General features: G+C 44.7%; 1 protein-coding gene across 1 annotated transcript; it reads left to right on the forward strand.

Moving 5' to 3' along the window:
• The first annotated feature begins 6517 nt into the window (after positions 1-6517).
• NEK4 (NIMA related kinase 4) lies at positions 6518-104052 on the forward strand. The gene is made up of 16 exons (XM_073574305.1): positions 6518-6735; positions 47863-48129; positions 57635-57832; positions 58777-58884; positions 66633-66787; positions 72808-72934; positions 73599-73976; positions 74843-74899; positions 83505-83618; positions 89574-89717; positions 89843-89912; positions 94369-94457; positions 95931-96025; positions 97062-97261; positions 97863-97996; positions 103019-104052. The coding sequence occupies exons 1-16, from the start codon at positions 6622-6624 to the stop codon at positions 103109-103111; spliced, it is 2343 nt and encodes a 780-aa protein (XP_073430406.1). The 5' UTR covers positions 6518-6621; the 3' UTR covers positions 103112-104052.
• Positions 104053-144179: the final 40127 nt, after the last annotated feature.

Raw genomic sequence — 144179 nt, forward strand, 5'->3', positions numbered from 1 at the left:
CGCTACTGTGACAAGAGGTATTGTGAACGCTAAGAACGTGTCACATGATATGATTACAGAGTTCAGAGGGGGCATGAGTGTCATGTGATATAAAGTCATCGGGAGTATAAAGAAGGGAAAAGGCAGATGTGCAATGCTATAACCGAAGGCCATGTTAATACCGAGGACATATCTCGTGACATAACGTCAGAGGTCAGGAAGAGAAGGGGAAAGAATGCACGTGCGCATTGCAGTGATATTCATGTCCTGTATATGAAAGTCGTATATATTGCTGGAGATGCCTACTTGTTAATGGGCAGATTACGTGTGAAAAAAAATGATGGTACTCAGATGAAGAACACATGCATGTTAGTTAAATACTTCATTAAATTTATGCAGAAAAGGAAGATTTTTTCCCAGGGACACAGCTACCATAAAGGGATATATAATATTATATAGATATTACGAGGGGCAATTTGAAAGGCATCATGAGATGAAAATGTGAATAGTAATTAACCAGATTCAATACTTAATTGATAATGTGGTATAGCCTTGAATCACTGGCTGAGGAAAGTGATAATTTTAAGGTTAGTAACTTCCCCACCAATCTTTTTTGCAAATCCAAAAACTTCATCCCCATGAGTATCTGCCCGGCTGTTGAAGTGTTTACCAAATTAGTCACAGCAGATTTACAGGCTCTTCCAGACTTCCATATGGTCCTGCTTGGAAAAATGATCTGTCCAAATTGGAAAGGAAAGCTGTATTAGAATTACGAACCCTACCTGGTGTGGTTTTCAAGCTGGCAGACAAGGGGGGGGGGATTTAGTCATTTGGCCCTTTCAACTATACGAGAAACAGGCCCATAAATTATTGAATGCCCCTTTTGGATATAAAAAATTAACATCTAACTCCCTACCTAACTTTCAGGAAGAATTAATTTTCATTCTAGAGGCTGAAGTGCAAAAAGGAACTATTAAAAAAAAAGTTAGACACGGTTAAAATCTTCATACCAAAATGCCCACCCTGTACCTGATCCCTAAGGGCTCATACTCACATGCGAGAAACTCGGACGAATCTCGCACGTCAATACCCGGCACTGCCACCGGCTCTCGGATCGGAGAATTCAGCTGCATAGAAATGCAGTGCAGGGTATTGACGTGTAAGACTAGTCCGAGTTTCTCGCATGTATGAGCCCTAAGTTTCACAAAAATCCCACAGATGCCCCCCGGAAGTTTCTAAAGTAGTCGACTACTATCTTAATCCGATTGTGTCCACGTTGCCATTCTTTATACAAGATACCACAGCCCCTCTCCAAAGACTGGATCAACTTTCCATCCCGGATCATACTTTTATTGTAACAGCTGATGTCGAGGATCTCTACACATCAATCAGACATGAGGATGGTTTGAGAGCGGTTGCCTGGTATCTTGACTGCAGCAATCTTGATAAAAATCTGGCTAACCTAATCCTGACCCTCCTGGAATATATCTTGACTCATAATATATTTATATTTAACAACAAAATGTATTTATGTTTACCTCCCTGTGTGGATTAAAATTGTTATCCCTTGCTCTGTCTCTTGTCCGTCACTGCATCCCGCAACCTGCTCACATATTCATGACAGTGATCTTAGGCAAAACTGTGATTGATCCCCCTCCATGGATGAAAACCCCCCACACATGAATGTTCTTAGGAGGCTTTACTGTGGCAGACACAGGACTCATGGTAACTCTCACCTCTTTAACTCCAAACAAACCTTCTTCCTCATGTCCCAAATAGTCTGAAAGGGGCTACATGAGAGAAGATTGGTCATTAAAAGGTTTTGAAAAGCTGATAATCATACTTCAGTAACCATAGAAATATCTAACCGATGTGATACAAGAAACTCACGCAATTCTCTCGCATCGACACCCGGAACTGCCGCCGGCACTAGGACCGAAGTGGGTGGCTGTATGTACAGTATTTCTATGCAGCCGCACACTCCGGTCCCGAGTGCCGGGTGTTGATGCAAGAGACTCGCATGAATTTCTCGCATCACGCTCGCAAGTGTAACACCGGCCTAAGGCTGTGTGCCCACGATGCGATTTTTAAGCGTTTTTGCCGCGATTTTCGGTGCGAAAACGCAGCGAAAACGTTTAAAAATCGTGTACAGAACGCACCCCATGCATTCCTATGGCATTCCGCACATGCTGTGCTAATGCTGTGCTTTTTTCTGTGGCGGAATCGCATCGCGGAAAAGATCGCAGCATGCTCATTCTTTTGTGCGGAATCGCAAAGAATTGCCGCGATTCCGCACCCATAGGAATGCATGAGAATCGCTTACTTCCCGCATGTGGCTATGCCCACCATTCGGGAAGTAAAGCGTCTCATGTGCAGTTGGTACCCACAGTGCGGAGGAGAGGAGACTGTCCTCCAGGCCCCGGGTACCATACCCCTGTAAAAAAGAATAAAAAATAAAAAATCGGGGTATATTTACCTTCCGACGTCCCGCGCTGCCATCCCGGGCCACAGCGTTCCCAGTAATGCCTTGCGGCAAGGTCCTGTGATGACGTAGTCTCTCGTGACTCTAGCGGTCTCGCGAGATCGCTATAGTAACGTGAGACCAACGTCATCACAGGTCTCGCAAGGCATTACTGGGAACGCTGTGGCCCGGGATTGCAGCACGGGACGTCGGAAGGTAAATATACCCCGATTTTTTATTTTTTTTAGAATTTTTAACATTTTATCTTTTACTATTGATGCCGCATAGGCAGCCTCAATAGTAAAAAGCTGCTCACACTTGTCAAACACTATGTTTGACGAGTGTGACCAACCTGTCAATCACTTTCCAAGCGATGCTTCAAATCGCTTGGAAAGTGCTTGAGAAAATCGCGGCAAAATCGCGAACAGAATCGCGGTGAAATCGCGCGGAAAAAAAACCGCGATTTCTGGGAAGGAGTCCGGTTTTTAGTGTGCGTTTTAAAACGCTACGTGGGCACATAGCCTAAATCTGACTTCTGAATCAACTGTAGCTGAAAAAAAAGCCCCAGTCATAAAAAAATGTGTTAAAAAAATCACTTAATTTTTTGTTGCTTTTTGGAGCAGATTCTGCTCCAAAATCTACAAGGAAAATCTCTACAGTAACATGCCTGTAGTGCAGAAGGTGCTGTATTTATTCCATGTGAGAAAAGAAGCAACATATAAATTCTTGAGGTTTTTCTGCTTAAAAAAAACTCTCCAAATCTGACTTTTGAATCAACTGAAGCAGAAAAAAAATGTTCAATACCCAAAAAAACGGCAAAGACAAACTTAAGCCATGCTCGCATGAGACGTATTTTCGACAGGCCTCCGGCAATGAAGAGCAGTATACATCACTGCAGAAATCACTGCAAAAAAATGTAAAGTGGAAGCCACATTTCACCCCCCGCGGTCGTGCCTAGGTCCACAGCATAAACTGATCTCAAACCCACGGCTCCTGTCAGATTGCGCTGTCTGTGGATACATTTTCAATCACGTGCATCAGAGCCTTAGGCCGGGGTCACACTAGAGAGGAATACGGATGAGTGAGAGGCGTTAAAAGCACGCATTACACACGGACCAATGATTCTCTATGGGGCAGCTCCCATCAGCCGTATATTTCTCGGGCGTATTCTACAGTCCGTGCCAATCGCAGCATGCTGCAATTGTCAGCGTACTACGCCCGTAGTACGCAAATGCAAGTCTATGGGTGCGCAAAAAATACGGATTACACATGGACCACATGTGTGACTTGCGAGAAATACGCACCCAGTGTCCTTTAGAAAAGCCGGCAATTCAGTGCGCGATACAGTAAAATCACACTGACAGGTTTTATAACACAAACGAAAGAATAGATATATACACATAGAATACATACATATATATATATATATATATATATATATACACACACACACATACACATACATGTCATTGTGACAAACATATATATATATTTATATTTCACAGAGTTCTTCATAGCAGAATAGCCGCTAATTAAATTGCCGGCTTTTGTGAAATCATTCCCCAACCCGACATGAAATGACACATGGTTTACATACAGTAAACCATTTCATTTCATGTTTTGTTTTGTATGTCTTTCATTAGTAATTAGATGAGGGTTGATGTGTAAAATTTGGGAGGTGTAGGTGTTAATTTAAGGGGTTAATTTGTTGTAAAAAAAATGTGTGGGCTCCCGCCGTAATTTGTCAATTCGGGAGCCCACACAATTTTTTTACAACGAATTAACCCCTTAAATTAACACCTACACCTCCCAAATTTTACACATCAACCCTCATCTAATTACTAATGAAAGACATACAAAACAAAACATGAAATGAAATGGTTTACTGTATGTAAACCATGTGTCATTTCATGTCGGGTTGGGGAATGATTTCACAAAAGCCGGCAATTTAATTAGCGGCTATTCTGCTATGAAGAACTCTGTGAAATATAAATATATATATGTTTGTCACAATGACGTGTATATATATATATATGCATTCTATGTGTCTATATCTATTCTTTGGTTTCTGTTAGAAACCCTGCCATAGGGCTCCATTATATGTCCATTTTGCAAGCCGGCGAGAAAATCTCAGCATACGGATGCCATACGGATTACATACAGATGCTTACATGCGCAAAATACGCGACCACACCTTGCTTACAGATGACATACGGAGCACTGTTTAGGGGTCATTCATCTGTATTACGCCTGTAAACTACGGACCGTATTTTGCACCGGTTAGTGTGACCCCGGACTTAGTCCGGGTTCACATAACATTTTAGCAGTCTGTTCAACGCATAGCGTTGGCTGTCTGCTAACGGTATAGCATAACGCGATCGCGTTATGCTATACCCGCGAGTGCTGATGATTCATCTGCGCTAGCGGTGACGGAGCCTCAGACGCTGCAGCCCGTGTCCGAGGCTCCGTCAGCGAATGACGGCACATCACATATTCGTGCTGCTTTACGGCATGCGTCGCGATGCGCTCGACAATGGGGCTCAATGGCGGCGTTAACGGACTGCCTAAAACGCAATGTGACCCCCACCTTAGAATCGCATGCACTTTACTGGCAGAGTAAAACTCAGCTGTTTACTTGCCCTGTGTGTACTTACACACACAAAAAAATGAAGCTTTTATAATTTTCTGTAAATATGTATCATAAAAAAATTCATGTAAAAAAAAAAATTCCACGTGGACATACGTTCTATTAATATTGACTCAGGGATTATTTACATATTTTTTAGCCAAAAAAAAAGACTTCAAATTTGCTTCCCATTCATGTGATTGAGAAAACGCACATATCGTGGTTTTTTTCCCTCACTTTTTTTTTAGGATATGTTCACACAGAGTTTTTTTGTGTGAATTTTCTACATTTAAAACACATTTAAAAAAAAAAAAACAACAACAACTTTTGCTGCGGTTTTGCAAGGACAGTTTTTATTTTTGCTTTTATGCTGTTTTGGAGCGATTTTCTGTATTTTTTTTTAATTCATTCTTAATTGTAGTATGTAGCATCGATATGATGTGGTTCTCACTAATTTTCAGTGTGAAAGCTTCACCCAAAAAAAACGCTCCAAGAAATGTTTTGCTCGTGATTTACGTGTGGAAAATGAGCAAAATTTACTTTTTTTTTTTAAATAAGTGTTAAAAAAAACGGAGAGAAGTGAAGTCACGTCATTTCTGCGCTGAAAACATTGACAAAACGTTATTTCTAACGGGATAAGGAGAGGGTAAAATGAGCGTTGTACTGAGGTTTTCTTTCGCAAATGATTTGGGACTTGGTGAAAGCAGATTTGAAGCATTTATTTTCTGCCATGTTCACACGTTCAGTATTTGGTCAGTATTTTACCTCAGTATTTGTAAGCCAAAACCAGGAGTGGGTGATGAATACAGGAGTGGTGGCGGGTTACTATTGTACTTTTCCTCTGATTATTCATGGTTTTGGCTTACAAATACTGAGGTAAAAAACTAAAAAAAACTCACCAAATACGCAATGCGCGAATGTGGCCCAATTGTAAAAAGAAGTGACATGTCAATCCATAAGGCTAAATTCACACGAGATTTTTTTTTCAGTATTTTACCTCAGTATTTGGAAGCCAAAATCAGGAGAGGAACACTCACAGGAAACGTGTAATAGAAACCCGTCACCACTTCTGTATTTATCACCCACTCCGGGTTTTGGCTTATAAATACTGAGGTAAAAAACTCACCAAATACCGAACGTGTGACCGTGGTTTTATATGTGGATTCTGGCACGAAACCAGAGCCAGAAAAAACCCTTCAAAATCTTCAGAACTCAGTAGATTTATTGTAACTTGTTGGGTGTTCTGTGAGCGTTAAGACATGGCAAGTAACATTATATTTACACTGTGCATATAATTATCGCCATGTTTCCGTCATATACGAGCTTCTTTGTGAAAGGTTTTTCCCCAGCACTGTGCCCGCTCATCCTGCACTACCGACCGTCGCCAGTAGATGTCGCTGCTCTCTCTACTTCTCCAGCTGTAACGTTCCTCGCTTCTCTAGCTATTGTTTCCGGTCTCCGTTCTCCGGTTGCCTAGTTACCGTGACGCTGCCGGAAGTTGTGGTCAGAAATTGTGCCTTGCGGGACTACGGGGATGCCGTAATTCGTTAACGGGATGGAGGAGAACAGGCTGCGGGCGGAGCTGGAGAATTACAGGATCATACGTGTCGTGGGAAAGGGGAGCTACGGGGAAGTCAGCCTGGCCGCACACCGAGCGGAGGGGAAGCAGGTAATGCGTGTGCACTGTGTCCTACTGGTACATGGGCTGTGTCATGTGTAGAGCTGCACTGTACAGTGTCATGTACGCCCTATAACACAGTTTATACTGCTACACCACGGCACAGTCTGATCACACATTGTATATATATATACCTACACCACGGCACAGTCTGATCACACATTGTATATATATATATACCTATAACACAGCTTATACTGTTACACCGCGGCACAGTCTGACCACACACTGTATATATATATATATACCTATAACACAGCTTATACTGTTACACTGCGGCACAATCTGATCACACACTGTATATATATATATATATATATTCCTATAACACAGCTTATACTGTTACACCGCGGCACAGTCTGACAACACACTGTATGTATATATATATATATATATATATATACACCTATAACACAGCTTATACTGTTACACCGCGGCACAGTCTGATCACACACTGTATATATATATATATATATATTCCTATAACACAGCTTATACTGTTACACCGTGGTACAATCTGACCACACACTGTATATATAGATACCTATAACACAGCTTATACTGTTACACCGCGGCACAGTCTGATCACACACTGTGTATATATATATATATATATATATACACCTATAACACAGCTTATACTGTTACACCGCGGCACAGTCTGACCACACACTGTATATATATATATATTCCTATAACACAGCTTATACTGTTACACCGTGGTACAATCTGACCACACACTGTATATATATATATACCTATAACACAGCTTATACTGTTACACTGCGGCACAATCTGTTCACACACTGTATATATATATATATACCTATAACACAGCTTATACTGTTACACCGCGGCACAGTCTGATCACACACTGTATGTGTATATATATATATACCTATAACACAGCTTATACTGTTACACTGCGGCACAATCTGATCACACACTGTATATATATATATATATATATACCTATAACACAGCTTATACTGTTACACCGCGGCACAGTCTGACCACACACTGTATATATATATATATATTCCTATAACACAGCTTATACTGTTACACTGCGGCACAATCTGATCACACACTGTATATATATATATATATATATATATATACCTATAACACAGCTTGTACTGTTACACCGCGGCACAGTCTGACCACACACTGTATATATATATATATTCCTATAACACAGCTTATACTGTTACACCGCGGCACAGTCTGACCACACACTGTATATATATATATATATATATATATATATATATATATATATATACACCTATAACACAGCTTATACTGTTACACCGCGGCACAGTCTGATCACACACTATATATATATATATATATATATATATATATATATATCTATAACACAGCTTATACTGTTACACCGCGGCACAGTCTGACCACACACTGTATATATATATATATACCTATAACACAGCTTATACTGTTACACCGTGGTACAGTCTGACCACACACTGTATATATAGATACCTATAACACAGCTTATACTGTTACACCGCGGCACAGTCTGACCACACACTGTATATATATATATATATATACCTATAACACAGCTTATACTGTTACACCGCGGCACAGTCTGACCACACACTGTATATATATATATATACCTATAACACAGCTTATACTGTTACACCGCGGCACAGTCTGACCACACACTGTATGTATATATATATATATTCCTATAACACAGCTTATACTGTTACACCGTGGTACAGTCTGACCACACACTATATATATAGATACCTATAACACAGCTTATACTGTTACACCGCGGCACAGTCTGATCACACACTGTTTATATATATATATATATATATATATACCTATAACACAGCTTATACTGTTACACCGCGGCACAGTCTGACCACACACTGTATATATATATATATATATATATATGTATATATATATACCTATAACACAGCTTATACTGTTACACCGCGGCACAGTCTGACCACACACTGTATGTATATATATATATATATATATATTCCTATAACACAGCTTATACTGTTACACCGTGGTACAGTCTGACCACACACTATATACTGTATATAGATACCTATAACACAGCTTATACTGTTACACCGCGGCACAGTCTGATCACACACTGTATATATATATATATATATATATACCTATAACACAGCTTATACTGTTACACCGCGGCACAGTCTGACCACACACTGTATATATATATATATATATATATATATATTCCTATAACACAGCTTATACTGTTACACCGTGGTACAGTCTGACCACACACTGTGTATATATAGATACCTATAACACAGCTTATACTGTTACACCGCGGCACAGTCTGATCACACACTGTATATATATACACTCACTGGCCACTTTATTAGGTACACCATGCTAGTAAGGGGTTGGACCCCCTTTTGCCTTCAGAACTGCCTCAATTCTTCGTGGCAGAGATTCAACAAGGTGCTGGAAGCATTCCTCAGAGATTTTGGACCATATTGACATGATGGCATCACACAGTTGGCGCAGATTTGTCGGCTGCACATCCCTGATGCGAATCTCCCGTTCCACCACATCCCAAAGATGCTCTATTGGATTGAGATCTGGTGACTGAGGAGGCCATTTGAGTACAGTAAACTCATTGTCATGTTCAAGAAACCAATCTGAGATGATTCAAGCTTTATGACATGGCGCATTATCCTGCTGAAAGTAGCCATCAGATGTTGGGTACATTGTGGTCATAAAGGGATGGACATGGTCAGCAACAATACTCAGGTAGGCTGTGGCGTTGCAACGATGCTCAATTGGTACCAAGGGGCCCAAAGAGTGCCCAGAAAAAATTCCCCACACCATGACACCACCACCACCAGCCTGAACCGTTGATACAAGGCAGGATGGATCCATGCTTTCATGTTGTTTACGCCAAATTCTGACCCTACCATCCGAATGTCGCAGCAGAAATCGAGACTCATCAGACCAGGCAACGTTTTTCCAATCTTCTACTGTCCAATTTCGATGAGCTTGTGCAAATTGTAGCCTCAGTTTCCTGTTCTTAGCTGAGAGGAGTGGTACCCAGTGTGGTCTTCTGCTGCTGTAGCCCATCTGCCTCAAAGTTCGACGCACTGTGCGTTCAGAGATGCTCTTCTGCCTACCTTGGTTGTAACGGGTGGCAATTTGAGTCACTGTTGCCTTTCTATCAGCTCGAACCAGTCTGCCCATTCTCCTCTGACCTCTGGCATCAACATGGCATTTCCGGCCACAGAACTGCCGCTCACTGGATTTTTTTTCTTTTTCGGACCATTCTCTGTAAACCCTAGAGATGGTTGTGCGTGAAAATCCCAGTAGATCAGCAGTTTCTGAAATTCTCAGACCAGCCCTTCTGGCACCAACAATCATGCCACGTTCAAAGGCACTCAAATCACCTTTCTTCCCCATACTGATGCTCGGTTTGAACTGCAGGAGATTGTCTTGACCATGTCTACATGCCTAAATGCACTGAGTTGCCGCCATTTGATTGGCTGATTAGAAATTAAGTCTTAACACACAGTTGGACAGGTGTACCTAATAAAGTGGCCAGTGAGTGTATATATATATATATATATATATGAAGGACACACAGTGCATCACCCAGCTTTGCACATAGACTTGCCTCTGCACCTAGCATTCACATGGTATGCCTTTCAGCTAACCCCAGCTTACCCCAGTGTTATTTATGACCTTGTTTACTCTGGCTTGATCATATACATCTGGTCCACTCTTAATTGTCTGGCCAAGATGAGCAGAGACCACTCCTCTCTGCTTCACACCTGACTGCACTTAGTTGTACATATATTGCAGAGTACAAGTCTGCATTGTGATTGCTATAAGTGTGTGCTAGAAGTGTGAAGATTAATTTAAGAATTAAAACCAGAATTGAACCAGAAGGGAACTGAAGGTAACTGGACACAGTCACTGTAAACAATGTTTCTGTTTGTTTTCACTTTCACCCCAATAATCCTTCACTTTCTGCTAATTCCCCTAATCCCTACTCCTAGTAAGGAACTGTTCATCTCTTCTTCAATCCTCCCCATCCACCTCACCTCCGCCTCAAAACTGTTCCTTAACATACAATCCTCTGTCTCCAAACACAGACAGCCCCCTCATGCCCTCTCCTGCTCCCACCTGGTAACACTTTCTCTGCTCCTTCTCACTGCTGGTGATATCTCTCCAAATCCTGGTCCTCCTCACCACATTCCCACAGTCATTTCTACCTCCCATCCACACTCTATCACAACCTTCCGTAACCTCTCCAACCTTATACCCATTCACCCAGCCCCCGCTTCCCCAGTCCCACTAACAGGAGCTCTGTGGAACGCTCGCTCTGTCTGCAACAAGCTTTCCTACATCCATGATCTTTTTGTTACTACCAAACTCTCCTTTCTCGCCATCACCGAAACCTGGCTCACCCCTTCTGACACAGCCTCTCCTGCTGCACTTTCGTATGGCGGCTTCCACCTTTCTCACACCCCCCGCCCCAGCAGCAAACATGGTGGAGGAGTTGGTTTTCTCCTGTCAGATACCTGCTCCTTCACCCCAATCCCACTGCCACCCTCTGTTACCCTCCCTTCCTTTGAGGTGCACTCTGTGCGCATCTACTCCCCCTCCAACCTCCAACTGGCTGTCATCTACCGCCCCCCAGGGCCAGCCACCACCTTCTTTGACCACTTCACCACCTGGTTACTTCATTTCCTTTCCGCGGACATCCCTACTATCATCATGGGCGACTTCAACATCCCCATTGACACTTCCCTCTCAGCTGCCACTAAACTTCTATCTCTCACTTCCTCCTTCGGCCTCACTCAATGGTCTTCTACAGCCACCCACAAAGATGGCCACACACTGGACCTCATCTTCACCCGCCTCTGCTCCCTATCTAACCTCTCTAACTCACCTCTTCCTCTCTCTGACCACAACCTGCTCACATTCTCTTCCCTCTCCACTCCATGTCTACAATCCCCACCCCACAAACTTTCACACCCTCGCAGGAATCTTAAACACCTTGACCTACACTCATTCTCCGAATCCCTCCTCCCTCTTACAGATATAAGTTCCTTACACAATGCGGATGATGCTGCCGCTCTATATAACACCACAATAGCTGTAGCTTTGGAATCCGCTGCCCCACTTACACATACCAAAACTCGCAAAATCAACAGACAGCCCTGGCACACCAGCCTGACCAAAGAGCTGAGGCGAGCTTCCAGGGCTGCTGAGCGCAGATGGAAAAGATCCCACTCCAACGAGCATTTCATCGCATTCAAACAGTCCCTCACTACTTTCAAGACCACACTCGCCACAGCTAAACAAACCTACTTCTCATCTCTCATATCCTCCCTGTCTCACAACTCTAAACAGTTATTCAACACCTTCAATTCTCTCCTCCGCCCCCCAGCACCTCCTCCCTCCCCACTCATCTCAGCTGAAGACTTTGCCTCATTTTTCAAGCAGAAAATTGATAACATCAGGGACAGTTTTGGTCAACAACCCCCAGAGCCCTTCCTCCCGACTTCCCAGCCCTCCACCTTCAAAACCAACTTCTCCACCATTACAGAAGATCGACTCTACTCTCAAGATCACATCTCACCACCTGTGCACTCGACCCGATCCCATCCCACTTCATCCCAAACCTCACCACAGTCTTCATCCCAACCCTAACCCATCTCTTCAACCTATCACTAACAACTGGTGTTTTCCCCTCAAGCTTTAAACATGCCTCCATCACACCTATCCTCAAAAAGCCCTCTCTTGACCCATCCTCTGTATCTAGCTATCGCCCTATATCACTTCTCCCATACGCCTCCAAGCTACTGGAACAACACGTCTACCTTGAACTGTCCTCCCATCTCTCTTCTTGCTCCCTCTTCGACCGCTTACAATCTGGCTTCCGGTCACACCACTCCACTGAAACTGCCCTTACTAAGGTCACCAATGACCTCTTAACTGCCAAGAGCAAGCGACACTACTCTGTCCTCCTCCTCCTGGACCTGTCGGCTGCCTTTGACACAGTGGACCATTCCCTATTATTACAGACCCTCTCATCCCTCGGCATCACAGACTTGGCCCTCTCCTGGATCTCATCATACCTAACAGACCGGACATTCAGCGTCTCCCACTCACACACCACCTCCTCACCTCGCCCCCTATCTGTCGGAGTCCCACAAGGTTCAGTCCTAGGGCCCCTGCTGTTCTCTATTTACACCTTTGGCCTGGGACAGCTCATAGAATCTCATGGCTTTCAGTATCATCTTTATGCTGATGACACACAGATCTACATCTCTGGACCAGATATCACCTCCCTACTAACCAGAATCCCTCAATGTCTGTCCACTATTTCATCCTTCTTCTCCACTAGATATCTGAAACTCAACATGGACAAAACAGAATTCATCATCTTTCCCCCATCTCACGTGACCCCCCCTACGAACCTATCAATTACAGTAAATGACTGCCCACTCTCCCCAGTCCCACAAGCTCGCTGCCTCGGAGTAATCCTTGACGCTGATCTCTCCTTCAAACCACATATCCAAACCCTTTCCACTTCCTGCCGACTTCAACTCAAAAATATTTCACGCATCCGTTCATTCCTCACCCAAGAATCTGCAAAAACCCTAGTCCATGCCCTCATCATCTCTCGCCTTGACTACTGCAACCTCATGCTCTGCGGCCTCCCCTCAAACACTCTCGCACCCCTCCAATCTATTCTAAACTCTGCTGCCCGACTAATCCACCTGTCCCCCCGCTATTCCCCAGCTTCTCCCCTCTGTCAATCCCTTCACTGGCTCCCAATTGCCCAGAGACTCCATTACAAAACCCTAACCATGACATACAAAGCCATCCACAACTTGTCTCCTCCATACATCTGTGACCTCGTCTCCCGGTACTTTCCTGCACGCAACCTCCGATCCTCACAAGATCTCCTTCTCTACTCCCCTCTTATCTCCTCTTCCCACAATCGCATACAAGATTTCTCTCGCGCATCACCCCTACTCTGGAACTCTCTACCACAACATATCAGACTCTCACCTACCATCGAAACCTTCAAAAATAGCCTGAAGACCCACCTCTTCCGACAAGCCTATAACCTGCAGTAACCACCGATCGACCAAACCGCTGCACGACCAGCTCTACCCTCGCCTACTGTATTATCACCCATCCCTTGAAGATTGTGAGCCCTCGCGGGCAGGGTCCTCTCTCCTCCTGTACCAGTTATGACTTGTATTGTTTAAGATTATTGTACTTGTTTTTATGTATACCCCTCCTCACATGTAAAGCGCCATGGAATAAATGGCGCTATAACAATAAATAATAATAATAATAATATATACCTATAACACAGCTTATACTGTTACACCGCGGCACAGTCTGATCACACACTGTGTATATATATATATATATATATATATATACCTCTATAACACAGCTTATACTGTTACACCGTGGTACAATCTGACCACACACTGTATATATATATACCTATAACACAGCTTATACTGTTACACTGCGGCACAATCTGTTCACACACTGTATATATATATATATATATATACCTATAACACAGCTTATACTGTTACACCGCGGCACAGTCTGATCACACACTGTATATACATATATATTTACCTATAGCACAGCTTATACTGTTACACCGCGGCACAGTCTGACCACACACTGTGTGTATATATATATATATATATATATATATATATATATTCCTATAACACAGCTTATACTGTTACACCGTGGTACAATCTGACCACACACTGTGTGTATATATATATATACCTATAACACAGCTTATACTGTTACACCGTGGTACAATCTGACCACACACTATATATATATATATATATATATATACAGTCATGGCCAAAAGTATTGACACCCCTGCAATTCTGTCCGATAATATTCAGTTTCTTCCTGAAAATGATTGCAAACACAAATTCTTTGGTATTATTATCTTCATTTAATTTGTCTTAAATGAAAAAACACAAAATAGAATGAAGCAAAAAGCAAAACATTGATCATTTCACACAAAACTCCAAAAATGGGCCGGACAAAAGTATTGGCACCCTCAGCCTAATACTTGATTGCACAACCTTTAGCCAAAATAACTGCGACCAACCGCTTCCGGTAACCATCAATGAGTTTCTTACAATGCTCTGCTGGAATTTTAGACCATTCTTCTTTGGCAAACTACTCCAGGTCCCTGATATTTGAAGGGTGCCTTCTCCAAACTGCCATTTTTAGATCTCTCCACAGGTGTTCTATGGGATTCAGGTCTGGACTCATTGCTGGCCACCTTAGAAGTCTCCAGTGCTTCCTCTCAAACCATTTTCTAGTGCCTTTTGAAGTGTGTTTTGGGTTATTGTCCTGCTGGAAGACCCATGACCTCTGAGGTAGACCGAGCTTTCTCACACTGGGCTCTAAATTATGCTGCAAAATTTGTTGGTAGTCTTCTGACTTCATAATGCCATGCACACGGTCAAGCAGTCCAGTGCCAGAGGCAGCAAAGCAACCCCAAAACATCAGGGAACCTCCGCCATGTTTGACTGTAGGGACCGTGTACTTTTCTTTGAATGCCTCTTTTTTCTCCTGTAAACTCTTTTGCCCTAAAAGCTCTACTTTTGTCTCATCTAACCAGAGAACATTCTTCCAAAATGTTCTAGGCTTTTTCAGGTAAGTTTTGGCAAACTCCAGCCTGGCTTTTTTATGTCTCGGGGTAAGAAGTGGAGTCTTCCTGGGTCTCCTACCATACAGTCCCTTTTCATTCAGACGCCGACGGATAGTACGGGTTGACACTGTTGTACTCTCGGACTGCAGGGCAGCTTGAACTTGATTGGATGTTAGTCGAGGTTCTTTATCCAATATCCGCACAATCTTGCGTTGAAATCTCTTGTCAATTTTTCTTTTCCGGCCACATCTAGGGAGGTTAGCCACAGTGCCATGGGCTTTAAACTTCTTGATGACACTGCGCACGGTAGACACAGGAACATTCAGGTCTTTGAAGATGGACTTGTAGCCTTGAGATTGCTCATGCTTCCTCACAATTTGGTTTCTCAAGTCCTCAGACAGTTCTTTGGTCTTCTTTTTTTTCTCCATGCTCAATGTGGTACACACAAGGACACAGGACAGAGGTTGAGTCAACTTTAATCCATGTCAACTGGCTGCAAGTGTGATGTAGTTATTGCCAACACCTGTTAGGTGCCACAGGTAAGTTACAGGTGCTGTTAATTACACAAATTAGAGAAGCATCACATGATTTTTCGAACAGTGCCAATACTTTTGTCCACCCTCTTTTTTAAGTTTGGTGTGGAATTATATCCAATTTGGCTTTAGGACAATTCTTTTTGTGTTTTTTCATTTAAGAAAAATTAAATGAAGATAATAATACCAAAGAATTTCTGTTTGCAATCATTTTCAGGAAGAAACTGAGTATTATCTGACAGAATTGCAGGGGTGTCAATACTTTTGGCCATGACTGTATATATATGTATATATATACCTATAACACAGAGTATACTGTTACATTGCGGCACAGTCTGGCCACACACTATATATACAGTATACTAGCTGAAGAGCCCGGCGTTGCCTGGGCATAGTAACCAACTGTGGTTAGTTATAGCAAATTATAATGATTATATTGCACATAAAAGCCGTGCATCTAATCCTATCCTGTGTGATACTGACTGCTGAACCGTGTATCTAATACTATCCTGTGTGATACTGACTGCTGAGCTGTGTATCTGTTGCGCCCGCCGGCGCTCACCTGGGGTCCTCCTCCTGCCGGCGCCCCCCCTCTCCGCTCTCGCGCCATCCCCTGTCTGGCTTTGCAGGGGTTCGGCGCGTCGGAGGTCCGCGCATGCGCGCTTGCCCTTCCTCGGCCTCTGTGCATCCTGGGGGCACGTGACCCGGTGGCTCCGCCCCCATTATGGCGGCACCCACCGGGTATTTCAGCTGGGCGTCTGGACAGGTTAGGCCTCTTTCACACTTCAGTTTTTTACAATCAGTCACAATCCGCCAGGTTTGGAAAAAACGGATCCTCAATTTTCTTTTGAGGATCCGTTTTTTTTCCCCATTGACTTGCATTAATGGCGGATTGTGACGGATTGCTGTCCGTTGCATCCGTTTTTTTTGAGGATCCGCCAAAACTTGCTGTCCGTCACCATCCTCAAAGATTTCAAAACGGAGCTTGCAACGTTTTTTTCTCTGGCGGATCCTCCAGACACTGATTTAACCCGAATTTCTTTCTGGGTGCCGGACAAAACAAGAACATAAAATTTTCTCTCTCTCTCTTCCTTTATTTCCTCATTTTCAGGATCCGTCTGAAAACGGATCCTGTGCCATCCGTTCACATCAGTTGAGAACGGATCCGCTTCTCTGACTTTTTGGCGGATTTGAACTGATGCAAAAAAACTGAAGTGTGAAAGAGGCCTAAGACGCCTGTTTGTCTTAGCCTGTGGCGCCCGCTATCCTTGCGCAGCGTCACCCTTGGCCATCAGGTCCCCGCGCACCCTCTGTGCTGCGCTCTCCTGTATCTCTGCCTTTGTCCCTGCCTGTAGCCTGCTTCCGTGTCTCCCTGTCTCTGCCTACCGTCCTCCTTGGTTCCTCTGCTTCCTCCTCCTGTGTTCGGTCCCTCTCCTGTACCTCTGCCTTATTGTTGCCTGCCTCCTGTATTTTACGCTCCTTCACCTGTCTCGTTCCTTGTCTCATTTCCCAGGCCCAGCCTTTCCTAACCCCCTTTCCCTCATCTTCCTTTCAGCTTCTGGTTCCTGTTCCGTCCTGACCCTTCGGGCTTCCACAGCCTGCGTCCTGTTACTTTGGATCTACTCTACCCTTCGTATACCTTTCCACACCTGATCTGCTCTCCTGTATTAACCCTGGGTCGTCCCTTTGGTTCCGGCTGTTGTGGTTCCTTCTCCCTTGGGCCTGCCCCTAACACTCCCTGTATAGGGGGTGGTCATCACCTGGTCCGCTCGCCCTCGGGGGCTCTGGAGCCACGACCCAGAGGGTCCACTCTCGGGTTTTCTACCTAGAAACCCTAACAGAACAAGAAACCCTAACAGAACAAACAGGCCATGGACCCCGCCGGAGCCGCTGCGGTTCAAAAGGAGCTGCTCTTTTTACGGGAGAACCAAACCCGTATCATGGCGTTCATGAAGTCCATGGATTCCCGTCTCTCTGCGCTCCAGGCCTCCGACCCGGGGAACGCTTCCCAATTGGCTGGACTGCAACAAGAGCTGGCACAGCAGAGAGATTCCCAGGCCCATATTCTTAGTTACATGGCCTCTATAGACGACCGCTTACACTCCCTGCAGGCGGCCGCCGCGTCTCCCTTCTCAGCTTTGGCTCCTCACCCACAGCCCCGCCTAGCTAGGCCACCTCGTTACAACGGGGACCCCAAGCTGTGTCGGGGTTTCCTGAACCAGTGCCGTCTCCACTTCGAACTCCTGCCCCAGCAGTATCCCACTGAGCGGGCCAAGGTGGCTTTTATTGTCTCCCACCTCGAGGGAGACGCTTTGGCATGGGTTAACCCTCTCTGGGAGCAGGATGACCCTGTGGTCTCCCAGTTAAGTACCTTTTTTGAGACGTTTCGCCGAGTATTCGACGAACCGGGCCGTCTGGCCTCTACCACGGAATCCTTATTCAACCTCCACCAAGGGTCCCAAACCGTGGGTCAATATGCCTTCCGGTTTCGGACCCTATCCTCGGATTTGGGGTGGAACAACGAGGCATTGGTAGGGGCCTTCTGGCGAGGTCTCGCGGGTCGTATTAAGGACGAGCTGGCTGGTCGTGATACACCCACCGCCTTAGAGGAACTGATTTCACTGGCCACACGTATCGATCTACGATTCCAGGAACGTGCTCGTGAGAAGAGGCTCCCGCGTTCTTCCCCAGCCGTCCGTGGACCACCCTGCCCTCGGTCCGGGATATCCGCTTCAGCTTCTATGCCAGAACCCATGCAGGTAGACCGGCTTAAACTATCGGGACAACGCCGAGAGGAGAGGCGTACCCATGGTCTCTGTTTCTATTGTGGCAGCGACTCCCATCTGGTCCGTGCCTGCCCGGAGCGTCCGGAAAACTCCTCCGCCTAGGTCAGGTAAGAGAGGCCTCCCTAGGTGTATGTGATTCTTCTCCACCCCTCACTCTGTCCGTTTTGCTGCACGTTGGTGGTAAACGTTTTTCTTTGGCGGCCTATGTAGATTCCGACGCAGCAGGAAATTTTATTAGGCTTAAGGAGGTTCTTAAATTCTCGGTTCCGGTTAAGACCCTAGAAACTCCACGGATCCTCGCTTCCGTGGACGGTAAACCTCTTCAAGAGGCAGTGACCCTAATCACCCAGGAGTTAGAACTCCAGGTAGGGGCCTTGCACAAAGAGAAGATCGCCTTTTATGTCCTGGCAGGCATCTCGCACCCTATTCTTCTTGGTCTTCCCTGGTTACGGACCCACGAGCCTACCTTAGACTGGCACAAGGGCCATATCCTGCGCTGGGGAGAGTCCTGTGGGGCGGGGTGTCTGCTGCCGGTGCGTCCCGTGGGTGGTCCCCGTTCCCTTCCCCTGGTCCCCGGGTTGCCCATCACTTACAGCTCTTTTTCGGACGTCCTTAGCAAGAAGGAGGCCGAGAACCTCCCGCCGCACCGACCCTACGATTGCCCCATCGACCTCGTCCCTGGAGCTATCCCTCCGAGGGGTAGGATTTATCCGCTCTCGCCAGCAGAGACGCAAGCCATGTCTGAGTACGTTCAGGAGAACTTGGCCAGGGGTTTCATACGGAAGTCTTCCTCTCCTGCGGGCGCAGGCTTCTTCTTTGTCAAGAAGAAGGACGGGTCGCTCCGCCCGTGCATCGACTACAGAGGTTTAAACAGCATCACGATAAAGAACAAGTACCCGTTGCCCCTCATCCCCGAACTCTTTGATCGCCTTAGAGGAGCCCAGATATTTACCAAACTTGATCTCCGAGGAGCCTATAACTTGGTCCGAATTCGCGCTGGGGATGAGTGGAAGACCGCGTTCAATACGCGTGACGGTCACTACGAGTACCTTGTTATGCCTTTTGGCCTCTGCAATGCACCTGCAGTATTCCAGGAACTCGTCAACGATATTTTTCGAGACCTCCTCTATTCCTGTGTCGTGGTTTACCTTGACGACATCCTTGTCTTCTCCCCGGATCTCTCTACCCATCGGCGGGACGTTCGGCAAGTGTTGCTACGTCTTAGGGAGAACCACCTGTTTGCCAAGTTGGAGAAATGCGTCTTTGAGCAACCGTCCCTGCCGTTTCTAGGATACATCATTTCGAGGTCTGGTCTGAAGATGGATCCTGAGAAAGTGTCCGCTGTCCTGAACTGGCCTCGTCCCCTTGGACTCAAAGCCATCTAACGCTTCCTCGGCTTTGCTAATTATTATAGGCAATTTATTCCGCACTTCTCCACCTTAACCAAGCCTATCTCTGCCCTCATACGCAAAGGGGCAAAACCCCACCTCTGGCCTCCTGAGGCAGAGGACGCCTTTCTAGCTTTGAAGAAGGAATTCTCTACAGCGCCTGTTCTCCACCGTCCGGATGCCGATAGACCCTTTATTCTTGAGGTCAACGCATCATCTGTTGGAGCTGGAGCAGTTCTCCTGCAAAAAACCTCCACTGGTCGGACTGTCACATGTGGATTTTTCTCTAAAGCCTTTTCCCCGCCCGAGCGCAATTATTCCATTGGGGACAAGGAACTACTTGCGATAAAACTGGCTTTAGAGGAATGGCGTTACCTTCTCGAAGGAGCTGTCCACCCCTTCACAATATTTACCGACCACAAGAATCTGGCCTACGTCCAGTCTGCTCAAAGGCTCAACCCTCGGCAAGCCAGATGGTCCTTATTCTTTGGACGCTTTGATTTCGAGCTCCACTTTCGGCCGGGTAATAAAAATACCAAAGCAGATGCGCTATCGAGGTCATTCCTACGTACGGATGAAGAGGAGGGTCCTGCTCACATCATCGATCCAGCGAAGGTCGTCACTTTAGCTCCTCTAAGTTTGGTTAATCCACCACCAGGCAAGACCTTGGTATTGGACCATGACAAAGTAAGGATTCTGCGTTGGGGGCACTCCTCTAAAGTCGCCGGGCATGCTGGAGCCAAAAGGACTCTGTCCCTCATCTCTCGCCACTATTGGTGGCCATCGCTCCGCCAGGACGTCTTGGAGTTCACCGCTTCGTGTCCCTCCTGCGCCCAAAATAAAGTTCCAAGACAGTTACCCTCTGGTCTCTTACATCCGTTGCCTATACCTTCGGTCCCTTGGAGCCATATCGCCATGGATTTTATCACGGATCTACCTCCATCCTCCGGCTGCACTGTCATTTTGGTGGTGGTGGACCGTTTTTCCAAGATGGCCCATTTTATCCCTCTGCCTGGCCTGCCTTCGGCACCCGAGTTGGCGAAGATCTTCTTGCACATATTTTCCGACTTCATGGTTTTCCCCAGCACATCGTGTCTGACCGTGGTGTTCAATTCACCTCCCGTTTCTGGAGAGCCCTCTGCGGCTCAATGAAGGTAGCCCTGGATTTCTCTTCTGCCTACCACCCGCAGTCTAACGGCCAAGTGGAGCGAAACAACCAGGTGTTAACCTCTTATCTTGGGCATTTTTCTAATGCACACCAGAGCAACTGGGTCTCGCTGCTTCCTTGGGCTGAATTCGCACACAACAATCACCCCAATGAATCCTCTTCTAAGTCCCCCTTTTTTGTGGTTTTCGGACAGCACCCGGGCATTCCCCTTCCGGTTTCCCCCGCTTCGGGCGTGCCGGCGGCAGACTCCTTGTCCTCAGAATTCTCTAAAATTTGGGAGGAGACAAAAGGGGCCCTTGAGAGAGCTAGCGATCGGATGAAGAGGTACGCCGACAAGAAACGCCTTGACGCTCCCCCTTATCAGGCGGGCGATAAGGTCTGGCTATCCTCGCGTTTCGTTCGCCTTAAGATCCCCTCTTATAAATTGGGTCCACGTTATATTGGGCCTTTTGAGATTTTGAGTCGCATCAACGACGTGGCCTATAAACTAAAGCTACCTGCCTCTCTGCGAATTCCCAATACCTTCCACGTCTCGCTCCTCAAACCCACAGTATTTAATCGCTTTCACCCAGCCTCCTCCCGCGCCCCTCAACCTAGCACCGCAGAAGACATCTTTGATGTCAAGGACATCTTGGCAAAGAAGACCGTCAGGGGTAGGACCTTTTTTCTTATTGATTGGAAAGGGTTTGGTCCTGAGGAGAGGTCATGGGAACCCCGAGAAAACATCAATGCCCCTCATATCATGAGAAAATTCTTGTCCCGCCTTAAGAGGGAGGGGAGTAAGAGAGGGGGTACTGTTGCGCCCGCCGGCGCTCACCTGGGGTCCTCCTCCTGCCGGCGCCCCCCCTCTCCGCTCTCGCGCCGTCCCCTGTCTGGCTTTGCAGGGGTTCGGCGCGTCGGAGGTCCACGCATGCGCGCTCGCCCTTCCTCGGCCTCTGTGCATCCTGGGGGCACGTGACCCGGTGGCTTCGCCCCCATCATGGCGGCGCCCACCTGGTATTTCAGCTGGGCGTCTGGACAGGTAAGACGCCTGTTTGTCTTAGCCCGTGGCGCCCGCTATCCTTGCGTAGCGTCACCCTTGGCCATCAGGTCCCCGCGCACCCTCTGTGCTGCGCTCTCCTGTATCTCTGCCTTTGTCCCCGCCTGTAGCCTGCTTCCGTGTCTCCCTGTCTCTGCCTACCGTCCTCCTTGGTTCCTCTGCTTCCTCCTCCTGTGTTTCCCGTGCCAGTCCCTCTCCTGTACCTCTGCCCTATTGTTGTCTGCCTCCTGTATTTTACGCTCCTTCCCCTGTCTCGTTCCTTGTCTCATTTCCCAGGCCCAGCCTTTCCTAACCCCCTTTCCCTCATCTTCCTTTCAGCTTCTGGTTCCGGTTCCGTCCTGACCCTTCGGGCTTCCACAGCCTTCCTCCTGTTACTTTGGATCTACTCTACCCCTCGTATACCTTTCCACACTCTGATCTGCTCTCCTGTATTAATCCTGGGTCGTCCCTTTGGTTCCGGCTGTCGTGGTTCCTTCTCCCTTGGGCCTGCCCCTAACACTCCCTGTATAGGGGGTGGTCATCACCTGGTCCGCTCGCCCTCGGGGGCTCTGGAGCCACGACCCAGAGGGTCCATTCTCGGGTTTTCTACCTAGAAACCCTAACAGAACAAGAAACCCTAACAGTATCTAATTCTATCCTGTGTGATACTGTGTGCTGAACCGTGTATCTAATACTATCCTGTGTGATACTGACTGCTGAGCTGTGTATCTAATCCTATCCTGTGTGATACTGACTGCTGAGCTGTGTATCTTATCCTATCCTGTGTGATACTGACTGCTGAGCTGTGTATCTAATACTATCCTGTGTGATACTGACTGCTGAGCTGTGTATCTAATCCTATCCTGTGTGATACTGACTGCTGAGCTGTGTATCTAATCCTATCCTGTGTGATACTGACTGCTGAGCCGTGTATCTAATCCTATCCTGTGTGATACTGACTGCTGAGCCGTGTATCTAATCCTATCCTGTGTGATACTGACTGCTGAGCCGTGTATCTAATACTATCCTGTGTGATACTGACTGCTGAGCCGTGTATCTAATCCTATCCTGTGTGATACTGATTGCTGAGCTGTTTATCTAATCCTCTCCTGTGTGATACTGACTGCTGAGCTGTGTATCTAATCCTATCCTGTGTGATACTGTGTGCTGAACCGTGTATCTAATACTATCCTGTGTGATACTGACTGCTGAGCCGTGTATCTAATCCTATCCTGTGTGATACTGACTGCTGAGCTGTTGTCTAATCCTCTCCTGTGTGATACTGACTGCTGAGCTGTGTATCTAATCCTATCCTGTGTGATACTGCCTGCTGAGCCATGTGTCTAAAGGGGGCTTTACACATAACGATATTGCCAGCGATATCGCTAAAGCATCACCGATATTGTGACGCAGCAGCGATATCGCTACATGTGATACTTACCTCCGACCGGCTCCCCCGCTGGCTATCGCTGATCGCGCGAGATCGTCCACGTCCATTTCTCGTCGACGGCTTCCTGCTGGCGCCGACGAGCGAGCTATGGACGCGGGCGGAAGACGGCGGTCATCGCTTTGTCTGACATGTAAGTACGACCACCGAGCATCGCTACATCGCTGGTGAGATCTGCCTCTGTGGCATCTCACTAGCGACCATTTAGCGATGCACCAGCGATCCTGACCGGGTCGTATCGTGGTCGAGATCGCTGGTGCATCGCTAAATGTAAAGGGGCCTTTATCCTCTCCTGTGTGATACTGACTGCTGAGCTGTGTATCTACAGTTACCACAACTGTCTACAAAGAAAACTGTTGCTGATAGCAACTAATCACAGCTCATTTTTCATCTTTTCAACAGCTCTGGGACAGCGTGGCGAGTTTTGAGTGGCGACTTTTGTGTTTCGACTTTTATGTGGCGAGGTTGGTGTATGTGTGGTGAAATGTGTGCTGAGGGTGGTATAGGTGTTGAAGCACGTGGTAGTGTGTGGTGCATTTTGTGTGTGTGTTCATATCCCCGTATGTGGTGAGTATCCCATGTCAGGGCCCCACCTTAGCAACTGTACAGTATATACTCTTTGGCGCCATCGCTCTCATTCTTTAAGTCCCCCTTGTTCACATCTGGCAGCTGTCAACTTGCCTCCCAACACTTTTCCTTTCACTTTTTCCCCATTAGGCCTGTTTCACACTTCCGTTTTTTCAAATCCGTCAAAATCCGTTGGTTTCCGTAAAAAAACGGATCCGCCATTTTTTTGCAGGATCCGTTTTTTTTGTCCCATAGACTTCCATTAGTGGTTACCGCGGATCCGTCAAAAAAACGGATCCGTTTTTTAAAAACGGATCCGTTTGCATCAGTTTCCGTCAAAAAAACGGAAACGGATCCGTTTGGCGGACACAAAAACGGAAGTGTGAAACAGGCCTTATGTAGATAGGGGCAAAATTGTTTGGTGAATTGGAACGCGCAGGGTTAAAATTTCGCCTCACAACATAGCCTATGATGCTCTCGGGTTTCAGACGTGTGACTATGCAAAATTTTGTGGCTGTAGCTACAACGGTGCAGAAGCCAATCCCAGACATATACACATACACTTTTTCCTCATTATGTAGATAGGGGCAAAATTGTTTGGTGAATTGGAATTCACGGGGTTAAAATTTAGCCTCACAACATAGCCTATGACGCTCTCGGGGTCCAGATGTGTGACTGTGCCAAATTTTGTGGCTGTAGCTGCGACGGTGCGGATGCCAATCCCGGACATACACACATACAGTTAGGTCCATATACAGTCATATGTAAAAGTTTGGGCACCCCTATTAATGTTAACCTTTTTTCTTTATAACAATTTTGGTTTTTGCAACAGCTATTTCAGTTTTATATATCTAATAACTGATGGACTCAGTTATATTTCTGGATTCAAATGAGGTTTATTGTACTAACAGAAAATGTGCAATCTGCATTTAAACAAAATTTGACCGGTGCAAAAGTATGGGCACCCTTATCATTTTCTTGATTTGAACACTCCTAACTACTTTTTACTGACTTCCTGAAGCACTAAATTGGTTTTGTAACCTCATTGAGCTTTGAACTTCATAGCCAGGTGTATCAAATCATGAGAAAAGGTATTTAAAGTGGCCACTTGCAAGTAGTTCTCCTATTTGATTCTCCTATGAAGAGTGGCATCATGGGCTCCTCAAAACAACTCTCAAATGATCTGAAAACAAAGATTATTCAACATAGCTTTTCAGGGGAAGGATACAAAAAGTTGTCTCAGAGATTTAACCTGTCAGTTTCCACTGTGAGGAACATAGTAAGGAAATGGAAGAACACAGGTACAGTTCTTGTTAAGCCCAGAAGTGGCAGGCCAAGAAAAATATCAGAAAGGCAGAGAAGAAGAATGGTGAGAACAGTCAAGGACAATCCACGGACCACCTCCAAAGACCTGCAGCATCATCTTGCTGCAGATGGTGTCACTGTGCATCGGTCAACAATACAGCGCATGCATAACGCCTTTTTGTATGACCAAACAACTCAATCTTTGTTTCATCAGTCCACAGGACCTTCTTCCAAAATGTAACTGGCTTGTCCAAATGTGCTTTTGCATACCTCAGGCGACTGTTTGTGGCTTGCTTGCAGAAACGCTTCTTTCGCATCACTCTCCGATACAGCTTCTCCTTGTGCAAAGTGCGCTGTATTGTTGACCGATGCACAGTGACACCATCTGCAGCAAGATGATGCTGCAGGTCTTTGGAGGTGGTCTGTGGATTGTCCTTGACTGTTCTCACCATTCTTCTTCTCTGCCTTTCTGATATTTTTCTTGGCCTGCCACTTCTGGGCTTAACAAGAACTGTACCTGTGTTCTTCCATTTCCTTACTATGTTCCTCACAGTGGAAACTGACAGGTTAAATCTCTGAGACAACTTTTTGTATCCTTCCCCTGAAAAGCTATGTTGAATAATCTTTGTTTTCAGATCATTTGAGAGTTGTTTTGAGGAGCCCATGATGCCACTCTTCATAGGAGAATCAAATAGGAGAACTACTTGCAAGTGGCCACTTTAAATACCTTTTCTCATGATTTGATACACCTGGCTATGAAGTTCAAAGCTCAATGAGGTTACAAAACCAATTTAGTGCTTCAGGAAGTCAGTAAAAAGTAGTTAGGAGTGTTCAAATCAAGAAAATGATAAGGGTGCCCATACTTTTGCACCGGTCAAATTTTGTTTAAATGCAGATTGCACATTTTCTGTTAGTACAATAAACCTCATTTGAATCCAGAAATATAACTGAGTCCATCAGTTATTAGATATATGAAACTGAAATACCTGTTGCAAAAACCAAAATTGTTATAAAGAAAAAAGGTTAACATTAATAGGGGTGCCCAAACTTTTACATATGACTGTATATTTGGACAGAGACAACATTTTTCTAATTTTGGTTCTAGACATTACCATAATGAATTTTAAACAAAACAATTCAGATGCAGTTGAGGTTCAGACTTTCAGCTTTCATTTGAGGGTATCCACATTAAAATTGGATGGAGTTTAGGAGTTTCAGCTCCTTAACATGTGCCAACCTGTTTTTAAAGGGACCAAAAGTAATTGGACAGATTAAATAATTGTAAATAAAATGTTCATTTCTAGTACTTGGTTGAAAACCCTTTGTTGGCAATGACTGCCTGAAGTCTTGAACTCATGGACATCACCAGACGCTGTGTTTCCTCCTTTTTGATGCTCTGCCAGGCCTTCACTGCGGTGGTTTTCAGTTGCTGTTTGTTTGTTGCCTTTTGATTCTTGATGCTTATGAGTGGCTTGCACCGTGCAGTGAACCCTCTGTATTTACTTTCATGCAGTCTTCTCTTTACGGTAGATTTGGATATTGTTACACCTACCTCCTGGAGAGTGTTGTTCACTTGGTTGGCTGTTGTGAAGGGGTTTCTCTTCACCATGGAGACTATTCTGTGATCGTCCACCACTGTTGTCTTCCGTGGGCGCCCAGGTCTTTTTGCATTGATGAGTGCTTTCTTTCTTTCTCAGGATGTACCAAACTGTAGATTTTGCCACTCCTAATGTTGTAGCAATTTCTCGGATGGGTTTTTTCTGTTTTTGCAGCTTAAGGATGGCTTGTTTCACCTACATGGAGAGCTCCTTTGACCGCATGTTTCCTTCATAGCAAAACCTTCCAAATGCAAGCACCACACCTCAAATCAACTCCAGGCCTTTCATCTGCTTAATTGAGAATGACATAACGAAGGGATTGCCCACACCTGTCCATGAAATAGCCTTGGAGTCAATTGTCCAATTACTTTTGGTCCCTTTAAAAACAGGGTGGCACATGTTAAGGAGCTGAAACTCCTAAACCCATCATCCAATTTTAATGTGGATATCCTCAAATGAAAGCTGAAAGTCTGAACTTCAACTGCATCTGAATTGTTTTGTTTAAAATTCATTGTGGTAATGTCTAGCACCAAAATTAGAAAAATGTTGTCTCTGTCCAAATATATATGGACCTAACTGTATATACACACACACCCACATTGAGCTTTATATATTATATACATATATATATATATATATATATATATATATATATATATATATACATACACCTATAACACAGAGAATACTGTTACACTGCGGCACAGTCTGACCACACACTGTATATCTATACAGTACAGACGAAAAGTTTGGACACACCTTCTCATTCAAAGCGTTTTCTTTATTTTCATGACTATGAAAATTGTAGATTCACTCTGAAGGCATCAAAACTATGAATTAACACATGTGGCATGATATAATTAACTAAAAAGTGTGAAACAACTGAAAATATGTCTTATATTGTAGGTTCTTCAAAGTAGCCACCTTTTGCTTTGATTACTGCTTTGCACACTCTTGGCATTCTCTTGATAAGCTTCAAGAGGTAGTCACCGGAAATGATTTTCACTTCACAGGTGTGCCCTGTCAGGTTTAATAAGTGGGATTTCTTGCCTTATAAATGGGGTTGGGACCATCAGTTGTGTTGTGCAGAAGTCTGGTGGATACACAGCTGATAGTCCTACTGAATAGACTGTTAGAATTTGTATTATGGCAAGAAAAAAGCAGCTAAGTAAAGAAAAACGAATGGCCATCATTACTTTAAGAAATGAAGGTCAGTCAGTCCGAAAAAGTGGGAAAACTTTGAAAGTGTCCCCAAGTGCAGTGGCAAAAACCATCAAGCGCTACAAAGAAACTGTTAGGGACGTCGGAACGCACTAATAAATAAATAATAAGTTCGTTCGCCGCCCGGGGTCCACCGTGCAGTAGGTGTTACACTGCTGCTAGATAATGGCAGACGCACAATATGGCGGTATATCGCATACGGGTTGAACGTCACCCGGTGTGCATTGAGCGTACTCTGTTATCACCACAGAGACGCTTAGAACTTGAATATAAATGCTGAGCCTGTTGACCTCACAGGTCTCAGCGGTGTGCACACACGGTATATGGTCACAGGACTAGGCCCAAGACTCAGGGTCAGTGTCCGTCTAGACCTACCGTGCGTGCGGCGTCGTTACCGCAGACGCCAACAAGTGCTGCTGACTGCAGCGCGGCGACCGACCCAGCCGCCACACGACAATGCCCAAGAGGAGGCGCACTGTCGGACGCTAGTGCTGTAAGATGTGAACTGTGGCCTGTAGCGCGCCACTGACTGGCGCTGACTCTATGACTAAGTCCCTATCCACACACGTAATATCAGTCTTAATGAGTCATTCGCAGGCACATGCATTCATCATCATTCACAGAGAGCCATTAGAGTCTACACTAGCGCATGGCCGAGAGGCCATGCGGGTTTTTATATAGCCGTGCGCTTCCGGGACCTTCCAGATCTCTGAGATGGACCAATCAGATCAGAAGAAGGACCTGAGCACGTGACTCCCAATCTCCACCTGGAGATCGTCTCGTGAGCATGCCCAGTAGCGCGGCGAGAGGACTTAGCCTCTGGGGTGGCTTGCTGCAGAGCAGGCTGCGCTACTATTGCTGGTCCAGAAGTGGCAGCAACAACCAGACCCAGAGAACTGGTCTGAGCAGGGCGTCTGGATTGCCGAGATTGGTGTGCAGGTCCCTGAGAGGTCGAATGGGAATGGGAGACCGCTGGCTGCGTGGCACTGGATTCCTGCTGTGCAGCTGCAGGAGCCCGACGCCTAACAGAAACTGGCTCACATGAGGACCGGCCCAGGAAAGGAAGACCAAGAGTCACCTCTACTGCGGAGGATAAGTTCATCCGAGTCACGAGCCTCAGAAATCGCAGGTTAACAGCAGCTCAGATTAGAGACCAGGTCAATGCCACACAGAGTTCTAGCAGCAGACACATCTGTACAACAACTGTTAGGCTGGAGTCGCACACAACGTCGAAAAATACGGACCGTATTGTACGGCCGTTATACGCATAAATGGTCCCTAAATAGTGATCCGTATGTCATCCGTTGTCAGGGTGTGGCCGCGTATTTCTCTTATGTAAGCATCCGTATGTAATCCGTATAGCGTTTTTTCTCGCAGGCTTGTAAAATGGACATATAATGGAGCCCAGTGACAGGTTTTCAAATCCAAACAAAAGAATAGATATAGACGCATAGAATGCACACATATATATAAATATATATATATATATATATATACACATGTCATTGAGACACACACATATATTTATATTTCCTAGAGTTCTACATAGCAGAATAGCCGCAAAATCAATTGCCGGCTTTTGTAAAATCATTCCACAACCCGACATGAAATGACACATGGTTTACATTTTTTTTTTTGTATATGTCTTTCACTAGTAATTAGATGAGGGTTTGTATGTAAAATTTGGGAGGTGTAGGTGTTCATTTAAGGGGTTAATTTGTTGTAAAAAATTGCGTGGGCTCCCGCGGTAATTTGACAACCAGAGAGGTAAAGCAGGTGAGTGAGGGCAGATTTAAATAGCCTTGAGAGGGACCATTTTTTTGCCACTCTATTGTCACACCATTCTATTGGATGGTGACATTAAGCCGATTAATAATGGAGAGGTGTCAATTAGACACCGATCCATTATTAACCCTAGACTATGAAAGTTGTCATGATCCCAGTGCAGGTTTTTGAGCTGCACGTCAGGGGTTAATGTCTGGAGCTCAGTGCAGGTTTTGACCTGCACACCTGGGGTTAATGATTGTGGCCTCTCTTTGGTTCTGGGAGAGCTTCTTAAACCCCTGGGAAGCTCCAATCCCTGCCTGTTATACTTTTGCCTTTGGCCGAGTGTGGTGACCTCTGTGTGCCTGTTCGTTGTTATAGCTTGTTTATATGGTTCTGACCCGGTTCTGTTCCCCGTTGTGAGTTTGCCTGTTGATTCTGTACTTCGCTACCCTCCCTGTGTATGACTCATTGCCTGTGATCTGACTACTCTCTGCTCGCCCCTCTTGTACCTTGTAGCTATCTCTGTGTATGACTCATTGGCTACGTCCTGACTATCCTCCCTGTCTATGCCCCTTGGTAACTTTGTCTCGCAGTTACCCTGCTAGGAGTTATCTTGCAGCTCCTAGGTCTCTGGAGTTTAGGCCACGCCTCCAGCAGTCTCGTGCTTCAGGTCCTGCTGTTCTGAAGTACGCACCTACTCGGCTGCTGCCCGCTCCACAGCTATCTTTGAGCACAGTTCACTTTACTCAGGACACACGCACTGGCTAAGTGAGCAAGTTCAGTGCGGTGTTCCTGACAAAAGTGTTAAAAAACACACAGACATTAATTAAAAAGTCTTTTAATGAAATTAAGACACCTAGTTTTTGACAAATTTTTATTACTCTGCTATTCCAAAATAAAACCATGACCTGCAAAAAATATAACATAAAAAAAATCAACAATATCCTTACCTCTCCGCCGTTCAGTCGTGTCCCACGCTGTAATCCTTCACAAGTGGTTAAATAGTTTACAATGAGGACCGGTGCTAATGCAACCAGCCCCACTGTAATCTACTACAGAATGATTTAGTTCAGCTCTGCGCAGCCTCACTGGCTGCCTGGAGATGAACTAATTACCGTGGGAAAGTTTCTGACTTTTTTCCCACGCTCATTGGTTCACGTCAGGTCAGCCAGGGGACTCCCCGCAGCCTCAGTGACGTCAGCGGGAGTTCCCGGCTGACCTGAAGTGAACTAATGAGCGTGGGAAAAAAGTGAAAGACATATACTAGTGAAAGACATATAAAAAAAACATGAAATGAAATGGTTTACTGTATGTAAACCATGTGTCATTTCACGTCGGGTGGGGGAATAATTTTACAGAAGCCGGCTATTGAATTAGCGGCTATTCTGCTATGTAGATCTCTATGAAATATAAATATATATATATATATATATTATATATGTATTCTATGTGTATATATATCTAGTCTTTCTATTCTTTATTAAACCTGTCAGTGTGATTTTACTGTATCGTACACTGAATTGCCGGCTTTTCTAAAGGACACCGGGTGCGTATTTCTCGCAAGTCACACGTGTGGTCCGTGTGTAAAGCGTTGTTTTTGCGCTCCCATAGACTTGCATTGGTGTACTACGGGCGTAATACGCTGACAATCGCAGCATGGTGCGATTGGCACGGACTGTAAAATATACGCAAGAAAAATACGGTAATGGGAGCTACCCCATAGAGAATCATTGGTCCGTGTGCAGTGCGTTTTTTAATGCCTCTCACTCGTCCATATTTCTCTCTAGTGTGACTCCAGCCTTAAGAGGAGACTTTGTGCAGCAGGCCTTCATGGTAAAATAGCTGCTAGGAAACCACTGCTAAGGACAGGCAACAAGCAGAAGAGACTTGTTTGGGCTAAAGAACACAAGGAATGGACATTAGACCAGTGGAAATCTGTGCTTTGGTCTGATGAGTCCAAATTTGACATCTTTGGTTCCAACCACAGTGTCTTTGTGCGTTGCAGAAAAGGTGAACGGATGGACTCTACATGCCTGGTTCCCACCGTGAAGCATGGAGGAGGAGGTGTGATGATGTGGGGGAGCTTTGCTGGTGACACTGTTTTGGATTTATTTAAAGTTGAAGGCATACTGAACCAGCATGGCTACCACAGCATCTTGCAGCGGCATGCTATTCCATCTGGTTTGCGTTTAGTTGGACCATCATTTATTTTTCAACAGGACAATGACCCCAAACACACCTCCAGGCTGTGTAAGGGCTATTTGACCAAGAAGGAGAGTGATGGGGTGCTACGCCAGATGACCTGGCCTCCACAGTCACCAGACTTGAACCCAATTGAGATGGTTTGGGGTGAGCTGGACCGCAGAGTGAAGGCCAAAGGGCCAACAAGTGCTAAGCATCTCTGGGAACTCCTTCAAGACTGTTGGAAGACCATTTCCGGTGACTACCTCTTGAAGCTCATCAAGAGAATGCGAAGAGTGTGCAAAGCAGTAATCAAAACAAAAGGTGGCTACTTTGAAGAACCTACAATATAAGACATATTTTCAGTTGTTTCACACTTTTTTTGTTAATTATATAATTCCACATGTGTAAATTCATAGTTTTGAAGCCTTCAGAGTGAATCTACAATTTTCATATTTATGAAAATAAAGAAAACTCTTTAAATGAGAAGGTGTGTCCAAACTTTTGGTCTGTACTGTATACCTATAACACTGAGAATACTGTTACACTGCAGCCACAATACTCAGGAGGTGTTCCAGCAACTTCGACCAAAAGATGGTTAAAATCAAAAGACTTTATTCCAAAAAAATGATTAAAAACAGAATAGAAGCATAAAAAACATATGGTTCACCATTGTGACAGACGCTTACGCGTTTCGGACTGGAGGGTCCTTACTCATAGCTTAACATCTTACAAATAAACATATACCTATATACACTTGCTGGCTGAAGTAAAGTGGGAGGGAAAAATAAAAAATAAAAAATGGGCGGAGGTCCACAATAGCAGGAAGGGAGGATTTTCTCCACCATACCATAAAGCATTGAATCTGAACATGAAGGAAATCACCACATCATCTTAATCATATATATATAAAAGATCAGATTTTAAATTCATGCCTGCAGGATATCGTGTTTTTAACTTAAAAATCCACATTGCTTCTTTACGCTGCAATTCCTTTTTTCTATCACCTCCCCTCTTGGGGTTTGGGACAGTTTCTATTATATTAACCCTACAAGTACTGACATCTCCTCCATGTACAGAAATAAAATGCTGAGAGGCTCCCGAGGGACTCCTTGTAGTTTTATTACATGAATCATAAAGATGTTCAGAAATCCTTTTGCGAAGAGGACGTGTGGTGTTGCCCACATATTGAATGCAGCATGTTTCACATGTTATTAAATAAATAACATATGTGGAACTACAGTTAGCAAACATATTTATAACATATTCATTTTTTGTAACTGTTGATTTAAATGTAGACGTATTATACATGTATTTACATAAACCGCATGATCTTATTCCACAACGATAGCTACCAGAGACAGATAACCAACTTGAATTATTGTCTGATGAAAACGCAAAGTGTGATCACTGGGGGACAAAATATTCGCAATTGTAGTTCCTTTTTTAGGAATAAAATTGCAGCCTTTATCCAATATAGTTCTCAAAGTTGGATCCACCCGTAAAATAGGTAGATTTGATTTAATAATTTCCGTTATTTGATTAAATTGATCACTATATTTAGTAATAAAAACTGGTTTTGGCTGAAAATTACTAAATTTTGATTTTATTTCCAAATAATCATCTCTTGTTTTTCTTTCTGCTACAATTTTACCCCTATAAATTTGATGCTTGCGATAACCTCTAGTCTTTAATCGTTGGTCAATTACTTCACATTCCTGTCTGTAAAATGAATCAGTTGTGCAGCACCTCTTGGCACGCACAAATTCACCTACTGGGAGATTATTAATAACGTGTTTGGGATGGTTGCTGCTAGCATGCAACAAGGAATTACCTGATTGCGGTTTTCTATATAAACATACTTCAACCCTAAAATCTGCTTCATTTCCAATCAACATCATGTCAAGAAAAGCAATTCGTTCCTTATTCATATTATATGTAAATTTTAAATTATGATTATTAATATTAAGGAATTTTATGAATTATTTTATATTATCTGGATCACCCTTCCATATTATTATCAGATCATCAATAAATCTTCCAAAAAATTCTATATGATCCATAAAAATATTTTCCTGACCATAAATTTTTTCTTCCTCCCACCAAGTAACAAATATATTTGCAAGCGATGGGGAAAATTTCGCCCCCATCGCACATCCTTGTAATTGAAGGAACAAATTGCTTTTCCTTTTGAACATAAAATAGTTGTTTTTTAACAAAAATTCAGTTACAGATAAAATAAATTGCTGCAATTCCACACTATATTTAGTATATTTAAACAACTGATCCGGAAGTGCACGAATAGCTAGATGATGAGGTATAGATGAATACAGTGTAGCAATATCTGCAGTAACCCATGTATAATTACTATTCCACTTAATGTTCTTCATTACACGTAACACATGTTTACTATCCTTAATATAGCTGGGTGATCTCAATACTAGTGGTTGAAGTCGTGCATCCAACCAATCCCCCAAATTCTCCAATAATGACCCTATTCCAGATACAATAGGCCGCATAGGTGGGGGAAATACACCCTTATGAACCTTGGGCAAGGCATGAAAAAGAGGAATTTTGGGGAAAGGTGGATTCATAAATTCCAATTGCTGACTAGTAAGAAAACCCATCAAATGTCCTTCTTCCAAAATTTTCATTAAAAGAACTCTTATCTCCTCTGTAGGATCTTTAATTAACGGCTTGTATACAACACTGTCTTGAAGCAACTTAAGCACTTCTTGTTCATAAAGACCAGTATCCAGTATAGTAGTAGATCCACCTTTATCTGAACTTTTTATAACAATGTTAGAATTTTTCTTCAATTCCTTCAATGCATTTTTTTGTTTTTTTGTTAAGTTTTTTTTTTTATTATTCTGATTTTTGATTTCCGATGCCAGTTTGGTAAGTTCACTTTCCACCACTATTTGAAATTCCTCCATCACTGTGCTGCATGACTGCACTGGGTAATAAGTAGGATTGGGAACCCTGTTTCCAAACAGACGGTCATTTATGTCCAAAAAATTTTTTTCTTCTTCTGACATTTCATACAAATTTTTTAAAATAATCTGGTCTGAAAAAGATTTTTCTGAATATTCATTCACAGGTGGAATCTCATCTTGGACAGTATGAATAGAGTTTTGTTCATCAAAAAAAATGTTTCTTTATTGTTAAACCTCTGATAAATTTATTCATGTCCAGAATTGTATCAAAAAGATTAAACTGTTTATTTGGGACAAAACCCAGTCCTTTCTCCAGAACTTCCACCTGTGCATCTGATAAAATTGTAGCTGACAGGTTTAGAACGGTTTGTTCCTCTTTTGGTAGTGCCTGGTATAATAATTTCGTCTTACGATATTTTCGCCCTGCCCGCCTCCGTTTTTTCTTGATGACAATCCTTTCTGTGAATCCAAGTTTTTTGTCAGGATAGAACTAGTAGCCGCTGCCTGTTCTATGTCTACATCAGACTGATCAGTACACCCATCTGTATTATCAGTAGACGAAAAACTAACATGTCTTTGCGATTTATACCGCTTTCGAAAACTACTGTTCAGGGTATTATTTCTATTGAATGTTTTCCAACTGTAGACCACATTTTCATCATAATCTCTAACAGGGCTGTGGAGTCGGTAAGCCAAACCTGTGACTCCGACTCTGACTCCTCAATTTCCCTTACACCGACTCCACGACTCCGACTCCCACATATATTGCTTATATTTAAGTGAAAAATTTATTGTAGTACAATGTGAACCTCAGACATTTAATCATTTTTATGATCCAATAATCAAGATATTTATATAGAACAGAATATATATTGGTGTACTACCCAGTTTTCATTCTTTTTGGTACAGATACGATATGGATACACAGATATGGATAAATGGATAGAGCAGATTTCTAATCTGCTTTTGCTATTGAAAACATTATCTATGAGCTCAAAAACCTTTCAGGTGATGCAGTTTTTTAAAAAGCTGATCTGCTTTTGCAGCTGAAAAACGTATCCTCAAAAAACACAGGAAAAACGCTGTGTGTGAATGTAGCCTTAGATCAGGAATATAACAGCCATTTATAGGACATTTCATAACTTTCCCAAACTCCTATGAAAAAATATTCAGCACATCCTGCATTGAATTACTGTACCCAATTTATTATATATTTTAGGAGTCGGAGTCGGTCCATTTTATACCGACTCCAACTCCGACTCCGACTCCACCAAAATGAGCACCGACTCCGACTCCACGACTCCGACTCCGACTCCACAGCCCTGATCTCTAATGTCTCTTTTAAATTTTTCTTGTTTCCTTTTTACAATGTCCCCTTCCAGCATATTCAGATTATCAAAGATCTTCTTTTTAGATTTAATAAAATTATCCGTTTTCTCAAATTGTATTAATTCAGTTTCAATATCTTTGATTTTTTTATCCAAAACAGAAACTTTTTCTTCCTCATACTGGATAATAAGGGACATTAATTTTATGGAACAATCTGACAAAATGTTATTCCACTTGTCAGAAAATGAGACATCAAATTGAACTGTGGAGCGTTTATTCAATCTTAAACCTCTAGGGATCATTTCATGACCTATATAGTTTTGCAAAGTGGTCAGATCCCACAACGTTTTTAATCTAATAATCATTTGTTTTTCCAATTCTGATATAGATTTTTCAATATTGTCATGATCTTTCAAATCCACTCTATTTGTTCTAGAAAAAACAGCAGCGGCCTTATTAAGTCTATCCGCATTTTTTATAGAAAAAAATTCTGAATCTTTAAAGGACACTTCACCTTCAGCCATATTATATAAATAGTCTTTGTCTTTCGAAAATGAACTATTCACTCCAGAAAAAATTATTATTATGGATCAAATTCAGCTACTGGTTTATAGGAGCAAGACATAAACCGGCAAGTACACAAGGAAAAAATTTTGTCAGCTCACCAAACCGTAGCAAATGCGGAGTCTGGAGGAATGCAATCAATCCTGGGCGGTGCAGGGAACTTGGATTCCGGAAAATCTTGTAGGCACAATACTCAGGAGGTATTCCAGCAACTTCGACCAAAAGATGGTTAAAATCAAAAGACTATTCCAAAAAAATGATTAAAAACAGAATAGAAGCATAAAAAACATATGGTTCACCATTGTGACAGACGCTTACGCGTTTCGGACTGGAGGGTCCTTACTCATAGCTTAACATCTTACAAATAAACATATACCTATATACACTTGCTGGCTGAAGTAAAGTGGGAGGGAAAAAAATAAATAAATAAATAAAATAAAAATAAAATAAAATGTTGAGAGGCTCCCGAGGGACTCCTTGTAGTTTTATTACATGAATCATAAAGATGTTCAGAAATCCTTTTACGAAGAGAACGTGTGGTGTTACCCACATATTGAATACAGCATGTTTCACATGTTATTAAATAAATAATCCTCCCTTCCTGCTATTGTGGACCTCCGCCCATTTTTTTTTTTTTCCCCTCCCACTTTACTTCAGCCAGCAAGTGTATATAGGTACGGTTTGGTGAGCTGACAAAATGTTTTCCTTGTGTTACACTGCAGCACAGTCTGACCACACACTGTGTATATATTGTAGGGATTCTACTCGCTTAGGTGCGACGGGAGACAGTCAGGAGGCAGGTTCCCTTGAAGTTCATGCGGTTTATTACGTCATAAACCAAACATCATGTCACCAAAATAAACAGCCTTCAGTTCAGGCGACAAAATAACATCAAAATGTCCTTTCCTTCAGGCTCAGTCCGCGAGCGTCAGCGCACACAGGAGGTGTATACCCCCCTCACATACAGCTGCCTTGTTCATGAGCAGGCCACATTATAAGGGTGTAGCCACACCCACGAACCCAGCAGCTGACTGGTCACATGACTGTGACCTCACCACAGGTCCTTCAAAATAATAATAATACAGCAATATTTGTTATGCCTTACATTATGGAGACAAGCCATTTATGAGACACATATCTCTAATCGATTGCACGACCCTTAGCCCTGCCACATACCTCCCCCCTCTGCCTAAAGCCCTGGGGCTTGGCACTTTCACCTACCAGGCAAGGGATTCTGGAGAGGGCATCGGCATTCCCATGTAGCTTCCCGGCCCTATGCTCTACATGAAAGCTAAAGTCTTGTAGGGCTAAGAACCAGCGGGTGACCCTAGCATTCTTACCCTTTGTTTCCCTCATCCACCTGAGTGGGGGTTTGGTCGGATATTACTCTAAACTTCCGTCCCACCAGGTAGTACCGTAATGTATCCACTGCCCATTTTATGGCCAAACACTCCTTTTCTACAACTGAGTAATTTCTCTCACACAAAGTCAACTTCCTACTCAAGTAGAGAACAGGATGCTCCTCCCCACGTATCTCTTGGGAAAGGACTGCACCTACCCCGACATCTGAGGCATCTGTCTGGAGGACAAATTCACGTTTAAAGTCTGGGGCCACCAAAACAGGTTGCTTACAAAGAGTTACTTCATTTCTTGGAAGGCTGACTCGGCTTCTTCGGACCAGCTGACCATCACTGACTTTGTCCCCTTAAGCAGATCAGTTAGAGGTGCAGCCATTGTGGCGAAGTTTGGGATGAACCTCCTGTAATATCCCACAATCCCCAGGAAGGCTTTAACTTGCTTCTTTGACAGAGGCCTCGGCCATGTTTGAATTGCCTCCACTTTATTAATTTGAGGTTTGTTCTCGCCACGCCCCACTACATATCCGAGGTACTTGGCTTCTTCTTTACCCAAGGCACACTTCTTTGGGTTTATTGTAAACCCTGCCTCTCTTAGCAAACACTGCTTGAACCTTTTCCAGGTGAGTCTCCCAGTCCGGGGTAAAGATGACAATATCATCCAGGTACGCGGCAGCGTATAGTTTGAGGTGCAAGGATTCTATCCATAGCCCTCTGGAATGTTGCCGGAGCTCCCTGCAGGCCAAACTGCATCCGGATATACTGGAAGCACTCGTCTGGTGTGGAAAATGCCATCTTCTCCTTGGCTTCCTGTGCCATAGCGATCTGCCAGTATCCCTTTGTCAGATCCAAGGTGGTTATGTACATGGCAGGTCCAAGTCTCTCGATGAGCTCATCAACGCGTGGCATGGGATAAGCGTCGAACTTGGAGACCTCATTCAGCTTCCGGTAATCGTTGCAGAACCTCCATTCACCATCAGGTTTTGGGACCAGGACAATCGGGCTCGACCAGCCGCTCTTGGATTCCTCAATGACCCCGAGCTTCAACATGCGCTGCACCTCCCTGGAGATTACATCTCGCCGGACCTCAGGAATACGATACGGTTTCACGTTCACCCGCACATGTGGCTCAGTCAGAACTTCGTGCTCCACCACCTTTGTGCACCCCGGCAACTCTGAAAACAGGTCCCTGTTTTTCTGGAATAACTCCCGGCACTGCTGTTTCTGGGCCTTCGATAGTGTCTCTGCTATAGTAACCGCTCCAACCTCCCCTTCTAGGTTGCCTAGCAAGCACGGAGTTACCGCTGGCTCTCTATCTTGCCACGGCTTGATGAGGTTGACATGGTAAACCTGGTATTGGTTCCGTCTTCCGGGTTGGTGGATCTTACAGTATACGTCTCCCAGCTTCTCCACCACCTCATATGGCCCTTGCCACTTGGCCAAGAACTTATTCTCCACCGTCGGGATTAGCACGAGAACTCGTTCTCCCGGATTGAACTGCCTCACTCTGGCTAACCGGTTGTAGACCCTGGCCTGAGCCTCTTGTGCCTGGCAGAGATGTTCTTTAACAATGAGCATCACCTTCACAACCCTCTGCTGCATCAGTGCCACATGCTCAATGACGCTTCTGTGGGGTGTGACTTCAGCTTCCCAGGTTTCCTTAGCTATAAAAAGGAGACCTAGCTGATGTCAGCCATACAGAAGCTCGAAGGGCGAGAACCCCGTGGAGGACTGGGGGACTTCACGGATAGAAAACAGCAAATACGGTAAGAGACAGTCCCAGTCTCTACCATCTTTCTCTATGACTTTTCTCAGCATGCTCTTAAGTGTCTTGTTAAACCTCTCAACAAGGCCATCTGACTGTGGATGGTACACTGAAGTCCTCAACTGGATTTACAAGACTCTGCACAATTCCCTCATCACCTTGCTCATAAAAGGTGTCCCCTGGTCGGTCAGGATCTTCTTCGGCAAACCCGTCCGGGAAAACACATGGACCAGCTTGCGGGCTATACTCTTCGCGGAGGAGTTTCTCAGGGGAATGGCCTCAGGATAGCGTGTGGCATAGTCCAGAATGACTAATATATACTGATGGCCCCGAGTTGATTTAACTAAGGGACCGACCAAGTCCATGGCAATTCTCTCAAATGGCACCTCAATAATGGGCAGTGGCACAAGAGGGTTCCGAAAATGAGATGTGGGGGCAGTTAACTGACATGTCGGGCAGGACCTGCAATAGTTTGCTATTTCCCGGTGACTCCCAGGCCAATAGAACCTCTGTACAATCCGTTCCTGCATTTTTTCCACCCCCAGGTGTCCCCCCAAGATGTGTGAATGGGCCATGTCCAACACTTTCCGTCTATAGGGGCTTGGTACTATTAACTGCTCTACCACCTCCTCCCTTATTTTCGTGACCCGGTACAACAATTCCCCACTCAACATAAAATAGGGAAACCTTGTGTCTGCTCCCGGCTCTTGTGCAACCCGTGCAACCCCATTAATAATGTTGACATTGTTAAAGGCTTCCCTCAGCGTGGGGTCCCTATGTTGAGCAGTCCCAAAATACTCTCCGGCCACCCCTAACTCTGGGATGTCAGGGACAGGGGACCCTTCCTCTTCATCCCCAACAAGGACACAAAGGAAACCCGTCTGCCTCTGGTGGTGGCGATACCTCATTGGGGTGGATTGGTTCCCTGCTCTTGCTAGCACACTCAGAACCCTTCCCCCACAAATCCCAAAACAGACAGAAATCCCGGCCAATAATTATAGGATGCAACAAGTCTCGAACAACGCCAACTTCATGCGACTCGGTGCCATGCGCCGTTTCAATATTCACCCTAGCCATAGGGTAGTCCTTTGCATCGCCATGTATGCACCGAACGCCAATCTTTTTACCCGGGAGTATGTTGAGAGGAAAACTGGCCCTCACAAGGGTCACCAAGCTCCCGGAGTCGAGAAGCACCATTGGCGCTCGCCCATTCACCTTCATGGGACACGCTTGTGGCCCCTCGTTAGGTGGCAAATTCACACTGCAAGCTTGATATGCGTAGTATGAACTACGGCGTCCCATGCTGCAGTCCATCTGCTCGATGGTCTGGGAACAACGGGCAGCTATATGTCCTGGCCTGTGACACTTCCAGCAAATAATATCACCCGAGGGGACGTTGGGCACCGCCTCCCCCGCCCCTTTTGACCTTGGATGCACCACCCCTTTTTGGGACTCCGCCCCCTGCTGGGTCCCCCAATACGGAATGGGCTGCTTCACCATGGAACCTTCCATCCCCTGGTATCTCTCAACCAGCCCAACCAGTTCATCGGCATTTTGGGGATCACACTGGGCCACCCAAGTCTGTAGGGGTCTCGGCAGAGAATGCACAACCCGATCCATGACCACTCGCTCTACCATCTGTGTCGGGGAAGACAACTCTGGCTGCATCCATTTCTGGACCAGGTGCAACAGGTCGAACATTTGGGAGCACGGCGGTTTGTCCCGCTGATAGGCCCAGCGATGAACTCGCTGTGCCCTGGTAGTCTTTGTTACCCCCAAGCGTGTGAGAATTTCGGCTTTTAATTTGGGATACTCTCTGGCTTCTTGTACAGTCAGGTCAAAGTACGCCTTCTGGGGCTCCCCCGTTAGGTATGGGGCCAGTACCTCTGCCCACCGCTCTGGCTGAAGTTTTTCCCTCTCAGCCACCCTCTCAAACACAGTCAGGAAGGCCTCCACATCATCCTCAGGGGTCATTTTTTGCAATGCGCATCTTACCGCCTTCGTGACGTGGGTGGCATCAGCCGGACCTGGGGTTGGGGTGCTCGTCCTGCCCTCCTGGATGGCGGTTGCCAGAAGCTGCATCAGCTGCCGTTGCTCCTGCTGGCTCTGCTGCCGTTGCACCTGCTGGAGCTGCTGTAAGAACAGCCTGTTGGCCTCCTGTTGCTGTGTGTGGGCCTGCACCAGGTGTTTCAGCAGATCCTCCATTATTCCGGGTAAAGCTTGCTGCCTCGCTGAAAACTTTACCCAGGACATGCAGCAACGGTCTCACGTCTCTGCTGGGAACTCTGCCCGCACGTCTAGCACCAATTGTAGGGATTCTACTCGCTAAGGTGCGACGGGAGACAGGAGGCAGGTTCCCTTGAAGTTCATGCGGTTTATTACGTCATAAACCTAACAGCATGTCACCAAAATAAACAGCCTTCAGGTCAGGCGACAAAATAACATCAAAATGTCTTTTCCTTCAGGCTCAGTCCGCGAGCCTCAGTGCACACAGGAGGTGTATACCCCCTCACATACAGCTGCCTGGTTCAAGACCAGCCCTATTATAAGGGTGTAGCCACACCCACGAGCCCAGCAGCTGACTGGTCACATGACTGTGACCTCACCATAGGTCCTTCAAATTAATAATACAGCAATATTTGTTATGCCTTACATTATGGAGACAAGCCATTTATGAGACACATATCTCCCATCCATTACACGACCCTTAGCCCTGCCACAATATATAAACCTATAACACAGAGTATACTGTTACACTGAGGCACAGTCTGACCACACACTGTATATACAGTTAGGTCCATATATATTTGGACAGAGACAACATTTTTCTAATTTTGGTTCTAGACATTACCACAATGAATTTTAAACAAAACATTTCACTTGTTAAAGACTAAACTTCAGACAGAAAGGCCCACAAACAAACAGCAACTGAAAACCACCGCAGTGAAGGCCTGGCAGAGCATCAAAAAGGAGGAAACACAGCGTCTGGTGATGTCCATGAGGTCAAGACTTCAGGCAATCATTGCCAACAAAGGGTTTTCAGCCAAGTACTAGAAATGAACATTTTATTTACAATTATTTAATCTGTCCAATTACTTTTGGTCCCTTTAAAAACAGGGTGGCACATGTTAAGGAGCTGAAACTCCTAAACCCTTCATCCAATTTTAATGTGGATACCCTCAAATGAAAGCTGAAAGTCTGAACTTCAACTGCATCTGAATTGTTTTGTTTAAAATTCATTGTGGTAATGTCTAGAACCAAAATTAGAAAAATGTCTCTGTCCAAATATATATGGACCTAACTGTATATATACATATACCTACAGTATAACACAGAGAATACTGTTGCACTGCGGCACAGTCTGACCACACACTGTATGTATATATATATATATAACAGAGAGTATACTGTAACACTGCTCTACAGTCTGATCACACACTGTGTGTATATATATATATATATATATATATATATATATATATATATATATATATTCACCAACACTTGGCCATGACTGTACATACAGCTCTGGCAAAAATTAGGAGACCACTGCACAGTTTTATAAAAATCAGCTTCTTTACATGTCTGACAGCCATTCCATTACAGTGTCAGTTGAATTCCAACCAGAGTACACCTCATTCCACTTAATATTTCTAAGACGGCGGTCCATTACAACGAGGTCAAGCAGCAGACAATGGGGACAACAAAGCTGCAGACCGGCAGAGGGAGAAAACGACTCTCCACTGACCAGGATGACCTTCATCTTATTCGAATGTCACTCAGCAACCGCAGGATAACATCAAGTGACCTACAAAAGGAATGGCAAATGGCAGCTGGGGTGAAGTGCATGGCAAGAACAGTTTGTAACAGGCTCCTAGAGGCAGGGCTCCAGTCATGTAAAGCTAGAAAAAAGCCTTTCATAAATGAGAAGCAAAGGAGAGCCAGGCTGAAGTTTACCAAAGACCATAAGGATTGGACCATAGAGGACTGGAGTAAGGTAATCTTCTCTGGTGAGTCTAATTTTCAGTTTTGCCCAACACCTGGTCATCTAATGATTAGACAGACCTGGAGGGGCATACAAGCCACAGTGTCTTGCACCCACTGTGAAATTTGGTGGAGGATCGGTGATGATCTGGGGATGCTTTAGCAAGGCTGGAATTGGGCAGGTTAATCTTTGCGAAGGACGTATGAATCAAGCCGCATACAAGGTTATCCTGGAAAAACAGTTGATTCCTTCTGCTCAGGCAATGTTCCCCCAACTCTGAGGACTGGTTTTTCCAGCAGGACAATGCGCCATGCCACACAGCTAGGTCAATCAATGTGTGACTGAAGGACCACCACATCAAATCCCTGTCATGGCCAGCCCAGTCTCCAGACCTGTACTCCATTGAAAACCTCTGGAATGTAATCAAGAGGAAGATGGATACTCACAAGCCATCAAACAAAGAAGAACTGCTTAAATTTTTGTACCAGGAGTGGCATAAGGTCACCCAAAAGCAGTGTGAAGGACTGGTGGAAAGCATGCAAAGACGCATGAAAGCTGTGAGTAAAAATCATGGTTATTCCACAAAATATTGATTTCTGAACTCTTCCTGAGTTAAAACAATAGTATTGTTGTTTCTAAATGATTATGAACTTGTTTTCTTAGCATTATTTGAGGTCTTCAAGCACTGCATTTTTTTGTTATTTTGACCATTTCTCATTTTCTGAAAATAAATACAAAATTTAGTGCTTGGAAATTCGAAGACTTGTTGTCAGTAGTTTATAGAATAAAAGAGCAATTTACATTTTACTCAAAAATATAAAGAGAAAAATCAGACAAACTGAAAATTTTGCAGTGGTCTCTTAATTTTTGCCAGTGCTTTATATATTCCTATAACACAAGTGTATACTGTTACAGTGCTTTACAGTCCGATCACACACTGAATATACATAACACAGAGTCACTTGCTTTTGAGCTGATCTGTTGCCACCTGTTCACATATGCCCATTAAGTACACCAATTATTTTCTTTTAATCTGCTATTTGAGTTTTACCCACTTTATTTTTTTGGTTCTGCGCCATAGGTATACAGTAAGAACACCTATATATCTGTGTATGTGCGTGTTCACACCACCATATTTTGGCCTGAGTCTATACAGGAAACAAAAAACTAATGGACCAATGATTATGACCGAACCTGTTTGATAACAAATCATGCTCTAGTTTCTTCCATAAATCAGAGGAGACTTGACCATTGAACTCTACTGATGTGCAAAAAAATCTGATGCCATACGGACCTTCAGTGTAACGTCTGATTTTTACGGATACATTGCAATTCTGTAATGTAGGAAACTGTAAATGATTAATAGCTGCCGCTGTAAAAAAAAAAAAAAGGATTTGTAATTTCTGCGCTTTAAATGTTTTTCATTATTTGATGTATTATGTTCAGTTTTGTTCTATAGTTAATCCTCTGCGTATCTACTTTCTACTCCTTCTGCCACTATGATGTCTTTTTATATCAACGACATACAATTTAGCTTGTGCACCTGTTCCATCTAGGTCATGTGTACTTGTGCTACTACTTTATGAACAGAAACATCAGCACATGGGCCAATGAAGTGCAATAATTTAGCACTTTATCTTTTTGGCGCGCTTCCTCCATTTCTACATTATACGTATATCTTCCTTACCCCAAAATGGTAACAATAAAAACTGCCGCTCACTTCACAAGCCCCAATGCTGGTCCGCTGATAGAAAAATAAAAAAAGGTTCTGGTGTCAGAAAATGGCGATATAAACTAAAAAAATTTTTAATTACCAAGTTCTTAATTTCAACATTTCTGCACATGGCCATTGACCTTAATTGGAATTTTGACAGTTCCCTTTAGTTTACACATTTTTGATAAACACTTGTCTATGTTCTGTAGTGCTCTGGGAAGGTTGGGTGTCTGTTCCCCTAGGTTCACACAAATACACTGAGCACTTTGTTCTCCCTGAAAAATAGGATTCTGATGGTAAACCCTGATGGAGCCATTTAGTTTACAAGACTCACAATGCCGGGATGGAGGCCATACAGTCTAAAATGACTATACTGCCCTCAGGGGCTCAGACTTCCGCCCCCGCAGACGTCATCCGTCCTCGGGCCCAGCAGTCGTCGTCCGTCCTCGGGCCCAGCAGTCGTCGTCCGTCCTCGGGCCCCGCAGTCGTCGTCCGTCCTCGGGCCCCGCAGTCGTCGTCCGTCCTCGGGCCCCGCAGTCATCGTCCGTCCTCGGGCCCAGCAGTCGTCGTCCGTCCTCGGGCCCCGCAGTCGTCGTCCGTCCTCGGACCCCGCAGTCGTCGTCCGTCCTCGGGCCCCGCAGTTGTCGTCCGTCCTCGGGCCCCACAGTCGTCGTCCGTCCTCGGGCCCCGCAGTCGTCGTCCGTCCTCGGGCCCCGCAGTCGTCGTCCGTCTTCGGGCTCCGCAGTCGTCGTCCGTCTTCGGGCCCCGCAGTCGTCGTCCGTCCTCGGGTCCCGCAGTCGTCGTCCGTCCTCGGGCCCCGCAGTCGTCGTCCGTCCTCGGGCCCCGCAGTCGTCGTCCGTCTTCGGGCCCCGCAGTCGTCATCCGTCCTGGGGTCCCGCAGTCGTCGTCCGTCCTCGGGCCCCGCAGTCGTCGTCCGTCCTCGGGCCCCGCAGTCGTCGTCCGTCTTCGGGCCCCGCAGTCATCGTCCGTCTTCGGGCCCCGCAGTCTTCGACCGTCCTCGGGCCCCGCAGTCGTCCGTCCTCGGGGCGCAGTCAGCCGGCTATATAAATTGGACAGAGATCAGACCACAATTCTCAGACTAGCCGTGGCCAGTACGAGCATTGTGGAAATCCCAGGTCGTGTTCAGCTGAGAACACTGTGCCTAAACCTAGCATTAGGGGATGTGTATACTGGACTTATCCACCATGTGTAATCCATAGTGACAAACAAATGCTGCAGTTTTCATTTGCTGAAATGCTGCAATTGTTGCTGCTCATTTGACCCTTTGCAACCTTTCATGGGATCAATGAAAGCGTTGGGTCACCATGCAAAAAAAATAAACAAGCCCTCACACAGATCATTTGACGGAAAAATGGTAACCGTCTCAAAAATATGGTGACTCAAATCTAATTTTTTTTATGACATTTTAAATTTGTTTCCATTAGTTCAATAATAAAAAAATAAACTTTCCGAGTTTGGTATCTGTAATCATACTGACCTGGAAAATTGTGTTTCCAGTTAATTTTTACTACATAATAAACGCTATGAAAGCAGAACTTTAAAAATCAATGATAGAATGCATTTTTTTCACCATTTCATCCCGCTTGGATTTTTTTTCCATTTTCCTGTTCATTATATTGTAAAATGAACGGTGTCAATCAAAATCGCAACTTGCCCCGCAAAAAAAGAAGTCCTCATATGGCCATTCTGTGTTAACAGAAAGATAAAAACCGTGTTCATTATGTGTCTCTTTCTTACAGTATGTGATTAAGAAACTGAGCCTCCGCAATGCTCCTCGCAGAGAACGGAAAGCGGCAGAACAAGAGGCGCAGCTGCTCTCTCAGCTGAAGCATCCCAACATCGTGGCATACAAGGAATCGTGGCAGGGTGACGATGGCCTGCTCTACATCGCCATGAGCTTTTGTGAAGGAGGAGACCTGTACCATAAACTTAAGGAACAAAAAGGCAAACCTCTTCCAGAAAGCCAAGTAGTGGAGTGGTTTATTCAGATCACCATGGCACTACAGGTAGAGTAAAAAAGGGTATTGGGCAACTTTTTGTGCCTTGATGATGATTGTGTTTGTGGTGTGAGGACAAGCTCCAAGTTTAATTGGGCACTTAGGGACCCTCTGTGCGCCCTGTCCTTGGATCCACAAGATTTCTCATTCTGTAATTGGCTCCTTAGTACCAGTGATCTCTGACATTGGCCCAGTTTTACTGGTGCTTATACTATTGCAATGTGGTCATACACTAGGTCTGGTTCACCCATACTATCCGAGTACAGACCACAATGTACAGACTGGCCTCCTACACGGCTGCTGAGGTCAGATCAGGAGACCTGCTGTCAGTCCACACATGGTGGTCCGTACTCAGACTGTGAATGTCAAACGTGTAATACCGGCTTTAGCGGCAAGGCCACCTAGTTTACTGGTGTCTTTTGTGAGCACAGTTCTCCATTATTAACTGTTCAGCTGCATTTTATTAACTCTTTAATGGCTAGGCCTGTTTGGGCTTTAAAAGAAATCTATCATCAGAAAATAGACCTATTGTTGAAATCATGTTTTTGCGTTAAATATATTTTTTACATTTTGGGGCATTTTTTAATTAAGCATTTATTTTTCAATATCACAATCTAATCATGCATTTTTCACACTAAGCATTGTGGCTTTTTTTTTTTTTTTCAGACTTTTAACCCCTTCATGACCCAGCCTATTTTGACCTTAATGACCGGGCCATTTTTTGCAATTCTGACCTCTGTCCCTTTATGAGATAATAACTCAGGAACGCTTCACCGCATCCTAGCGATTCTGAGATTGTTTTTTCGTGACATATTGGGCTTCATGTTAGTGGTAAATTTAGGTCGATAATTTTTGCGTTTATTTGTGAAAAAAAAAACGGAAATTTGGCGAAAATGTCGCAATTTTTGAAATTTTTCATTTTTATTCTGTTAAACCAGAGAGTTATGTGACACAAAATAGTTAATAAGTAACATTTCCCACATGTCTACTTTACATCAGCACAATTTTGGAAACAAATTTTTTTTTGTTAGGAAGTTATAAGGGTTAAAAGTTGACCAGCGATTTCTCATTTTTACAACAAAATCTACAAAACCATTTTTTTAGGGACCACCTCACATTTGAAGTCATTTTGAGGGGTCTATATGGCAGAAAATACCCAAAAGTGACACAATTCTAAAAACTGCACCCCTCAAGCTACTCAAAACTACATTCAAGAAGATTATTAACCCTTCATTTTCCTTCACAGGAACTAAAGCAACGTGGAAGGAAAAAAAGGACATTTTAATTTTTCCAACAAAAACTTTCTTTTAGCATCAATTTTTTCATTTTCACATGGGTAACAGTATAAAATGGATCCTAAAATTTGTTGGGCAATTTCTCCTGAGTACACCGATACCTCATATGTGGTCATAAACCACTGTTTGGGCGCACGGCAGGGCTCAGAAGGGAAGGAGCGCCATTTGACTTTTTGTATGGAAAATATGCTGGAATATTTAGCGGTTGCCATGTCACGTTTGGAAAGCCCTTGTGCACCTAAACATTGGAGCTCCCCCACAAGTGACCCCATTTTGGAAACTAGACCCTCCAAGGAACTTATATAGATGCATAGTGAGCACTTTGAACCCCCAGGTGCTTCACAAATTGATCCGTTAAAAAAAAGGACTTTTTTTCACAAAAATTTTCTTTTAGCCTCAGTTTTTCATTTTCACATGGGCAACAGGATAAAATGGATCCTAAAATTCTCCTGAGTACACCAATACCTCATATGTGGTCATAAACCACTGTTTGGGTGCACGGCAGGGCCCGGAAGGGAAGGAGCACCATTTGACTTTTTGAATGGAAAATTAGCTCCAATCGTTAGCGGACACCATGTCGCATTTGGAGAGCCCCTGTGTGCCTAAACATTGGAGCTCCCCCACAAATGACCCCATTTTGGAAACTAGACCCCCCCAAGGAACTTATCTAGATGTGTGGTGAACACTTGGAACCCCCAAGTGCTTCACAAAAGTTTATAACGCAGAGCAGTGAAAATAAAAAATCATTTTTTTTCCTCAAAAATGCTTTTTTAGCCCGCTATTTTTTATTTTTACAAGGCTAACAGGAGAATTTGGACCACAAAAGTTGTTGTGCAATTTGTCCTGAGTACACTGATACCCCATATGTGGGGGGGAACCACTGTTTGGGCGCATGGGAGAGCTCAGAAGGGAAGGAGTGCCATTTTTGAATGCAGACTTTGATGGAATGTTCTGCGGGCGTCATGTTACGTTTGCAGAGCCTCTGATGTGCCTAAACAGTGGAAACCCCCCCACAAGTGACCCCATTTTGGAAACTAGACCACCCAAGGAACTTATCTAGATGTGTGGTGAGCACTTTGAACCCCCAAGGGCTTCACAGAAGTTTATAACGCATAGCCGTGAAAATAAAAAATAATTTTTTTTCCACAAAAATCATTTTTTAGCCCCCAATTTTTTATTTTCCCAAGGGTAAAAGGAGAAATTAGACACCCAAAGTTGTTGTGTAATTTTTTCTGAGTACGCTGATACCCCATATGTGGGGGTAAACCACTGTTTGGGCACACGTCGGGGCCCGGAATGAAGGGAGCACTTTTTGAACGCAAAATTGGCTGGAATAAATGGTGGCGCCATGTTGGGTTTGGAGACCCCCTGATGTGCCTAAACAGTGGAAACCCCTCAATTCTAACTCCAAGCCTAATCCCAACCCCAACCCACCCCTAATCCTAATCTTAACCCTAATTCCAACCCTATCCCTAATTACAACCCTAACCCTAATTCCAACCCTTACCCTATTTCTAACCCTAACACTATCTCTAACCCTAACTCTAATTCCAACCCTAACCCTAATTCTAACCCTAATGGAAAAATAAAAATATTTTCTTAATTTTATTATTTGTACCTACCTATGGGGGTGATAAAGGGGGAGTGTATTTACTTTTTTTTATTTTGATCACTGTGCGAGTTTATCACAATTATCAATATGAAAAAATGAATCTGCAGCCGGCAAGTGCCGGCGGGCGCACTGCGCATGCGCCCGCCATTTTCCAAGATGGCGACGCCCATGATCCGTGACGGTGGGACACCGGGACGGCCAGAGGGACTTTGTAGGTACCGTGGGGGGTGAGGGGGGATCGGGGGGTGAGGGGGGATCGGGAGGTGGGGGGGAGCAGAGGGGAGGGGAGCTGATGTTAACGGCGGCGGCAGATAGCCGCCGTCCGTCAGTGGCCAATCGCCCCCGCCAGTCGGTGTGGGGGGGGGGGCGGATCTCCGTCTCCAGCCATGGCAGATGCTATTACAGCATCGGCCATGGCTGGATTGTAATATTTCACCAAATTTCATTGGTGAAATATTACAAATTGCTCTGATTGGCTGTTTCACTTTTAACAGCCAGTCAGAGCGATCGTAGGCACATGGGAGCCAAGCCACCCCCCCCTGTTATCTCCAGTATTAGATTAATTAGACAGGGTGGACAACAGTGTGAACAGCCTCTCCTGTCCTTTCCTCACCTCCCCACTGGTATCTCCAGTATTAGATCAGAAAGCTATGGCGGATACAGGTGTGAGCAGCCTCTTCTTCCCTCAGCGCCCCTAGTATCTCCAGTATTAGCTCACATGAGCAGCAGTGTGAGCAGCCTCTACTTACCTCATCCCCCTTTTATCTCCAATATTAGAGCACAAAGATATCATGGATAGCAGTGTGAGCAGCCTCTTCTTCCCTCAGCGCTCCAGTATTAGATCAGGTAGACAGGATGGACAGCAGTGTTAGCAGCCTCTTCTTCCCTCAGCGCTCCAGTATTAGATCGGATAGACAGGGTGGACAGCAGTGTTAACAACTTCTACTTACCCTAGTACCCCTGGTATATCTAGTAGTAGATCAGACACATGATTGATATCCGTATGACCAGCCTCTTCTTACATCTGCACCCCTGTTATCACCAGTATTAGATCAGAAAGATATAGCAGATAGGAGTGTGAGCAGCCTCGTCCTCCCTCAGTACTCCTAATACCTCCAATATTAGATGAGATAGACATAGGAACAGCAGTCTGAGCAGTCTCTTCTTACCTCTACAAGCCTGCTATCTCCATTATAAGATCAGAATATCCACTAGTAACACTTCTTCCTACATATGAAGGAAGGGGCAGTGCTTTCTATTGCACATGCTCAGAGGTACAGTATCTGTCCTATTAATATATATTTATATATACTGCAGTTATCCATGGCAGTTAATCAGGGCAGGAGTCAGGTAACCTACACTTTGCTTTCCCCTTTAACCGTGTGCTTTATTTCTATCCTCCTGTGCTCCCTTGCCATCCACATTCACCACCCCATCCCTCCTCCATCACGACTCATACACATCAGCCCCTCTATACTTCCCTCTCCCATGTACAGCTCCCATGCACTCCTCACTTGCCTGAGAAACCTCAGCCCATCTTGCCCAAACACATCGTAGAAAAAAACTACCTACAATTCCAACAACTATTTGCTCCTTATCTTCCTACTCCTACTGATTTCAGGTGACATCTCCCCAAACCCTGGTCCACCATCCCCCAACCTCAACCCCTACCCTACCTCATATCGAAACCATAATAATCTTATTAATATTACTTGTTACTTGCACTCCCTCATCTCCATCTTTTAATTGTGCCCTCTGGAATCCACGGTCTGTATGTAACAAGCTTCCTTTCCTGCACAACTACTTTCTGAACAACTCTCTTAACCTGTTGGCCCTCACTGAAACCTGGATTCAGGATTCTGACACTGTCTCTCCTGCTGCCATTTCCTATGGTGGCTTACAACTCTCTCATTCCCCGAGATCCACAAACGGACATGGTGGTGGAGTCGGCATACTTCTGTCCCCACAATGCACTTTCCAGGTCATCCCCCCCGTTTCATCACTCTCATTCCTTTCCTTTGAGGTCCACACCATCAGGTTCTTCCGTCCCCTCTCCCTCAGAGTAGCGGTCATATACCGGCCGCCAGGCTCAGCCACCCACTTCCTTGACCACTTTTCAGCCTGGCTGCCACACTTCATGTCCTCAGAACTACCAACTCTTATCCTGTGAGACTTGAACATCCCCATTAACAGCCCTACTTCCACATCTGCATCCCAGCTTCTATCACTTGCCACCTCTCTAGGCCTCTCGCAGCTTTCAACCTCTGAGACACACAAGGACGGTAACACCCTTGATCTGGTCTTTGTCCGGCTCTGTTCAATCTCCCACCTATATACCTCACCGCTTCCACTTTCTGACCACAACATTCTCTCCTTCACGCTCACAAATCCTCGCCCACCCCAGCTCACTCCTACCTACCACACAGTCAGAAATCTACAAGCCAATTACCCTCAGACATTTTCAGACTCCCTACACTCATCACTGTCCCCAATCTCCTTTTTTTCCTGTCCTGATCTGGCTGTTCATCACTACAGTGACACTCTTAGAAGCACCCTAGACCAAGTAGCACCCTCACCCTCAGAACCTCCAAGCACAGAGTAAAACAGCCCTGGCTCACATCGCAAACTCAACTTCTCCAGCGATGCTCTAGGAGTGCTGAACGCCTATGGAGAAAAACCTGCACACCAGAAGACTTCATCCACTTCAAATTTATGTTAAGAACCTATAACCCTGCCCTTCACCTCGCCAAACAGACCTACTTCACCACCCTGATCTCCTCACTAGCCAACAACCCCAAGAAACTTTTTGACACTTTTCACTCCCTCCTCAGGCCAAAAGCACAAGCCCCTATCACAGACATTTGTGCTGAGGACCTGGCCTCCCACTTTACAGAAAAAATAGATAATATCCGTCAGGAAATCTGCTCCACGTCATCTCCTCTTCCTCTCGCTGTTGGGGTACTTCAGGGCTCAGTCCTTGGCCCCCTTCTCTTCTCTCTCTACACGGCCCCAATTGGACAGACCATCAGCAGATTTGGCTTCAGTACCATCTTTATGCTGATGACACACAACTATATACGTCATTCCCCGACCTTACCCCCACTGTACTAAAGAACTCCAGTGACTGTCCGCAGTCTCCAACATCATGTCCACTCTCTATCTGAAACTCAACCTCTCCAAAACTGAACTACTTCTGCTCCCGTCATCTACTAACCTCCCTAAATCTGACATTTCCCTCTCCGTGGGTGGCACTATAATAACACGGCAGCAGGCGCGCTGTCTAGGTGTTATGTTTGACACCAATCTCTCATTCACATCTCATATACAATCTCTTGCCGATTACACCTAAAGAACATCTCTAGAATCCGCCCTTTTCTCACCATGGAAACAACAAAATCCCTCACTGTCGCCTTGATCCACTCCCGCCTGGACTACTGCAATGCTCTACTAATTGTCCTCCCCGTTACTCGACTTTCCCCTCTCCAGTCCATACTTAATGCAGCAGCCAGGGTCATCCATCTGGCTAATCGGTACTCGGACGCGTCCGCTCTTCGCTAGTCCTTACACTGGCTGCCCATTCATTATAGGCTCCAATTCAAAGTACTTGTTCTCACCCACAAAGCTCTCCACAGTGCAGCACCCCCCTACATCTCCTCCCTCATTTCTATCGGCCTAACCGACCTCTGCGCTCTGCAAACGACTTTCGACTAACCTCTGCACTTATCCGTACCTCCCACTCCCGACTCCAAGACTTCTTCCGCGCTGCACCAATCCTCTGGAATGCTCTACCCCAAGAAATTAGGACTTTCCACAATTTGCATAGCTTCAGGCGCTCCCTCAAAACACATTTGTTGAGAGCGGCCTATAACGTTCACTAATCACAGTCATTCTATGTGTAAGTGTGCGTGTGTAGCCCATTCACTATCTCCATCATCCCTCACTCCCTCAAGATGGCTGGACATTCATTGTAAATACACAATTGTAAATACACACCTGTACTTTGTATCTCCCCCACCTCATTGTAGATTGTAAGCTCTCACGAGCAGGGTCGTCTTATTTTGCTTTAATTATTGTATTGTTAACGTTGTTAATTATGACTTGTGTTTGGAACTGTTGAACTGTAAAGCGCTGCGGAATATGTTGGGGCTATATAAATAAAGATTATTATTATTATATACTTTTTGTGACACAAGGATCTCTTTTTTTGTTATCTTTTTTCTAGAGTTCTTTCTTTTTTAAAGGGCATCTGTCAGCTGATTCATGTTACCCAAACCTCATTCAGCATAAATGAGAACCTGGCTGCACAACTGCAGCCAAGTATATTTCTCTCTGAAATGCTCCATCGTTTCAGAGAAGGTATGGTTAGAAGATCTAACCAGAGTCCAGACTAGTCCCGCGCCTTTCCAAGTGAGTGACAGATATCTCGCTGTGAGAGAGACCTGCCAATCACCTGTAGCAGTGCTGTGAAAACCTCCTAGTGGGTTGTGCCAGATTAATTTCGTCTCTTACTTTGGTCCGGAGCCTTTCAGAGAAAAGCGTTACTCGTGCAGCCAGTTGTCACTTCATGCTGCCCGTGGTTTTAGCAGTATGAATCAGCTAACGGGTTATACATTATTTCAGTTAACTGTGCAAAAAGAATAAAAAAATCTATAATTTTTCTTTACAATCTATAATTCTTTATTCTTGAAATTTGACATAAAAATAAAATGCTTAAATTCTCTCCTTTGTTTTGGTTGTATGTTACTTAATGTGTGATGGGAGTGGTTATAATAACTGTTGGCTTGAGCTTTTTTCCTTTTTATTTGCATTTAATTTTGTATCTCTTTGTATATTTGTATGTATCGTTGGCATATAATATGTTCACTAAGTGGTAAAAGAAGTCTGGTCGACATTTACACTCATGGTGGCGATCTGCCTCCTGTCCGGTCTTTAGTCACTGGCATTGCTGATATGGGTCTGCTAAGCTTTGCCACGCCAATGTGGCATCAGGCGATATGTGATTCCCAGGTCTAGTAGAGGCAGTGGCAGTACTGTTTTCTCTGTTCACTACATAGCACTCCTTAAAGGGGTTTTCCAGGACTATTTTTTTTTTTTTTTACCATGGGCCTAAAAACTAACAGACAAGTAGCTGCTAACAGAGGCAACTAGCTGCCTGTTCTACCTGGTGCCGACTGAGAGCGGTCACTGACCGCTCCTGCTGGCGATTGAGCTGCTCAGCATTAACAGAGCAGCTCTTCTTCTCTTGGGCTGCACTGTCAGCACTGCATAACTCACAGCGTCATGTGGATTCACTGTCAGCCCCCCCGCATTTAGGCAGCAGGGAGCCGGCTATCAATCATCAAAATGTCGGGAGTCACTCCTCGTCATCAGAGTAAAGCAGAAAATAAACCATTGCTCGGTCTAAGTGACAGCAGAGGAAACTGCAGGAGTGATCAGTATTGATTGGCGCTGGGCAGAACAGACAGGTAATTGACAACTGCCTGCCTGTTAGTGTTTAGACCAGTAGTAGTCCTGGAATACCCCTTTAAACACTACATAGAATTCACAAGAGAAGACAAATCTATATATATAATTGCCTTAAATTGTCTGTCATCCACTTCCGTCTGGATGTCCCCGAATCCCACAATCCACCGCACTGACCGGAAGTACACCGACCGCCATATTGATATACCTCAGTGATGGGTGTTCCAATATGGCGCCCGCTGGTGGACCCCCCGCTGCTGCCGGACCCGCCGCCGATGGACCCCCCGCCGCTGCCTGCCCACCCACCTCCGTCACAGCCGGCAGGAAAGAGCGCGTGTGTGTGTATGTGAGTACGTGTGTGTGTGAATACATGTGTGTGTATGTGAATACGTGTGTGTATGTCAGTACAGGCGGCGGTGAGGGGGTTCAGCGGCGACAGGTCCAGCGCTGTGGGGGGGCTGGCAGCGGCCAGCCGGCAGGAAAGAGCGCGTGTGTGTGTATGTGAGTACGTGTGTGTGTGTGAATACATGTGTGTGTGTGTGAATACGTGTGTGTGTATGTCAGTACAGGCGGCGGTGGGGGGGTTCAGCGGCGACAGGTCCAGCGCTGTGGGGGGGGGCTGGCAGCGGCCAGCCGGCAGGAAAGACCGCAGCTTGCGGCCTGTGCACAGGCCGCAAGCCGCGGTCTATCCTGCCGGCTGGCCGCTGCCAGGCCCCCGCCGCTGGACCGGTCGCCGCTGAACCCCCCACCGCCGCCTGTACTCACATACACACACATGCACGTATTCACATACACACATGTATTCACACACACACACGTACTCACATACACACACACACACACGTACTCACATACACTTCCCTCCTGATGCGATAGCACCGGGCACATCTCTAGTATCATTATAAGTTCCATTTATCTTCTCAGAAGGGCAGGTAGAATGCAGGGAGTTTACTGCAACAATGTCAAGAGACCTTGCTGTAGACTCAGGATCAGCCATCAAGAAGATGGGCGGTTGTTAATGGGTTAACCAACCTGGTCTTGCAAGTCTGAGAATTCAGCTGATCCTTTTTGCCCTTATAAAGCCGTTTTCTGCATTGTCCTTATCACTGTCTGCCGTTAACATTATTCCATCCTCTTTTCGCAGTATTTACACAATTTGCACATTATGCATCGAGACTTGAAGACGCAGAATATTTTCCTGACTAAATCTAACATCATCAAAGTCGGAGACCTGGGGATTGCTCGGGTCCTGGATAGCCAGTATGACATGGCCAGCACTCTCATTGGGACCCCTTACTATATGAGCCCAGAACTATTTTCTAATCAGCCATATAATTATAAGGTACTGACTCATTTACTATACATTATTAACTTCTGTTTGTATTAAAGGGAATCTGTCGCCAGGATTTTGGTAGCTAAGATGTCAGCAGCATAATGTAGAGACGGAATACCATTATTCCACGGATGGGCCACTTACTGGGCTGCTTGCTGTGGTTTAAATAAAATCAGTTTTATCAGCCGGAGATCATCATTAGAGAAGTGGTAAACTTGTTGCCATGTTGTCCTCCATATTCATGAGCACTATGTGTAAACCCGCCCCCACCACTGATTGTCAGCTTTCTGCCTATGCACAGTGTACACAGAAAGCTGCCAATCAGTGATGTGGGCGGGGTTATACAGAGCTCAGCATTCAGAGAACTGCTAGATCAGCGGCAGACAAAACAGTGATTTTATCAAAACTGCAGCAACCAGCCGAGTAAGTGACACATTGCTGGAATCAGGGTCTCTGCCACTACATAATGCTCCTCTCACTTGGCTTAACAAAAACCTAGTGAAAGATTCCTTCAAAGAGATATCCCATGAAAAAAAAAAGTTATCCATCAGCAGGGTAGCTTATCGGTGGGTGTCCAACCTCTGAGACCCACACTTATTGGCAGAACAGACATTTTTGATCCCCAACAGGGCACGTTTATGCTTGTTACAAAATGCAGAGGCAGTTTGGATGCCCAGTCGCCTTTCCATTGATTGTCTATTGGGCTGCTGGAAAAAGCCGAGTGTGGTGCTCCACAGCCCCCCAGGGAATGAGTGGAGGGAGACTCGGGCATGCAAGTCTTCACCAGACAACCTCTTTAAATTCTTTTTAATGAAATTCTGTTTATCCTGTATGTAGTATTTTTTTTTTTGCATGTCACTATGGTCATTGTATCCCTAGGATCATGTTACATGTTTTAAAGCCAAAACTAGAGACAATAGTAACCAATGCCTTCTTGCTCTGTAATCTTTCAGTCTGATGTGTGGGCGCTTGGGTGCTGTGTGTACGAAATGGCGACTCTAAAGCATGCCTTCAATGCCAAGGATATGAACTCTTTAGTGTATCGGATCATCGAAGGAAAGGTAACTTCTAAAACGGTGGTTACAGTTGCAATTGCAATAATATATTAAGTTATCATTGATTACACAATTACATTGCTAAAATATAGATCCATTACTAAGTACCAAGCAGTGTCCTTTCCTAAGAACGTTTATGCCCTACAAGAGTTACTTGCGGATTAGTCCCTGACACTATTTGCAGGATTATATCTTCTGATACATGGTAAGGGTCCTATCCCTAGATCATTCTTCTCCAAATTGATTGCCCTGATGTCAGCTTTTATTTGGGATTCATTACCTGTCCTTCATCACCTTAAAGCCCCCCCATACACATCAGACTAATGTCGGCCAAACCCTGACAGTCTAATGCCTATTGGTGCCCGGATAACTAATTGTCGGAATTGTTAAGGATCCAGCATGTCCAATTTCGGACTGCTGATCCTTTTGTTTTCCAATTTTCCAAGAGATAAGACACACCACACTTGTCTGGCAGCAGCTCTCATAGAGAACAAGTGAGTGCTCAGCCTAGCGAACACTCCTGTGTATGGGAGAGATGGGGGGGCTATGTGGACCACCAAATTATGCCATCCTTATATAGGGAATCAAAAAAATTCTAATGCCCGTTGCCGCACTCATGTGGACGCATGTGGGGCGGGACCACAGCCGCAATGAGTCACATCCGGCTATCCAGCATCCAGTGCGGGTCAAAGGAAAAACTTCCTGTGATGTCATTGACCCGCACTGAGCCAACGGATGCCTTCCGGGACGTAAGCAAACTGAGGAACCACGGCGCATGCGCTAATTGCGGCAAACATGTCAACTAAGGGCAAAGGTGTGGGCGAGATGATTGGCTAGTTTCACAATTGCGCCGTTTTGCGCAGCGTTTCGAACGCACATAAAACGCATGCAAAAAACGCTTGCAAACGCTGTGATATTTTGTCGCATTGCGTGCGCATTACAACAAAAACCGCAGCGTTTGTATGCATTTTCAAGCATTTTTCCATGCGTTTGCGTTTTTTATGCGCATGGGTTGTCTAGGTGTCACATTTCACAGGAGGAAAATCCTTGAAAAATTCTTGCAACAGACTCCACCAATGGGACATCAGTGAGAGTGTGTTATGGGAATTCATTATATAGACCCTGTTTACAGCTAAATTCTTCACATTTTCTTGGTTTTTCCTTTGTCAACATGGATCTGCGCTGGAAGAGTTTTCACTTCAACTTGGATCTAGACATCGCGATGGCTCAGTCTTATGCAGTTGCTTGCCACCAACAAAGGGAGAGAGAGAGACAGCCAAGACGGCAGCATCGGCGTTTGTGGATACATCCGATTATTGAACTCCGGGAGAGCCGTGGAGCGTACCACACCCTCTACAGCGAGCTCCAGGCAAACCCGGAAAAATTTACTGACTATACCCGGATGTCCCAACAAAGCTTCAGGGATTTGCTTGGTAATGTCCAAGAATCCATCCGGAGACATGACACACAGCTCCGTCGTGCGATTCCTTCTGAGGGACGGCTCCTGGTCACATTACGGTACGTAATACTGAAAAATTAATGTCTGCATAATTTTCTTTGCTGTGACATGTAGTATTCCAAAGCTGGCAGAATTATATTTCGGCCATGTAGTAAACAAAAGGCTGCAGAATTATTTTTATGCCATGTACTAATTTTTTTTTTCTTTTATTGTTTTAAAAAACCATATACATAAATATTAATTTTTGTTCTTTCTCTGTTTCGCAGATTCCTGGCTACTGGAGAGAGCCTATCTTCAGTCCACTTCCAGTACTGGATTGGAATCTCCACCTTGTTGGGAATTGTTGCGGACACCGGCCGTGCTTTGTGGAACATTCTTTGTCCAGAATTTATGCCCCTGCCCACCGCCGAAAAGTGGATTGAAATAGCTGAAAAATTCTTGACAGTCTGCAATTTCCCCAACTGTTTGGGAGCAGTTGATGGGAAAAATATCTGACTCTGAGTACTATAACTACAAAAAGTACTCTTCTACAGTACTCATGGCCATTGCGGTTGCACACTGTATGTTTGTAGCAGTGGACATTGGGGCATTTGGCCGTGGGAATGACTCCCAGGCTTTTAAGAACTCGGACATGGGCCAGAGGTTGTATGGCAACCATTTCAATTTCCCCATGCCACGGCCTCTTCCCCACAACGAAGGTCCGCCACTGCCATTTGTAATGGGGATGAGTCCTTTCAAATGTGCGCAAACCTGCTGAAACCCTACTCCAGCCGTGACTTGCACCACACAAAAAAAATCTTTAATTACAGGCTGACCAGGGCCAGAAGAACTGTAGAGTGTGTCTTTGGTATACTTGTCTCCAGATGGCACATTCTCGCCACAGCTATTAATCTGAAACTGGAAACAGTGGATGAGGTGGTGTAGGCGTGTGTGGTTCTACATAATTTTGTGATGGCTAAAGAGCACCCAACACTTGAACTCGATGATGCAGCTCCAAACCCATTGCCTGAATTCACTCAGCACCCTCTCAGGTCATCCGTTGAAGTTGGCCAAATGAGGGACCAATTTGCGGCCTACTTCATCTCAGATGTAGGACGGGCGGAATGGCAAGATCAAATGGTGTAAAAATGTTTTCTTGTGTGTATGTTAATAAAAAACCTGTTTTGATACCTGTACCGAGTGCACTCTGTCTTTTTACACTCCAATACAATAATCAACTGGCCAGGTGTACCAGTGAATTCATGATGCTGTGTTTTGTGCATCATGAATTTACTAGCACACCTGACCAGGTGACTATACACACACACAAGTTGTATGACCTTTAGCATCTCTACAGTTTGTGTTCAATTTGCAGCGACGGTGGAGATAATGCAACTAATATTTGTGTCACCTGGCCTGATGTTACAAATAGTGATTTGGGGATGCAATAACATCTGTCACTCTTTATGACACCTAACCATGTGACTATAAATATTATTTGTAGGATCACCACTGTGGCTTGAGTTTGAATGCAGACTGGAGAGATAATAAAGTTTATACAACTTCTACAATCCCCAGGCCTACTGTCATGTTGAATTGAGGACTCCAAAAATAACGCATCCTGACTTCAGAATGTTATCACACATGGGCAGGTGAATACACATGAGTTAAACTGCAGCATCGCTACAGTCTGCATGAAATATATGCAGACTGAAGCGACCCTGCAGGTTAAAACTCATATGTGTATTCACCTGCCCAGGTGTGATAAATAGTTGTGATACAAGGCCAGGGTATTGTACATATGACGTGTATTTTCCCCATCATCTCCTCAGTTTATTCACCACACACTGAATAGAGGATGTGGTTACAAGGTATATCTAGAATCCCCTGGCCTTGTCTCACAATAAGTGAATTGATGATGGTAAAAACACACCATCCTCAATTAACTTTTTATGATACCTGGCAAGGTAACAATAGATATGCCTTGCACTCAACACCATCCACTATTCAGTCTGTGCAATATTAGCAGACTGAAGAGACTGGAGGGGAAAATACAAGTCATATATTTGTGTTTTTGACTACACATATCTCCAGGAATGACACAAGAAATGTGTGTCACTAATGGAGGTATGTGTGGGCAAAAACGCAAAGTGTACGGCGCAGTGTGTGTAGGCGGCGAAAGACACATTAATCAAACCGTATTAGGTGAAAGCAGAATTACACATTTATTTAAAATTAAATACATTTTATTGTGAAGAACATTTAGGGGAAGATTGGGCTACTTTGGGGGTGTTGAGAGAGGAGGAACAGCTGGTATGCGAGGAAGGGGTTCTAGGGGAAGGGGCGACGAAAGTAGTGGGGGAAGTGAGATCAGGGATGGAACGAGCGGCAGTTTGAGACGCACTGGTAGGTGAGGGGGGAGAGAAGCTCAAAGTTCTCTTTTTTTGTGTTTCCTTTCGGTTTGGGTGTCCTGCCTGGACCTCTTCGAGCTGCCTAACCGCCTTCCACTTTCTGACCGCCTGGAGCTGGGTGACCTTTGCTGCGTTTTGTGAAAAAGAGAATGTAGGTCCCCCTGTTGCTGATGTTGCTTCTGCTGATGGTGCTGCAGCTGCTGATGCTGCTGGGTGGTGGCGGTGCCAGTGCTGGCCCTTGCAGTAGGAGTAGTGGTGCCAGTGGTGGTCCAGTCAGGAGGAGTGGTGGCGGCAGTGCTGGTCAAGGCGGTAGGAGTGGTGGCGGCAGTGCTGGTCCAGGCTGTAGGATTGGGGGCGGTGCTCTAAGCAGGCGTGGTGGCGGTGGTGCTCCAGACAGGAGCAACGCTTGTCATGATGGTGGCAGTGGAGTGTCCAGCAGCACTCGGATTTGGGGTGGTGTAGTGTCCAGCTTGGCTTGGAATGCAGGTGGCCGTGCAGTGGTATGCAGCAGAAGTCGGTAGTGTGGTGAAGCGAGTCAGTGGTGGCACAGTTGGAAATCACACCACTGACTGCTGCACGTACTGATTCTGCTGCATAGCCTGTAAGTAAGCAGTGTTGCAGGCCTGCATCACATTCAGCTGTTGCTCAGGACTAAGGTGTTCCGCCATGCCCCATTCAATTTTAGTGAAAAAATGGTGCGCTGGTCTGTTGAGGTTGGCATCCAGACGGTCAAGGTGCTGTTCAACAGAGTGGAAGCGGTGTTCCATGTAATTAAAACCGCGTTCCATGAGGGAAGAACTTTCCACTCTGTCTGACAGCACCTTGAGGCTGGCATGAAAGGCCTCGCCCAAGTGCATGAACTCGGGCAAGACATTCCTGTCCAAGGCCCTCTGCCGCTGGCGGGAAGTGCCCGCATAACCAGTGGCAGAGACCTGGGACAGGGGAACACCTGATTGACCAGCTTCCTGGTCACCAGCTGTCCGTGTTGCTGACCTGCAAGTTGCTTCCTGGCTGTCGGGTGGCTGGGACGGGTCCAAGATCGTTCGATGAAGGACCGCTCCAGGGGCAGGTTGCAGGGTGCTGCTCCAGGTGCTGTGGAAAGAAAATAAAAACATTAGTCTCCTGCATTTACAAGAAGCAACTGCTGTGGATTAGAAAAGCACAGGTTTAAAAAAAAAAAAAAAAATTAAATACTTACGCTCTGGTGGCAAGGACCGGTCTAAGGAACGCTAACTCGCGATGGTAACGGTATTTGGTTCTGGTCCTTGCCGCTGAACCACTGCGAACCTGTCCCTCAGCACGAACATCACTGTTGAAGCGGTCCTTCATCGAGCGCCAACATGTTCAGACTTTGTTCACTGTTGGAAAAACAAAGAAAAAACATTATACAATGCACTCATGGCAAAATCTGCATCATCACACACACCTGAGTGAACATGGCAAACAGTCATTGCAGCATCACAAAACAATTCAATAGACAGTGCACTGATTGTTCGCCATGATAACACAATTGTGTTTCCTGCTAGATATATTCTAGCAGGAAACACAACAGTGTCATCAAGGACAATAGTCAATGCGGCACAATACAGCAATCCAATACACAATGCAGTCACTGTTCATCCTGATAACACTGTTGTGTTTCCTGCTAGAATATATCTAGCAGGAAACACAACAGGAACATTAGTCAATGCAGCACAATACAGCAATCCAATACACAATGCAGTCACTGTTGATCCTGATAACACTGTTGTGTTTCCTGCTAGAATATATCTAGCGGGAAACACAACAGTGTCATCAGGAACAATAGTCACTGCGGCACAATACAGCAATACAATGCAGTCACTGTTGATACTGATAACACTGTTGTGTTTCCTGCTAGAATATATCTAGCAGGAAACACAACAGTGTCATCAGGAACAATAGTCAATGCGGCACAATGCAGCAATACAATACCCAATGCAGTCACTGTTGATACTGATAACACTGTTGTGTTTCCTGCTAGAATATATCTAGCAGGAAACACAACAGTGTCATCAGGGACAATAGTCACTGCGGCATCATAGAGCAGGGAAATACTTACTAAACGCCTTTTTGGAACTTGGAGAGGCGCTGTCCCAGCCATCCATCAACGCTGTGGCCACCTCATTCCATAGCCGCCGGGTCACCACAGTGTCCTTGTACTGCTGGTCACGGCTGTCCTACAGCGGGACACGCTCCTCGACCAGGCGGATCAGGTGCTCATTGTCGAGATAGATGTTTTCTTCATCCCGTTGTGGAACCTAGAAAAAAAAATACATTATAATCTTGGACATTTTTGTGAATGAAAAAGTTAGAAAAAGATACAGAAAAGAAGCAAGATAGAAGATGAAAAACAGGACAGAAAAAAAGGAATAGAAAAAAAAAATTTAAACAAAAAAAAAAGTACATTCAAAGTCATTTTATACTTACATTCCGTCTCACCACCGGGATTTGTCTTGGCTGCTCTCGCTGTTCGGCCTCACTTACCGGGTCTGATGATGATGTCTGAAAAAGAACAAAAATTATTACACATTTGTAGATGCAGCAGCTATACTTATCCAAAGGCAGGAAGATACTCACCTCACGCTCTGCTTGGGCCAGTTCTGACCGGGATGGTGAGTATTCCGATCCAGAAGACATGCTGCAATTATAAAAAAATAAAAAGCATTAGTACATAATACATTTGAAAGGACAGGCAGACATTAGGTTTAAGAATACTCACATTTTCGCTGCTGCAGCTTGGATCCAAAGGGCTCTGTAATTTGGAAGGCTGTCTGGTCTCTTCCAGGCTGTCTGTAGAGTAGTGGTCTGACAGTGCAGACACCTTCTTTTATGTACACTCCTGAGACTCCTCACAAACAATGTTGCTTGTGTAGGGGGTTGGTTAAACAAGTGTCTAGACATTGTTTACTCAAAAATCGCATGCGCTCAAAAGCGCAGACATGCGCACTTCCATGCGCACGCCAGCGACCCCATAGACTATAATGTTATTTATTGGCGCATTCCGTGCGCACGCGCTTTTTTAACGTGGTTGGGCGGAACAAAAAGTGCAACATGTAACGTCTGGGCGCACACCTGGAAAAAGCGCAGCGCACGAAAACGCAGATGAATGCGTGTAAGCGCTAGACCATGCGCCCTCCATGTTAAAGATAGTGGAGCATGCGCAGAATGCGATGCGTGATAAAACGCTAATGTGAAACCAACCATACTGGCACATTTGGTGTAAGTAGGAAATAGAGTATGTAAACGCTACTAGACAGAACATTTAAAAACAACCAATATTCAAGCAAAATTGCTGCATGTGTTGCTAGTTCGATGTTTCCAAGGTCCTCAATAATCCATTTCAAATTATGTCACCTCACACACATGGGTCTAAAAATGGATGATATATCAGTCGCAATGCGGAGGAAGCAGGGAAAGGATGGAAGACCCAAACAAGGATATACCCCACATAGCTCCATTGGTTGGGTCCACCATCACTCACTCAATGGAGATACTTGGTTCATAAATTCATACCATATGGAAATGAGTTTATAAAACGGTCACAAGCACGATATAGTGTATTTGGAATCAAATTCAGGCACTGTTTACCATCTCAGTTGCCACATAAGCAAAACTGCAATTTTTTCGTTAACATGTTTTGTGAGAAGGAGCCATACACCCGAGATGTAATAGCTTTCATATCTGTCCCATAATTATGATCCAGTCAACTGCTCTTACATATTTGTTGCTTTCTCTAGGGAGTTAAGGATCAGGCATGTTGAATTTCAAACTGCTAATCCTTACTTCGGCTGTCCCCCTACACATCGGATTGGCCATGGATATCATGTTAATACATACTGTATATAATATCAGCCATGCACATAATGTATCCTCTTACCTTCCAGCTGCCTCCAATGCCTAAAGATTACAGTAATGAATTGAGGGATTTGATTGGCACAATGTTAAGCCGACAGCCTGAAAAGAGGCCAACAGCGAATCAGATACTGCGAAAGCCTTACATCAAGCAGCACATTAAGTTTTTCGTGGATAACAGTAAACTGTAAGTAATAATATTAAAAGGGATCTATACTAGTGATGAGCAAACGTGCTCGGATAAGGCGTTATCCCAGCATGCTCCGGTGCTAACCGAGTGGTTTTGGCGTGCTCGAAAAGTATGTTTGAGTCCCCACGGCTGTTAGACAGCCGCAACACATGCAGGGATTACCTAACAAACAGCCAATCCCCTGCATGTGTTGCGGCTGTCAAACAGTGGTGAGACATGCAGCCGTGGGGACTCGAGCATATAATTCGAACATGCTACTCGGTTAGCACCCGAGCATGCTGAGATAACGCCTTATACAATATCATTCGCTCATCACTAATCTTGACCACTGTTATAATCACATAAAATGCCGTTACATTTAATATGCTACGAGAGCCGTCAGTGCAACTCCATTGCCTAGCCAAGTCTGCATTAATAGAAAGCATGGGAACTGCTGTCATTCACGCAGTCGCTCCTACCCTTCCCTACTCCTATTGTTCACATAGCCTTAAGAAGGAGGGAATAAAACGATAGTTTAGGAATCTGCAGAATTAGAAAATGAAAGAACGTCACCGAGAAAAAAATACAGTAACATCGAAATGAATGCTAATACTTATTTTCTTTAGCTTTAATTTGGGGTTACTATTGGCAGACAAGCGGGTTTGCATTTCATTTATCATACTAGTGGGAATGGATGTGAAAGCTCTGCTCCAGTTACTAGAATTACTGAACAGTGATATGCATCTTCAGTTGTCGGCGTGAATGAAGTCTTCTCATACTGTTTTCGGCCGTATCCCAGGTACATTACAAGTAGTAATGGAAGCGAGAACTGGTCTGGTCGTATGAATGTTATGTTGTATTCTCATCACATCTCAACCATCTGTTGGGTGTAAGGCTATGTGCCCACGGTGCGTGTTAAAACGCACACCAAAAACCAGACTCCTTCCCAGAAATCGCGCGTTTTTTTCCGTGCGATTTTACCGCTATTATGATCGCGATTTTGCCACGATTTTCGCGTGCAATATTCAAGCACTTTCCAAGCGATTTGAAGCATCACTTGGAAAGTGATTGACAGGTTGGTCACACTCGTCAAAAACATAGTGTTTGAAAAGTGTGACCAGGTTTTTACTATTGAGGCCGCCTATGCGGCATCAATAGTAAAAGATAGAATGTTAAAATGCTAAAAAAAATTAAAAAAAAAAATCGGTGTATATTTACCTTCCGGCCTCCCGCGCTGCATTCCCGGGCCTCAGCGTTCCCAGTAATGCCTTGCGAGACCTGTGATGACGTAGTCTCGCGTTGCTATAGCGATCTCGCGAGACCTCGTCATCACAGGTCTCGCAAGGCATTACTGGGAACGCTGAGGCCGGGAATGCAGCGTGGGACGCCGGAAGGTAAATATACCCCGATTTTTTATTTTTAATTATTTTTTTTACAGGGGTATGGTACCCAGGGCCTGGAGGACAGTCTCCTCTCCTCCACACCGTGGGTACCAACCGCACATGAGACGCTTAACTTCCCGCATGGTGGGCATAGCCACATGCGGGAAGTAAGCGATTCTCATGCATTCCTATGGGTGCGGAATCGCGGCAATTCTTTGCGATTCTGCACAAAAGAATGAGCATGCTGCGATTTTTTCCGCGATGCGATTCCGCCGCGGAAAAAAGCGCAGCATTAGCACAGCATGTCCGGAATGCCATAGGAATGCATGGGGGGCGTTCTGTGCACGATTTTTAAACATTTTCGCGCCGAAAATCGCGGCAAAAACGCTTAAAAATCGCTACGTGGGCACACAGCCTAAATGTTATGTCAGGTGTGTGTGTGTGTGTATACACATATATATATATATATATATATATATAATATAATATATATACACAGTGCCTTGCGAAAGTATTCGGCCCCTGGAACTTTTTAACTTTCTCCCACATATCATGCTTCAAACATAAAGATACCAAATGTAAATTTTTTGGTGAGGAATCAATAACAAGTGGGACACAATTGTGAAGTTGAACGAAATGTATTGGTTATTTTAAATTTTTGTGGAAGTTCAAAAACTGAAAAGTGGGGTGTGCAATATTATTCGGCCCCTTTACTTTCAGTGCAGCAAACTCACTCCAGAAGTTCATTGTGGATCTGTGAATGATCCAATGTTGTCCTAAATGACGAATGATGATAAATATAATCCACCTGTGTGTAATCAAGTCTCCGTATAAATGCACCTGCTCTGTGATAGTCTCAGGGTTCTGTTTGAAGCACAGAGAGCATCATGAAGACCAAGGAACACAACAGGCAGGTCCGTGATACTGTTGTGGAGAAGTTTAAAGCCGGATTTGGATACAAAATGATTTCCAAAACTTTAAAAATCCCAAGGAGCACTGTGCAAGCGATGATATTGAAATGAAAGGAGTATCATACCACTGCAAATCTACCAAGACCCGGCTGTTCCTCTAAACTTTCATCTCAAACACGGAGAAGATTTATCAGAGATGCAGCCAAGAGGCCCATGATCACTCTGGATGAACTGCAGAGATCTACAGCTGAGGTGGGACAGTCTGTCCATAGGACAACAATCAGTCGTACACTGCACAAATCTGGCCTTTATGGAAGAGTGGCAAGAAGAAAGCCATTTCTCAAAGATATCCATAAAAAGTGTTGTTTAAAGTTTGCAACAAGCCACCTGGGAGACACACCAAACATGTGGAAGAAGGTGCTCTGGTCAGATGAAACCAAAATTGAACTTTTTGGCAACAATGCCAAACGATATGTTTGGTGTAAAGGCAACACAGCTCTCATCACCCTGAACACACCATCCCCACTGTCAAACATGGTAGTGGCAGCATCATGGTTTGGGCCTGCTTTTCTTCAGCAGGGAAGATGGTTAAAATTGATGGGATGATGGATGGAGCCAAATACAGGACCATTCTTGAAGAAAACCTGTTGGAGTCTGCAAAAGACCTGAGACTGGGATGGAGATTTGTCTTCCAACAAGACAATGATCCCAAACATAAAGCAAAATCTACAATGGAATGGTTCACAAATAAACGTATCCAGGTGTTAGAATGGCCAAGTCAAAGTCCAGACCTGAATCCAATAGAAAATCTGTGGAAAGAGCTGAAAACTGCTGTTCACAAACGATCTCCATCAAACCTCACTGAGCTCGAGCTGTTTGCCAAGGAAGAATGGGCAAGAATTTCAGTCTCTCGATGTACAAAACTGATAGGGACATACCCCAAGCGACTTGCAGCTGTAATCGCAGCAAAAGGTGGTGCAGCAAAGTATTAAGTTAAAGGGGCCGAATAATATTGCACGCCCCACTTTTCAGTTTTTGAATTTCCACAAAAATTTAAAATAACCAATAAATTTCGTTCAACTGCACAATTGTGTCCCACTTGTTGATTCTTCACCAAAAATTCACATTTGGTATCTTTATGTTTGAAGCATGATATGTGGGAAAAGGTTGAAAATTTCCAGGGGGCCGAATACTTTTGCAAGGCACTATATATATATATATATATATATATATATATATAAACAATGGCATAATATGCCCATAGGGACTAATGTTAAAGAAGCAATCGCTCTCCACAAATTTCTTTGTGTATGTTAATATTCTTACTAATCGCTGTTTTACCTGGTTTCCAGTGCTGTGCCAGTCCTCTTCTCACTCACTCTTCTGACTTGCCCAGGGGTCTTTGTGTGAGCGGAAGTCTCTTTTCCTGTGTAAGCCTATGGAGCTCAGAACGAAGCAGCTCACACATAGACGCCAGTGTGATCTGGCGAATAGAAGGCATGTGAGTGTGAAGAGGATCGGAGCGCCGCGGGAAACTGGGGAAGACGTCGATTGGTGAGCATGGTAACACATTCGCACTCCATTATACGAAACATCTACACAGGTTTAATTAATAAGAACAGTGGGAGTTGTTCTTTAACCCCTTAATGTCCAATGACGGACACAGTCCGTCATCAGACATTTCCCCTGCTTTGATGAGGGCTCCGGCGCTGAGCCCGCATCAAAGCCGAGACATGTCAGCTGTTATGAACAGCTGACATGTGCCCGCAATAGGCGCGAGCGGAATCGCCGTCCGCCCGCGCCTATTAACTAGTTAAATGCCGCTGTCAAAGCTGACAGCGGGCATTTAAATAGCATTTCCGGCCGCCTGGCCGGAAATGACGTCATCGCCGACCCCCGTCACGTGATCGGGGGTCGGCGTCATGTTGCCTGGACAACCGGAGGTCTCTATGAGACCTCCATGGTTGTTCCAGGCATATGGCTTTCAGCGCCACCCGGTGGTCGGCGCTGAAAGCACAGCAGTAAATCTGCTATATATGGGCGATCTGCTCATCACCCATATGTAGCAGAGCCGATCGGGTTGTGCAAGCTTCTAGCCTCCTATGGAGGCTATTGAAGCATGCCAAAAGTAAAAAAAAAAATGTTTAAAAATAAAAAAAAATTAAAAAAACCTAAAAGTTCAAATCACCCCCCTTTCGCCCCAATCAAAATAAAACAGTAAAAAAAAAAAAACCACATACACATATTAGGTATCGCCGCGTTCAGAATCGCCCGATCTATCAATAAAAAAAAAGCATTAACCCGGTCGCTAAACGGCATAGCGAGAAAAAAATTAAAAACGCCAGAATTCCGTTTTTTTGGTCACCAAGACATTGCATTAAAATGCAATAACGGGCGATCAAAAGAACGTATCTGCACAAAAGTGGTATCATTAAAAACGTCCGGCACGGAAAAAATAAGCCCTCACCAGACCCCAGATCATGAAAAATGGAGACGCTACGGGTCTCGGAAAATTGCGCAAGTTTTTTTTTTGTTTTTTTTTTTAGCAAACTTTGGAATTTTTTTTCACCACTTAGATAAAAGAGGACATAGACATGTTTGGTGTCTATGAACTCGCAATGACCTGGAGAATCATAATGGCAGGTCAGATTTAGCATCTAGTGAACCTAACAAAAAAGCCATGCAAAAAACAAGTGTGGGATTGCACTTTTTTTGCAATTTCACCGCACTTGGAATTTTTTTCCCATTTTCGAGTACACGATATGGTAAAACTAATGATGTCATTTAAAAGTACAACTCGTCCCGCAAAAAATAAGCCCTCACATGGCCATATAAATGGAAAAATAAAAAAAGTTATGGCTCTGGAAAGAAGGGGAGGGAAAAATGAAAATGTAAAACCAAAAATACCCCTGGTCGTTAAGGGGTTAATAGGGGTCTCTAATCTTTACAAAAATATGCGTACGAGTAGTTTAATAGCAGTAAGATTAGTCCACACGTGTACTCTGCAGGCCAGCCTCTCATGCAGTTACATGGCCATTTCCCTGGTGTTTATCTGCAGCTCTTTAACATTCCTTATTCTGATCATGTTCTTTTCTCCCATGTTGTACCAGATATCACACATTCTATGCCCCTTATCTCCACTGCTCACTGGTTTTCCCAGCTCCTTCTCTAGAGGGATCCTGTATAATACGCTGGGAATGATATGGCGCAGTGTCGAGAAAAGAGAATAGCAAAACAGACTAGGAGTAATAACAGGACTACCTAACTAATAGACGGGTCTATGAGCAACATCTGTGAATGGGGAGAGGAATCATGGGAACTGTGGTCCTTTACATGGTAATCCCTAAGGAAGCCCTAGCGGCATCAAAACAAAGGTGCAGCACTAACTTCTAAAGGTCTGTACTTTTATTTCTCGTGATAAGCTCCTTAAAAAGTATGCAACCAGGTTTATGGGTTTTTTTGCGTGTGTAATGGACAGGAAAGCACAGTCCAGCACAACAGAATGTCATTTTGGCCTCCTTCATGTGCTGGGGGGCCTATGGGTAATTCAGGATATGTGCCAGGAGGCTTCCTAAAGCATACAGTAAACACTATGTGAACAGAGCCCTTCTCTTCTCCCTAGTTCTGACATTTAGTTTGTGTAGTCGGAAGACAAGAATGAACATTCACAAGTTAGATTAAACAGGTTTGCCTGCACCATAAAGAAAAAACTATTGCTTTTCTTTTTATTTCTTTTTTTTTAAAGAAAACAAGTCAAACGCCGAAAAAAAATGGTAGACTCCAGCCACAGTGGGGTCCCAAAAAATGGTGAACAGCATGAGCGAGAAACCCGAGCAGAAACTGCCCCTGGTGAAAGAAAACGGCATAAAGTGGTAAAATTACTTTTCATTTTTTAAATGCTCCTCTGTTTAGTTTAGAGAATTACACCATTCACGCAGGGATCTTTGGGTCCCCAGTTGTCAGGATCATCAGGGGCCTAAGCATCTGAACCCCCAGTGATAATACATCCAACATCTATCCTACAAATTGGTGGTATCATTTTTTTTTTTTTTGTGCATAAAGAAAATTTTATTACATATGATGTTGCTCAAAGATAACTATAGGTTCACTGGGTATTATGGAGTCCCACATTTATTATTGCTTAACCCCTTAACAACCTTTGTACATACAAGTCACTACGGGGGTGTATGGAGTAGAAGGTGAACCACTTCTTACATGTCAGATCCCAGTGGTGTTACATAGGTAACAGCTGCTCGGATCACTGCTGTTAACCACATAGATGCTGCTGTCAATCACTAACAGCAGCATCTAAATGGCCTACTTACTGGTGCACTCCCATTTTTTCCATTTAGACACGATTGTTGAGTAGCCGATGATTTACCATGGTAGCTGGGGACCTGTAGTTGCCATAGTACTTGGGCAACTTTTCCAAAGGCAAAAGCTGTCAATAGGAATAATGCAAATTTGTTTTCTGACTCCTTTTATACACATAAGGGCATTTTCGCACTAACGCACAATTGTCAATTTTCTACGCAGAATAAAGGAAAAAGCCCAGTAAAGTTGAATGCAGCCTCTGTTCCTTCAGCTCTTCCCGACTTCCCGCACATGAACAATACATCGGCTTCTATTTCAACGCTTAGCAAGGTGGATATCAGTGTCCTGCCCGATGACAAAAGAGCGCAGTCTGATGAACATTTGATCCCCGAGCTTCAGGATGACTGCAGGGACCCGCCAGGTAAAATGACACCAAACAGTCCAAGCGAGCAGGACATCAAACTAAAACCGCAGGCAGCATCAAACGCCAACATGGAAAACAACATTTGTCCAGTAGCTAATCCCACTAGCATGGAGGATGAAGAAGACACCATGAAGCTTTTACAGCCAGTTTGCAAAGGCGACCATCAGGCGAACCAGGTGGGTGCAAGCAACAAACTTCATGTTCTTCTTTTATACACCTGTAGAACAGAATTCTTAGAATTTCAATGACTATTGCGCTTCTTTTTAGCTGTAAATTTGAATCATTTTTCAAAGGGGTTGTCTGCTACTAGGACAACCCCTTCTTGAACTAAATGTTTGGCCCTAATAAAATTAAAAAAACCTATACTTCCCCTTCTGGCAACATTCCAGCAGTGTCAGCACTTCTGGTCTCTGGGCTCTTGGGCGGTATTGTGACTCATGAGCCCGGTGCCCAGTCAGCGCTGGTGTGACTTTCCCCACCTTCGTATGGATTGAACATGAAGAGGAACTCAGGGATCAGCTGCAGCCAGGAATTCCTCTTTATGTTTAATCTGTACGAAGGCGGAGACCAGCGCTGATTGGGTGCCGGGCATCACATGTCACGACACCACGTGAGAGCTCTGGAGCCACGAGTGCTGACATGGTTACGATTACTGACAGCTAAGCTACTGCAATGCCCTGCACATGGAGTAAGTGACATAGCGAATCAGAAGAACTATACTACATTTCTAACTGGAATATCTGTTATCATTACTTCTGCTGCATATTGAGATAGGATCTTGAAAATGGGAATACCCCTTTAAGTTCAGCTGTCATAGATTGATAGCGACATTTAAGTGTCTAAACAGCAGATGAAGGGAGATGCTGGCTGTAGAACACAGCCATCACCTGCTCTGTAATAGGTGGGCTTAGTTCCTGAGCTTCTTCCACACACCTATATCACAAGTGAGGTGCGGATGTTTGTCACGTGTCAGGAAGGGGTTAAGCACAGGGTAAACTGTAATAAATCTTGGTTTTAAATACTTGTGTCTGTTTTCTTGTAGGAACACTTGGATTCTACAGAGAAGCTCCTAGAGCCATTCCTACCTGTTGCAGAACCCGTATGTCTAACAATCATTTTTCTATATTTAGGCTGTGTACCCACGTTGCGGATTGTATGCGTTTTTGTCGCGTTTTTCGCCATGAAAACGCTGCGAAAATGCATTCCTATGGCATTCCACACCTGATGTGCTAATGCTGCGTTTTTTTCCGCGGCGGAATCGCATAGCGGAAAAAAACGCAGCATGCTCATAATTTTTTGCGGAATCGCCGCGATTCCGCAAATAATCGCCGCGATTCTGCACACATAGGAATGCATGAGATTCGATTACTTCCCGCATGTGGCTGTGCCCACCATGCGCAAAGTGAGCGGCTCATGTGCAGATGGTACCCACGGTCTGGAGGAGAGGAGACTGTCCTCCTCACCCTGGGTACCATATCCCTGTAAAAAAAAAAAGAATAAAAAATTGATTTATACTCACCTTCCGGCGTCCCGCGCAGCCTTACCGATGCTCCCGCCAACTCCCGTTCCCAGTAATGCCTTGCGGCAGGGACCTGTAATGACGTAGCGGTCTCGCGAGACCGCATCCACTATCACGAGACTGCTACGTCATCAAAGGTCTTAGGCCTGTTTCACACTTCGGTTGTCTGACGTCAGTTGCAAACCGCCAAAGTGTGAAAAAAACGGATTAATTTCCGTTTTGCAACAAACTGATGCCACTGGATCCGTTTCTTGGATGTATCTGCTGCAGCCGCTAAGTACTTGAAATTTAAAGGAACCGATATCGAGAGAGAGAGAAAGATATATATATATATATATATATATATATATATTATATATATATATATATATATATATATATGTGTGTAGGTATATCTATAATATAACGGGCTAAGCGTCACTCTGTCTGACGCCTCTATAGACTGCACAAGCGCGACGCGCCTGCGCAGTCTGGTTCCAGACAGAGTGACGCCACCCCCCCCCAGGAGATCACCGGCACACGCATCCCCCCAGGAGATCGCCGGCACAACACCTTACCGATTTGGTGTGGCCGCGGGGTCTTGCATCTTGCTGTGATGACAGGAGAGGGCGGGTTGTGGCGCCGGAAGCGGCGCATGCGCAGTCCGCGCTTTCCGGCGCCATTTTGTGGAAGACACACTGTCTTCACACTGCAGTGTGTCTTCAAGAACATGGCGGCGGTGAGTGCAGACTGCGCAGGCGCCGATTCCGGCGCTACAACACGCCCAGAACAGGACAGCGCTGGACACAGGGCAGAAAGGTGAGTATAAATGTTTTTTTTTAATGTGTGCAGTTTAATAGGGGTGAGGGAGACCATTCATATCAGGATTGGGGAGTGAGGGGACCATGTATACCACGAAAGGGGGGTGAGGGGGACCATGCATACCAGGATTGGGGGGTGAGAGGACCATGCATACCAGGATAGGGGGGTGAGAGGACCATGCATACCAGGATAGGGGGGTGAGGGGACCATGCATACCAGGATAGGGGGGTGAGGGGACCATGCATACCAGGATTGGGGGGTGAGGGGATCATGCATTCCAGGATTAGAGGGGGGGGGTGAGGGGACCATGCATACCAGGACTGAGCGGTGAGGGGACCATGCATACCAGGATTGGGGGGTGAGGGCACCATGCATACCACGATAGGGATGATGGGGTACCATGCATACCACGATAGGGAAGAGGGGGTACCATGCATACCAGGATTGGGGGGGGGGTGTTATTCGGGTAGGGGATACTCGCTCAGCAGCAACAAAATCAGATCCGGCACAGATTTTCCATAAAGCAAGCATAGTCCATGCGGTTTATTCAACATCATAAACCCACAGCAGCAACAAGACTTCATATAAAAAGCAGAGCGTCCATGGCAGAGTTTCACTCTGTAAACCCTGTGTTCACACATGTTGTACAATGTCCAGCATACAGGCTCTCTTAGCCTCACTTATCTTACCCACGTCCGGGTTTCCTCAAGGCTGCTTTAGCTTACTGCAGACATTCATTCCCTCCCCTGGGAACTCTCAGACACATGCAGCCATTCACCACAGCCACTTCCCAGGCTGTTAGCCAGGAAGCTCCATCTCAGTGGGACCTTCCACACTGGACCAATCGGGTCCCAGCATTCACCACCTGTGACCTACCCTGGCCACATTATATGGTTCATAGCCACGCCCACCGGGTCACATGACTGACCTCATCACAGGTCCTTCAAGCATTTACACACTCTTTCCAACAGTGCTTTAAACACACCCCCTGGGTGGGTTTGTAGGTAACCAGGTCCTCCCATCTCTCTAGTTACCTGGAGACTTCTCCCTACACATTGAAACAACACCTCAGCAATATCATTTCTGAACAACACATAAGTCTCCATCCCAAAGCCACCCACTTTGGGATACATAACGGCCATTCCGTATTCTGCCATTCATCCTTTCTCTTGGGACATCCACACAGCGCCCCCTAGCGGACACAGTGGTTACTGTTATGAGCTCATTTTCTGCTCCACCAGTTGAGAGTTCCCCTTCCGTTCTCCCTCTGGTGGTGACAGGAGGTAGTGAGGTTGGTTTAATTGGTAGTGATCTACCACCTGGTGAGGAAGATAACGATTGGATCTCTGGAGTATCAGACTGGATATAAGACAGCCGACGCCCTATCCTGGTGCTGGTGATTCAGTCTGCTTCTCAGGTCTTGGACTCAGCTTTGTTCCAGTCTTCTCAAGATAAGTTTGTTTTTGCTAATGTTCACACTTGCTCTTGTTGGTCAATTCAGTTTTTTGTGTGGTCAGCCAGCCCGGCTGGGCTGTGCTGAATTTCCACTCTTATTTATCTGTATTTGCCAAATTGCCTTTTTTTTTGTCCCTTATTAGATTGGCCTCTTTTTTTCTCTATCTCAGAATATTTCAGAGTGCTGATATAGTGGGAGATGTCTAGTGACTTCAGGGTTAATTTTGCTATCAGTTGTGTTGGACATTTTTGTAGGGTTTTTGGCAGATTGCAGACAGTGTCTTTCCTTTCCTGTCCTTTCTAGTTAGTTTGGCCCCATCGTTTGCTCAGCCTATTTTCCTGCCTTTCTTTGTGTTTTCATCTTGTTTCACCGTCAATACATGTGGGGGGCTGTCTTTCCTTTGGGGTCTGCTCTGGGGCAGTTAGTTTTCCTCTTTTCCTGCTTTAGGCTTATTTAGTTCTCCGGTTGTGACGAGGCGTCTAGGACCACCGTAGGAACGCTCCACGACTGCTGCTAGTTGCGTGTTAGGATCAGGGGTCTGCAGTCTGCATAGTTACCAACCTCTTTGGTTTTCTGAGACTTAGCTTGTGTTGTTTTTTATTTCCTCCTCGGCTAAGCGTTTATAACAGGTTACTACACCACATACCTCCCCCCTCTGTTCAAACTTGTGGGGTTGAACACACAACGTTACATCAGGCTCTCGAGACCGGGCACTCATTACACCTTGCCCCACAGGTCGAGAGAATTGTCTCCATCTATCATACGGCCTCATCTCTATGTTAGGCCTTCCCCGCCCCCAGCGGTCAGAATACCGGCCCTGATCTTTGGCCCTCCAGTTCCAGTCTGTCTGCGTCATCAGACACTGTCTAGTCACCACATTCGTCTCCCTGTTTGTTCCGTTCCCCGACCAGCTCCCCCGGTTGGTACGGTCATCAGTCTTAATCAGGCCTACTGTCTGGCCTGAGTCTGACTCATTCAGGGTCTCATAGGAACTACGGTCTCTCAACGTCGTCCTGGCAGTCGAACTACCACTTGCTGACATTTTTCGGCCATCTGCCATGTCACTTCTTGGAGGAACCCTTCGGGTCCTTATATCTTGGGTTGAAGGCGGCCGCCACCTGGTAATCCGTACCTCTTTATTGATTCGCCGACAGTCCAGCCTCAACTGCTCAGTCTCTTGCAGGTACCCCACTCGATACTCCAAAAGTTTCTCAGGCTTTCCACGGAGCCAACCACCAGGCTGGGAATCCTACCCTCTTCACTGGATACATGGTCTTCATCATCCGGAGGGATCCTCACCCTCACCACACCGGAGCTATTTACAAGGTCTTGCATTACCTTCCCGAATCTTCCAATGATTCTCCCAATCAGACCTTTGGGAACCGGAACTACCTCTTTCCGCAAACCCAACCGATCCATAGCCTCTCTTGCTAAGTCTAGGCGTCAAGCAGCTTTCATATTACTCCGCCTAACCAACTGTTTGACATGGAGACACTGCAGATGCATGTTTTTCAGGACAGCCACCCGCTTTGCTGTGTCTTCCCTGGCTGACATTATCACCAACTGCAGAGTCTCAGGCGCCCAGTGCACCTTACACGCTTTGACCACCTCTTTGAAAGCCTCATGCACACCTTCCTCAGCACAGGCCTCTTGCATGTCTTTTGGTACATCAATCACAAACGTGAAGGTTGTGGCCTTGCTCTCTTCCTGGCCAGGAGGCTCTGGCTTTACCATGGACACTTCCCTCACTACAGTTGACCCGACCGGGTAACTATCTTCTTCAGTTCTTAGCTCCCCAACTTCACGAGATCTCATCTCTTCATGACCGTCTGCCAAGACGGGCACCAGCAGCTCCGTTCCACCACCAGTTGGACCCGGCCGCTGTTCATCACTGTCAAAGTTCTTCTCCCGCAGAAGACCACTTACAGTTTCTTTGAGCTCCAAGACTTCTTTCTCGAGCTCCTCAACCCTGTGCTCGGCCATTTGTCTCAGGACTCTTTCTTGTTCGAGATGTTCTTCCATCTCTTCCCTAAGCGTCTTGTTCACGTTTTGCCACGTTGACAGGTGACCTCTGAGCTCAGAGACTTCCTTCTCTAGCCCTTCTATTCTGTGCTCTCTTTCTCTCTCAGGGCCACAGTCACCCCCAGAGTCTGAGTCACCCAGGCCTGTCGAGTAATTCTTCCAGTTACCCACTAACCGTGTTTTCCCCCCAATCGTCTCATCTCCCAGCCCACCATCCGTCATATCACGAGACGTCAGGTCTCGGGCAGATGTACTTCTTCTTCTGGTCAATTCTACCTCTGACCTGTCCACGTCAGGAGCAGTCACCGTCTCAATATCTGTTAGCCCAACAGTAGAAACGTCTCCAACCTCCTGCCATATGTCATCAAACACAACAAAGTCCCGGCCCCTCTCCAAGGCATAGACTAAGTCCCGTGGTATCCTGCCCCCTTGGCACTCACCACCTTTGGTCCCCTCAAACATTACTCTGTCTACGGCATAGTTCACCGTGACCCCGTGTTTACAGTGAACCCTGGCGTTTTTCTCGGTCAGAGATAAAACGAGAGGAGTTCCTGTCAGTCACCTGACTCTTTGAGTCCAGTCTACCAGAGACTCCTTCCCGATGCAGCATCACGGTACACACCTGTGGCCCGTCATTATCCGGAAAATACATGCCGCACTCCTCAAAATTCATACAGGCACACTGCGGTTCCACAGACATACCCACTGAGGCAACCAGTGCTGCCATTTCCTGAACCATCCCAATTCGGGTCGCCGCCCCATCACGGGACTCCACCCCTTTTTGGGTTACCACCCCAATTTGGGTCACCGCCCTCTTCTGGGACTCCACTTCTTTTTGGGTTACCACCCCAATTTGGGTCAACGCCCCCTTCTGGGACTCCACCCCCTTTTGGGCTACCACCCCGATTTGGGCCACCGCCCCCTTTCGGGATTTCCCCATGTCCGTTATACTGGTCTTCTCAGACCACAGTTCACACAACACAGTTTGTCTGTTTTACGATACCACACAAGTCTTTGTTGGCACCACCACAGCTCCTGCTGGCACCGATCACGGACACCACCGGCTGCTGTTCACACACAGCGGCTGTTGTCCTCTTCGTAACCCCGCCGAGTTACAGGAAGCCGCTTGTCCCCTTCATAACCCCGCCGAGTTACAGGAAGCCGCTTGTCCCCTTCGTAACACCGCCGAGTTACAGGAAGCCGCTTGTCACCTTCTTGACTCCCACTGAGCCACCGCAGGCTGAGTTGAGAAAAGAAGAGGAAAAAAAAAAAAGCACACCACAAAAAACTCACGTGTCCTGTCTGTGTGCTATTCAGGACGTACCGTCTCCGCCTGAGACCTTCCAACACACAGGGCGCACCGGGTGCTATTCAGAGAGCCGACCCTCCTCCCAGGGTTTCCCAACACACCGGCCTCACCAGGTCCAGGGGCTCAGCGGGTGCTCTTCAGGACATCCGTCTCCGCCTGAGACTGCCCAACACTCACGTCTCACCAGGTCCACGGTCATACCACGTGCTCCAGGGAGACGATTCTTCTCCTAGAATCTCCCAACACTGACCCTCCAGGACCTTGCTCCCTGAACCCTCCAGATACACAGTCTTTATCACTGACCCCGGTCAGTGCAACACAAACACCCGTCCGTTACCTGTGTCGGCCCCACAGGTCCTACCTCTTCTCCACAGAGGCACCCTATAGCAACCACCAGTCTCTTTCTCACTGACCCCGGTCAGTACAACACGGTTTTCACGACCGTCACCTGCTGTCCGCGCAGGTTCTCGGACCCCTCTACCACAGAGGTATCCTATAAGTCTCTTTCTCCTGGGGAAATGGCCGCACTGGGCTCACCGATCCGGACAGTGCCTTACTCACTAGGCCGCCCCACGGTTCCAGAACCACAGCCTGGCAGTGGCTTCCCCAACCGTCAGCCTTCCTGGCTCAGCGTTGCCCTTAGCAACCGACTTTGCAGTCCTCTTCCGTTGCTTCCAGCAACAAGGCTACAACAATGCCCATAGCTTTCTCCACCAATTGTGAGGTAGCGCTGTTATTTGGGTAGGGGATACTCGCTCAGCAGCCACAAAATCAGATCCGGCACTGATTTTCCATAAAGCAAGCATAGTCCATGCGGTTTATTCAACATCATAAACCATGACCAGCAATATATAAACGGCATAGCGTCCATGGCAGAGTTTCACTCTGTAAACCCTGTGTTCACACAGGTTGTACAATGTCCAGCATACAGGCTGTCTTAGCCTCACTTATCTCACCCACGTCCGGGTTTCCTCATGGCTGCTTCAGCTTACTGCAGACGTTTATTCCCTCCACTGGGAACTCTCAGACACATGCAGCCATTCACCACAGCCACTTCACAGGCTGTTAGCCGGGAATCTCCATCTCAGCGGGACCTTCCACACTGGACCAATCGGGTCCCAGCATTCACCACCTGTGACCTACCCTGGCCAGATTATATGGTTCATAGCCACGCCCACCGGGTCACATGACTCTGACCTCATCACAGGTCCTTCAAGCATTTACACACTCTTTGCAACAGTGTTTTAAACACACCCCCTGGGTGGGTTTGTAGGTAACCAGGTCCTCCCATCTCTCTAGTTACCTGGAGACTTCTCCCTTACACATTGAAACAACACCTCAGCAATATCATTGCTGAACAACACATAAGTCACCATCCCAAAGCCACCCACTTTGGGATACATAACGGCCATTCTGTATTCTGCCATTCATCCTTTCTCTTGGGACATCCACACAGCACCCCCTAGCGGACACAGTGGTTACTACACCACTATATATATATATATAAATCAAAAAAAGACGGCTTGATAAAGACGGGTCACCGTTGAAACGTTGCCACTTGAGGATCAGTAAAGTATCCACTTTTTTTTCACATTTAATTTGAGTGCTGCCTATTGCTGCCTATATATATATATATATATATATATATATATATATATGAAACAGGCCTTAGTCGAAAGACATCGCTGGGAACGGGAGCATCGCTGAGGCCTGGAGACACTGCGCGGGACGCCGGAAGGTGAGTATATCACGATTTTTTTTTTTATCATTTTTAACATTCTATCTTTTAGAGCTTGTTTTTTGCAGGACAAGTTGTAGTTGTTAATGACACCATTCATTTTGCCATCCAATGTACTGGAAAGCAGGGAAAAAAAATTCCAAGTGCATTGAAATTGAAAAATGCAGTTATGTAATTGTTTTGGGGTTTTGTTTTTATGGTGTTCATTGTGCGGTAAAAATTACCTGACAACCCAGCCTGATTGCTTCCATCATCGTATTCTGAGACCCATGACATTCTCATTTTTCAGTGGGGCCGAGTGATGGCTTGTTTTTTGTATGATGGCCGTACGTTTTTATTTAACTATATAGGACATTTTGATCGGTTCTTACTGCATTTTTTTCTGTTTACAATTAATTTTATATTTTGATAGATTGAACTGGAAGAAAAGGCAGCGATGATTTTGAGTTTTTATATTTTTTTAAATCTATTTTTTTTAAAAAGCATTGTTTTGCTTTATTTTTTAGTCCCATTGGAGGCTTGAACCTGCGATCGTCTGATTGCTTATACAATATATCACAGTATAGAGTGAAAACCACGGTCTCCTATGAAGCCCAGGTACACGCTGTTTTTCACAGAAGTACCATAATAGCAAACACAACGGTCTTAATTAAGCCCCTGGCTGCAAATGCAACCCATCGGCACGTCACAAGCTGGGTCGATGGGTGCGTCGTGGAACAGCACTCTCCCCAGGCTGCGAGCTGTAATTGCCACTGTAAGAGATTGATGTAGGCATTTAAGTGGTAAGCAGCAGCAGGTTGTCCTCATCTCCAAGCTATCAGTAAAATAATTTATGATGCACCTTCTTGTTTGGTTACAGGACAGAGTAGCTGCAAAAGCTGAAATACAGCCCCTCAATTCCATATCTGAGCCATCCTTATCCAGACAGCGAACACACAAGGCCAGAGAAGATGTGTCCTCACACTCTGAGCAGGTGAAACTTTCCAACACAATATGTATATTGGTTTTAGTTAAAAATGATTTTTCAGGAATAGTGGTTATTAGCCCTATTGACTTGTGCTAGCTGAAATTAATAAACTGAACTGTTACCTTTCCATACTCCAGTGATGCGTCCCCTCATGTGCACCAGTACTTGTTGCCATACCGCAGCAATGACGTGCTCCTTATTTACGTATCACAGGAATTATGTGCTTCTTATTGACGTATCACAGCAATGACGTGTTCCTTATTGACATACCGCAGTAATGACGTGTTCCTTATTGACATGCCGCAGCCTTGACTTGTTACTTATTGACATACCGCTGCAATGACGTGTTCCTTATTGACATGCCGCAGCAATGACATGTTCCTTATTGACATACCGCTGCAATGACTTGTTCCTTATTGACATACCACTGCAATGACGTGTTCCTTATTGACATGCCGCAGCAATGACGTGTTCCTTATTGACATACCGCTGCAATGACGTGTTCCTTATTGACATGCCGCAGCAATGACGTGTTCCTTATTGACATACCACTGCAATGACGTGTTCCTTATTGACATGCCGCAGCAATGACGTGTTCCTTATTGACATACCGCTGCAATGACGTGTTCCTTATTGACATGCCGCAGCAATGACGTGTTCCTTATTGACATACCGCTGCAATGACGTGTTCCTTATTGACATGCCGCAGCAATGACGTGTTCCTTATTGACATACCGCTGCAATGACGTGTTCCTTATTGACATACAGCTGCAATGACTTGTTCCTTATTGACATGCCGCAGCAATGACTTGTTCCTTATTGACATGCCGCAGCAATGACTTGTTCCTTATTGACATGCCGCAGCATTGACGTGTTCCTTATTGACATACCGCAGCAGTGACTTGTTCCTTATTGACATACCACTGCAATGACGTGTTCCTTATTGCATTCCGCAGCAATGACTTGTTCCTTATTGACATACCCCAGCAGTGACGTGTTCCTTATTGACATACCACTGCAATTACTTGTTCCTTATTGACATGTTCCTTATTGACATGCCGCAGCAGTGACGTGTTCCTTATTGACATACCACTGCAATGACATGTTCCTAATGACAAGTTCCTTATTGACATGCCGCAGCAATGACGTGTTCCTTATTGACATACCACTGCAATGACATGTTCCTAATGACATGTTCCTTATTGACATGCCGCAGCAATGACGTGTTCCTTATTGACATACCACTGCAATGACATGTTCCTAATGACATGTTCCTTATTGACATGCCGCAGCAATGACGTGTTCCTTATTGACATACCACTGCAATGACATGTTCCTAATGACATGTTCCTTATTGACATGGCGCAGCAATGACGTGTTCCTTATTGACATACCACTGCAATGACATGTTCCTAATGACATGTTCCTTATTGACATACCGCAGCAGTGACGTGTTCCTTATTGACATGCCGCAGCAGTGACGTGTTCCTTATTGACGTGCCGCAGCAATGACTTGTTCCTTATTGACATGCCGCAGCAATGACTTGTTCCTTATTGACATGCCGCAGCAATGACTTGTTCCTTATTGACATACCGCAGCAGTGACTTGTTCCTTATTGCATTCCGCAGCAATGACTTGTTCCTTATTGACATGCCGCAGCAATGACTTGTTCCTTATTGACATGCCGCAGCAATGACTTGTTCCTTATTGACATACCGCAGCAGTGACTTGTTCCTTATTGCATTCCGCAGCAGTGACGTGTTCCTTATTGACATGCCGCTGCCATGACTTGTTCCTTATTGACATACCGCTGCAATTACTTGTTCCTTATTGACATACCACTGCAATGACGTGTTCCTAATGACATGTTCCTTATTGACATGCCGCAGCAATGACGTGTTCCTTATTGACATACCACTGCAATGACGTGTTCCTTATTGACATACCGCAGCAGTGACGTGTTCCTTATTGACATACCACTGCAATGACATGTTCCTAATGACATGTTCCTTATTGACATACCGCAGCAGTGACGTGATCCTTATTGACATGCCGCAGCAGTGACGTGTTCCTTATTGACATGCCGCAGCAATGACTTGTACCTTATTGACATGCCGCAGCAATGACTTGTTCCTTATTGACATGCCGCAGCAATGACTTGTTCCTTATTGACATGCCGCAGCAATGACTTGTTCCTTATTGACATGCCGCAGCAATGACTTGTTCCTTATTGACATGCCGCAGCAATGACTTGTTCCTTATTGACATACCGCAGCAGTGACTTGTTCCTTATTGCATTCCGCAGCAGTGACGTGTTCCTTATTGACATGCCGCTGCCATGACTTGTTCCTTATTGACATACCGCTGCAATTACTTGTTCCTTATTGACATACCACTGCAATGACGTGTTCCTAATGACATATTCCTTATTGACATGCCGCAGCAATGACGTGTTCCTTATTGACATACCACTGCAATGACGTGTTCCTTATTGACATACCGCAGCAATGACGTGTTCCTTATTGACATACCACTGCAATGACATGTTCCTAATGACATGTTCCTTATTGACATACCGCAGCAGTGACGTGATCCTTATTGACATGCCGCAGCAGTGACGTGTTCCTTATTGACATGCCGCAGCAATGACTTGTACCTTATTGACATGCCGCAGCAATGACTTGTTCCTTATTGACATGCCGCAGCAATGACTTGTTCCTTATTGACATGCCGCAGCAATGACTTGTTCCTTATTGACATACCGCAGCAGTGACTTGTTCCTTATTGCATTCCGCAGCAATGACTTGTTCCTTATTGACATGCCGCAGCAATGACTTGTTCCTTATTGACATGCCGCAGCAATGACTTGTTCCTTATTGACATACCGCAGCAGTGACTTGTTCCTTATTGCATTCCGCAGCAGTGACGTGTTCCTTATTGACATGCCGCTGCCATGACTTGTTCCTTATTGACATACCGCTGCAATTACTTGTTCCTTATTGACATACCACTGCAATGACGTGTTCCTAATGACATGTTCCTTATTGACATGCCGCAGCAATGACGTGTTCCTTATTGACATACCACTGCAATGACGTGTTCCTTATTGACATACCGCAGCAGTGACGTGTTCCTTATTGACATACCACTGCAATGACATGTTCCTAATGACATGTTCCTTATTGACATACCGCAGCAGTGACGTGATCCTTATTGACATGCCGCAGCAGTGACGTGTTCCTTATTGACATGCCGCAGCAATGACTTGTACCTTATTGACATGCCGCAGCAATGACTTGTTCCTTATTGACATGCCGCAGCAATGACTTGTTCCTTATTGACATGCCGCAGCAATGACTTGTTCCTTATTGACATACCGCAGCAGTGACTTGTTCCTTATTGCATTCCGCAGCAATGACTTGTTCCTTATTGACATGCCGCAGCAATGACGTGTTCCTTATTGCATTCCGCAGCAATGACTTGTTCCTTATTGACATGCCGCAGCAATGACTTGTTCCTTATTGACATGCCGCAGCAATGACTTGTTCCTTATTGACATGCCGCAGCAATGACTTGTTCCTTATTGACATACCGCAGCAGTGACTTGTTCCTTATTGACATACCGCAGCAGTGACTTGTTCCTTATTGCATTCCGCAGCAGTGACGTGTTCCTTATTGACATGCCGCTGCCATGACTTGTTCCTTATTGACATGCCGCAGCAATGACTTGTTCCTTATTGACATGCCGCAGCAATGACTTGTTCCTTATTGACATACCGCAGCAGTGACGTGTTCCTTATTGACATACCGCAGCAGTGACTTGTTCCTTATTGCATTCCGCAGCAGTGACGTGTTCCTTATTGACATGCCGCTGCCATGACTTGTTCCTTATTGACATACCGCTGCAATTACTTGTTCCTTATTGACATACCACTGCAGTGACGTGTTCCTAATGACATGTTCCTTATTGACATGCCGCAGCAATGACGTGTTCCTTATTGACATACCACTGCAATGACGTGTTCCTTATTGACATACCGCAGCAGTGACATGTTCCTTATTGACATACCACTGCAATGACATGTTCCTAATGACATGTTCCTTATTGACATACCGCAGCAGTGACGTGATCCTTATTGACATGCCGCAGCAGTGACGTGTTCCTTATTGACATGCCGCAGCAGTGACGTGTTCCTTATTGACATACAGTAGCAATGACTTATTCCTTATTGACATACCGCAGCAATGATGTGCTCCTTATTGACATACCGCAGCAGTGATGTGTTCCTTATTGACATACCCCTGCAATGATGTGTCACATATACAGTACATATATATAATCGCTAAAAGATAAGTGCTAAGCTCAGCCGATGTAGACTGATTGGCGGCAGCGGCGGAGACCAAGTGCTGGACCCGGGGAGAGTAAGTAAAGCACAGTTTGTTAGTTTTTTACCTAAGTAAGAATGTGGGCAGAAGGTTACTGAAAAAGGACAACTCCTTTTATTCACACCTTGGGCGCAGTGGATCAATCTCTGCTCTGGTATGGCTGATGGAGTGCAAGGGATGATAATGAAAAGACACCACAAAAGAATGCAGCCGTATTTACCAATACCAAGGCACAGGCAGGATGCAACAGACCCCATGATAAAGGCAGAGGCAACGTAGATGCAAAATGCTGGTGAAGCTACCACTCACACACCTACCATTCATGGAGGGGGGCGGCTGCCCAGTATTGTTAACCCCTTAACAACTAGGGCTATTTCAGTTTTTGAATTTCTGTTTTTTTGTTTCCCTTCCCAGAGCATTAACTTTTTTATGTTTTGGACAATATGGCCAAGTGAGAGGGTTTGTTTTTTGCGGGACATGTTGTACTTTTGAACGACACCATTGGTTTTAACATATCGTGTAGTGGAAAACGAGAACAAAATTCCCAGTGCGGTGAAATTGCAAAATAAAAAGGTCATTACGTCTACATAGACACCAAACATGTCTAGGTTCTTTTTTATTTTGGTGGTGAAAAAAAATCTAAAATCTGTTAAACAAAAAAAAAACAGGCGTCACTTTCCGAGACCTCTAGCGTCTCCATTTTTCGTGATCTGTGGCTGGGTGAGGGCTTATTTTTTGTGCGCTGAGCTGACGTTTTTATTGATACCATTTTGGTGTAAATACGATCTTTTGCTTGCACATTATTGCATTTTATTGCAATGTAGTGGAAGCAAAAAAAAAAACGTAATTCTGGCGGTTTTAATTTTTTTCTCGTTACGTCGTTTTGCAGTCGGGTTAATTCTTTTTTTAGATTGATAGATCGGGCGATTCTAAACACGGTGATACCAAATATGTGTATTTTTTATTGTGTTATTTTGAATGGGGTGAAAGGGGGTGATTTGATCTTTATATATATACACACTGTATATTCAGTGGGTGAAAAAAGTATTTAGTCAGCCACCAATTGTGCAAATTCTCCCACTTAAAAAGATGAGAGAGGCCTGTAATTGACATCATAGGACGATCACAACTATGAGAGTCAAAAGGAGAAAACAAATCCAGAAAATCACCTTGTCTGATTTGGCAAGATTTCAAATTTTGGTGGAAAATAAGTACCGTATTTGGCCAACTAAAAACATGCAAGATTTCTGGCTCTCACAGACCTGTAACTTCTTCTTTAAGAGGCTCCTCTGTCCTCCACTCATTACCTATAGAAATGGCATCTGTTTGAACTTGTTATCAGTATAAAAGACACCTGTTCCGATCACAAAGGGGCAGTCGGGGTCTTCCCTGAGGATGGGGTGGGGAGATTGTGGACTGCACACCCATTTCACATAATAGTTAGAATGATTGTTTCCTATGAAATATAACATTTTTGCTGATTAAAGAGAAATACAGATTTGCAATTTGGGAAAGGGACAGTACTAGTGAATCCAATGTTTTTGTGCCTGATGTGTTAGCTCTTATGTTCCTAGATTCCTGCAGTTTTCCCGAGACGGCTGCCTTCTCCTCCTGCCATAAAAGAGCGAGCTGCTCCAAAATCCCTCGGCAGTCCTGAAAGGAAGACCTCTGCTGCCCAACCAGGCTGTGGTTCCCAACCTAGCACTTCGCTATCTCAGGTGCGTAATGATTTCTTTCACTTTTAGAATGAACATGTAGTCTTGATTTTCAACAGGACTTCAGTGCGAAGTGATGAAAATAGTTATGTTTGTTATAACTTTGTTCTGCGTTTCTGTTTATAAAGGATCATCGGCCTTTGTCAGCAAGAGAAAGACGACGGCTAAAACATTCCCAAGAAGAAATATCAATATCTGGTGAGATATGTATCTATGACTATAATACAGTGTATTGTGGATTAGTGCATATGAATGCCATTGGGGCTGGGATGTAGGCCAAATTATGATCTGTACAGAGCGGTAACCTAAACAAAACTCAAAGGGGTTGTCCCAGGAATAAAAGTGCTGTTTAATCAATAGATAATGGAAAGTGAAAGTGAAGAACAATCGGATGTATCTCTCACCTTCCTCATGATCTGGGATACCCCACAAGGTGAGATTTTGTATGGTGCCCCAAACTGAGGTTGATTGACAGTCATTTTGCATTTCTTCCATTTTCTTACTATTGCACCAACAGTTGTCTCCTTCTCACCCAGCGTCTTACTAATAGTTTTGTAGCCCATTCCAGCTTTGTGCAGGTCTATGATCTTGTCTCTGACATACTTATAAAGCTCTTTGGTCCTGCCCATGTTTTAGAGGTTAGAGTCTGACTGATTGAGTCTGTGGACAGGAATCTTTTATAAAGGTGACTATGTAAGACAGCTGTCTTTAATGCAGGTAACGAGTTGATTTGGAGCGTCTAACAGTTTTGTAAGAGCCTGAACGCTTAATGGTTGGTAGGGGATTGAATACTTATTTCTCACTGCAAAATGCAAATAAATTTATATAACTTATACAGTGTGATTTTCTGGATTTTATTTTTGATATTCTATCTCTCAATGTTAAAAATAAATCTAGCCTTAAAATGATAGACTGTTCATGTCTTTATCAGTGGGAAAGCTTATAAAATCAGCAAGGGATCAAATACTTATTTCCCCCACTGTATTATCATTACTTACAGGAACAGGCAGGAAGGAGTAACACTGTAAGCATGGAATAGTCAGTGTCAGCAACATAGGTAGAGAATATCCAATTATCCTCCCCCCTTTCTTCTGTGGGATCAATAGAAAGAGCATCTGCCGACCAGCAGATGAAGCACCTCTACATTTCTTCCTGAGACAACCCCTTTAGGCTATGTGCACATGTAGCGATTTTTAAGCGTTTTTGCTGCGATTTTCGGCGCGAAAACGCTTAAAAATCGCGTACAGAACGCACGCCATGCATTCCTATGGTATTCCGCACATGCTGTGCTAATGCTGCGCTTTTTTCCGCGGCGGAATCGCATCGCGGAAAAAAATCGCAGCATGCTCATTCTTTTGTGCGGAATCGCAAAGAATTGCCGCGATTCCGCACCCATAGGAATGCATGAGAATCGCTTACTTCCCGCATGTGGCTATGCCCACCATGCGGGAAGTAAAGCGTCTCATGGGCGGTTGGTACCCACGGTGTGGAGGAGAGGAGACTGTCCTCCAGGCCCTGGGTACCATACCCCTGTAAAACAAAGAATAAAAAATAAAAAATCGGTGTATATTTACCTTCCGATGTCCCGCGCTGCATTCCCGGCCTAGCGTTCCCAGTAATGCCTTGCGGCAAGGCCCTGTAATGACGTGGTCTCGCGAGATCGCTATAGCAACGCGAGACTACGTCATCACAGGTCTCGCAAGGCATTACTGGGAACGCTGAGGCCCGGGAATGCAGCGCGGGACGCCGGAAGGTAAATATACCCCGATTTTTTATTTTTTTTTTTTAGCATTTTAACATCCTATCTTTTACTATTGATGCCGCATAGGCGGCCTCAATAGTAAAAACCTGGTCACACTTGTCAAACACTATGTTTGACGAGTGTGACCAACCTGTCAATCACTTTCCAAGCGATGCTTCAAATCGCTTGGAAAGTGCTTGAATAACGCACGCGAAAATCGCGGCAAAATCGCGATCAAAATCGCGCGGAAAAAAACGCGCTATTTCTGGGAAGGAGTCCGGTTTTTAGTGAGCGTTTTAAAACGCTACGTGTGCACATAGCCTTAAACTGCCATATTGAAAGGTCTTGAACACCCATACCGGATGCGGCTTAGTTTGGTTCTGACAAAGCAATGTTTTATTTGTATTTTTATTTTTATCATTTCTGCTGATGTAGTGCTATAAACAATTGGCAAAAGAACTTGTATTTTTATTAGCACCATTTTAATTTCAACATTTTTGGAGAAGGGTGGGTTTTGTTTTTCTATTTTTTGAACAATAAGAGCACATTTTTTTTCTACAATTATTTCTGTTTTGCTTCATGTTATTACATTGGTATTGTCACTCAGATAGCTCGGGTGCGCACAGTAGCTACAGCCTATGCTCAGGAGTTAAGTTCTAAGATCTCAGTCATCTTTCTCCAGTCCATTGACTTTTGTGCAGCAATTTAAAAAATGTTGCTGATGTAAAGTAGACACGTGGGAATTGTTATTAACTATTTTCTGTCACACAACTCTCTGATTTAAGGCTGTAAGAACTTCAAAAAATTGCAAAATTTTCAAAATTTTCATTATTTGCACAAACGCAAGTCATATCAAAGAAATGTTACCACTATCATGAAGTATAATAGGTCACGAAAAACGATCTCGGAATCAGTGGAAGCCTTCCAGAGTTATTACCTCTTATAGCGACAGTGCTCAGAATGGTAAAATTTGGCCTGGTCAGTAAGGTGAAAACAGACTTGGGGGTGTAGGGGTTAAAGACACATTTTTCTTTTTGCATTGACATTGATTTACAAAGTTGTAGGATGTGTAAGATAGCGCTTGTCTTTAAGGTCGGGGATACTCGCTTTGCAGCCAAATAACCACATCCGGCACGGGTTTTCCATAAGACAATAACAGTCCGTGTGGTTTATTCAGGCATCATAAACCCAAAGCAATAGAAAGTTCATATCAAACAGCATAGCGTCCATGACAGAGCTCCACTCTGTTAACCCTGTAGTGACACAGGTTATGCAACGTTCAATACACAGGCTTTCTAGCCTCACAGTTATCTCACCCCGTCAGGGTTACCTCATGGTTGCTTCACTACACTGCAGACGTCCATTCCCTCCTCTGGGAACTCTCAGACTCGTGCAGCCATTATACACAGCGTCCACACATGCTGTTAGGAAGGCAGCCACATCTTCCTCATTCGGTCTCACGTCAGCCCAGACGAGACCTTTCATACGGACCAACCAGGTCCAAGCATTCACTCATGTGACCTACCCTGGCCACCTTATATGGTCCGTAGCCACGCCCACCGGATCACATGGCTATGACCCCATCACAGGTCCTTCAATCATTCACACACATAAACGTTACTATGACATTCTAGATACCCGCCCCTAGGTGGGTTTGAAAGTAGCTGGTTCCGCCCGTCTCACCAGCTACAGTACCTGAGAAAAAGGGGGGGGGGGAATCCAAAATACAACTATGGGTGAAAAAATTGTATTACTTTATTAAATAGTGATGCAAGGTACAAAAATAACATGCTATAAGGCCATAAAAACATAAACAGCCAATAGGGACACAGAGGCCCATGAGGTCACCACTGCACTTAATTGTAGTAATAATTACACGCCTGACGAAGGTTTTCCGAAACGCGCATTGGGGCGGACCCAGGGACCCTCTGTTCACCATCTGCCACTGAGTCCATGTAATAATATATATCGTGCACACAGTTGTATATATGTACTTTTGATCTTTGCCTGTATTCACTGACTTGCAGCCTGGTTACCCATTAAGGGCAGTGTACTAGGTGTCATTTGCTACTAGGCTTTTCCGGCTGTATATTGTAACGTATACTACTGTTGTGTAATTAATAACTACAATTAAGTGCAGTGGTGACCTCATGGACCTCTGTGTCCCTATTGGCTGTTTATGTCTTTATGGCCTTATAGCATGTTATTTTTGTACCCTGCCTCACTATTTAATAAAGTAATACAATTTTTTGACCCATAGTTGTATTTCGGATTCCCCCCCCCCCCTTTTTCTCATGTAGCATATTACAACGGGTCAATTTTAAGTCCCTGGGTGTACATGTCGGTGATATGTCATTGAATGCTATACCTATAGTGTTTTATATACCTCTTCCACATGTCACATATACCAGGTTCCGCTACCCTTCCTATTCTTCAGCTACAGTACCTGGAAAGCTCTCCCTGACACAGTGTAACGAAAGCTCAGCAGTACCTCTGCTGATCAACACACACATTCAAGCTTCCATCCCAAGGCCACCTACCTTGGGATACATAACGATCGTTCAGCATCCTGCCACTCATCCTCTCTCCTGGGACACCCACACAGCGCCCCCTAGCGGACACAGTGGTCACTACACCACAGATGGTTTGTAGTTCTCGTTGGTGTGAGGTAGAGGTACATTTGATTTTTCAGTCCTTTTTATTCAATTTTGTAGCACACAAATAGCAATTTAGGCTTTTTATTTTTACACTGTTCAAAAAAGGTGTTGACTTTATGAGATAAATCATTATGGATCTGGGAAGCTAAATGTCATTTTTATGGAACATGCAAACCTAATATTCAGTGTCTTTACTTTTACATCTATTGTCATCGACTCTGTCATGTTTCTCTCCCGTGTTTTCCTGTCTCTCCAGCACCATCCGTCAGAACACATTCTGCCCAAGCTGTTGAGAGAGGTCCAGCAATAAATCCTGTCTGTCAGTCTTTGCCAAGTCTACATGAGGTGAGTTCTGCCATTGGTGAAATGGTGATGGAAAGGTAACAACCTGAAGAAGTTTACATATTTTTCTAAGTTACTTTGTTCCTTGCATTGCTTGTAAATGCTACTTGAAGTGATGATCTACTACTGGCTGCAGAGCCTGAAGATGAGTATCAATTTTTTTTATCACCTTCCAGGGCCTGTTGATAAATGGTTGGCAAGTAATGGACAACCCCTTTAAGTAATATCTTTGGTTTTCTTCACCAGTTCAGTTCATACACATTTAAAGGGCTTGTCCAGGTTTGGGGTTCAAGTGTGCAGTCACTCTATATGACTGCAGACATGTGAATCCTCACAGCGCACAGTGAGCACGCTGTCAGGATTCTCTGGGAACAGGTGGGCATATTACCACAAGTATGTGATCTGCTTAGATGTGGTCACTTGTTGACTAGACGTGCACGGCCTTGCTTAATACAAATGTATTAAGCAAGGCTGGACACGTCTAGTTGGAATGTGGCTGGATGGATGCAAATCATATACTTGGGGTTACATGACCACCTGCTCTCAGCACTGGAGAACCTGAACAGCACACGATGTGAAGAGTCCCAAGTCTGCTGTCACACTTTGCCAGAATTGATCAGTCATTATCAAAATTCTTGATTCTCCTGTAAAATATGTATTCAGTGAAGACAGACTTTCCCACTACTGAGACCAGTGATGGCAGCTGCTATGAATGCAGGTCTATCTAAAGTGAGGTATTGCTCCTTCTAATTATCCCCTGCATCTCGGGATCGGAGGGATTCTCGCTTTAGCCTTAAAGGGTGATTCCCATCTTTGCCTTTCATGGTTATAATGGGAATTACTGCTTCTGGGTCCCGGGCATTAGAGACAGTGCTACAAAATGTTCCATTGACATTACATTTTTACACAGAGATTTTTTTTTTTAAGGGAACCTGTCACCAGATAAAATGCTATTAATCTGCAGGTTGATAACGTTATTATGCTGGCTAGTGCCTGGATGTAGCCTAACACTGCCGGGAGAAAATGAACGAAATTCTCCCCAGTAGTGTTCCCGTTTCAGACATGGGACGGCACTGACGCCGGCCAGCCACAGTTATAAAGCTATTAACCTGCAGGTAACCCCATAGCTGCAGGTTAATGGTGGTTTTTTTTTGTTTGTTTGTTTTTTTCACATGGACAACCCTCTTTTCTCCTTCGTCTCATTGGGGGACACAGAGACTGTGTTTTTGCTGTGTCCCCCAATGAGCGTCTCGGAGAAAAGGATTTTACGGTGAGTACTCACAAAAATCCATGTTTCTCCTTCGTCTCATTGGGGGACACAGCAAAAACACAGTCTCTGTGTCCCCCAATGAGCGTCTCGGAGAAAAGGATTTTACGGTGAGTACTCACAAAAATCCATGTGTCTATGAGGAAGCAAGTTCTAACCATATTATTTCTTGTACCTTCCCTTTGGCATTTCCTGTTCTGTATATAAAGGAAAGGCGACATTCTACACACGGGCTTTATGTTGAGAGTGATCTAAGCTCCTCTACGAATTCCACGGACAAGTCTGATGGAGATTGTAGAGAAAGGTAATTATTGCGAAGCATGACTGAACGGTAATGAACATTCAGTATTGAGCAATGAAAATGTGAAATTCTCTTAGACCTGATGAGTCTGGTGTACTTACTCTGAAAATCCATATACGGATAACTGGATAATCTTTTTTGAAAGTTTTTAAATGCCACGGAAGACTGAGAGTTCATAAGTCCAAGTATGTTCATGGGCTAAACTCAATCTCCATTCCCCAGTCTCAATCTTCTGCTGGACTCAAACTTTGAAAAAGGTTTATACAGCCATCCTGACATGGATTTATATAGCCAGGAAGCCAGTCTCCTCAGGTCTGTGATCTGTTTAATAATGCATGCATTTTGTGAGATGTGTTAACGGATCCGATCCAGGCAGGATTTGAGATATTTTTTTTTAGCAGCCACATGGACCATAGATAGTAATAGTCTGGAGATGACTCATTGTCTTTTTTTGGAAGTTTTCTAATTCTGTTCTGTGACCTATGAAGGAAGGGGGAGGAGGTGAGCTGTGACGGTCACCTATGATGTATGGTAGATCTTGGGTCATCTACGGTGTATAGTAGTATTACATGTCATTGTAATCTTGCCTGTGATGATAATGAGACTGCTGAAAAGTGATCAGCCTAATATCAGATTAAGTGAAAAGAGTGAAACATGCAAGATTACAAAATTTTTGTTATATAAATAAGTAGCAAAGTTTACAAATTTTTTGAAAAAGAAATTCAACATAATGTGTTTTGAACAGTTCATTAATGGGGCAGACTTACAAAGCTACGTGCATGTTTGTAACTTGTTACCTTCGGCAAGAAAACCAGCTGAGACCAAGCTCTTGTATTCTCACGTTTGTCAGTGGTGGTCTGCTGGATGGACCCTTGAAATAGAAATACAAGATGTGCACAATTGATATGTCATAAATATAACATTAAGCATGTGTATAACTGTAAACCGCTATAGAAATCGCATCCAGGTGGCGAAAATGAAATGTATCGGCGTGCCTTAGCCTGACATTGTCATAGTGGAATTTTTTTTTTCTTTATAGAAAAGACTCCGATTCTGGAGAAATGAACGATCTTGTAAATCTAATGACACAAACGTTACACATGGAGAAAGACAACATTCAGATGCCACCGGCTGCTTTTAAGGAATTCAGACTCAACAAGCGATACAGAGACACATTAATGTTACATGGAAGGGCACCGGAGGAGCAAGAAGATATCAGCTTTCAAGACTTAGCACCAGGTGGGATTGGTGGTAATTAATAACATACTTGCACACAAGGAGTAGAGCCGCAGGTCGGGAACCACAGCACTACCAACTATACATAAAGTTAACTTTACATTTCCCAACACGTATAGGAAATAAACCAGTGATACATAAAGATGACTTTACATGTCCCAAGACGTATAGGAAATAAACCGGTGATATTTTGTCCAATCGATCGATTAAATAATCAGGAATATTTTTTTATTTTTTTTCAAGAACAGCCCAGCATATACTAAAATTCAAAAATAACCTTTTACCAATCATCAGCCGCTCCTCTTCCAGCGATGATGGACTCCAGTGATTGGCTGCAGTGGTCGCATTATCCATTCAAGATAGAGAGGAGGCATGGAGACCGGTGGGGGACCCTGGTAGTTGTTGAAGAGGAGCCAGGAGCGGATTATCATTTTAGAGCTGTTTTTGAAAACGACAAATTAGGGCTGGACAGGGAAAACCCTTTTAATTGGCGATAAGGCAGTTTCGGATTTGTAGCACCGTGTTTTATAACTTGTAAAATCAAAGACTCAATTGTCCATTAGAAGTTTGGTGACATTAGACATTTTTATGTTGTTTCGTTTAGATAATTTAACAGTCCAAGAAAAATTCCGTAGAATGATTGAAGCGCTGAGGACTGATGTTCTTCAGGGACTGGGAGTTAAAGTCCTAGAGGAAGCGTACAACATCATGGATGAGGAGGATGATCATCTGAAAGAGGTACGCGAGTGACAGAGTTCAACATAATGATACTAAAGTGAATTGTCACATCACAGGATTTGTTCTTAGTGAAACTGTGACTTCATATTATATAATGTATGATGTCCAGTGACTTGCAAACGATTCACACCTTCCTCCCCTTGGCATTTTTCATGCTTTGCTACCTCACAATCTAGAATGTCACTGTACGTTTGAGGGTTTGCATCATTTCATCTAAAGAACATTCCTACAACTGTGTGTATTTGGTTTTCTTTTTAATGTGAAGAAAATAACAAATAGGACAAAATAACTGAAAACTTCAATGTACATATAACTATTCACCCCCCCTTAAATTCAGTACTTTGTAGAGCCTCCTTTTGCTGCAAATACAGCTGCAAGTCACTTTGGATAGGTCTCTATGAGCTTTCCACATCTTGCCACTGGGATTTTTGTCCATTCCTCAAGGCAAAACTGCTCCAGCGCCTTCAAGTAAGATGGTTTCCTTTGGGGAACAGCAATCTTCCAGTCTGACCACAGATTCTCAATTGGATTAAGGTCTGGGCTGTGACTAGGCCACTCCAAAACATTTGCACGTTTCCCCTTAAACCACTCGAGTGTTGCTTTAGCAGTATGCTTTAGGTCATTGTCTTGCTGGAAGGTGAACCTCCATCCCAGTCTCCAATCACTGACAGACTGAGGCTGGGTTCACACGTGGCGGAATTTCCGTGGAAGTTACTGCGAGAATTCCGGAATTGCATTCCACAGGAAAATCGCATTTTAAATTCCCGCAGAAAAACTAGCGATTTGCAAGCGTAATTAGCTTGCAGAATGTTAGCGTTTTCCAAGCGATCTGTAGCATCTCTCGGAGAACTGATTGACAGGTTGGTCACACTCGTCAAACACAGTGAACCAACTTTTTTACTATTGAGACTGCCTATACAGCATCAGTAGTAAAAAGATCTACTGTTAAAAATAATAAAAAAAAGAAAAAATCGTGTTATATTCACCTTCCGACGTCCTGCGCAGCGTCCCCAGGCCTCCGCGATGCTCCGGCAGGTCCCGTTCCCAGTGATGCATTGCAGCAATGACCTTTGATAACGTCACAGTCTTGCAAGACTGCTACAGGTATCGCATCACTGGGAACGGAACCTGCCGCGTGTATTGCTGAAGCCTGGGGACGCTGCGCGGGACATCGGAAGGTGAATATAACACGATTTTTCTATTTTAATTCAATTTTTTACAGGGATATGGTGCCCAGAGCCCGGAGGACAGTCTCCTCTCCTCCGGACCGTGGGTACCAACCGCAAATGTTCTGCTTACTTTTCGCATGGTGTGCACAGCCACATGCGGAAAGTAAGCAGAACAATGCATTCCTATGTGGGTGAATCGCCGCGATTCTGCAAATTAATGAGCATGCTGCAGATTTTTCCACGATGCGATTCCGCCTCTGGAAAATCTGCAGCATTAGCACAGCATGCGGAATCCCATAGGATTGCATGGGATGCTTTTTTTTGCGTTTTTGTGGTAAAAACCGCAGTGAAAAAACCTGAACGTGTGAGCACAGCCTGAAACTGGTTTTGATCAGGAATATCCCTGTATTTCGCACCATCCATCTTCCCCCTCGACTCGGGGTAATTGTTTGCACCAGAAATTTTTAGGGGCGTCATAGGAAAAGGGGGTGAATACATATGAACATTCCAATTTTTAGTTATTTGATCACATAATATTGAATTTTTGCCTGTATTTTTCTCACATCACTATTAGACTATTTAGTGCTGATGCCTCACACACCCAAATCGGATTACAAAAATATTTAAACACAGGTTGCAATGTAACAAAATAGGTATAAAGCCAAAGAGGGTGAATACTTTCGCAAGCGTGTGTGTGTGTTGATCATACTTTAAATACTGACCGATGATGACCAAGTGCTGAGACACCAACAATTGTTGAAATGATGAGGCAGCATATATATTACCGTATATACTCGCGTATAAGCCACAATTTTCAGCCCATTTTTTTGGGCTGAAAGTCCCCCTCTCGGCTTATACGTGAGTCACATAGCCAGGGGGTCAGCGGGGGTGTCAGATCATACTTATCCCCCCTGACTCGTCTCTGCAGCTCCCCTGCTTGTCCCACGGTCTCCCTTCCTTCAGCAGTCCTGTGGTACCGCTCATTAAACTCATGAATATGCGCATATTCATGCGTTTAATGAGCGGTACCACGTGACCGCTGAAGGAAGGAAGGGAGAACGGGGCTGCAGAGACCACGCCATGAGGGGGTAAGTATAAGCAATATTCACCTGTCCCGGGTCCATCGCTGCTCGCCACTGTCTGCTGCGTCCTCTGTGACATTCAGCCAGCAGAGGGCACGGTGACATGGTCAGTAGGCGCCGCGCCCTCTGCTACCTGACATCACTGACAGAGGACGCGCAGACAGTGGCGAGCAGCGATAGACCCGGGACAGGTAAATATCTCAGGTGCTGGGTCCTGAGCCAGTGGCGACACCTGGCCCCCATAGCTCGGCGCTGTCGCCCCGCCTGCTCAGGACCCGACACCTGGCCCCCCAGGGATGACAGGTGAGTATGTTATTTTATTTATTTTTTTCTGCAGCAATATATGGGGGCATAATCTATGGAGCATCTTATGAGGGCATAATCTATGGAGCATCTTATGGGGGTAGCATATGGGGGTATAATCTATGGAGCATCTTATGGGGGGCAGCATATGGGGGTATAATCTATGGAGCATCTTATGGGGCAGCATATGGGGGCATAATCTATGGAGCATCTTATGGGGGAAGCATATCGGGCATTATCTATGGAGCATCTTATGAGGGCATAATCTATGGAGCATCTTATGGGGGTAGCATATGGGGGTATAATCTATGGAGCATATTATGGGGGCAGCATATGGGGGTATAATCTATGGAGCATCTTATGGGGCAGCATATGGGGGCATTATCTATGGAGCATCTTATGAGGGCATAATCTATGGAGCATCTTATGGGGCAGCATATGGGGGTATAATCTATGGAGCATCTTATGGGGCAGCATATGGGGGCATAATCTATGGAGCATCTTATGGGGGCAGCATATGGGGCATAATCTATGGAGCATTTTATGGGGCCATAACCTTTATGGGGCAGCATATGGGGCATATTATTCTATGGAGCATCTTACGGGGCCATTATTAACCTTTGTGCAGCATTATATGGGGTGTATTTTGTATGGAGCATCTTATGGGGCCATCATGAACTGTATGGAGCATTATATGGGGCTCCTGATTCAATATGGGTATTCAAAAACATTTAACCTACTGATGTCTCAATTAATTTTACTTTTATTGGTATCTATTTTTAGTTTTGAAATTTACCTGTAGCTGCTGCATTTTCCACCCTAGGTTTATACGCGAGTCAATAAGTTTTCACAGTTTTTTGTGGCAAAATTAGGGGGGTCGGCTTATACTCGGGTTGGCTTATACACGAGTATATACGGTAAGTTTAATCTTAATACATTATTGGCTGTGTATTTCTTGTACTGAGCACTTTTCCTAAGAATCTGAATGATTAAGTGTATTTCGACTTAATGCATTTGCTCAGCTGAGCTCTTGTACCCCTTCAGATTAACAGTTTTTGGTGTTTCGGCACCTGGTCATCATGTGTTAATATTTATGATCTACATTAGCATAGGAAACTTATATGCACAGCAAAATCAAGAGATGCCTATACAAATAAATGTATGAAGCTCAAACCATCCCCTGATGAAGCTTGATGTGAAACACACATTGGGTTCATTTCCTTCATAGGTGAGGTCTACTGATACCACTGAGTGTGTACTTTATTATATGTGACCCCTTCTCTTTTTTACAATGTTTGCCTGGAAGCATTGAGTATCCTTGGCCTTTAGAGTTGCTTACATTGGGTGACCGATGAAAATAAACTCTGTGTTCCTCATTGAAAACCCAAGAAAAGAGGATTTTTACCATATAATCCCTTGTAGCCTTCATTGAGGTTCACAGCACATGGTTTCCTGTGTCCCCCAGTGAGAATTTTTCTTCTTCCTCAACAGAATCTGAGCCATTCTGCAGTAACTGGCAGTGGCCACTACATATGGAATGGAGCTGTTCAGCTTAATGTGTTTACATACGACTACTGCTGGATCTAAGATCAGCTGATCAGTGAGGGTGTTGAGTGTTGGCCCCACCATTCTAATATTGGCCTAACTGTAGAATAGATCATCCGTATCTCATCATAAGACAACCCCTTTAACTAGATTACAGCTTAGCTGAAATATTGAAGTAGAGCATAAAACAGCCCAGACAATGTAAACTCACATTTAAAATTGTTGACAAATTTTTCAATGGCCCCAAAAGAAGAAAAGCCCAGCGTGGCCTTTAAAACCTTGACAATGGAGTGATGAGACAAAGATGTCATTTTATTACTCTTTCTAAAAAATGTAATAGATGCACAGCAAAATAAAATTAACATTTTATGGAGTACGCAATCACCCATTCAAGGGAATCTGTCAGCAGGTTTTTTCTATTTAATCTGAGAGCAGCATAATGTACGGGCAGAAAGCCTGATTCCAGCGATGTGTCACTTGCTCAGCAGCTTGCTGTAGTTTCAATACAATCAGTGTTTTATCAGCACAAGATTATTACTGCAGGACTAGGTGTCGCGTGCCAGGCAGTCCATCTGATTTGTTTAACCATTCCCCCACCACTGATTGGCTGCTTGCTGACAATATACACAGGAAGCTGCCAATCAGTGGTGTGGGCGGGGTTATACACAGCTCAACATTCTGAGCAGAGAAAACAGGGATTTTATCAAAACTGCACCAAGCAGCCCAGTAAGTGACACATAGGTGGAGTCAGGGTCTCTGCCCCTACATTATGCGGCTCTCAGATTCCATAGCAATAACTTCCTGACAGATTCATTTTAAAACACTTGCAGCTGTTCATACCTGTCAGTTTTAAGTTTTTACTTTCAACCACAAATATAAAAATGTTTAACGCTTACATTTCTTTTTTTTTTTTTTCCTTTCAGTCGCATTTGCAGAAACTCTTGGGAGAGAAGTACAGCAGTTACAACCTGAAAATTCGCCAACTCAAGTTTTTTGAAGAGAATTCAAAATTTTAAGTGAATTGTGATAGGTCAATTCTTCAGACCGAACGTTTTTACACATTGTCATTTTTATGCTTTAGAGTAGGTCATTTCCTCCTTCTACTGAGGGAATGTTAATGGCAATATATTTTCATATTGTCAGATTTTATCCAGAGGATTTTACAAGTGATGGTGTAAAGTGTGAGTGCATGTGGCTAACCCTGTCATTGTCTTTTCACCTGTAAAAGAAGAAACATTGTCACCGTTTTAAAACGTCATTTTCTATATGTTATAGAACATTAAGGCTGTGTGCACACGCTGCGGATTAGGTGCGGATTCATCCGCGCGGATTTTGTAAAATCCGCAGGTGAAACCGCAGGTCAAAATACCTGCGGTTTTACCTGCGGATTGCTCTGCGGTTTTGCCCTGCGGTTTTTCATCTCCTCAATAGAGGAGATGGCAAACCGCAGGAGAATCCGCAGAAAGAATTGACATGTCAATTCTTTCTGCGGATTGAAAACCGCAGATAATCCGCGCGGAAAATTCCGCACCGTCTGCACTGCGGTTTTTGATTCCCATAGGGAATCATGGTACTGTACACCGCAGCAGAAACTGCTGCGGGTCCGCAGCGGCCAAAACCGCTGCGGAACCGCAGCAAAATCCGCAGCGTGTGCACACAGCCTTAAATGGTTGTAACCCACTTTGCACTTCTAGTCTGTGGCCACCTAGGTGGTTATTATCTATTTCCTTTTATATATTATTTGGTAGTGTTTATAAAGTTTTTTTGTGCCATCTGAAAAAAGCCTGTGAACGTGTGACGCCATATTTCAGGGTCTGAATATAGACTACAATGCCGGAGTGACCTCACGTTTCCTGACTTGATCTTACCTCTTTTATGCTTAGGAGCTGGTATTGTGATATGAGCTTGGTGCTTGTCTCACCCACGTCTAAAATTGACTAAAAGCCTTGTTCCTACATCTATGTTTTTTGCGTCTAAATGAGGCCTAAAGCTATTTAATGGATACCTCATTGTTTAACATGCTAATGTGACCCATTACTTACGCCTGTGTTTAGAGGTACCTCTGCATTAGGCTTCATTCACCCATTGGTTACGCCTGTGTTTAGAGGTACCTCTGCATTAGGCCTCATTCACCCATTGGTTACGCCTGTGTTTAGAGGTACCTCTGCATTAGGCTTCATTCACCCATTGCTTACGCCTGTGTTTAGAGGTACCTCTGCATTAGGCTTCATTCACCCATTGGTTACGCCTGTGTTTAGAGGTACCTCTGCATTAGGCTTCATTCACCCATTGGTTACGCCTGTGTTTAGAGGTACCTCTGCATTAGGCTTCATTCACCCATTGGTTACGCCTGTGTTTAGAGGTACCTCTGCATTAGGCCTCATTCACCCATTGGTTACGCCTGTGTTTAGAGGTACCTCTGCATTAGGCTTCATTCACCCATTGCTTACGCCTGTGTTTAGAGGTACCTCTGCATTAGGCTTCATTCACCCATTGCTTACGCCTGTGTTTAGAGGTACCTCTGCATTAGGCTTCATTCACCCATTGGTTACGCCTGTGTTTAGAGGTACCTCTGCATTAGGCTTCATTCACCCATTGGTTACGCCTGTGTTTAGAGGTACCTCTGCATTAGGCTTCATTCACCCATTGCTTACGCCTGTGTTTAGAGGTACCTCTGCATTAGGCTTCATTCACCCATTGCTTACGCCTGTGTTTAGAGGTACCTCTGCATTAGGCTTCATTCACCCATTGGTTACGCCTGTGTTTAGAGGTACCTCTGCATTAGGCTTCATTCACCCATTGCTTACGCCTGTGTTTAGAGGTACCTCTGCATTAGGCTTCATTCACCCATTGCTTACGCCTGTGTTTAGAGGTACCTCTGCATTAGGCTTCATTCACCCATTGGTTACGCCTGTGTTTAGAGGTACCTCTGCATTAGGCTTCATTCACCCATTGGTTACGCCTGTGTTTAGAGGTACCTCTGCATTAGGCTTCATTCACCCATTGGTTACGCCTGTGTTTAGAGGTACCTCTGCATTAGGCCTCATTCACCCATTGCTTACACCTGTGTTTAGAGGTACCTCTGCATTAGGCTTCATTCACCCATTGGTTACGCCTGTGTTTAGAGGTACCTCTGCATTAGGCTTCATTCACCCATTGGTTACGCCTGTGTTTAGAGGTACCTCTGCATTAGGCTTCATTCACCCATTGGTTACGCCTGTGTTTAGAGGTACCTCTGCATTAGGTTTCATTCACCCATTGGTTACGCCTGTGTTTAGAGGTACCTCTGCATTAGGCTTCATTCACCCATTGGTTACGCCTGTGTTTAGAGGTACCTCTGCATTAGGCTTCATTCACCCATTGGTTACGCCTGTGTTTAGAGGTACCTCTGCATTAGGCTTCATTCACCCATTGGTTACGCCTGTGTTTAGAGGTACCTCTGCATTAGGTTTCATTCACCCATTGGTTACGCCTGTGTTTAGAGGTACCTCTGCATTAGGCTTCATTCACCCATTGGTTACGCCTGTGTTTAGAGGTAGCTCTGCATTAGGCTTCATTCACTCATTGCTTACGCCTGTGTTTAGAGGTACCTCTGCATTAGGCTTCATTCACCCATTGGTTACGCCTGTGTTTAGAGGTACCTCTGCATTAGGCTTCATTCACCCATTGGTTACGCCTGTGTTTAGAGGTACCTCTGCATTAGGCTTCATTCACCCATTGCTTACGCCTGTGTTTAGAGGTACCTCTGCATTAGGCTTCATTCACCCATTGCTTACGCCTGTGTTTAGAGGTACCTCTGCATTAGGCTTCATTCACCCATTGCTTACGCCTGTGTTTAGAGGTACCTCTGCATTAGGCTTCATTCACCCATTGCTTACGCCTGTGTTTAGAGGTACCTCTGCATTAGGCTTCATTCACCCATTGGTTACGCCTGTGTTTAGAGGTACCTCTGCATTAGGCTTCATTCACCCATTGGTTACGCCTGTGTTTAGAGGTACCTCTGCATTAGGCTTCATTCACCCATTGGTTACGCCTGTGTTTAGAGGTACCTCTGCATTAGGCTTCATTCACCCATTGGTTACGCCTGTGTTTAGAGGTACCTCTGCATTAGGCTTCATTCACCCATTGGTTACGCCTGTGTTTAGAGGTACCTCTGCATTAGGCTTCATTCACCCATTGCTTACGCCTGTGTTTAGAGGTACCTCTGCATTAGGCTTCATTCACCCATTGGTTACGCCTGTGTTTAGAGGTACCTCTGCATTAGGCCTCATTCACCCATTGCTTACACCTGTGTTTAGAGGTACCTCTGCATTAGGCTTCATTCACCCATTGGTTACGCCTGTGTTTAGAGGTACCTCTGCATTAGGCTTCATTCACCCATTGGTTACGCCTGTGTTTAGAGGTACCTCTGCATTAGGCTTCATTCACCCATTGGTTACACCTGTGTTTAGAGGTACCTCTGCATTAGGTTTCATTCACCCATTGGTTACGCCTGTGTTTAGAGGTACCTCTGCATTAGGCTTCATTCACCCATTGGTTACGCGTGTGTTTAGAGGTACCTCTGCATTAGGTTTCATTCACCCATTGGTTACGCCTGTGTTTAGAGGTACCTCTGCATTAGGCTTCATTCACCCATTGGTTACACCTGTGTTTAGAGGTACCTCTGCATTAGGTTTCATTCACCCATTGGTTACGCCTGTGTTTAGAGGTACCTCTGCATTAGGCTTCATTCACCCATTGGTTACGCCTGTGTTTAGAGGTACCTCTGCATTAGGCTTCATTCACTCATTGCTTACGCCTGTGTTTAGAGGTACCTCTGCATTAGGCTTCATTCACCCATTGGTTACGCCTGTGTTTAGAGGTACCTCTGCATTAGGCTTCATTCACCCATTGGTTACGCCTGTGTTTAGAGGTACCTCTGCATTAGGTTTCATTCACCCATTGGTTACGCCTGTGTTTAGAGGTACCTCTGCATTAGGCTTCATTCACCCATTGGTTACGCCTGTGTTTAGAGGTACCTCTGCATTAGGCTTCATTCACTCATTGCTTACGCCTGTGTTTAGAGGTACCTCTGCATTAGGCTTCATTCACCCATTGGTTACGCCTGTGTTTAGAGGTACCTCTGCATTAGGCTTCATTCACCCATTGGTTACGCCTGTGTTTAGAGGTACCTCTGCATTAGGCTTCATTCACCCATTGCTTACGCCTGTGTTTAGAGGTACCTCTGCATTAGGCTTCATTCACCCATTGGTTACGCCTGTGTTTAGAGGTACCTCTGCATTAGGCCTCATTCACCCATTGCTTACACCTGTGTTTAGAGGTACCTCTGCATTAGGCTTCATTCACCCATTGGTTACGCCTGTGTTTAGAGGTACCTCTGCATTAGGCTTCATTCACCCATTGGTTACGCCTGTGTTTAGAGGTACCTCTGCATTAGGTTTCATTCACCCATTGGTTACGCCTGTGTTTAGAGGTACCTCTGCATTAGGCTTCATTCACCCATTGCTTACGCCTGTGTTTAGAGGTACCTCTGCATTAGGCTTCATTCACCCATTGGTTACGCCTGTGTTTAGAGGTACCTCTGCATTAGGCTTCATTCACCCATTGGTTACGCCTGTGTTTAGAGGTACCTCTGCATTAGGCTTCATTCACCCATTGCTTACGCCTGTGTTTAGAGGTACCTCTGCATTAGGCTTCATTCACCCATTGCTTACGCCTGTGTTTAGAGGTACCTCTGCATTAGGCTTCATTCACCCATTGGTTACGCCTGTGTTTAGAGGTACCTCTGCATTAGGCTTCATTCACCCATTGGTTACGCCTGTGTTTAGAGGTACCTCTGCATTAGGCTTCATTCACCCATTGCTTACGCCTGGAGACAAAGACTAACGCATTGAGAGAAGGGAGAACCGCTTCACAGGAAACATGATAAAGAGCTCTGAACTTGTAGGTTTCATGAGCAGAGATATCAGCAAAGCAGGTCATATAAGATGCAGTGCACAAACAAGATTACACCTTACACCTCTTCAAGAACATTACTAAATGCAAAAAAATAAATAAATTCATGTCACGGATTCACAAACCTTTAAAAGCAGAGCACTCAGATCTTACTGCGTCAGAGATTTTGTTTAGCACCACACTCTATTCAGTATCCTTTTAGCTGCTATCTTGGAGCTTTGAGGAACTGGGGACCAATTGCCCTCTTTCTGGAAAATGGCACCAGCAGTGGGACTCTAATTGCCTATCCAATGACGTCTTGCTTAGCCTATACGGAGGCGCATAGGGTGTGATTACAGCCATGACTGTCACTGCTGTGCCACCACCCAGATTCCTGCAAAAATTAGTACATGGCAGTGGCATGGATTGCTTTCCACATGGACACGTTTATTTTACTCAGTTATATAGCGCCATTAACCCCTTCACCCCCAAGGGTGGTTTGCACGTTCATGACCCGGCCAATTTTTACAATTCTGACCACTGTACCTTTATGAGGTCATAACTCTGGAACGCTTCCATGGATCCCGGTGATTCTGACATTGTTTTCTCGTGACATATTGTACTTCATGTTAGTGGTAAAATTTCATTCAAATAACTTGCATTTATTTGTGAGAAAAACGGAAATTTGGCGAAAATTTTGAAAATTTCGCAATTTTCCAACTTTGAATTTTTATGCCCTTAAATCTCAGAGATATGGCACCCAAAAAACTTGATAACTAACATTTCCCACATGTTAACTTTACATCAGCACAATTTTGGAACCAAAATTTTTTTTTGTTAGGAAGTTATAAGGGTTAAAAGTTGACCAGCGATTTCTCATTTTTACAACACCATTTTATTTTTACGGACCACATCACATTTGAAGCCACTTTGAGGGGTCTATATGATAGAAAATACCCAAAAGTGACACCATTCTAAAAACTGCACCCCCTTAAGGTGCTCAAAACCACATTCAAGAAGTTTATTAACCCTTTAGGTGCGTCACAGGAATTTTTTTGAATATTTAAAAAAAAAAATGAACATCTAACTTTTTTTCACAAAAAAAGTACTTCAGGTTCAAGGGCTTCACAGAAGTTGATAACATAAAGCCGTACAATTAAAAAATCATATTTTTTCCACAAAAATGATCGTTTCACCCTCAATTCTTATTTTTCCAAGGGTAACAGGACCCTAAAAGTTATTGTGCAATTTGTCCCGAGTACGCTGATACCCCACATGTGGGGGTAAAACACTATTTGGGCGCATGGCAGAGCTCGGAAGGGAAGCAGCGCCATTTGACGTTTTTGGCTGGAATTGAGATCGGACACCATGTCGCGATTGGAAAACCCCTGATGTACCAAAACAGTGGAAACCCCCCACAAATGACACCATTTTGGAAACTAGACCCCCTAAGGAACTTGTCTAGATGTGTGGTGAGAACTTTGAACCCCCAAGGGCTTCACAGAAGTTGATAACATAAAGCCGTACAATTGAAAAATCATATTTTTTCCACAAAAATGATCGTTTCACCCTCAATTCTTATTTTTCCAAGGGTAACAGGACCCTAAAAGTTATTGTGCAATTTGTCCCGAGTACGCTGATACCCCACATGTGGGGGTAAAACACTATTTGGGCGCATGGCAGAGCTCGGAAGGGAAGCAGCGCCATTTGACGTTTTTGGCTGGAATTGAGATCGGACACCATGTCGCGATTGGAAAACCCCTGATGTACCAAAACAGTGGAAACCCCCCACAAATGACACCATTTTGGAAACTAGACCCCCTAAGGAACTTATCTAGATGTGTGGTGAGAACTTTGAACCCCCCAGTGCTTCACAGAAGTTTATAACGCACGGGCGTGAAAATAAAAAATTCGTATTTTTTCCACAAACATGATCTTTTAGTCACCATTTTTTTTATTTTCCCAAGGGTACCAGGAGAAATTGGACCCCAAAAGTTGTTGTCCAATTTGTCCTGAGTATGCTGATACCCCATATGTGGGAGAAAACTACTGTATGGGCACACGTCGGGGCTCGGAACGGAAGTAGTGACGTTTTGGAATGCAGACTTTGATGGAATGGTCTGCGGGTGTCATGTTGCCTTTGGAGAGCCCCTAATGTACCTAAACAGTGGAAACCCCCCCCACAAATGACCCCATTTTGAAAACTAGACCCCCTAAGGAACTTATCTAGATGTGAGGTGAGCACTTTGAACCCCCAAGGGCTTCACAGAAGTTTATAATGCCCGGGCATGAAAATAAAAAAATCGTATTTTTTCCACAAACATGATCAATTAGTCCCCAATTTTTTTTATTTTCCCAAGGGTAACAGGAGAAATTGAACCCCAAAAGTTGTTGTCCAATTTGTCCTGAGTACGCTGATGCCCCATATGTGGGAGAAAACTACTGTATGGACACACGTCGGGGCTCGGAAGGGAAGTAGTGACGTTTTGGAATGCAGACTTTGAGGGAATGTTCTGCGGGTGTCATGTTGCATTTGGAGAGCCCCTAATGTACCTAAACAGTGGAAACCCCCACAAATGACCCCATTTTGGAAACGAGACCCCCTAAGGAACTTATCTAGATGTGTGGTGAGCACTTTGAACCCCCAAGGGCTTCACAGAAGTTTATAATGCCCAGGCATGAAAATAAAAAAATCGTATTTTTTCCACAAACATGATCAATTAGTCCCCAATTTTTTCATTTTCCCAAGGGTAACACGAGAAATTGGACCCCAAAAATTGTTTTGCAATTTGTCCTGAGTAGGCTGATACCCTACATGTGGGGGTAAAACACTGTTTGGGCGCATGTCAGAGCTTGGAAGGGAAGGAGCACCATTTGACTTTTTCAACTCAGAATTGGCTGGAATTGAAATCAGACGCCATGTTGCATTTGGAGAGCCCCTGATGTGCCCAAACAGTGGAAACCCCCAATTCTAACTCCAACCCGAACCCCAACACACCCCTAACCCTAATCTCAGCCCTAACCCTACCCTAACCCTAACCGTAATGGAAAAATGGAAATAAATACATTTTTTTTATATTATTTTTCCCTAACTAAGGGGGTGATAACGGGGGGTTTGATTTACTATTTATGGCGGTTTTTATGTTTGGCGGCTGTCGCACGCTAAAAGACGCTTTTTATTGTAAAAATAGTTTTTGCATCACCACATATTGAGAGCTATAATTTTTCCGTATTTTGATCCACCGAATCATGTGAGGTCTTCTTTTTTGCGGGACGAGTTGACGTTGTTATTGGTACCATTTTCGGGCACGTGACATTTTTTGATCGCTTTTTATTCCGATTTTTGGGACGCAGAATGAACAAAAACCAGCGTTTCATGAATTTCTTTAGGGGGGGTGCGTTTACACCGTTCCGCGTGCGGTAAAATTGATAAAGCGGTTTTATTCTTCGGGTCAGTACGGTTACAGCGATATCTCATTTAGGTCGTTTTTTAATGTTTTGTCGGTTTTATGCAATGAAAACTATTTTATATAAAAAATAATTATTTTTGCATCACTTTATTCTGCGAGCTATAACTTTTTTATTTTTTCGCTGATGATGCTGTGTGGCGGCTCGTTTTTTGCGGGACAAGATGACGTTTTCAGCGGTACCATGGATATTTATATGCGTCTTTTTGATCGCGCGTTATTACACTTTTTGTTTGGCGGTATGATAATAAATCATTATTTTTTGCTTCGTTTTTTATTTTTTAAGGGGTTCGCTAAAGGGGTTAACTAAAGGGACAGTTTTATAGGGCGGGTCGTTACGGACGTGGCGATACCTAATATGTGTACTTTTATTGTTTTGGGTTTTTTTTATTTTCAAAAAATGGATTTATTTGGGGGAATATTTTTTTTTTTTTTTTTGTAATTTATTTGGCGATTTTTTTAAAATTATTTTAACACTTTATTTTTATTTTTTTTTACTTTATTAAATAGTCCCAGGTGGGACATCACTGTTCTGTGACAGACCGCTGATCTGTCACATCACAGATCACTGTGACAGATCAGCGATCTGTCACAGGCAGTGCAGAAGGCTTCCTCATGCCTGTGCTTTGCAGGCACTGAGGAAGCCAGCTTCCTGCAGGCCCCCGAAGGCCCCCGTCGCCATCTTAGATTCGGGGGCCTGCATGAAAGGAGCCCCCGGCAGCAGCGCTGCACATTGCGCTGCCGTGGGGGGCTCAGGGAAGCAAGGAGGGAGCCCCCTCCCTGCCGATGCTTCCCTTTAACCCCCGGTACACCGCGATCAAACATGTGCAAGGGGTTAACGTGTCGGGGGCGGTCCGTGACCGCCCCTGACACATTGTGCCGGGTGTCAGCTGTGATAATCAGCTGACACCCGGCCGCGATCAGCGGCGCTCACCACGTGGGCGCCGCTGATCGCGGTAGATGTACTATCCCGTCCATGGGCATAGGGGCCCGGGTCCCATGGACGGGATAGTACGTCGGATGTCAGGAAGGGGTTAATTCTACAGCGCTTTACAAACATTATTAGTCCTGTCCCCTTTGGGGCTCACAATCTAATTTCTCTATCAGTATGGCCAAACTTTTAAATTGCAGTTTTGCATCTGTGTTCTCTAAGAAAGCAAATGTAACATCAACTGATCTTCACGGTGCCATCAAAGGAATAAAAGAATTTACTCTATCCATAAACAGCTGATGATAGAACACTTAGCTAATTTAAATGAATTTAAATCTCCTGGTCCAGGATAATTACCGTATATACTTGTGTATAAGCCGACCTGTGTAATCCGACCCCCTTAATTTTGCCACAAAAAACTGGGAAAACTTATTGACTCGCGTATAAGCCTAGGGTGGAAAATGCAGCAGCTACTGGTAAATTTCAAAAATAAAAATAGATACCAATAAAAGTAAAATTAATTGAGACATCAGTAGGTTAAATGTTTTTGAATAGCCATATTGAATCATGAGCCCCATATAATGCTTCATACAGTTCATGATGGGCCCCATAAGATGCTCCATACAAAATACACCCCATATAATGCTGCACAAAGGTTAAATATGCCCCCATATATTGCTGCTGCCGCTACTGCAGGTATTAAAAAAAAGACATACCTCTTGTCCCTGGGGGCCAGGTGCCGGTGTGCTGAGCAGGCGGACACCGGCACGCTATGGGGGACAGGTGTCGCCGCTGACTCAGGACCCAGCACCTGAGATATTCACCTGTCCCGGTTCCAATGCTGTTAGCCACTGTCTGCCCGCCGGGTCCCTCAGTCTGTGATGTCAGGCAGCAGAGGGCGTGCACTGACTATGTCATCACGCCCTCTGCTGGCTGAACGTCACTGACAGAGGGACCCGGCGGGCAGACAGCAGCGAGCAGCGTTGGAACCGGGACAGGTGAATATAGCATATACTTACCTCCCCCTGGTGCAAATCTGCAGCCCATTCTCCCACGGTCTCCCTTCAGCGGTCACGTGGTACCGCTCATTAAAGTCATAAATATGCGCATATTCATGACTAATGAGCGGTACCATGTGACCGCTGTAGGAAGGAAAGGAGACCGTGGAACAAGCGGGGGGCTGCAGAGATGCGCCGGGGGGGTCAGTATGATGTGACACCCCAGCTCCCCCTCCCTCACCTACCCCCTGGCTATATGACTCGCGTATAAGCCGAGAGGGGGGGCCTTTCAGCCCAAAAAATTGGGATGAAAATCTCGGCTTATACGCAAGTATATGCTGTAAATTCTAGGGTACTAAAAGAGATAGAAGAAGAAATTGCAAAACCACTAGCCAGAATCTTTGAAAAATCATGGAAAAATGGAGAAGTCCCAGAAGTTTGGAGATGGGCAAATATTGTCTCTATCTTCAAAAAAGGAAAGAATAGGGAGACAGGAAATTACAGGCCAGTAAAGCCTTATTTCTATAACAGGAAAGATATTTGAACAAATTATTAAGCCACATGTAAGTAAGTACTTGGATAAGAATCTAATAATTAACCAGAGTCAGCATGGGTGTGTAGCAAACAAGTCATGCCAGACTAATCTAATTTCCTTGTGTGATGGAATCACTGACTAGGTGGATCAGGGAAAAGCGGTAGATATAGTATAACTTGACTTCAGCAAACTATTTGATAAAGTTTCTCATACTATCCCTATTGAAAAAAATTGTTATGGGATTGAAAGGTTACGGTTAGGAGTACTCATAACTGGCTCAGTGATCGTACTCAAAGAGTGATAATAAATGGTTGCACATCCAATTGGAAAAGTGTTTCAAGTGATGGACCACAAGGCTCCATCCTGGCCCCAGTGTTTAGCATTTTTATAAATCTAGATAAGGAAACTGAAGGTAAACTAATGAAATATGCAGATGATTCAAAGCTAGAAGGGATAGCGAATATTAGAGAAGTCAGAAAGGATTCAGAAGGCTCTAGATAAGATTGAGCGGATCTAGGAGGAAACGTAGTTGTACTAAATAGGGACAGTTATGTTGCTGAGGCGAATAGACAGTTATCCGCCTCTTCAACTTACTGTGTCTTAAATAGTGATCCCACCAATAAATATAAAGAAGAATTGCGGTCAACAGGTTGAGAATAATATACTATCAAAACGTAAAGCTGAGAAATTGTTTCCAGAATTTCCGAGAAAGCCTCATTGGTATCATATACCTAAAATAGACAAGTCCATTAACAATCCTCCAGGCCGCCCTATAGTGTCTGGGATAGGGTCTCTCATGGAGCCCCTATCCCAGTACATAGACTGGCTTTTGCATGCTCTCCTCAAGGAGATTCCTTCGTATATAAAAGATTGGAAGGATTTTGTGACAGTTCTGAAAGAAATTGATTGGCAGGATAATTTCCAGATGGCATCCATAGATGTGGAGAATTTATACACCAGAATTCCACATGAGGGTGGAGTAGACGCAATCAGACAAGTGTTGTTTAGTTCTGGTAGGGATCTGGGAACTATCAATTTCATTACAGATGGTCTTGATTTCATTCTCACGCATAATGCGTTCCAATTTGATAATGTCTGGTATAGACAAAGAGAGGGTACAGCGAGGGGTACTCCCGTCGCATGTACCCTCGCTAACCTGTTTTTGGCAGTTTTGGAGGAGAAGGTAGTTTATCCGGTCACCAATCCCTTCTTGAAATATATAAAATTATACATCCGCTATGTGGACGATATTTTCATTGTGTGGGATGGGCCAAAAGAGGATTTCAGTCTATTTGTGGAGTTTCTTAATTCGCATATGTGGCGGCCCACAGGAGTATGGTCGCCACAGTGGCTTTGCCTTCCTCCAGGGGAGGGTAATGCCAGGCTTGGAGGCAATGATGGGTCTCTCTCGCAGTCAATCCATACATGCAACACAGTTCCACTCCAGGCCAGCAGGGGGAACTCTGAACCAGGATTAAGGGGAGGAGTGCTCTCTGAGGGCCAGGAGGAAGGAAAGCTAGTTAGTCTGCGGAGGGAGAAGTGTGCAGACATGTAGAGAGAAGCTGGAGGTTGAGCTGCGGAAGGCGAGCTCCTTCAGCTTGAGAGCGCAAGAACTGGAGCCTGGTCTCCACGGTTGCACGGATACTAACGGTCCTACAACAGATACCAGAGGGGTAGGAGGCTGTAAATGCCCTACTCCCATCTAAGACTTGAGGCACAACAGCAGCTTGGATAGAGAGCCGGGACTCAGGACGAAGGAGCCCCCGAGATAGGCTACAGCTGTCTGCCGTGCAAGTGAGGTTCTTGGGAACATCTGACAGGAGGAACTCTAGAGTAACTAAGGACTGGAGTGCTTCACACTACAAGGCGCTAGGAAGGAGACTGCACAGCCCGTCTGTGAGAGAGAATCCCTGAATTGCTTCCAGGCTAGCCTGCTCCAATACCATCTGTAATCAGGACCCTGGACTGCAGTTATCAAGTAAAGGTACAGAAATTGCACCCCGCTGTGTCTTGTCTGCTTCCTACCCTATCGGCACTGCTAAATCCCCGTGCCAACCACATCTACACTGCCCTGGGACTATAGCTTCACCTGTGGCGAGCTTTTACATCCTTGCTGCACCCTATCATCAGTCCCAGCGGATCTGCATGCAGCATCGGCTTAACAACTCCCTTGCCGAGCATCACAGGTGGCGTCGCGAACTATTCCATTAACTACATTCCCCCATTACTTGGGCGCCCAGGGCCACAGACTGGGCCATTGCTGCTGTGACACATCCCCCTGACACCGGCCCGGTACCGAGTACCCCACAGCCCTGGGAGGGCGACCCAATTTGGCGTCACGAACAGGATTATGGAGCCCGGTACTCCCCGGGTCCTGTGTGCCATAGACTGTGTTTGTGAAAAGACTTTGTGTGAAATTGGCGCTGATTGCCGCGCTGCTTGGCGCACGCGGGAAGAAGAGGCAGGCCTTCGTGGGTGGAGCCTATCACAGAGCGCGAAGAGGCGCAGTGCCGCGCGGGAAGAGAGGACAGCGCGCGAGAAGAGGAGGAGCTGAGGCCTACAGCCCGGAGCGTCGGGCCTGTGAAGCGGCCGCCGGTGAGCTCACACAACCCCCGGCCCTGGCCAACGTTAACTAGGGGGGGAGAAGATGTCTGTGCTGAGCAACGATGCAGGTGCCGGTGCCAACCCCGCAGCACCGCCAGGAGGAGCACCCGCTGCAGTGGTCGCCATTATGCCGCTGTCCATGCCCTACATACCGGGAGCGGCCTGGCTACCCCAGTACTCGGGTGAGTCACACACCCTGAGTGAATTTAAAGAGAGACTGTGCAGTTTGTTTAAAGTATACCCTCTGTCTGAAAGCCAGAAAGTGAATATCCTGATTGGACAGCTAACGGGTGCAGCGCAGAGAGAAGTGAAAGCCTGGCAGGACACTGATAAAGAGAATGTTGCAAAGATCCTGGCCAAGCTGAAGAGCACCTTTGACACCAGTACTGCAGCTGAAATCAAGATGAGGTTCTTTGGCTGTAAACAGAAGGCACAGGACAGTATCAGGGACGATGCTCTCAACCTGCAGGAGGCGCTGCGAGCAGTTAAGTTAATCCTGACAGCGTAAAGGAAGAAGATAAACTGTTGAAGGAGCAGTTCATTGAAGGACTCCTGTTCAGTACCCACAGAGGACAGTTGCGTATCATAACCCTGCAAAACCCTAATCTAGACTTTGCTGAATTTAAGGACAGGGCTATTCGGGTACTGCAGGAATCCACTGACAGTCGTCCAGCGCCCCCTAGGCGCTTAGCGATCACCTACCATCAGGAAGCCCCATCTTTTCCTTCCATCCCTGTGGAGGCTGATGCACAAACTCTGGATAAAGATCCAACTGAGGAGCTGCGTCTTCAGGTCCAGGAGTTGACCAAGGGAATGGCTGCACTCACCAAAACCGTGCAGCCCCTGCAGGTGTCCTCCAAAGGCAAGGTCCAGCTTGCTTCCAGTCCAGAGGATGTCCCGTGGCTCCGGAGGAGGAGAGCCCCGCCACTTCGAGGAAGGAACAACGATCGCTATGACCAGGACGGACGTCCCATCTGTCGTCGCTGTCACAAGGCAGGTCATCTTGCAAGATATTGTCCTTTAAACGAGCAACCCCTGGGGCAGAGGGCCAACCTCCAGGAGTAGGATCCCCAGGCCCAAGGAACTGGAGAGCCAAGTATGTGGGAGAGAGACCAATCCTTCCTGTGGTGATTGACGGCATCCCCATGAACGCTTTGCTGGACACTGGCTCCCAGGTGACCACTATGCCGTATATTTTGTATAAGAGGTATTGGGCTGATTCTGAACTCACCCGCGGCCCAACAGATGAACTGACAGTAGTTGCCAGTAATGGACAGTCTTTGCCGCAGATTGGGTGTAAAGAGATTACTGTCAAAGTGGGTCGGGTAGAGCTGAAATCTCAGGGCCTGATAGTTGTTGATATTGATAGACGTGATGGTAATCCCATGATGACTCTTGGTACAAATGTAATTGAAAACTGTCTGTCCGAGGTTATTGTCTTGTTGCAACAGGTGGCTGAGACTGCTGGTTCCGGAGAACGAGTAGGAGATCCGAGCCCTGATGCAAAGACAACAGGTGGAACTCTCTGGCGGAGAGATTGGCAGCGTCAGAGTGAGTGATGCCTTCCCAATTGCAATACCCCCCAGATGTGAAATCTTGGTTTGGTGTCGGGCAGCTATAGGTCTTCGAGGGAGAGATTACCAGGCATTGGTAGAACAAGTATACTCCGACAGTAGGCCCACTGTACTGACAGCCAGAGGGGTGGCTGATGTCAAAAAAGGGAGAGTACCTGTACGTCTTTTGAATTGTGGGGAAGAGGAGGCCACAATACCTCGGTACGCCACAGTTGCCAAGCTGCTCACTGTCAATAACAACTCTTTGCAGGCAGCAGAACCTTTGGCCTCACCCGATCCGGTGGAGGACAATGGCTCTGTGAAGCAGACAGAGGAGTGGTGCCAGCAACTGCAGGTGGGAACTGATTCTACACCTTCATACCAGAAAAATGGGGTTTACAGAGTGACACAAGAGTATGAGCGGGTATTCAGCAAACACCCACTAGATTTTGGGCAGGCAAAAGGGGTTCAACATCATATCCCTACTGGAGACCATCCACCCATAAAGGAGAGGTACAGACCTATACCCCCAACACAGTACCAATGTGCTAAGAGTATGTTGAGGGAGATGAAGGAGGCTGGGGTTATCAGAGACAGTTGTAGCCCCTGGGCAGCTCCAATAGTGTTTGTAAAGAAAAAGGATGGTACCATGAGAATGTGTGTTGATTACAGGAAAATTAACAGCATAACACATAAAGATGCCTACCCATTACCTAGAATTGAAGAGTCCTTAGCTGCACTTAAAACTGCTAATTACTTTTCCACCTTGGATCTCACCAGTGGGTATTTGCAGGTTCCCGTGGCAGAGGCAGACAAGGAGAAAACGGCATTTACTACTCCAGTGGGTCTCTGTGAGTTCAATTACATGCTATTTGGGCTCTGCACTGCTCCCGGAACATTTCAACGGCTGATGGAGTGCTGCCTGGGACACATGAACTTTGAAACGGTCCTGTTGTACCTGGATGATGTCATTGTTTTCTCCAAAACCTATGAAGAGCATCTGGAACACGGCTGAAGTGTTTGAAGCTCTGTCCAGTTTTGGCCTGAAGGTGAAGCCCTCCAAATGCCACCTCCTGAAGCCCAAGGTACAGTACCTCGGTCATGTGGTCAGTGCAGATGGTGTGGCACCGGATCCTGACAAGGTCACGGTCATCAGGGACTGGCCGAAGCCCAGCAACCTTCATGATGTACGCCAATTCCTTGGACTGGTAGGCTACTACCGAAGATTCATCAAAGGCTTTACCGAAATAGCCACCCCTATGCAAAACCTTCTGGTTGGGCAGTCCAAGAAGACCAAACAGAAAAATTCCACCTCTGAATGGACCGAAGAGTTGGAGAGATCTTTCACTCGGCTAAAGATGGCTCTCACAGGTGACGAAGTTCTGGCCTACCCAGATTATGAGAAACCCTTTGTGCTGTACACGGATGCCAGCAATGTGGGACTAGGAGAGGTACTGTCGCAAGTACAGAACGGAAAGGAAAGAGTGATCTCCTACGCCAGCAGGAAGCTGCGCCCCACTGAAAGGAACCCTGACAACTACAGTTCTTTCAAGCTGGAGTTCCTTGCCATAGTCTGGGCTGTCACCGAAAGGTTCAAACATTACCTAGCCTCTGCCAGGTTCACTATCTTCACGGACAACAATCCGTTGACTCACTTGGACACTGCAAAACTGGGTGCACTGAAACAGCGATGGATGGCTCAGCTATCTAATTATGAGTTTACTATCAAGTACCGGGCAGGGCACAAGAATGCCAATGCTGATGCGCTGTCCAGGATGCCTAACCTACCACATGCAGGAGAAGACCCGGAGGCTCTTGAAGAAATAGAGTTGCCTCCCTTCCACCAGTCACTGGCGGCCCAACGTGCTCAAGGAGTGAGAAACCGACGGTCTGGCTTGAAGGAGGTCACCCTGAATCAATTGCCCCATCATGATTGGGCAGAAACACCAGATAGTGACCCTGCAGTCCGCCTGGTGAAAGAGCTGCTGACACGAGCTGACTCACGTCCAGAGTCGGATGCTCCTGAAGAAACTCAGCAGTTGTGGAAGGAGAGAGGCCAGCTGTTCATTTATGAAGGGAAGCTGTGTCAGAGGAGTATCAATGCCCGCACTCATGAGCTGGTTTGGCAGGTGATAGTCCCAAAGACAGAGGCATCAATGGTCCTGGAAGCATACCACAATGGAGCTGGACACTTCGGATGGAAGATGTTGGAAGCATTGCTCCGAGAGAGGTTCTACTGGGCTGGTATGAGGAAAGCCATTGAGAGGTGGTGCCGGGAGTGTGGACAGTGTAACCTGCGCAGAAAGGATCGAGACAGCCAGAGAGCTCCTCTGCAGCCAATCATCACCAAACAGCCCTTTGAGCTGGTAGCCCTGGACCATGTGAAGCTGGTTCCAAGCCGGTCAGGCTACATCTATGCTCTCACCATTGTAGACCACTATTCAAGATTCCTGGTAGTTGTGCCTGTCAAAGATCAAACTGCCAGGACAGCAGCCAGAGCATTCCAGCAGCACTTCTGTAGACCACATGGGTATCCTGAAAGAGTACTCACAGATCAAGGTCCAGCTTTCGAGGCAGAAGTGTTCCAAGAATTCTTCAACCTGTATGGTTGTAAGAAGATTCGGACAACACCGTATCACCCACAGACCAATGGCATGTGCGAGAAGATGAACCAGGTAGTGATTGACCTCCTGAAGACTTTGCCCTTGGAGGAGAGGAATCTGTGGCCAGAGAAGTTGCCCGACCTGGTAGACCTTTACAACCATATTCCAGTGAACTCCACCAACTGTACCCCAGCCTACTTAATGAGAGCAAGATCTGGTAAGCTGCCTATTGACTTGGACATAGGAGTCCTGACCCCGGAAGTGACGTCACCAGATGCTGACTGGGACATGGAGAGGGAGCAACAGTACAGGAGGGTTCAAGAATGTGTGGAGAAGAGTCTGGCCCAGGCAAGACAGAAGCAGGAGAAGCTTTACAATCAAAATGCACCTGCTGTTCCTTTGTTGCCTGGAGGGCAAGTCTTGAAAAGAAAGAGAAGATTGCACAAATTGGATGATCAGTGGGAAACTGAACCTTATACCATTCTGCCCTCACATTTTGATAATACAAAGGTATACCTTGTTAGTAAGGATGGAGGAGAGACCTCGGCAGCGGTATCGAACGATCATTTGAAGTTATGCCTTGACCAGTTGAACGAAAGAAGAGAAGAGCCAGATAACATCCAACCCATAGTGGAAGAAGAGAAGGTCAGCACAGTACTTGGGGAATTCCCTGCGAATTGGACTAAAATAAACGATGCTATAGTGGTGCCAGTACTGATATTTCCCCAAGTGGTAGCACAGGAAGACGTGACTCCAGAGAATCAGGAAAATCGGGTAGCAGATGCCACACCAGCAGAGGAGCCAGAGAACCCTCACCCTGCCAGTGGTGAACCTGTAGTGCCCATGGTGAGTCCAAGAGTTACTAGACAATCTAGAATCCCTGTGCCATGCGAAACCCCCAGTAGTGTATCCAGTACATTACCCACTACACTAGTATTACGCAGGTCTACCCGCACCATACAAGGCATACTACCAGTTAGATACCGTATATAAAGTAATGTAATTGTTGGAATTGTGTATGTAAATATGTAACTTTTTTTCAAGTTTTGTGCCTACAGGTAACCTGTAAGAGTTTCCTTGGAATTTTCTTGTTTTCTTTATGGACACTGAACCACAGGACTTGTGTATGGTCAAAAACTTTATTTGTATATAATTTGACATTTGCCCAGGAATGGACCATGGACATTGATGCTGGACTTATCATCATATGACCATTTTTTAGCTCTTGGTTTTTGTACATTTTTTCCCTTTTTCAAATCTTGTACAAATTATTATTGTTCAATTGTTTATATGTCTTTAATGGTTTTGTTCAGCCCAGGAGTGCTGACTTGCACTAGGGGGAATGTGGCGCCCCCCAGGAGTATGGTCGCCCCAGTGGCTTTGCCTTCCTCCAGGGGAGGGAAATGCCAGGCTTGGAGGCAATGATGGGTCTCTCTCGCAGTCAATCCATACATGCAACACAGTTCCACTCCAGGCCAGCAGGGGGAACTCTGAACCAGGATTAAGGGGAGGAGTGCTCTCTGAGGGCCAGGAGGAAGGAAAGTTAGTTAGTCTGCGGAGGGTGAAGTGTGCAGATGTGTAGAGAGAAGCTGGAGGTTGAGCTGCGGAAGGCGAGCTCCCTCAGCTTGAGAGCGCAAGAACTGGAGCCTGGTCTCCACAGTTGTACGGATACTAACGGTCCTACAACAGATACCAGAGGGGTAGGAGGCTGTAAATGCCCTACTCCCATCTAAGACTTGAGGCGCAACAGCAGCTTGGATAGAGAGCCGGGACTCAGGACGAAGGAGCCCCCGAGATAGGCTACAGCTGTTTGCCGTGCAAGTGAGGTTCTTGGGAACATCTGACAGGAGGAACTCTAGAGTAACTAAGGACTAGAGTGCTTCACACTACAAGGCGCTAGGAAGGAGACTGCACAGCCCGTCTGTGAGAGAGAATCCCTGAATTGCTTCCAGGCTAGCCTGCTCCAATACCATCTGTAATCAGGACCCTGGACTGCAGTTATAAAGTAAAGGTACAGAAATTGCACCCCGCTGTGTCTTGTCTGCTTCCTACCCTATCGGCACTGCTACATCCCCGTGCCAACCACATCTACACTGCCCTGGGACTATAGCTTCACCTGTGGGGAGCTTTTACATCCTTGCTGCACCCTACCATCAGTCCCAGCGGATCTGCATGCAGCGTCGGCTTAACAACTCTCTTGCCGAGCACCACAGGTGGCGTCACAAACTATTACATTAACTACATTCCCCCAATACTTGGGCGCCCTGGGCCACGGACCGGGTCACCGCTGCTGTGACACATCCACCTGACACCGGCCCGGTAACGAGTACCCCACAGCCCTGGGAGGGCGACCCACATAATAATATGAATATGAAGTTTACCTCGCAATTTGGAGGTTTGGAAATAGATTTTTTGGATGTTAGATTGAAGTTGGCTAATGGAGTTTTATACACAGAAATTTTTCGCAAATCTTCATCCACAAATTCCCTCTTACATTATAATAGTGCGCATCCCCATTATGTAAAGAATTCTCTGTCTTATGGTCAATTTTTGAGACTAAAGAAATTTAATAGTCATAATGAAGGTTTTCAGAGACAAGCGGATGAATTGCGTAACAGATTCAAAAAAAGAGGGTATCCTGATTCTGTTCTAGATTCCGCCTTACAGAGAGTTAATAGTGAACCGGTCATTACCGGGCAGACCAAAAAAGGAAAAGACTAACCTCCGGGATTTATTAGTTAAGAACAGATTTCAAAATAAACGAAAGAATTGGTTGGAATCCAGTGCCCCAAAGAGAAACTACATATGTAAAAATTGTTCTTGGTGTCCATTCAAATTAAGTGGTAAAACTGTAAAAATGGGACCTATATTTCACGAAGTCATGGAATTTATCACTTGCAAGACCACCTTTGTAGTGTATGTATTGTTTTGCCCATGTGGTTTTTTCTACATTGGGAAAACGATTCGACCCCTCTGCGTAAGATTCAGGGAACATTTTAATTCTATCAGCACAGGAAAGGGTGTCCCTAGACTCATAGAACACATGAGAAAAGTACATGGAGGGAATGCAGAGGCATTACGGTTTACTGGCATTGAAAGGGTTTCTGCACCACAGCATGGAGGGAATCATAAAAAACATCTTTTACAAACAGAGGCTAAATGGATCCTCCGTACAAAAGCCACAGGTCCTTTGGGTCTAAATGAAAAAGTGGATATGTCCGTATTTCTCTGAAGCGGCTATGATTGCTAGTTTTATAGTATATGGTGTATGTAAATTATGTTTGCTTTTAATTTTATTTTTTATTTTAGGGCGTTTTTTTAAGACTCGTTCAGGCAAGGGGTGGAGTTTCTTTTGTTCACACATGTGGTATAAATTAGTGTTTCCTTGAGCCTGAGCATGGGACCTGTTGAAGTGCATTGTGCACGAAACGGCTGTTGTCCGTCATTTTACATTTCTCCCGTGCCGGTGCCTATGCTTTGTCGATATGAAATAAAGTGAATCATTTCAAGAGAACGGTGAGTGCCATCCTGCTGTCTTTTTTTTACTAAGAGAAGAGCTACAACGATGGTAAGCAGACTGCAAAGTATGTCCTATGAGGAACGGTTAAAGGATCTGGGAATGTTTAGTTTGCAAAAATTAAGGCTAAAAGCATACTTAATAGCTGTATATCTGAAGGGCTGTCACAGTGTAGAAGGATCATCCTTATTCTCATTTGCACATGGAAACACGAGAAGCAATGGAATGAGACTGAAAGGGAGAAGATACAGATTAGATATTAGAAAAAACTTTGACAGTGAGAGTGATCAATGAGTAGAACAAGCTGCTACGACAAGTGGTGAGTTCTCCATCAATGGAAGTCTTCAAACAGGCTGGACAGACCTCTGTCTGAGATGATTTAGTGAATATTGCATTGAGCAGGGGGTTGGACACAATGACCCGGGAGGTGCCTTCCAACTCTTAACATTCTATGATTCTGTCTTTGGAGTGTGTGAAACCGAAGAACCTGGAAGGAAACAAACACAAACACGGGAAGAACATACAAACTCCTTGCTGATGTTGTCCTTGGTGGGATTTGAACTCACGGCCCCAGTGCTGCAAAGCAACAGTGCTAACCACTGAGCCTCTGTGCTGCCCATGAAGGTATTTCTACACACCTATCCCACCATGGCAGTAGTTAAAACTGTGACGTGCCCAGATTATCATTCTGATTAGAGACTTTTAAAGTATTACAAAATGCAACAGCTTCAATGTTACCTTCATCTCAAAAAAGGTCATGAGCACCCAATAATACACTGCTCAAAAAAAATAAAGGGAACACTTAAACAACAGAATATAACTCCAAGTAAACCATACTTCTGTGAAATCAAACTGGCCTCTTAGGAAGCAACACTGATTGACAATCAATTTCACATGCTGTTGTGCAAATGGAATAGACAACAGATGGAAATTATTGGCAATTATCAAGTCACCCTCAATAAAGGAGTGGTTAATTTAATAATACATTCAGACAATTGCATTTATATAAAAAATACGAATTTACTCTATTTTCCAGAGTTAAAAGGGTTGTCCGGACTCCAGAACATTCAAGGGGAAAGGAGTCTGCATTCCCAGTAGATATATAAAAACAGGATTTTCTTTATTGATATCTCCGTTAAAAAAATCACACATTCAGTTCAAAGTTAACCCCCTGCTCCGGCTTATTGCAGGCCCTTAGTCACAGAGATAATTCACCTTAAACTGTGACTATATTTTAACCTCTTCCCAACATTTGCAGTATATATCCCCACTGGGGGTGGTCTTTGTTGTCCTTTTTCTTTCTCGGGTCCTCTACCAGAGGCCTGGGAGTTGGAGGGTTCTGCTCAGGATCTTAGTTGTTCCCAGCATTGTGCTTTTCTGGACAGAGAGCTCAGATGTTGCTCCTGGGACCTGTTGTAGCCATTCTTCCAACTTAGGGGTCACTGCTCCTATCACCACTGGAATCACTGTTGCCTTCACCTTCCACATCTTTCGCAGTTCTCCTTTGAGGCCCTGGTATTTCTCCAGCTTCTCATATTCCTTCTTTCTGATGTTGCTGTACCTTGACACTGCCACATCTATTATCATTGCTCTTTTTTGATCCTTGTCTACTATGACAATGTCTGGTTGGTTAGCCAACACCTGCTTATCCATCTGGATCTTGAAGTCCCACGGGATTTTAGCCCTTTCATTCTCCAACATTATTTCTGGGGTCTCCCACCTGGACTTAGGAGGACTTGGCCCATATGCTGTGCAGATGTTCCTGTATACAATTCCCTCTACTTGATTGTGGCGTTCAGTATACGCTGCTCCTGCTTGCATTTTGCATCCTGACACTATGTGTTGGACGGTTTCGGAGGTTTCTTTGCATAGTCTACACCTTGAGTCTTGTCTTGTGTGGTATATTCCTGCTTCTATGGATCTGGTACTTGCTCTTGTGCTGCTATGATTAGTGCCTCTGTGCTGTCTTGCAGTCCAGCTTTCTAAAGCCATTGGTAGGATTTCTCCATGTCAGCCACCTCCATTATCTGTCGATGGTACATGCCATGCAGCGGCTTGTATTGCCATGGTGCTTCATGCTCCTGTTCTTCCTTCCAGATCTGTTGTTGTTGCTGCCTTAGACTTTCTCTCAGCATCTCATCTTCTGGTGCCATTCTTCTGATATATTCCTGGATACTCCTTATTTCATCCGTGATGGTGGCTTGGATACTTATCAAGCCTCGACCACCCTCCTTTTTGTTGGTATACAACCTTTGGGTGCTAGACTTGGGGTGGAGACCTCCATGCATTGTGAGGTTTCGTGTCTTCACATCTGCAACTTCCATCTCTTCTTTTGGCCAGCACACTCTGCCAGCAGGGTATCTGATAAATGGGAGGGCATATGTATTGATGGCATGGATTTTATTATTCTCATTGAGCTGGCTCTTCAGAACCTTTCTTACCCTTTGATGGTATTTGGATGGTATCTGGACGTTGCTGCTTTCCTTGCCTCCTCATCATGGTTACCGTATCCCTGTGGGATGCCGAGATACTTCTAGCATGTTTGTACATCTGCTACCTGCCCTGCTGGTAATTCCACTCCATCAGTCTTTATTACCTTGCCTCTCTTTATTACCGACTGGCCGCACTTATCCAGTCCGAAGGACATCCCGATGTCTTCGCTGTAAATCCTTGTCAGGTGGATGGACGAATCGATGTCTCGTTTGTTTTTCGCATACAGCTTGATGTCTTCCATGTAGAGGAGGTGGCTGATGGTGCTTCCACTCTTGAACTTGTATCCATAGCCAGACTCTGTAATTATCTGACTGAGGGGGTTCAAGCCTATGAAGAACAGCAATGGGGACAATGCATCACCTTGGTATATGCGGCATTTGATGGCCAGTTGTGCTAGTTGTCTTGAGTTGACTTCCAATGTTGTTCTCCATAACCCCATTGAGTTTCTGAGGAAAGTTCTTAATTTCCTGTTGACATTGTAGAGAGCCAAGCATTCACAGATCTATGTGTGTGGCATTGAGTCATAGGCTTTCCTGTAGTCAATTCAGGCTGTGCTGAGATTGGTCTGTCTGGATCTTGAGTCGTGAGCGACTGCTCTATCTACTAGGAGCTGGTGCTTAGAGCCTCTAGTGTTGGTTCCGATGCCTCTCTGAGCTGGATTCATGTATTGGTTCATAAGGTTCTGTAGCTTTGTGGCTATCATGCCTGACAGGAGTTTCCATGTTGTTGTAAGGCAGGTTATTGGGTGGTAGTTGGATGGAACTGTTCCTTTATGAGGATCCTTCAGTATATATACACGATCGCCGCCTATATATAATTACACTGCTCAAAAAATAAAGGGAACACTTAAACAACAGAATATAACTAAAAGTAAATCAAAGTTCTGTGAAATCAATAAAAAAGATGAATGTAAATAAATCTGGAAATAAAATGTCATCTTGTCCCGCAAAAAAAAAACAAGCCACTATCCAGCTCCATTGGTGGAAAAATAAAAAAGTTATAGCTCTAAGAATAAAGTGATGGAAGAATAATAATTTTGTTTTAGAAAGTAGTTGTTGTGTAAAAAAGATAAAACATAAAAGAAGATATAAATGAGTTATCGCTGTAATCATACTGACCCAAAGAATAAAGCTGCCTTATCAATTTTACCACACGCTGAGCGGCATAAAAAATAACAATTCCTGAATTGCTGGTTTTTGTTAATTCTGCCTCCCAAAAGTCGGAATAGAAATCGATCAAAAAATGTCGTGTCTGAAAATGGTACCAATAAAAACATGATATCGTCCCATCAAAAATCAAGACCTCACTTGACTCTGATGGCCAAAATATGGAAAAACTAGACCTCTCAAAATATGGTGATGTGCAAAAAAAAAACCTCTTTTAGTGTATGCCAGCAACCAAACATAAACATCCAATATAACTGGCTTAGTGATCAGACCCAAAGAGTGGTCGTAAATGGCTGCACATCCAGTTGGAAGAATGTCTCAAGTGGGGTACCACAGGGCTCTGTCCTGGGCCCTGTATTGTTCAACATCTTTATCAATGATTTAGATGAAGGAATTGAGGGTAAACTGATTAAATTCGCTGATGACACAAAGCTAGGAGGGATAGCTAATACTAGAGAAGAGAGAGAGGATTCAAAAAGATATAAATAAACTGGAGAAGTGGGCAGCAACAAACAGAATGGTTTTTAACTGGGAAAAATGCAAAGTACTACATCTGGGCAATAAAAATGAAAAAAGCATATACAGAATGGGAGGAATAGGGCTAAGCAACAGCACATGTGAAAAAGACTTGGGTATACTAATAGATCACAGACTGAATATGAGTCAACAGTGTGATACAGCAGCAAAAAAGGCAAATGCAATTCTAGGATGTATTAACAGAAGCATACAGTCTAGATCACGTGAAGTCATTATTTCCCTCTACTCCTCTTTGGTCAGACCTCATCTGGAATATTGTGTCCAGTTTTGGGCACCACATTTTAAAAAAGACATCAACAAACTGGAGCAAGTTCAGAAAAGAGCGACCAGAATGGTGACCGGTCTGCAAACCCTGTCTTATGAGAAAAGGTTGCAGGATTTGGGAATGTTTAGTTTGCAAAAGAGAATACTGAGAGGAGACTTAATAGCTGTCTACAAATATCTAAAGGGCTGTCACATTGTAGAAGGATCACCTTTATTCTCATTTGCACAAGGAAAGACTAGAAGCAATGGGATGAAACTGAATGGGAGGAAACACAGATTAGTTATTAGAAAAAACTTTTTGACAGAGTGATCAATGAGTGGAACAAGCTGCCACGAGAAGTGGTGAGTTCTCCTTCAATGGAAGTCTTCAAACAGAGGCTGGACAGACATCTGACTGGGATTATTTAGCGAATCCTGCTTTGAGCAGGGGGTTGGACCAGATGGCCCAGGAGGTCCCTTCCAACTCTACGATTCTATGATTCTATGATATCTGGTATTGTTGTAATTGCACCGACTCAAAAAACACAGTTGTCTAATCACTTATACCGCACGTGGAACAGCATATAAAATAAAACCAAATTCTTCACCTGCTGTTCATTTGTTCATTTTGCCTCCCAAAGATTGCAGTTAGGCTCGGCTCACATTTATCTTGCGCTCTATGCTGAGCACTTATACTTGGGTTTCCATGTAAATCTCTGAAATACGTGATTCAGACGGAACCCCCGGCGGAAGATTCCATATAATGAGGCAGATAGAGACACTGTGGACATTGTCTGGCACTGTCCGTCTTTTTAGGCGTGCATAAAAGTGCCCTCTGACAGTTTGAAAAGAAGTACACCACTGAACAGAGGCCAAACGGAGCCCACAGTAACTGCTGCCTCATTATAATAAATCGGGATTTCTGAATCACGTTACTTGGAGATTTAGATGGAAACCCCAATGTTAGTGCTCAGCGTCGAGCTATGGATAAATGTGATCCAAAATGTTCAGTAAAATGTTCCCAATAAAGGCTTCAACTGAAGCCACAAAAAAGCAAGTCCCCACTCAGGTCCATCATCTGTCAATGGAAATATAGGGGGCTTCCATATTACTGGTAGTTTAAAGGCTTCGGAAAAGTGCTACAGCTCCTCACCCCCTAAAGAAATTCAGCAAATTCTGCACTCCTAAATTCAAATGGCCCCTCCTGATCATCACGGTGTGCTTAAACCTCCTTTAACGTCCACATATTTGGCATTTATGTAGCGAGGACAGCCTGCCTAATTAAGGCTAAGTTCACATTTGCGCCGTTTTGCGCAGCGTTTCGAGCGCACATAAAACGCATGCAAAAAACGCTTGTAAACGCTGCGATATTTTGTCGCATCAGCGTGTGCATGACGCCGAAAAAACCGCAGCGTTTGTATGAGATTACAAGCGTTTTTCCATGCGTTTGCGTTTTTATGCGCATGGGTTGCCTAGGTGTCACATTTCACAGGAGGAAAATCCTTGCAAAAATCTTACAACAGGCTCCATCAATGGGATATCAGTGGGCGTGTGTTTTGGGAATTCTTTATATAGACCCAGTTTACAGCCGAATTCTTCACATTTGCTTGCTTTTTCTCTTGCCAACATGGATCTGCGCTGGAAGAGTTTTCACTTCAACTTGGATCTGGACATCGCAATGGCTCAGTCTTATGCAGTTGCTTGCCACCAACAAAGGGAGAGAGAGAGACAGCGAAGACGGCAGCATCGGCGTTTGTGGATACATCCGATTATTGAACTCCGGGAGAGCCATGGAGCATACCACACCCTCTACAGCGAGCTCCAGGCAAACCCGGAGAAATTTACTGACTATATCCGGATGTCCCAACAAAGCTTCAGAGATTTACTTGCTCGTGTTCAACAATCCATACGGAGACAGGACACACAGCTCCGTTGTACGATTCTTCCGGAGCCTGGTCACATTACGGTACGTATTGCAAAACCAATGTCTGCATCATTTTCTTTGTTCTGACATGTACTATTCCAAAGCTGGCAGAAATATTGTTCTGCCATGTAGTAAACAAAAGCCTGCAGAATTATTTTTATGCCATGTACTATTTATTTTTTCTTTTTTTTTGTTTCAAAAAAGCATATACATAAATATTAATTTTTGTTCTTTCTCTGTTTCACAGATTCCTGGCTACTGGAGAGAACCTATCTTCACTCCACTTCCAGTACCGGATTGGAATCTCCACCTTGTCTTGAATTGTTGCAGACACCGGCCGTGCTTTGTGGACATTCTCTGTCCAGAATTTATGCCCCTGCCCACTGCTGAAAAGTGGACGGAAATAGCAGAAAAATTCTGGACAGTCTGCAATTTCCCCAACTGTTTGGGAGCGGTTGATGGGAAACACATCCGGATAATAAAACCCAAGAGAACTGGCTCTGAGTACTATAACTACAAAAAGTACTTTTCTACAGTACTCATGGCCATTGCGGATGCAGACTGTATGTTTATTGCAGTGGACATTGGGGCATTTGCCCGTGGAAATGACTCCCAGGCTTTTAAGAACTCAGACATGGGCCGGAGGTTGTATGGCAGCCATTTCAATTTCCCCATGCCACGGCCTCTTCCCCACAACGAAGGTCCGCCACTGCCATTTGTAATGGTTGGGGATGAGGCCTTTCAAATGTGCGCCAACCTGCTGAAACCCTACTCCAGCCGGGACTTGGACCATACAAAAAAAATCTTTAATTACAGGCTGACCAGGGCCAGAAGAACTGTAGAGTGTGTCTTTGGTAAACTTGTCTCCAGATGGCGCATTCTCGCTACAGCCATTAATCTGAAACTGGAAACCGTGGATGAGGTGGTGAAGGTGTGTGTAGTTCTTCATAATTTTGTGATGGCTAAAGAGCACCCGACCTTTGAACTCGATGATGCAGCTTCTAACCCATTGCCTGAATTCAATCACCACCCTCTCCGGTCATCCGTTGAAGTTGGCCAAATGAGGGACCAATTTGCAGCCTACTTCATCTAAGATGTAGGATGGGTGGAATGGCAAGATCAAATGTTGTAAAAAAATTTCCTTGTGTGTATGTTAATAAAAAACCTGTTTTGATACCTGTACCGAGTGCATTCTGTCTTTTTACACTCCAATACAATAATCAACTGGCCAGGTGTACCATTGAATTCATGATGCTGTGTTTTGTGCATCATGAATTTACTAGTACTCCTGACCAGGTGACTATACATACACACACACAAGTTGTATGACCTTTATCATCTCTACAGTTTGTGTTCAATTTCCAGGGACGGTGGAGATAATACAAATAATATTTGTGTCACCTGGCCTGATGTTACAAATAGTGATTTGGGGATGCACTAGCACCTGTCACTCTTTATGACACCTGACCATGTGACTATAAATATTATTTGTAGGATCACCACTGTGGCTTGAGTTTGAACGCAGACTGGAGAGATAATAAAAGTTATACAACTTCTACAATCCTCAGGCCTGGTGTCATGCTGAAGTGAGGACGCCCAAAATAACGCATCAAAAACTTCAGAATGTTATCACACATGGGCAGGTGAATACACATATGAGTTAAACTGCAGCATCACTCCAGTCTGCGTGAAATAGATAATGCCGACTGAAGCGACGCTGCAGGTTAACTCATATGTGTATTCACCTGCCCAGGTGTGATATATAGTTATGATTTGAGGCCAGGGTATTGTAGATATGATGTGTATTTTCCCCATCATCTCCTCAGTTTATTAAAAACTCACTGAATAGAGGATGTGGTTAATTACAAGGTATATCTAGAATCCCCTGGCCTTGTGTCATAAATAGTTAAATGATGATGGTAAAAACACACCATCCTCAATTAACTTTTTATGACACCAGGCAAGGTAACAATAGATATGCCTTGCACTCAACACCATCCTCTATTCAGTCTGTGCAATATTAGCAGACCGAAGAGACTGGTGGTGAAAATACAAGTCATATATTTGTGTTTTTGACTACACATATCTCCAGGACTGACACAAGAAACATGTGTCAGTAATGGAGCTATGTGGTGGCAAAAACGCAAAGTGTACGGCGCAGTGTGTGTACGTTGCAGTGTGTGTAGGCGACAAAAGACACATGAATCAAACATTTTTTTTAGGGGAAACCAGATATTCACATTTATTAAAAAAAAGCCACAACCCAAGTTTTATTGGGAACGACATTTGGGGGAAGATGGTGGCAATTTGGGGGTGTGAAGAGACAAGGAACGACTGGAAGGTGAGGAAGGGGTTCTAGGGGAGGGGTGACAAAAGTAGTGGGGGAAGGGAGTTCAGGGATGGTACTGGAGGCAGGTTCAGACACAGTAGGAGGAGAGGGGGGAGGGACAAAGTTTTTTTTTCTTTCTGTGTCCTGGAGGCTCCTGCCTGGACCTTTAGGCAATGTGTGACCGCTTTGCCCTTGGTGACCAGCTGTACCTGGTTGACCTTGTTTGGTTTTAAACAAAAAGGGAATGGGGATCACCTCTCTGCTGATTATGATCGGTGGTGGCAGGGGTGGTGCTCCTACCAGGAGGAGCGCTGGCGGTGCTCCTTGAAGGAGTGGTGGTGGTGCTCCTTGGAGGAGCGCTGGCGGTGCTCCTAGCAGGAGGATTGATGTCGGTGCTCCAAGTAGATGGAGCGGTGGCGGTGGTGGTGCTCCTAGCAGGAGGATTGTTGTCAGTGCTCCAAGCAGGTGAAGCGGTGGTGGTGCTCCTAGGAGTGGTGGCAGTGTTCCTAGCAGGAGGATTGTTGTCGGTGGTCCAAGCAGGTGGAGGGGTGGCGGTGGTCCAAGCAGGTTGTGCGGAGGCTGTGGTCCAAGCAGGTGAAGCCATGGTGGTGCTACAAGCAGGTGGAGCGGTGGCTGCGGTGGTGCTCCAGACAGGAGCAGCGCTTGCCATGGTGGTGGCGGCAGTGGAGTGTCCAGCAGCACTCGGCATTGGTGTGGTGTAGTGATGTCAGGCTTGGCTTGGAATACAGGTGGCCATGCAGTGGTATGCAGCAGAAGTCAGTAGTGTGGTGAAGCGAGTCAGTGGTGGCACATTTGGAAATGACACCACTGACTGCTGCACGTACTGATTCTGCTGCATAGCCTGAAAGTAAGCAGTGTTGCAGGCCTGCATCACATGCAGCTGTTGATCAGGACTAAGGTGTTCCGCCATGGCCCGTTCAATTTTGTTGAAAAAATGGTGCGCTGGTCTGTTGAGATCGGCCTCCAGACGGTCAAGGCGACTGTCGACAGAGTGGAAGCGGTGGTCCATGTGGGTAAAACCAAGTTCCATTAGGGCAAAACCGCTTTCCACTCTGTCTGACAGCGCCTTGAGGCTCGTCTGAAAGACTGAGCTCAAATGCATGAACTCGGGCATGACATTCCTGTCCGAGGCCTTCTGCCGCTGGTGGGAAGTGCCCGCATAACCAGTGGCAGAGACCTGGCACAGGGGAAGACCTGACATACCAGCTTCATGATCTCCAGATGTCTGTGTTGTAGACCTGCAAGCTGCTTCCTGGCTGTCGGATGGCTGAGACGGGTCCGAGGTAGTTCGATGAAGGACCGCTCCAGGGACAGGTCACAGGGTGCTGCTCCAGGTGCTATGGAAAGAAAAGAAAAACATTAGTATCATGCATTTACAAGCGATGGTAACGGTATTTGGTTCTGGTCCTTGCCGCTGAACCACTGCGAACCTGTCCCTCAGCACGAATATCACTGTTGTAGCGGGCCTTCATCGAGCGCCAACATGTTCGGACTTTGTTCACTATTGGAAAAAAAAAGAAAAAACATTATACAATGCACTGATGGCAAAATCTGTATCATCACACACACGTGAGTGAACATGGCAAACATTCAATGTTCAATGCGGCATCACAAAACAATTCAATGGACAATGCACTGATTGTTGGCCATGATAACACAATTGTGTTTCATGCTAGATATATTCTAGCAGGAAACACAACAGTGTCATCAAGGACAATAGTCAATGCGGCACAATACAGCAATACAAAACACAATGCAGTCACTGTTGACCATGATAACACTGTTGTGTTTCATGCTAGAATATATCTAGCAGGAAACATAACAGTGTCATCAGGGACAATAATCAATGCGGCACAATACAGCAATACAATACACAATGCAGTCACTGTTGACCATGATAACACTGTTGTGTTTTATGCTAGAATATATCTAGCATGAAACACAACAGTGTCATCAAGGACAATAGTCACTGCGGCATCACAGAGCATGGAAATACTTCCTAAATGCCTTTTTGACACTTGGAGAGGCGCTGTCCCAGCCATCTATCATCGCTGTGGCCACCTCATTCCAGAGCCTCCGGGTCACCACAATGTCCACGTTCTGCTGGTCACGGCTGTCCCACAATGGGACACGCTCCTGGACCAGGTGGATCAGGGCCTCGTTGTCCAGATAGACATCTTCATCCCGTTGTGGAACCTAGAAAATAAAAATACATTATAATCTTGGAAATATTTGTGAATGAAAAAGATAGAAAAGCTACAGAAATTAAGAAAGCTAGAAGATGAAAAACAGGACAGAAAAAAGGAAGAGAAAAAATACAAAAAAAAAAAAGGGACATTCAAAGTCAGTCTATACTTACATTACGTCTCTGCGTCGGGACTTGGCTTGGCTGCTCCCGCTGTTCGGCCTCTGACACCGTGTCCGATGACGTCTGAAAAAGAACAAAAATTATTACACATTTGTAGATGCAGCAGCTATACTTACCCAAAGGCAGGAAGATACTCACATCACACTCTGCTTGGGCCAGTTCTTGCCAGGATGGTTAAAAACACAAATGTGACATGCACAATTGTGAACAAGTCTGTTGGACAATGTTCACACCACCCTGACTGAAACAAAAAGCACAGAATGACAAATGCGCAAAAATACCTTGCAGTAAGACACATGACAGTAGTCAGCAAGTGCTGATAAAAGGTAACAACAAATACAGGGTATTTAGTCGATACGTTTTTTTGCAAAAAAATGTATGCCAAGCTGCTCCACCTCGTCAAGGTAACCCGTATTGAAGCAGTCCCTATCTAATGTATTTAAAACCTGAACATATGAACAGTGTCTAAATGTGCAGGATCAAGACAGGCACTTTCTAGTATGGGCACGTGGTGCAAGACAGCTCCTTGTGTGACATGCACACCACGTTTACTCAAAAATTGCATGCGCTCAAAAGCGCAGACGTGCGCATGTCCATCCTTACGCCAGCGACCCCATAGACTGTAATGTGATTTTTTTTGCGCATTCCGTGCGAGGTTGGGCGGAACAAAAAATGCAACATATAGCGTCTAGCGCATCTGGGCACACACCTGGAAGGAGCGCAGTGCACGAAAACGCTGATGAACGCGTGCAAGCGCTAAACCATGCGCCCGCCATGTTAAAGATAGGGGAGCATTGCGCATGTGCCCAATAGCGCACGATGCGCGGCGCTAAAACGCTAACGTGAAACCAGCCTTACAGGTGCATGTCTCCAGAAGCATGAGCTGGGCACTAACAAATACTGGTAACTGCAACGTACTTATGACTACAGTGCATGGGCAACACAGTGGCTGTTTGCAATTTTCACTTAGGAACATCCACTGCTACTTGTTTCTGGAAAACAAGCATGGAGTCAAAATCCTCACAACACCTGTAAATAAATTCCCAAAGGGGTTTTAATTTTCAAAATGGGGTCACTTGGGGGAGTCTGCTCTTCTAGCACTCAGGGGCTCTGTATATGGAGTCCGCAAACTTCTAGCAAAATCTGCGCTCCAGAAGGACAATAGGACTCTGTCCCTCCTGAGTCTCACCATATGGCCAAGCAGTACTATACAGCCACATATGGGGTATTTCCACATTCAGCAGAAATCATGGGACAAATTTTGGTGCCAATGTTAACCAATTCCCAGTGTGAAAATGTCAAATCTGAGGCTTAAACAAAATTTTGGTGGTAAAAATATAATTATTTTTTCTTTACTGTCCAATGGTATAAAATTCTGTGACCCACCTGTGGTGTCAATATCATCACTGCATCCCTAGATGTATTCATTTAAAGGTGTAATTTGAAAATGGGGTAACTTAAGGGGGGTTCTGCTATTCTGCCACTTCAGCGGCTCTACCAATGTGACATGGCACCCTAAAACCAGTCCAGTAAAATTTGAACTCCAATATGGCGCTTCTTCCCTTCTGAGCTTTGCATTGAGCCTCAAAAGTAGTTTCGGACACATATGGGGTATTGGTGTACTCAGGAGAAATCGCACAATAAATTTTGAGGTCCATTTTGCACTGTTAACCTTGTGAAAACAAATAAAAGGAGCTAAAAGAAAATTTTTGTGTGACAAATGTGATTTTCATTATTTTATGGCTCAACGTTATTAACTTCTGTGAAGTACCTTGCGGTTCAAGGTGCTCAACACACATCTAGATAAGTTCCCTGAGCGGTCTAGTTTCTAAAATGGGGTCATTTGTGGGTGGTTTCCACTGTTTAGGCACATAAGGGGCTCTCCAAACGTGATGTGACACCTGCAAAACATTCCATCAAAATCTGTGTTCCAAAACATCACTCCATCCTTTCTGAGCCCTTACATTCTGAGCTATGCCGTGTGCTCAAACAGTGGTTTTCCCCAACATATCTGGTATTGACATGCTCAGGAGAAATTGTACAACAAATTTGGGGGTCCACTTTTTTTTTGTAAATTTTGTTGGAAAAATGAGAAATCGCTGGTCAACTTTTAACTATTATAACTTCCTAATTTAAAAAAATCACGTTTCGAAAATTGTGCTGTTGTAAAGTAGACATGTGGGAAATGTTATTTATTAACTATTTTGTGACATAACTCTTTGATTTAAAGGCATAAAAAAATTTAAAGTTTGAAAATTGCTAAATTTTTGTAGTTTATTTATTTTTTAAATATACGCAAGTCATATCAATGAAATTTTACCACTTTGAGGAAGTACAATATGTCACGAGAAAACAGTCTTAGAATCAGTGGGATTCATTGACATGTTCCAGAGTTATAACCACATAAATTGACAGTATTCATAATTGCAAAATTTAGCCTTATCATGAATGTGAAAAGTGAGGGGGTAAACTTACACATTTATAGAGCTCATTGATGATTTTATTATGGTATATTTTATATTCTAATGAATAATTAATATGGATTAAAGCGTTTGATACCGTGCCACACAAGAGGTTGGTACAAAAAAATGAGAATGCTGGGTCTGGGGGAGAATGTGTGTAAATGGGTAAGTAACTGGCTTAGTGATAGAAAGCAGAGGGTGGTTATAAATGGTATATTCTCTAACTGGGTCGCTGTGACCAGTGGGGTACCGCAGGGGTCAGTGTTGGGACCTATTCTCCTCAACATATTTATTAACGATCTGGTAGAAGGTTTACACAGTAAAATATCGATATTTGCAGATGATCCAACTATGTAAATACAAGAGAAGATAGTATTCTGCTACAGATGGATCTGTATAAGTTGAAAACTTGGGCCGAAAGGTGGCAGATGCGGTTTAAAAATTATAAATGTAAGGTTATACACATGGGAAGAAGGAATCAATATCACCATTACACACTGAGCGGGAAACCACTGGGTAAATCTGACATGGAGAAGGACTTGGGGATCCTAGCTAATGATAAACTTACCTGGAGCAGCCAGTGCCAGGCAGCGGCTGCCAAGACAAACAGGATCATGGGGTGCATTAAAAGCGGTCTGGATACACATGATGAGAACATTATACTGCCTCTGTACTAATCTCTCGTTAGACCGCACATGGAGTACTGTGTACAGTTTTGGGCACCGGTGCTCAGGAAGGATATAATGGAACTAGAGCGAGTACAAAGGAGGGCAACAAAATTAATAAAGGGGATGGGGGAACTACAATACCCAGAGAGATTATCAAAATTAGGATTATTTAGTGTAGAAAAAAGACGACTGAGGGGCGAACTAATAACCATGTATAAGTATATAAGGGGACAATACAAATATCTCTCCGAGGATCTGTTTATACCATGGAAGGTGACGGTCACAAGGGGGGATTCTCTGTGTTTGGAGAAGTTTTTTCCACCAACATTGTTTTAAACATCTTTTTATTGGTTTAACAAAGAGAAATAACATTACATGTGACTGATATGATCAAGCATTATTAGTTTCTCACATTTCAAGTTTGATCTTACTAATCGTATATTCACATGTCATATATTACTGCTTGATACTTGTTGTTATGCAGTAAACCAGGTAGTATCCGTCTAAGTTTTATTGCTTAAACTCATGAATCCCAGACAAAATCTTTGACGTAGATCCATGGAAAAAATGTACACATCAGTCGTAACAAAATACAAACTTTTAACTGAGTAGAAAGAATAAAAGTTAGGTAGAGAAGTAGAGTGGATAGAAGGGGGAGTAATTAAGGGTGGGATGGAGTAGGAATTCCAGTCAGGGGGTGATGCCCTTCCGGCAGGGGGTTTTGCCCTATTGTCTGAATGGTCAACCAATGTTGCTCCAAGATTAGTTGGTCTTAGGGCAATTTGATAAATTTTACTAAGGGTTTAGTAGTTTTAAGTATTCATCTGTTTCTCTAAAGAGAGTCCACGGCGCCCAGGTCAATCTGAATTTACCTATCTTAAAGGTCGTGCTGGCTATTATTATTTCTTCTATGTAATATATTTGGTTCACCTTGTGCAACCATTCTGCCAGGGTAGGACAGTCCTGTGATAACCAATGTAAGGGGATAAGCATTTTGGCTGCTGCTAACAAATACAGTACATAAGAAATGTTTTATGTTTGTATTGTACAAGATCGCTTGACCAGTTTAGAAAAATCACTTTCAAGGATGGGGGGTTTGGAAGCTGACAAAGTCTTGTTGCAATTTTAAGCACTTTCCTCCAGAACGGTTGAATATTTTCGCACTGCCACCATATGTGTAAATAAGATCCCCTCTCCCCGAAACATCTCCAACAATTAGAGGGTGCATCAGGCTGCCACTTCTTTCTAGTGTCAGGGGTGGTGTACCACCTAGTAAGGACTTTGTAAGAATTTTCTTGGACCCTCACACAGCCAGAAGGACCATGCAAGCTTTTATATATATTTTCAACCTCCCAAACTTGCAATACAACCTCAAGGTCCCTTTCCCATTTCATTATAAACGCTCGTTTAACCGAGGTTGAGTGGGCCAGGAGCATCTGGTAAAGCTTACCCAACACGCCCCTTGGTTTATTTCTCTGAGTCAGCAACTTTTCAAAAGCGGTCAACTCCCTGTGCGGAAGTCCAGATTGTAAATACAATCTGACCGAGTTTTTGAGCCTGTTGTAATGAAGAAAGTTAATATGATAGTGTGGAAATCTCATTTGTAAATCTTGCAGAGGGAGGATCACACCGTCCTCCATGAAAGCATCTAGACTTTCGTTTATTTTATGTAGAGAGTCTGTGTCCTTAAGAAAAGGGCGATCTAAATAGAGGCCAGGTAGGTCCCTTACCCTTATCAGGGGTGATGGAAGTGGCATTAGTGAGGATGAGAATCTGGCCCAGGTCCTGATTAAATTTTTTGTGATCGCATTTGGGGAGAGAACCTTCTTTATAAAACCCATTGGCGAGTGAAGGATAGTAGAGATTAGTACTGACAGTGACTCGCTAGCAATCCCTGTCCAAAGTTTGTGATTACTTTCTCTCGTCCAATCGATTAATAGCGAAAAAAGTTGCCGCTGCGTGGTATTTTTGTGGGTCCGGTAATCCTATACCCCCTTTATGTTTCGGTAGGGAAAGAGTATTATAGCTTATTCTAGGTCTTAAGCCCCCCATATATACTTCCCAAAAAGAGATTGGACCTTCTGAATAAACGTGACAGGGACTTTAATTGGTAGCATTCTGGATATATAACTATACTTGGGTAAAATAAATCCTTTGATGAGATTTTTTCTTCCTATCCAGGAAATATAGGGTGCTCTCCACGACTTAATGGATTCAAGAGTATCATCGAGAAGGGGTACAAAGTTGAGTGAGAAAAGGGAGTTCCAGTGAGGACTCAGTTTAATACCTAAATACTTAATATATTTAGAGTTCCATTTTATTGGGAATTTAGCTTTCAAATTTTGGATTGTTGTATATCGAATATTTATCCCCATCGCCTCAGACTTCTCTAGATTAATCTTGAAGTTCGATAACTCTCCAAATGCCTCAAACCTCTCCAATACCACCGGAATTTCTTTTTCAGGGTCAGATAGGAGCAAGAGAATTTCGTCTGCAAACGCTGCTACTACATGTGAGGAGTCCGAGATCTAGAAACCCCCTACTGCTGGATGCTGTCTAATACTCTGAATTAATGTCTCAATGGTTAGGACAAATAAAGCTGGTGAAAGGGGGCAACCCTGACGTGTGCCGTTTTTGATCTCAAAGGGTGGAGAAAAATCCCCGTTTACCCTTACTTTCGCAGACGGTGACTTATACATTTGAAAAATGGCGTCTATAACTGTGGGAGGAAAACCAAACCTCGCAAGAGTCTCATGCATGAATGTCCAGTCCACCCTGTCAAACGCTTTCTCTGTGTCGGTGCCCATTAAGACTAGGGGTTTGTGGTGGCTGTGCGCATGCTGCGTCAGGTACAGTACTCTAAGGGAGTTGTCTCTTCCCTCCCTACCCCTGACAAAACCTACTTGCTCAGGTGAGATGAGTGTGTTGAGGATCAGGCCTATCCTTGTGGCTAACATCTTTGCAAATATTTTTAGGTCATTATTTAATAGTGAGATCGGCCTGTAATTACTGCATAGTTCGGGGTCTCTACCTTCTTTGTGTATTAAGGATATGTGTGCTTCCAGTGTCTGTCCTGCAAAGGCCGCACCTCCCAGTACACCATTGCACAGCTTCAATAAAAACGGACTCAACGTGTCCTGAAAAGTCTTATAATAGGATGCCGGGAGGCCATCTGGACCAGGGCTCTTGCCCATAGGACAGTCTGACAGGGTAGACTGGAGTTTCCCTATCGTGAGAGGGGCTGTCAGTTCCTGCTGTTGTGTTTCAGATAAGGTAGGGAGGTTTATAGATTGTAGGAATTCCTTTATATTCACTCGTCTTTTTTCTAACTCTTCTACATTCTCTCCCGGTTGCAAATCATACAAGGTTCCACCAACATTGAAGAGGATTCTTTACTGTTAGAGCAGGGAGAATCTGGAATTCCCTGCCTGAGGATTTTGTGATGGCGAACTCAGTCGAGGGGTTCAAGAGAGGCCTGGATGTTTTCCTGGAGCGTAACAATATTGTATCTTAGGCTACTTTCACACATCAGTTTTTCCCCGTCAGGTGTGATCCGGCATCGCGCCGGATCCGGCAAATGTTATGTAAAACCGGATGTGACGGATCTGGTTTTCTGCCGGATCCATCTTTGTCGTCAGACCATAAGCCGGATCCGTCTCATCAGTTTCATCCGTTTTTCCATCCGTTTTCCGCCGGATTATGCCGGATCCGGTTTTTAAAAACGCCCCTTGGGGGCTTCGAAACAGGATTGGCTGCTGAAATCTATATATACCGTGTTCCTACAGCCCATCTTTGACAGGTTGTAGAGGAGAAAATGCATGTTGGAGAGAAGAGCAAGTGACTGGCGAAGATAGATGTTGTGATTGCAAATATTTTGAAGAATGTGGTGGATTTTACAGCGGAGGGAACCGTTTGAGGGTGATTGTTCTGGAGAAGGAGAGAGCAAGACAGCAGTGCATCAGGCATCAACAACGCCGTTTGTGGATCCACCCCATCACAGCCAAGAGAATGACGCGTGGGGTCTATTCTACACTCTGCATGGACCTTAGACGAAACCCAGAGAAATTTTTTGGATATGTTCGGATGAAAATGGAGAATTTTGATTACTTGGTGGAGCGCATTGCACACCTCATAAGAAAATCGGACACCTATTGCCGCTTCTCCGTTTCACCCGCAGAGCGTCTGATGGTGACTTTAAGGTAAGCCACATTTATTGGATATGCTCGCATCAGAGCACACTTTCACTGCAATCTTGTTGGTGGTAGTTTGTATCTCCAAGTGTTATAGCTGAGTTTTGGTATGTAATGCTGTGATTTTTAACTAATTTATTGTTTTTTAATTCCCCACAGATTTCTTGCAACTGGAGAATCCCTTTCGTCACTGCATTTCCAGTACAGACTCGGGATATCCACCATATCTGGAATAGTGAAGTACACATGCCGTGCACTGTGGGACTCCTTAGTTGAAGAGTTTTTACCAGAGCTCACAACAGAGAGGTGGATTGAAATTTTTGAAAAGTTTCTACAGATATGTCAGTTTCCGAACTGCTTGGGCGCTGTGGATGGGAAACATATCTGCATTGTAAAGCCAGCTGGATCGGGATCTGGATATTTCAATTACAAGAAATATTTCTCCATTGTCCTCATGGCCATCGCTGACGCAGAATACAAATTTATTGCTGTTGATATTGGGGCCTATGGCCGCTCAAATGACTCTCAAATTTTCAAACTGTCTGCCATGGGGCGTAAACTGTATGGAAACACCTTCCAGTTCCCGTCCCCTAGACCGCTGCCGCAAACATCTGGTCCACCTATGCCATTTGTCTGTGTAGGGGATGAAGCCTTCCAGCTGTCAGAACACCTTTTGAAACCCTACTGTAGCAGAGGATTGACAAGAACAAAACACATTTTTAATTACCGGCTAACAAGAGCAAGAAGAATGGTGGAATGCTCCTTTGGTATTCTGGCAGCCAAATGGCGTGTCCTATTGACTGCGATCAACCTCAAGACAGAAACTGTGGATGAGGTGATCAAAGCTTGCGTGGTACTCCACAATTTTGCTGTGTGCAAGGAACCCATTTCCATTGAGGACACCGCTGAAGAAACCACCTTGCAAGATTACCAGAACATTACCAATAGAAGTTCGGTGTCACGAATGAGGGACAATTTTGCAGAATATTTTGTCACCTCAAGGCAGAATAGACTGGCAGGATGACAGAGTTTGATAAATTTCTACCCTTAACCAAAGTTGTGTACCTTCTGTACCAACAGTATATACCTTTTCCAAACAAAGTTGGCTATCTTGTCGTCTATCTTGTCGTGGTTTAACTATTTTTACCTTGACCACAGTTGTGTACCTGGTTGTGTTTTAGGCAAAGTCTTTCACCTTTTACCAAAAGTTGTGTACATTGTTAGGAAATCCCCAACAAGATACACAACTATTGGTAAAAGGTGAAATACTTTGTCTAAAACACAACCAGGAACACAACTGTGGCCAAAAGGTAAAATTTATTTACCTTTTACCCACAGTTATGTACCTGGTTTTGTATACCTTTTTACCTTTTGTATACCCTGTACTTAACCTTTTTTTATACCATAGTTCGCCGCAGAAATAAAAGACAGACAACCAGTGTAAACCAATACTTTAACTTTTATTGAAAATTTTTTTTTTTTTTAATAAACTGTTTAATTGTTAAAAAAGTTTCTCTTTTTTATTTAAATACAAACATTTA

Source organism: Dendrobates tinctorius, unplaced genomic scaffold, assembly GCF_039654945.1.
Source record: "Dendrobates tinctorius isolate UK_male_01 unplaced genomic scaffold, ASM3965494v1 ptg000038l, whole genome shotgun sequence".
Lineage (NCBI taxonomy): Eukaryota > Metazoa > Chordata > Amphibia > Anura > Dendrobatidae > Dendrobates > Dendrobates tinctorius.

Bases quoted from the DNA above. Each gene is read 5' to 3' on its own strand.
- NEK4 (XM_073574305.1), top strand. From the start codon at position 6,622: ATGGAGGAGAACAGGCTGCGGGCGGAGCTGGAGAATTACAGGATCATA. The intron at 66,788-72,807 runs GTAAGTAATAAT...TTTTTTTTAAAG, and splicing joins TTCGTGGATAACAGTAAACT to AAAACAAGTCAAACGCCGAA. The intron at 83,619-89,573 runs GTGAAACTTTCC...TTATGTTCCTAG, and splicing joins TGTCCTCACACTCTGAGCAG to ATTCCTGCAGTTTTCCCGAG.